The following is a 121896-nucleotide window of genomic DNA, read 5'->3' as shown; positions in this document are numbered from 1 at the left end:
ATGGAAACGTAACTTGGAGCAAGAAAAATGCTGTAAACTGCAGTCATAATTTGTACTGGTTTGATTTATGTAGTTCACAAAGGCACTATTGAAAAAACACATACAAATACGCCCTCTAGTGGTGGCTTTCAATCATGAGCAGCAGAATAAATTCAACTAACTTCATATACTACGGGGAATAATATGTACTTGTCATACTTTTTTAAACGTGCAATTTTTTTTATATCATGCGGAAAAGGAATATAGAAAAAATAATGGATAGATATTATTTTAAAAAATTGCTATTGTTATTCAGGTTTTCCTATATACAATTCCAAACATCTGGGCATTTATATTTTAGCACCTTACACGGTGAAAAGAAACGGCGTATTGTATTGATTTTGCCTGATACTAACATACTAAGTAGATTGTTGTAGTAGTCAAACATTTCATTACATCTTGAAATCAAAATAATGTTCGACCGCCATTTTGATTTGATGAAATTGTGACGTAAGCACCTAATTGTTGATTTTCCTCTTTACACTATGAATTCAATTTAGCATAACTTACTTAACTAATAACTATGAAAATACATTAACTGGTACCTAATCTTTCAATTAGGCATGTCCGTTTTTAAAAATAGAAAACTGACATGTGAAAATATATTTTTAAAACTTGAAACAGTTATTGTGAGCAGGAGTTAGGTTTATATGTGCCTCAAAGTTCAACGCCTCAGTGTAAACTGAATTTAACAATTTTTACCACCAGAGGGAACCAAATCACAACACCTGAATCAAGAGAAATGAATCACAAAAAAACATTTAATATCTGGTATCACAGTGTTAGTGGAACTGTAGATATACTGAAACTAAGTCATACAGAAATTATATGTCATCTTTTGTTAGCAACCGGGTCAGCTGTATTTTTTTTTTAAACCAAACAATTCAAACACAAATGCAAGTATTATGCGAGTCACTTGTATAGCCTATTAAAAATAATAATAATACAGCCCGTTCCTCACTAAGGGATTGAGATGGGCCCCAAAACAAATATGGCAGTTTTTTTTGTCTTTTGTTTTGCTTGAAAAAGATAATAATTGGAGGCTAAAACCTTGCTTTATTAATTAGACTCCCGAGAAAAATCATGCAGCTTTATCCTATGACACAATACTTGCTCTCCATTCAAACATTTAGAAGCAAGCCCTTATTTAACACCTGTGCTGACGTCTAATCTGGAGTAAGTTTTTTAGAAGTCCTGATTGGCATAATGCAGTGTGATTGTGGAGTTTGGCCCTTTATTAGTTTTTGTTGCATATTCAATTGTGTAACTGCAAGCAAACAGAAAATGTCATTTAATGAATAAATGTCAATGGAAATGGCCGGGATCTTATTTGACGTCATTGGTGCCTGCTCACCTTGTAAATGTGACATTCTTGAATTTAAGTAATCCATAATGTATGTCGTTTTTATTCTTCACCAGCCCTGATACTCAAAGTTGTAAAAAAAAATGATATAAAATAATGACAATAAAATAAAATACAAGTACAAGCAAATCATCTTTTGAAAGCTATCGCCATTAAACACACCAGGCACCAGAACACACAAATGACACCTCCATATGAACAACTAAACCCCCTTTACAGTGCAGCGCTCACATTAAAGAAGCATTAGAATATTTCCACCCTGTAAAAACTGGCATTACATTACAAATACAAAGTCAAAATGTACATACAGTAGACAACTACCGCCCTTCTTTATAGCAAATCTGCTTGGCACGATTGTCATGTAAAAAAAATAAAATAATTAAATCCAGAATCAAATCACTTTCAGGGGGAGAAAGCACAATTTGACAGTTGAAAAATGTTAGCAAATGTATGTCATGCTAGTAAAAAGGGCTACACGAACTTAAGGCGACTAATATGACAAACGATCCAGAGGGAGCTGCAGATGTTTGAGCTACTTTCTAGCTTAAAATAGCTACTGCTGTATACAACACGTGACCTGCTTGTTGTTTGTTAATGTAACTTTAGACACATTTTGAACTCAATGCTACATGAACGCCACCAGAATGATGGTTAATACGAGTGCATTATTGTAATGCAACAGTGTATGTTGTCAAATCAGATGACTTTTTTTTGGGGTGGGGTGGGGGGGGGGGGGTTGATTGTGTGTAGCCCCAGCAAAGTGATTGATCACAATTATCTTGTGTAATTCAAATATCTTTTTTTTTTTGCCTATAGCATTATTCCTTAACACACTCAGACGTCACTTTTTTCTCTCTCTCTATCTTTTTTATTATTATTTTTTTTTTATAAAGCTGCTCTCTGTAACAATGTGCCCAAAAATATCTTTACAACGGCTTTTCTATTTGACCATTTATGACTCACTAATTAGTAGATTAACACCTTAGCTGTTCATAATGAGAACTCCTGCAAGCCTACTGGCCAATAGTTTTCAGACTGGATTTGGGTTCAAATTTCCCGCCCTGTGTCTGTGGCTGTGATGTCATGTGGGCATTGAGTATGTGAAGAAGGGAAAAAGTTTCATTTTTGCGCAACAGCTGGCAGTAGCGATTCGAAGTTCAATTTTTTTGCATTCATTAGCTCTAAATGACATTGGTCAATAATTTTTGGGGTAGCTTGAAGACCCAAAATATTTCAACATTTACTCAATATTTTATCAAGCTGGTTGATGCAAATTCATCTTATTACACACACACACACACACAGAAAAATGAAATAAAACTATTTTTTGCGTGATCTCACCTTTTACTTTAGCTACTTCTATATGTTCTAAATGACCTTAAAAATATTGGATTACATATCCAAATATAGTCTCGCGTGGATTCCTGAAAGTTTGTGGATAATCATTTGAGAATAGCGTTGATTTGGCTAACAAGATACGATATAGTTTCAAATTTAAAATCAAAGGCTTCATTATTTTAATGTGTTGTGTCACTTTGCTGGGATTACAATAACATGAAATTAAAGTAAAGTTATAAAAACTGCTGAATGATGAATCCAACTACAGCAGAGAAAAGCTGATACAAAACATCCAAAACATATTTCCTCATAGTACATTTGTAAGCGGACATCAGTTTGTTGTGTGGCTACCATGTTAATAACTAGTGGCAAATAGTTTTTCCTGAAGAGGAAAAAAAGAGCAAATACGATCATTCCAATTAATTCCCTGTAAATAAATGTAATGTTCAAAACGTACGGCGACCAATCAGTGAGCATGTAAATGAGGGGAATGTACAAACTTGCATAGATCAAGTGATTAATCAGGGCAGCTTTGTAGCAAGGTGCCCTAAAATGGAACATTCGTTTATCTCAACTGTACAAGCTCTTTTTTTTTGTTGCTCCCTTTTTAGGGAGTAGCTGCTTTCTGCTGGATGATAAAAACTACCAGCAAGATAAAACATCAACACTCGGACCACTAACATATATGCAAGTTTGCAATTTGAGCTGTTACATCTCCGTGAGTGGGTGATGCGACTGACGGTTGAATGGATGTGAAGACGTTTCGAAAATGAAGGCCCCCGCCCCGCCCCAAGTATGGCTATTAACATAGTGACGCATGAATGACATCATAGAATCATCAGAACACAGATCTCGACTGACACGTTGAAAGGTCTTTGTACACATTTTCCCTGGGATTATATATTTGGATTTACCACACGAGGGGGAAATGGCTGCTTTTGGCTATTCTCAATCCTAAGGCTATCTGTTTCTCTTTTTGGCTAAACCCCCACTTGGGGGGGTTGCCGGCGTTAGTAAAGGAGAACGGAAAGTCCTCCGATAGGCTTTTAAGTCGCCGCTCTACCATGACGAATGTGCGCATTGGAGCCCGACCCCCTTTAACCTTAAAGGTTTGGAAACTGGAAAGTACAAGACGGTACATACAGTAGACACGACTCAGTCCTATTAAAAGCGCAAGGTTATCAAACAATGACATCATAGAAGGGGGCGCGTAGTAGTCTCTACCTCAACCATCAACGGAAACCAATCGTGTTGATGTGTGCAAATCCATCGAGTGAACACCGAACATGCGTGGTGCGCCTCTAATGCTACTGGACTGTAGAGCTACATCAGGTGATGTGGTGGGAGGCGGATTAAGGGGGGGGGGGGAGTGGCTGTTACTTGAGTACAATAAGACAAGAGTAGTTCATTGTCCATCTCATAATGTTTGTGATATTCCACCGACGGCAAAAGCACTTAAAGCGCCAAACCACCAATGTATGACAAGTCTGACCCCATGGGGGGCTTTTGACCCTTCACCCCTCTCTTCAGGGCCACACTGTCAACTTGCTTATCTACCATGCAGAGCGATGGATCCCAAAGCAGCCTGGGCTTCGTGCAGGCTCGGACCCAAAAAATGAAGCACTCAAAGCTCGGCGGGAGGCGAAAAATAAAAACGGTGTGAAAAGAAGAGGAGGTGGGTCCAAATGAAGATGGGCCATCCTTTTTGAGCGGCTTTTCACATCATCGGCTCTTGGCGGCGGCCTCTAGGTGGGCAGAGGGTCGTCGTCGCCTTTACTGCACTTGCACTTGCAGCATAGGACGATGGGCGTGGCCAGGAGGAGGAAAGGGGAGGCGACCAGCAGGAGCAGGCCAAACCCAGCAAAGATCCCAACCACCTGCAAAGAGGTAACGGGCTTTAACAAAGCTTAAATGAAAGTTGACTTAATTTGATGGGACCTTTAAGGTGAGCTGGAAAATAGCATGTGTTTTAAAATCAAGTTGTATTTTAACCCAACAATATAATTCAACCCAACTTTATTTATAACTCACTTTAAAAACAGCTGTCGCTGCATACAAAGTGCTGTAAATGGAGTAAAAAAAAATAAACATACAAAAACAAAGACAGTAAATAATAAATAACATAAAAATAGTCAACTCCATATAACTAAAACAAATGTAGTCTCATGCCTAATCAAAAGCCAGAGCGAGTTTTAAAAATGGCTTTGCTGAATGTCCAATTTAAAACTCAAGTTCGACTGTTTGCTTTACATAAGTTGTTAGTGACATTCAAGCCACGTCTGGTTTTTTTCACTGAAATTGAGGCCTTGATTTCCTCCAGGCAGGACAAAAGTGACCTAAACTCATTCATTCTCAGCCATTTTCACTGAAGCAACCCCCTTCACTCCCAGCTGTTTTAATGGATTTTGACTGATTTTGCAAGGCCCACAGAATATTGTGTTCTATTGCTATAAAAACATGGAACCTACCAAAAGAATGATTAGAGTTTCTTCTTTCATTGGGGAAAAAACTATATTTATATCTGTTTTGCAGCAATTAGCGTTAAAATATAGCTAAGTTTCATCATTATTCACAAACCTGTTGAAAACAATGGGGAAAAGAGCTTGTTTTGCAACATGGCCGTGGTTGATCTCTTATACTCTGCTGCCATAAGCGGCCTCTTTAGGTCAGGGTCTGCATCAAAGCTTTCTGTATGCTGTAGCATTTAAAAAAAACGTATAATTACGTTTTTGGGACCATGGCAATATTTAAAAGAAAAGCTTTTTATATGTTTTTGGGAGCAAATGAGATAATAAGAAAGTGTCCTTTTCACTTAGCGGGACATAGATCTGAAATGGGAAATACCATGCTTTCTTAAGATGGAACCCAGGGGCCATTAATAAAATGAATGGGGCCCAAAGATTGAACCCTGTGGAACACCAAGCGCCAGTGGGGAACAACCAAGAGTATCCACAAAAACTTCTTTCTTCCAAATAGGACTGAAACCAATCCTTCTTTCTCTCCCTCCTTCCCTTCCCCCCTTTTTTTTATTCACATTTTTGTTTTTAATGGGCTCTTTGCACAAATCCACTACTTCCTGAACTCAGCACCACTCCTTCATTTCCTGTCTGTCACCATTGGAAAAACTGATTAATCCAGGTGTACCTGACCTCAGTAACCACGACGTCAATGGCCAGACACACCTGGATTAATCAGTTAGTCCAATCATGAAAGATGGGAAATGACGGCGTGGCGCTGAGTTCAGGAAGTAGTGGATTTGTGCAAAGAGCCCATTGTATTACTACAATTTTTTGTTGACTGAATTAATGATTAATTAATTAATTAATCTGATTATTTAAGATACTATTCAACTTTTGGAATGAATGAACCAGGGGAAGAAAAAAAGTGTGTCTTGACATGAGTAGGTCAGTTACATGACCATAAGGGGGAGCCAGACACAAGCTAATTCGAAGACAAAGTGGGACTGCATAACACGCAGTCACATGCACCACACACTTATACCACAACGCCATTGCTCCTCTTTCTTGAGGTCGGACACATGTTTATCACTAAGAGTATTGTCTGTTTAAGTGACATTTACTGGCTCGCAACCCGTACCGCTTAAGGAGCATGATGTTCTTTAGACTAAAACAAAAGGGCCTTGGAATGCTTGTCTTACACACGAGACGATCCATATCAATTCAAGTTATCAGATTGCGGCTGTACGTATATTAGCTTGGCAAGGTTATGCTGGTGTTATGCGCCTTTTGTATATATGAAAGCGTGAGAGGAGGCTAGAGAGAAGCGAGGGGGTGGAATGAGGCGAGCCGAACAAAGGCACGCACGCACGCTACAAGCAAGTGATGCCGTAGCTTGCTCCCCACCAGCTGAACTGTAATTGTGTGACTCAGCCTGCCCCACTGGGCAACAGATGCCACTGTGTATGCTAATAATGACAGAAGAAGGAGGCTGGTCAAAGGGGACACAGTACCCAATGAATATCTTGACGAAATAAGCGTCTGGGTTCACAATGACTCAAATGTGGGAATATTACATGATATGGGTTTCAGTCTGGTTACTTTATGCATGCCACGTATCAAACTCGAGGGGGCCAGAATTGGCCCGCCATATTATTCTTTGCGGCCCACTATATCAAATTAAATGAGTCCACTTCATTTTTCGGCTAAATGGACTTGTTTCTTTCATTTCGGTATGAAATATGTTACAAAAATGCCATTTTTCTTTAATATTTTTTTTCCCCCACAGTTACCACTATTTTCTATGACTTCTGAGTTTAAATTAAATGTTAAAAATTATAGAATGCAGCACCAGTGAAATGTAGGAACAATTGTGCATACATAAATAATATAATCTTGTGATATACATTAATATCACTTTCACAATAACGGCCAAATGAGTGAAACCACAACAATGACAAGGCCCATGACGGAAATAAATTGACATCCATCCCAATTTATGCTAATTGCTAATGCTATTTAATGGTGTGCAAATTTCAGGCTAAAGTGTTCTAAACATTTTTCCAACTATGCATATTCGATTTTGAAAATCTGACAACACCAAAAATAGTTGATATAAAATCCTTCCCTTTCTTTTAATTGTCATATTATACATCAGTATAATGATCGGTTAAAAAGAGGCCAAATAATTACATTCAAACACATTTTCTATGTGTATGCAAAATAAATTCAATCTGGATCCAATCTATCATCTATCAATGATTTAATTAATTTGGAAAATGGTCTGCTGAATCACATTTCATACGATTACATTTGCAACTTTATTTTTGAGACATTTCTTTACTCATTGGTTTGCTAATTAAAAAAAAAAAAGATCCACAATTTATATCCAACATTTGTTACATCTTAAGTCAGATTTGGAAAAACGCTTGTTTAAAGTTGTCAGTTATTTTAATGCTACAAAAATTCACAACTAATTTCCATTCAACTTTAGGCAGGTAGTTAATTTCTTGCGTTGAGAATTGCACAAAAAATTACATTCACTCACAAAACGACATAACTAATTTCAATGTAACTTTTGTGCTTCAGTTAGTAGTATGATGCAAAACTACATGGCCAATTATTTTTTTTTTTTTTTTTGGGGGGGGGGGGGGTGTCTGCAAGACCTGGTTAATAACTGTGGTGGTCAGCGCTTGACTGAGTGCTATCAGTTATATTTTTCTTTTATTTAATTACCATTGAAGATTCATTGATTTATTTTTTTTGCTCGCCGGTAGCTGGAGCAAAACCTCGGTTACGTAAACCTTGCGAATGTGCGAAAAAGGTGCACATGATCGCAGGGCGCGGAGCAAGCTGTCCTTTTTCTTCCATTGTGCTCTAAACATAACGAAGAAGGAATGCGCCTGTGTGCGCCAGCCAGCTCGGGCGGGCGAGACGGAGCGAGAGAGAGAGAGAGAGAGAGGCAGAGCACGTGCGTAGCCACTCGGTGCCCTGAAGAGCACGAGCCAGGCGAGGAGCATTTCTCACCTGCGTTCTGTGCCAGATAACAGACGCCCTGGAGTGGCCTAGTTTGTTCCGACAAGGCCCTTTGTCATAATGGATCAGGAGGAAGTCGTCCTGTTATGCGCGCACACAGACACAAAACTGATTAGACGGGAGCGGTCTCAAAAGACGCGGGCAACTGTTGTGCGAGACAAAATGCTCTCTAAAAAGGACCCGCGTGACCCGTATGGATGCTCTTGTACAACTGCGATTACATAAGATGCGGCATCAACCAGTCTCTTGATGGATTCCAAAGAAATAAACAGGGATGTGATTTGACCAAAGTGAAATTATCTGAAAATTTAGCCGGGGGTCTGGGGGCCGCTGGCACCCAGCTAGGTCCAGGGCACCGGAGCTCATGGGTTTTCCGTGTTTTTAAGTACTTTCAATGCACTCACATGACAAAGAAATAGACAAAACAACAGCATAAATTTTTAATGTATATTGAACTATCCCATATAAAATGGCAGTTTTAGTCAACTCAAAATCAGTCACATTCAAAAACATTGGACTGCCTTTGCTTTTAAAAACTATCACTGAGAATATCATCATATCTAACTAATGTGATTACTAAGTTAACACATAAATAATGTTGAAGAGTTCAAATTTCATGAACAAATAATTGTATCATGACCAAATGAAAAGTAACTCATATTAGAGCATACCACAAATGTCTTTGTTATAGCAGAAGATGTTATCTGTCGGAGTCATGTGCATACACAATGAACTACTAAAAAAAAAAAAAAAAAAAAAATCGGAATTTCTTTTTTTTGGGGGGGGGGGGGAGATAAAAAAAGCGGAATTCCGTGAATTAGCGGAAAAATCACATCCCTGAATAAACATGCAATGACGTCCTTTTTCCGCAAAAAAAGCGCGTCTGAATGATTCGAAGTGAGTGCCAACTCACGTCGAGGGATTCCAGACAGTACCAGCAGAAGGCGTGCTTGCAGTTCTTGCACATCATCTGGGCGCAGCCCTCGTCCCTCTCAATGTACACTTTGCATTTGGGGCAGCGCTTGATGGGGGCGTCGTCCTCGTCATTCTTATAGAAAGAGCTGGAAACAAAAAGATAAAAGACTGTCATTTTAGCTAGGCTCGATGCATTCCGGACAGTAGGGCAAAAAAATAAGTCAATTCATACACATACTGTACATTATTCAAAAACCGTGCAATGTGATGATTACAGTACGTTACGACGATCATGTACTTTTTTAATCATATTGTATTTAATGAGGTGACTTATTTGTTGCAAAGCGTTTGTTGTTTGGGGCAGTTGACATTCTGATTGAGTTATGAAGCAAAATCCAGACGTTTTTTTCCATCCATCTCAGAGGGCGGCCATTTTGCCACTTGCTCGGAGGAAACGACCAATCACAGCTCACCTGTTTTCTGAAGCTGAGCTGTGATTGGTTGTTACCAGAGCACAAAGCAACTGTGATATTGATAAAAACTGCTGGATTTTGCTGCTTAACTCATATTTCACAAACACAATTTATTAACCAAAATACCGTATATTTAGACTAGTGGGGCTGTATAGAACATATCGTCAAGATGTTTTTTTTTGGGCTGACCCTTTAAAAAAACAGCTGGAACAGAGAGTGGTGCTATGCGTGGTGAGCAGGAGTAAAGACAATGAGTGTTTGATAGATAAACATAGACCAGTTGTCTGTGTGTGATAAGAGGGCCTAATAACCAGAAAAAACAGTTCACAGTGGTCGAGGCTAAAGGGAGCAAAGGGAAGGTGACAAAGATGGCGGCGTTGTGGAGGGGAATTTATTTTTGTTGATTTATTGAGTATTTCTCCATAATCTAGGATTGAAAGAACAGCAGTGGGGTTATTAGCGCTCATTTAACGGAATGAGCAACACGACACATATTTATCATCACTGGACAGTAAAACTATTCAATTAAACTCGGCATCAAGTTGTTTACGTTCTCTGAAAACGCAAGACAGGATTGCTCTACTTTTGTTTGCTCCACATCTTGTTGTTTCTGGAGCAATCTCTATAAACGCCAATCAAATAAATCTGCTTTAGCATTTTATCTGATTGGCAGCTTTTAAACATTCTTTTGTGCTACTCCCGTAGCTAAACACGGGTCAAGAGCCGTGTGTGCACGCAGCGTTTGATAGAATCTCCCTCAGTCATTTCAATAATCCAAAAATGGCTTGATCGGGTATCAGTTTCTCCTCACACTGATCTTAAAAGTCACGATAAAAGGTCAGGTGTGCAAAGAATGAGCTTGCCGTCGGCGAATGTCGTTCTAAGAGTAGACGTGTTAATCCTCTCTGCCTCCACTGTGGCCTCCGATAGAGGAAGCCTGACAGGCCTAATGACTTTTTCCACAGTAAGAGGATATCGCAGAGAAATAGGTCAGCTCCATGCGGCGCGTCTCGGGGCAGCCCTCTTCTGGACCCCCGCCACGCTGTCAGTGGGCACGGTGCCCAGGTGAGACTACATTTGAGTTGGAGCAGATTGTTTTATGCCTTCTTATTAATTTAAGATGGAGCGCTGGCAGAGTCAGCCAGGCTGCTGTCAGATTGCTTCAAATTATGGATGCACTTCATCACTTTATTGACAAATGGCACTAAGGTAAGGTGCCCGGAGTATGACGTATCGATCGCTACTTGTCAATATATTTAACGTCTCATTTGGAGTGGAATGAGTCATGCCGGTTGGCAAGTGTAGTTTTATTAGTGTTGCAATTTTGCAAAATGTTCTTAGAAATGACTTTAAACAATATGGCTTCTCCCAGGCAACCTGCTAAGCCTGGTGGTCAGGGACGGACTAGCAGCTAAATTTGGCCCAGGGGTGGACGACATGCGGCCATTCCAATTCGTCGAGGTGGAGGCTAGACGGCGGCCAACATCCGGTTGCTATTTGTCGTGGGCTAAAAGCCTGGCGGGCCACCAGGCCGGTAAAGTACTGGGAGAATCCAGAATATACAACAATAATGGCAATATTCAAATCCTTTAAATTCCCTTGACTTTTTCCAAATTTTGAATTAGAAAAAAAAATAATGTTGATATTTGACATTTCCACCAAATTTCTACAAATGTTCTGTCAAATTTAAGCGAGTTAATTCCTGAAAATATTTTTGGGAAAAAAATGTTTTGTAAGTATTTATTGCTTCTATTATGCTTGCAAAGCATTAGAAAAAAAATTGTTGTACTTATCTTCCCTGATAAGTTGGTTAACAAGATGTGAGCAGATGTTTAATGTTATCACAGTAGACATTCTTATGGCGCATGATGTTGTTACATGGTCTTTGTTCGTTATTATGACATAATTTCCAATCGTAGAAAGAGATAAGGAAGACGTTTGACGTCATAACATTTTTAAGATTTCAGATTTGAGAAAACCTAACCTACTTACTTACTTTCCCATACCTCTATATTTGCTTGTAAACTTTTGAACTCCACAACCCTGTTGGACAGTGACAATGTTTTGTAATTGCATTGTATGCAATTTTTATTTAGGTCTAGTTAAAAAGGGATTTTTTTTAACTCATTCACTATAAACGTCAAAAATTCATTTGAACTATTTCTATTAGTTTAACATTTTTTCTCACTTTTGTTAACAAGAGTATGAAAACCTAGACATTTAAAAAAAAATAATTGAAAAAATAAAAAAAAATATTATGAGCGTCAGGGGATTAAAATGTTTAATTGTAACAATTGCATGACTTCATGACTCACGATTAATCACAAATTTTATATCTGTTCTAAATGTACAATAAAAAAAATTCTAGGTTTTCATACTCCTGTTAACAAAAGTGGGGAAAAAAAAGTTTAACTAATAGAAATAGTTCAAATTCATTTTTGACGTCTATAGCCGTCAATGGCAGTGAATGAGTTAATTGCAGTGTCTTTAATCATGTAAAACAGAAATTTATTCTTGAAAGTACATTCATTTTTGATATGAAATGAACAACTAACAGTTCTCTTTGCCATAAAAAACGCTTGGTGATCATGTAAAACTTTAGCATACAAAAGTGTATTATATTTATTTATCTTCTGACGATTGTTTGACGTCATTTAAAATCTGTAAAGACAGTTAAGCTAAGGGTTTGACATCACAACAGAATCATGTGGGCCTATGACCCAAGATAAAGTAGATAATAAAAAAAATAGTACCTGTTCTCCCCTGGCAGGAAAGAGGTGATGGGCAGGTTGTTCTCCGAGCAGGCCTGACCTGGGTGCCAGTTGGCCTTGCAGGTCGAACAGAATTCAAGCGCGCAAACGGCACACTGGACCAACTGCGGCAGTGCCGGTGAATCGGCCTCTTTCAATTGGCACACAGCCTGGCAGGTCGAAGAGGGGCACCACGTCCGACAAGGGTCCAACAGCACCTCTTTTGGCACAAAATGAACAGGTTGCCATCATTGACACATACTCTTTAAAAATGAATACATTTACGCAGCCACAAAAAATGTTGTACCTACTGAAGAAACAGCAGTATCTTGCTCAAACACACTTTGACATGCTCAGTAGGGTTGAGGATCGAACCCACAACCTTTAGGGTTTGGAGACGACTACTCTACCACTGAGCCACACCGACCCACATGATACCCATTATATTGGTGTAAGTCTAGTGCAGCAGTGGTTCAAACCAAGAGAAACCTTAATAGCACATCATTGTTGCAACACAAAATAATGATGCAAAATAATTACATTTAAATTACATTTAAGACTTAAATACACAACAGTCTAAGGGAAATTGTCCAAAAATACAGATCTGACTCATGAAGAATAATTAGAGCACTTCCAACTCTCACAACACCGATGTTGTAACAGTTGTTCTGGTAATACAGTTCTCTTTTGATGTGCCGCTTGATAAACACGCCTGCTAGTTGAGAGACCAATTTGATTCAGTTTCTCTGTTGATATTCAACTCACCCATAATGCTAGGTAATGTATGGTCTCCTCTAGGAACAAATAGGTGTTGTAAAACTGGTCTTAAAAAGTTGCACCTTGAAAAAACGAGCATTTCTGTGGAATCCTTAGTACTTGTGTGGATTTGGTTTACCGTCTGTCATCTTATTCGGCGCACCACACAAACCCGTAAAGTTTTATTATGACTGGCTCCAATTTCTGATCAGGACAACCCTAGAACCAACTACTTTGTGACTATACACTCCCCTATACTGTTGTCACTACATATCATGACCGTCCAAAGAAAAACATGTACAGTAAATCCAAATATTGGTAATTTTATTTAATTTTATTTTTAATTGTATTTGTATTTTATTTTTTATTTCTCCAGAAGAAGAAAAAATAATATTGGTAATTTTAAATGATTATGCAAGAAAAAAGAAAAGGAAAAAAAGACAATTTGGAAATACAGTACATACTGTACAGCATCTTTTATTTGACAGCATGTCATAAATCTTTCTAAATTTCCTGTATGATATAAAAAGCCATTTTTCTACATTCAACATCCTGTGTTGATTTCAAAAGTGTTAAATTTCCATGCATGTATTCTTCTAGTGAGAGCCACGTTCAACGTACAGTTTGTGCCGACGTGTAGGCGGTGAACCCGCAGGTTGTGTGCCATAAAAATATGAAAGCGTTGCTTGGTTACTGCACTCCATGGCAGCAAGAGGGTCTCCGCTAATATGCTCATTAGCACGAGAGCAATTAAAGCAGTTAGCGAGAACACAGATCTACCATCTTCACTAAAAACAAATCACTTTATAAGGCAAAATTTGGACCTACCAACGTTTTTTTTTTATTGCACCTGCTTTTCCATTACTAAAACAGCCCAAATGGTTTCTTGGATGCACTAATGTAAAAAGGAAGCACAACAGCGCATGATACTGCCGATGATTTATACTGCTGAGACCCTCGCTTAAGTGCCTGAAGCCCCGCCGTGTGTGTACTTCACCGGCAACCATATCCAGCGTGTGTAAATGATTGACTCGGTGCAGCTACACGTGTTCAGACTCAATTGTCGTCATTCCTTTTGTGTGTCGCTGTGCAATACAGTCGCTGAGGGAGGAGCACACAAGGGGCTCAGGGGACGCACGTGCCTGTGAGAATGGCCATCGCCGAGCACGCCGTATCCCCCGCTGAGACGTGCACATGCTAAATAGTGGCATCTTTGCCCACTTTTTTTTTTTTGCATTGACTCACCTCGTTCAAACTGAAGCTTCTTATATCTCTGCATCATCTCTGTGGCCACCATGCACTCAATCTACACGTCCAGGGGAAAAGGAGGAATAATATTTGGTTACATTTAGGATTTGTGCATGTTTTTATTTCATAGATGACAAAACGAAATCAGGGTTTCAATCGATTCTCAAGAATTGATGCCCAACCCTAGACATCATGCATGACAGCAGTCCATAAAAATGGAGGAAGGTAGAGTTTAGGTATGAAGACACTGTGGTGTTAATTGATGTAAAAACAAAACTGCTGTGAGGCATGAGGACCAAAGTGTCAACAATGAACAATGCTTTACTCTCAGATTGACAGGAGCAGCGGTTGCGGCAAGAATAGAAAAAAAAAGACTGGTAAGCCACTACTTTGCTTATTTCATGGTAATTCTATGTAAAATGTGGCACAGGCTCGTTACACTTTACTGAAGACTACATGAGAATTTGTTTATGGAAAATACTGCTTGCAAAACCAAATTAGGGGACATATTGGACACGTTTGATGTTTACGAGTCCGACGAGCTGCACAGCATGTGGTCTTACTGGCCATGAGTCATCACAACGTTGAATGATCGTGTCAATACCTCATTTTCCTGCAAGTGTCCTCTTTTAGGACAGGCGGAGTCTGGACAACTAATTGCAGTTTCAAGGCCTTCTTTAATCAAGAGTTCCACATACTGCTTCAGGCACTGCAGGGAAGAGACAAATACCACCAGTCAGACAGTCTGACACATAGGGCAGATAAATGATAGCAAAAACAAAACAAAACAAAAAAACATCATAGCAATTAGTCTGCTCACACCAGTCAGGGAGTTTTTCCTCTACTCTGATCTTTGTATATTTTCAGCACATTTTTCGCATTGAAATAAATAAAAGGGAAATGTTGGCATGACACATAGAAACACTTTGTGAGATCTTAACCAGCAGAAATTGTTATTATATTATTATTATTATTATTATTATTATGTCCTTGAAAATTTTTGATTTCAGGGGTCCCTAACCACCGGGGCAAACAGAGAGACTGAACAAAAACTATTTTATTAATCATCAGAATAAAGTTTTAAACTTTTCTTTTGAGAATCAGGTGTATCCGCCTATGCTTCTGTCAAATGGGCATCTCGGTAACATGAAACGGGGAAAAGTAAGCCGACGAGTAGGGACGTTCGATTTGACCCATGTTACACATAAAACAGTGGAAGCAAATTGGACTTTGATGGCATGTGTCCTTTTAAAATGATCCTCTACTCAATATGTAAAAAAATCCCAAACTTTACCGAGCCAACGGCACCCATTTTATAAAATAAATCCAAAGTAATAATAATCCATCAGTATTGCGCTTTTTCTGGTGTGATACATCTCACGATACACACCCAAACAACATACAAGTTTAACACTTCTTTTTAATTGGTTGTATATTCCCAAAACTAACTCCAAACATTTAGTGTTATAGCAACAATATAAGTCATGCTAATAACTTAGCAACCATAGCTAATGGTTTGTTTACAGTGTACACTTTGGACACGTCAGTGGCTCTGGTCAGAGACTCGTGGGTGAGGCATTAGTGAAGTGAGGCTACATTCAAATTTTTATAATTTTCCATGACACCCTGATTAATAAATACCACTCTTCTAATAATGTATTTTGCCAAACCCCAAAATCTTATCAAATGTAACAACAACAACAACAAAAAAAGTCTTAAAACATGAACAGAAGGTTACTTATACAGTCATTTATTTATAGATGGCTGACGGTTACTGCTCACCAGTGTACAGAAGACACATTGGCACTGTGTGATGGTGGTCATCTGCTCCAGGGGGAACTCTCCAAGGCACAGCTTACACGAGACCAGGGGGTCCACGGCCAGCTCCCATGTGGGACGGTACCGTGCCGCGGTCATCTTGGCCGCCACAGCGCTTTAATATACAAAAAGGACAAAAAGGCATGAGCATGAGCAAGGGAAAAAAAAAAAAAAAAAGAGCTAAGGAAGTTTAACATCTTTTAGAGGATATTATCACATGGTAACGAGTGGTTTAATAGTATAAATACAACAGTGATAAATAAAAATATAAATAAAAAGCGGATCATTTTCAGCCACTATGCATCAGCTGAAAATCATATCAACAGCCCGATTTCTGATCATGTGATCGGATCAGGACAACCATAATAGATAGACACGAAAACTCCGTCTATAGGACTTCATGTTCATTCTTTGTATTACACCTCCCTCCCATTCCTGGATAGAATTTTTTTTTTTATATATATATATTCATTAAACATCAATGCGTCTCTATGCCAGCGGAGTCAAAGGGGTTATTTTCACCAGCATCGGCTGACTTTCTCGGTCTATCTGTGGCGCACACCCACGCCAATTTTTTCCTTCTTTTTTAAATTATTTTTTTTATGAAGTGGTCTCGCACGTACAACGTCAACACTATCAAGCTCTGGCCTTGCTGCTTAGCAACGGACTGAAGGAGAACTAGGGAGGGAGAGGGAGCATGGAGAAGGAAGAGGCGAGTCGAAGAAGACACTCAGAGATTGTAGTTTGTTTCAGCTGAAAACAGTAAGCTCTTCGGTCATGTGCTACAAAATGATATGTTTATTTATAGCGCCAAAGTGGATGTACGGTGATGTAGCTGTTGTGCCTTAATGTGGATGTATCTATGTAACTTCCGATCAACTTCGTATGTCATGATCTTTTTTCAATTATAATTGATTGTTATGCCTTTCCCTAATTTTAATTATAGAAGGAAAAAAAATGATAATGGATATGGACCTTCATCAGTATTCTCGCCAAAATATAACCCCTGCAAAAAGATTTAGGGAAATTAGCTTAGCATTTGAGCTGTATGAAAACATATCCACCTTTATGGCACACCCACCCACCAAAGATTCAACCAATGACATTAAAAGGTGACGTCAATACACATAAGTTACAAATTCAATCTAATCTGATTTCCTTCATTACTCTTCATTTCAATCAAACCTACGTGGGAGGAGGAGGAAAAGTGACAGGACAAACAGGCAAAATGTGCGCCTCGTGTCTGACTCACCGAAATGGCGGGGCATTCATCCATCTATTCAGCATCCATCACGCTAACCGGAAAGCATTGAGCGGAAACGACTCTCCATTATGCAGACGGCGAACTCGTAAACCAAGGCTTAAACGGCAATTTGTTATCGAGTGCGGAGCCAAGGTGCCACAACATGTAAGTGAGTTGGCTGCAGTGGTTTGAAAACACCAAAAACACGGGCGGGAATGTCGTTATTAAAACAAACAAACAAACAAACAAACTGAAGAAGATTTACTAAACATGTAAACAAAGAAAGAAAGCAGAGGCTCAGCGCTAAACCTCTTCACATTCAACTGGAATTTAACAAAAAGTAATACAATGATGCAAATGAGCAATTTTCAACTATCAATATCTATTTTAGCAAGACAGTACCAAGTAAACAACATGGATCCTGTCAGCTTTCTAAAGGGTGAAAATGATTTCATGTGGCTGCAAAGGTTACAAAATTAATCACCTTCTTCAGGTAACACCGATGCTTTTCCAATGCGCAAGCTGGGAAATGACTTATGACATGTTATAAACACAAATCTTAATCGTACAAGTGTCTGGATGACAACAGCAACAGTACCAGGCAATAAAGTTGTTTTCTTTTCTTGCTTTCCAAAATGTATATCACACAAATATAGCCATTCAAAAAGATTTTTTTTTTTTTAAAAAATCATTAGCATGTCCCAGGGAGTTGAGAGAGACAAGAACATGACTACTGATTAGATTCACAGCGAAAAGGTGGTGCAGTGCAATTCCGGTGCTGCATTATTAACGAGATGGTCCATTATCGCCGGCATTTTCAAAGCATGTATGTATGCTTTTAGTCTGCACATTTCCAAACAGAGCATTAAACAGTAGGAATAGCTAATTGACTGCATTTCCTTGATTGGCCACAGGAAACCGTTTTGAATCGATTGTTTTGTTTTTTTACAATTATTTTTAAACAAATATGGCAAAAAGCTTTGAGGAATATTGTTAACTCCTGCAGCCCACAGGAGTGTCATCACAGTGATCTACATACATATAGCTCATCTTCCCGCTGCTCATTTCATGAGGCACTTCCTAAAACAGCAAAGTAGTTACAATTTAATTCAAAGAGCTTCTGCTGGTTGTAGCCAAAAAGTGCATTTCAATTGCTTTTCATCAACAAATGTAGCAATTATCCGTATTCCTTCGCTACAAATGAGGAACATTTCCATCTTTCTACCAGAAGAAGCTACTACACTACATGAATACCTCCATGCTATGCAGCATGACCTTTAACGTGTAATAAAAGCAGCCCTCAAGGCTAGGCGTAATGTACGTTTTACTACTAGTGTGTATGAGCGCATGTCAGTATGTGTATGATAGTTTCAGATTTCATGTGTGTGTGTGGGAGTGTTTCAGTCGGGCTGCTACCCCAACCACTATGCGCTTGTTTGATGCCTCCCTGAAAATATCTGTAATTCCCCGAAAACAGCTATGGTTAATTGACTTATATTTGCGATAGCTCAAAGATAAATTTCTTAGTCTATCAAAATATGTATTTTATTATAAGGACTTCAATCCAAGACAAAGAAACATGGACATTTAAGCACATGTACGGAATTGTATTTTGCATTTCATTTTGTTTGAGACAGAGTATTTGAGCTGTTTAATCCATTGTTCATTATAGGGGAACATCAGGATATGTGTCAATGGACAAACAAACAGCTGTTATCATGTTCCTCTTTCTTATTTACAACAATTCACATAACATGAAGACTGTGAAACAAGAGGTTATTCATAATCCGGACCTCCTAAATGCTAATATGAAGGAAAAACGTTAGCTTTTTTTCGCTTCCTCGACAACTTCTTGCGCCTTGAGACCGCTAACGAGTCGCTCGTGGAAGTGCAGCTGGCCAACTCAAAACGACTGACAGTTGGGTCAAAGACACAGCAGGATTGTCTCAAAGGTCCATTGGTTTTAAGTTTTTATCAAGAATCATTTGACTTGCTTAGTATTTTTGATTATTGTGTTTTATGTTTGGTTGTATTGATGCAAAGCACTCTGTTTAAGCTGTGCATGTTTGCTTTTTGAAGTACTCTATAAAATAAAGTTGAGTAAATCAGGGTGCACATAATTCTATGTACTTTTTCGTGATTGAATAAAAACATTGGATTGATGTTGCGCAATAACATTTCAAGTCATTTGTGCAATTTTCCCGGTATTAAATTCAACACAAACATCTTAGTGTGTGAAGTGTTATGAATCGGGTTGAACATTCATTCAGTATGAAGGGAATCCACTCATAGTTTAGCTGATTGGAAAGGCATTCATGTGACTCTGGCTCCACAGCCATTAGACAAATCCACACAAATGCACAACAACTTATTGCATAACATGAGTCATGATGGGCTGAGACAGTGATCATGTCTCTTGGGAGCAACATGAAAAGGACACATACAGTTTTCTTCTTCATGTATTTCATGTTCCAATGGTAGCCTCCGCTTTCAAGTTTTGAGCCTTGTAGTCTATCTGCCCTGATCGACGGCTGCGTGGATTAATAGTAATTTTGAAATTCTGACTTAGATAATATTTTTGGGTGAACAAACGCCTTTACTATTTAACATAAATACAGTAATTTGTTATACAATGTGCAAAAGTTTCTGATTCAAATGTCTTGCTCATCCACTTCTATAATAAATAGCCTGTTATATATTGTCAGAAATGGTGTCATAAAAACATAAAAAATGTCATAAAGCAACTTAACTCCTTTCAAAAGTACATTAGGTCCAAGTTGAGCCAATCTAAAGAGGCAATTTGAGTATAAATCTTTTTTCAAAATCCATACAATGATGTAGGCAGTGATGTGGGTGAGTCCGAGGGCCGTAATAAGCACTCGGTGATGATGACGTCAACTCCTAGCACTCCCTTTTCCTTTCAATCTTTTTTCTCAAACAGCACCAACCATCGCCAATTACGGTATAATCAGTTCTTATAGGCATCACGTGAGCCATAGCATTTCCAGCTGGGCATTTCAGTGAAAAAGAAAAAAAAGTCCAAGCGAGAACATCCAATTTTAATTGTCTGTGGTATCTAAAGAGGTTTCTTGTAATGTTTCTAATGGTTAAAAGTTGTATTATATTTTAGTTTTAGTTTAATTACTTTTTCGGCAGCAAAAAAACAAAATCTCTGCGGGATTATCTGGCTATGATGAAGTATGGTTTGTTTTATTTATGAATGATATCTGACCTTCCTGTGCCCCAGGGATGAAGGCTGAAATCTAGGGGTGTGCAAAAAAATAATCGATTCTCATTTAGTATGATTTGGAATCGATTTTATTTCAATTATTTTATACTGTCTCGCCCTTGTTTGTGTGTGCCTTTTTTGGGAGCACTGTTCAATGTTGTACACGATTTGGCCACTTAGGGGCAGTGTGGTTCCGCTCGTTCTGATACACAGTTAAATTGTAGCCACATAGAAGCAACAAGTCATGATCAAGTTATTATAATGAAAGTTGTTGTTTTTTGCAGTGTAGGCTGTTAAGATGCTTCTCTGTATACATTTGTTTAAATTGGCAGGGAATAAAATGTATAAATGTAATTTAATTATGACTCATTTCTGTAAGAGCCGTCAAAAAATCTGCAAAAATGTTGATTGTTTTCCAACACAAAACCAGTCTGCTTTATATACCTGATCTATAGGGTTCAAAGGTATAAAAGTTCAGGTTTTTGTCATCCCTCTGTTGGTTGTGCAATATTTATCAAATAGGATTTTTGAGGTTATGTTTGACGTTTGATGATAGTGACCTAGAAAAATAGGAATGTTTTATTTGCAAGGCCTACAAAAAAACAAACACCCAACACTACATTCTGATAATGGGGTCATTTAAAAAATAAGAAGTCATTTTTAGATCCCTTGTAATATAAACAAAAGGCCAGACAAAGTTTACTAATTTATCTTGTTTTTTTTTAATATCAATAATAAACCTCTAGATGTTATCCTAGTCTTATCATGATCAAACAAAGGGAGAAGCAATATGGCTAAATTATCCCAGTGACTATTTTAAGAATGTGTATCAATTATCAGTAGGTAGAATGCAGCAGCAGATATGGCTAATGCCATAACCTACATATTGGAGGCGCACACTGCACTGAGCAGTGAGCACCCAAACAGGGCCTCATTTATGGACGTGAAAGACGACAAGGCCTTCCTGGAAGTGACAGTGGTCTCGGATTATCTCAGTCTGTCCTTGACATGGAGGGGGAGAGACCTACGAGGTTTGCCAAGAGTGGTGATAGCCCTTGTTTGTCCATGCCCCCCTATGAGTTACATAAGCACCCCAGATGGATTTTGGCATCACAAGTAGTGAGACAGACACCAATGTCACGTCTCTGCATGTAACAACCTAAACTGCTGAGCTGATGTTTTTTTTTGTTTTTTCCCCCCCAACAGCACACTAACTATCCTTTGGGGAAAGCGTAACAAAAATACAACTCATTCCTTTGAATTACACTTTCCATCACATATTGTGCAAGCAATAGAGTAAGATGTCTGGCTCATAGCGAGGTCGACTGTGCAATGTATCCCGTAGTGTAAAATAATGGGTGCATTTTAATTAACTAGCAGCCTTTCCCAAACCAGAAATTTTCATAAAAGGTGCACAACATGGATCCCTCTCGTGTGATAGTGCTTAAATGTTTAGTTGCTTATTTTTTAATCTCTAAACAATACCAAAAAAATCAACAATAATATGTTAATAAACAGTTATTGGGAAAAAAAAATATTTTGTAACACACATCAACACAATCCAATTTTATCCAATTAATGTATTAATCGATAGAATAATAAATTATATTAAAAATATTCAATAGTGACAGCCCTATTTTCAAAAACTAAAACTAGGGATGTAACGATAATGGCAATAATCGTGGTATTAAAACAGCACATCTGTTAAAAAAAAAAGTCAGTTTGATTTCCATTTGTGCAGTTCTAGCACCCTCTGGTGGTTAGTTTTTTTTAGTGCAGTTTAATTTTCACAAGGCATGTTTTGTCCCTTCTATGTTTAAAATCCACGCTAATGGTCAGATGAAGGGGAAGATAATATGCTTGTGAACAGAATTAATATGTGGAGAAACTCAATGTGTGCGTGAATTAGCAAGTAAGTGCCTCAATATTAAGTGTTATTAGAGATTGTAGGTTGTTTATATGCATTGCTGTTATGTACAAAAGCACAATGTTGTGTGTTTTTTTTTTAGTATGAGCTCATTTTTTTACAATATTGTGTGACCTTTTCTTTTTTTTTTTTATCGCCAACCTCCCCAAAATATTGTGATGATTATCGTATTGTGACGTTAATATGGTGATAATATCGTATCGTTATGTTTGGATATCGTTACATCCCTACTAAAAAACCCAACCCGAGTAGCACAAATGCAACATGATTCGTGAAAAGAGCAGTGCAAGCAATTCAATACATTGTTTATGTACTTCACTAATCAATTATTTGCCCCTGACTTTATATGTTAAAAAGCTTTTTAGAGGAGTTTGATGTGTTCTTTCCTTTATAAAATTCTACAACGATGTTGGCCACTTTGTCTTATCGCTATTTATATTCAACCTCCATATTTTGTGTGGAAAAAGACAATATAAATGTTTAATCCAGTGTGCCATTACACTTACACAAACCCTGAGCTCAAGCCTAGGAGTGATAAAGATTGTCTTTGTATAAACCAAAAACATCTGTGAGATTACTGAAAAGGGAGTCACTTGTCTTGAAAAACATGCAAAATCTGTAAATCCACTGAGTTAATGCTCTCAGTTTGAGAGAGGTTAATGTCTTTTAAGCCTTAACAAGAATTAAGGGACATTTTACAAACACCTCACAGGTTGTGTCCTCCCCATCATCCTTTAATTCGTGACAGGTATCATGCTGGTTTTAATCCCCTATATTAGTGGGATTTCAGCATGTTAGTATTCAGACACCAAAAAGGGCTGTTTCCTAATGAAATTAATAATCTGCAAAGTCACATAGCTATAAGTACGGATGGGAAAACGTATCAATACTGGGCTGTAGCAAATCATCTTCACACACCGTACTGCATCAAATATCGACACTAGTGGTCCTATTTCCAAGTACAGTACATACTTGATGATGACCTTGCATGATGTGAGTCTCAGGATTATCTTTGATACAAGGATTCAAGGAATTTTATTGTCATACCGACACACATTTCCTAGCACGAAATACGCAAGGCCCCAGACTTGTGGAAAAAAGGAACAAAATGAGATCAAAAGAAGTCCTGAATTCATAATAATAATAAAAAATAATATTTATTCAAATTTAAATTTGTCTTCAATTTTATATCCATCCATCCATTTTCTTAACTACTTGTCCTCACAAGGGTCGCAGGCATGGTACACCCTGAACTGGTTGTTAAATTTTATAATAAATTAAAATAGAATAAAGTCCTGAATTGGACTTGTCAGCTTTATATCAGACAGAAGTGTGTCACCACCTTCAATAATGTGTATGATTGATGTCTCAAAACCGTTTATCTACAAAAGAAAATCAATACTGTATAGCAATTATTAAATAGTCACAGTATCATATTACTAAAGATATCCTTAGTAAAATATAAATAAACTCAATCATATTTCATGTAAAACTCAAAGCAATCCAAATGATCAAAACATAGCAAATATTACATGGGACTTGCTGAATTGCATGTGCTGCTCTCGTTCATCCACAAATTAACTTTTTAAAATGATTGTTTTGTTGCCAGCTACATTTCCCCATTTTATTTTTGAAGCCGGCCAGATTTAAATTCCTTGTGAATTGTCATTTATAAAACGAAATGAAAGAAAAATACTGACAGGAGCCTGACAACATACACGCACCCCCACTGTCCATTATCAACTAACTAGTAAATGAACACAGGGTCAAGTCAGCGAATGCGGGAGACGGAAAACCAATAAGGGCTGCATTCAGGCTGTCTGAGAGAGGATAAGATGCCTTTCGGCTGTATTGAATTTAAATGACTTTCACCACTTTAGCCATGTTGTTGTTTGCTTAGAAATGCAATTATGTTTTCAACCTTTCTTGCACACATTTATGCATTACAATGCAATGGCTATTTTAGCTTGTGAGTTGAAACTTTATGAGATTGCAGGAAACTTTTTGTTTGTTTTTTTAAAGGTGGCGTCTAAGGCTACAACCACACCACAGGGCATGGTGCCCAATTCAAATTTTGTGTTGAATCCAATCCTTTTATCTATACATTCTGAACAGAAAATATCCAAAAATATTAGCATATAGGCAAAGGCTTATTTCATAGTGAAGGGGTTGGATAATCAAAGTGTTTTTTTGGCTCAAAATGGTGATCAACTCATTCAGTGCCATTGACGGCTATAGATGTCAAAATTCATTTGAGCTATTTCTATTAGTTTAACATTTTTCTGGCGTCATTAAAAATGGTAATTGCCTGACGCCCCTAATTTTTAATATTTTCTTTAAAAAAAAAAAGAATATAAAAAATTGGGGGAAAAAATAAATAGAATTATTTTTTATTTTATTAAAAATTAGGGGTGTCAGGTGATTAAAAATGTTAATTGGAATTAATCGCATGACTTCACTAGGTTTTCATACCCTTGTTAACAAAAGTAGGGGAAAAATTCAACTAATAGAAATATTAAAAATGAATTTATGACGTCTATAGCCGTCAATGGCAGTGAATGAGTTCAAGGCAAAGCTCATTCTCTTTATCATGTACCCACATGGCCAACCAGTGGCCTTAAGTAGAGGGTCAGAAATGGTAATTTTGTCCCGTATCCATATTTGGAGCCCTTCTGTAACCTCACCAATGGCCAGAGTGTATCGACTCCCATATGGCTCTTTTATGAGTTTCTGAGAGAATCAGATTCAGTCTTGTGATCGGGCCGATTCAGTTGACACACTTTACGGCTGTCGTAGATCATAATGCCGGCGTGTCTGCTGTACAGGATTACTTTTCACTACAACACTGTAAACAAGCCGTTCCTCGAGGAGGTTGCCAGTCTTTTCAAGTTCTATGTTCTCACGAACAGATGACGAGGAAAGACGGCGAAGCCGTTCTAGTCGTGGCATGTCATTTTTAGAGGTTCAGGTGAACAGGGGTCATTTTTGACAATACTGTCTGGTTGTTGTTGTGTTAATGCATCTACAAAAATAGCTGCAACGTCACCAAACTTGATTTTTTACACTGTTTATTATCTTGCCTGCTTGATTGTAAAGCAAATTGAGAATGGTGTTCCCACTGCAGGAGGAAATGTGCTCACATCCTGCTGACTTTGTTTTTACAAACACAAAGGATAGGAGAGAGAAGGGGAAACGACTGTGAAAGGCTGACGTCTTTGTGTGGCTGACCGAAAAAGTGAAACCCATCATCCACTTCCTTAAAACTGCAGCACAGTCCTAAGAGCTGTAATTACTTCCAATAAGGGAGGTTTTCTTCCTTTTCTTGTGGTTCGCAAGATGACGCAAAAACGACTACATGGAATTTCATTCAATTCTGGAGCGAGGTGCGCCACACACATCCCTGGAAACAAACTAATCAAAGTGGTCCCACATCTAGATATTGTTGTGATAGATATTGTCATTCATTTCTGCTTCAGTCATCCATTAATATAAATGTAGGCATATCAAGCGTAAATGTACATTTGCATAGGTTTACAATTGGGTACTGATTGAAAAACAATGAGACTTTTTGTTGTGTCCTTCACTTTTCAAGTTGTCAACAAAAACAAGGATAAAAGAATGCTAATTTCCTTGAATAACAAATGTAGAGAATACTGTTAAGAGATCACACTGAGGAAAACAACGAGTTTATTATCAGGATGACCGACTGAAAGTTTGCTCTCTTAGCCTTGTCAGGTATTTTTCTGAGATTAGCAAAGAGCACTCCCTTCTCCTCTAACTTCATACTTGAGAGAGAAAGCAGATTAAACCTTACAGTGGATATTTAAAAGGGAATGTCAAAGTCTAAACAAAGCATTTGGATTCATATTGTTCTTGTGGAATATAAATTAAGCAGCTAAATCCACTTTTTTTGTTTTTGTTTAAATCAATGTCAGGGGGCCTCTTGCTGCCAATTAAAAATGACATCACAGTTGCTCATGGCTGAGGTGACAACCAATCACAGCTTCAGCAAACAACTGAGCCGTGATTGGTCCATTACCTGAGCCCCGAGCAACTGTGATGTCATTTTCAGTCAACAGCAAGTGGCCTCCCCCTGAGATGGATTAAAAACAAGTGGATTTTGCTGCTTAATTCATATTTTACAAACCTAATATTAATTACAATGCTGTGTTTAGATTAGTGGGGCGGATAGGCCAATTATTATTTATTTTATTTTTTAAATTGACTTCCCCTTTAAGAATTATATTCACAAAGTAAAATGCAGGCGATTTGCCATCAGTGTTTTTGGCCTGTTCTGAAGGTAAACATCACGATCAACTAAATTGGAACATCTAAAGTTGAACCTGAATTACCCCCCCCCCCCCTTATCTAGTATTAAAAAAGAAAACACTAATAATAATAATTATATAATAATAAACCGAGTGGAATAAACACCAGAAAGCGAGTTGGCTGTTGAGTTACGGTTGTGAGTGCGTTTTATTATTTTGTGTTAATATTAACTTATGTTTACACTTGTACGGCCATCACGTTGATGAAATGTTACATAAAACATTGGCAGTAAATTAAATGTCGGTTTTATAACAGCTGAAGGTCATCGTCTGGATTGAAACGTCAATGTTTTTCTTTTATATATTCTCAATGCAAACAAATCAGAAGTTCACCACTCACCAGCCTCAAGAAGTACATGACTTTAGAGGTTCAACAGCGTAGTAAACATAATTTATAACATGCATTTATGAGATAAGAAGTGATTCTAATATTTCCTAACCCTGTGTGGTATCGACTCGTGCTGGGTTGCACCAACTCCTACCCGCTGACTGACACTCCCAGATTTATGCCCACCTCTTGACTCATTTATTTCTACTGTGGTTACTCATTGCCAAATGACGCTAGTTCAAGTCTGGACGCCCTCTGTTCTCTTCTGAAGTGTAGGCGGCGGAGTTCAGCGATAGACGCACACATTGCAAAAGTAACGGGCTGGCATATTCCCAGTCAAGAGGAAGTGTGAACACAAAACGTGGGTTTGTTGTTGAACTGAGCTGAACTTGGCCAAGGCAAAATATTTATATTTATCTCCTCCGAAATATCTCTGTTATTTCGTTCCAAATTACTTGCGAAGGACTTTCTGGCACAAGGAGTGGAAGTGGAAAGCAAAACATATTTAGAACGTCCTCTCCCCCCGCCCCCTCCCTGTTGTAAACACTCAATTTCAACTCCATTAGAATTAATAGTAGCTCCAGTTCATGCATAGTGCCGAATAATGTTTAAATGGGACATTTTGGCAGGGCACACAAGTACACTTCTAATCAAAAATAGGGTCTAAAAATGGCTTTGATGGCTATTTTTTTTAATCAATTTGTCTGCATGTGGTATGCCACATTACCGTTCTGTGAGATCACCAGGGTGCCATGGGAAATTACCCAATTTCACTCAGTTTGTTTTTAAGATTATTATTTTTTTAATCCAAATTAATTATGTGAGTGAGTTTTCAGCACATACGCGTCAGTATAGAGATCCTGTGTGGAATTTGCATGTTCTCCCGTGCTTGTACCAGTTTTCTCGCCCTGAGTCCTGCTATTCGCAGGGAAAAGGTACCGAGCCGGGCAAATTTCCGTGAATAATTGGGTCTTTTCACAAAACGCTGTGAATTCACTTCCCTTAGGGAAGTCGCGGCTTGTTTTGTTCCAAAGTGCACATTATCCTCCAAATTCGATGGCCGTTTTAAGCAACCACAAATTTCACAAACTCCCTCTTGAGTTGTGATGGTATCGCTCTTGTGACAGGGCTTGCTTTCCCGTAACCGCAGTTAATAAATACATTAAATTAAAAGGAGAAAATCGACTAAAGAAAGAGTTTCCGATCAACTATCCATTCTCTGCTCTATATTTGGATTACAAACATTCGCCGGTGTCCGGATCCTATCATCATTCACTTCTATAATAAGATTAGTAAGATTTTATGTCTTTATTCAGCTGCCCTATATTTACATTTATTTTTTTGTACTTCATTATGGACTTCATTATGCCAGTAAATCTGCTTGTTAAGTCAAGTGAAGTGGCCATCTACCACTCTCCACTCCTGTATTTGCGGTGACATGTTACAAAAATAAGAGCATCGGGACGCTAACTTCCTGGTTAGCCTCCGGATCGGCTAGCCGCCAACCAGCTATTTATTTATCCAGTTGTTGGTGACGGGACTTTGACAATATGGATGAGCGAAGCAGTAAGCACTAACAACAGTTAATGAGCGGATATATTGATGATGGAAAATGCTGCTGGATGAATGTTGAATGGTAAAGTGCTGACATTTATTTTTATATGGCAAATTAGGTCAGTGTTGTGAAGCTAGCTAGCTAGCGCCAACACATTCTCTCGCTCTTAAGCCTTCGCCACTTAAATTTATACTAGACTATACGTAACAAAACAGGACACGAGGCAAAACTGTTCTCCCCGAGTACCCGTAAATACATTTATACGGTAAACAGTATTTTGCCATGAAAAAAAAAAGCTTCTGACATTTGTTCCCCACGTCATAGAAAATTACAAGTAGGTGTGGATTTTTGCAGATGGAGCCTAAGGGTTGCGACTGCCCAACCGCAAACTTGTGGGAGTTGACTGTACTCTGGTTGCCTCCCGCATTCCTAACACATGCAAGTATGTTAGGTTAATTGAAACCTCTAAATCAGGGATAGGCAACAGGCAGCCATGGAAGACTTCAAAGTCACCACTACAACACCAATTTCAAAAGTACACAAAAACCATTGACTGTTCAATTGAAGTGCATAAAGACTTACTAAATTTGTGTCCTCCAAAAACATGACTATATTTCAGCAGTAAATGATATATTCAGAATTTCAGATACACTTCTGTACTTAGGTTAAATAAATAAAAAAACAGGTTACATGAACATATTGTCTTTTTGTGGCCCCCTCCATCGTTTAAGTTGCTTAGCCCTGCTCTAAATTGTCCGTACGGGTGTATCTGAGTGTGAATGCTTGTTTGCAATTGGCTGGCAACTTTTCAATTGAACAAGCTAACATTTTAGTAAGAACACTTGTGAATAAACTGAGTCGAGATCATCATTATTTCAGTATTCATACTTTATGTGACATTTTTGTTTGGGGATATGTTGTGAGATTTTTCTAATTCGAAATGTGTGCCTTAGCTCAATAAAATTTGGGAAAACTGGAAGTAAAACTGGAAGGAAATAAGGAGTTGGTCCTCCTCTTTTCTAGAAAGAATCTTAAAAATAAATAAACTTTTAGCATGTGTGTGGTAATTTTTGTGTGTACTTGATAGGGTTGTTGCCAATGATACCATGCTAAGCTCAACAAGTCCATAAACAATAAATTAAGTGATGCTGCATAGTACCATCTTATACTTGAGCCTATTTCTCCCAGGTCTTATCCAAAACATTTGTCAGAGTAAGTTTGGGATTTAGTATTCCATTGATGCAAGTAATGGAAGTGCACTGAACACAAGACTCATACGTATAAAACAATGCTGTGGTACACCAATGTTATTTTGGGTGTAACATTCTTCACAACAAAACAATTATCGTGTATTATTCAAAACAATAATTTTCAGTCAAAAATTGTGGTCCAACACAAAAACAGATGATTCTTTGTCAAATAAAGACATTGTGTCTCCTTAATGTTGTATATAGATTCATGCCCGTATTGTTGCCGTGCGTCATCCGTTGGACTCACATGCAGTCATCGAGTTTTCCAAGCATCACAACCGTCCTCCTCCTCACTCTTAAGTAAGCTCGCCTTTTTCTGTGGGAGCGAGTCGATAGCCGTCGGGTGTTTCTGTTATGCGCGGGACATCTTTTTGACTTGCAGCAATGTGCGGCTTGGTGCATTTGATTCCCATGTGGGCGCGTTCAACAACACTTTTGCCACAACAGACGTTGCCACCACAACGACGACAGAATGTCTGAACACAGGGTGGACCTCTGGGTGCTGTCACAAATATCAGGATCCGACTGATTAATTGGCCGATTATGGTTCTTCGAATATCGGCCAAAAATAATTGGCCAAATGGCCGATTGTTTTTACCTTTAAATACTCAAAGCATTTACAGCACACAATTAACATTGGTTTCATTATTTATTACACATAAATCTACGCAATGTAATTTGGATGGCACCATTATACACACAACCACATCACAGTTTGTTTATAAAAAAAAAGAAAATAAAACATAGTATAACATGAACTAAATATAAATATCACACAAATTCAACTACTGATAAACCACATCTTACAAGGAGGATTCATGCTCTTATAACTTCATAAATTAAACGCATTATACCACGCAATGCATTCTGGGAACATATTTTTCCTATATAATATATTTACAGTTGACACTTGCTATTCATGAGGAATACGGACCACACAGAGGAGCAACTGGTTGAGTTGAACATGCATAACAGTTCTCTTTAAACTCATTCACCAAAAAAAAAAGACTGAAAAATGACAACGGGAAGAGTTTACAAACAAAATCTAGTTTCCAGATAAGCAAACACTTGGCCAAGCTTCTTCCATTTCTTCTCATACTACTACTACTTTTTTCTTCTTTGCATTTCTCAGCAATCTGGATATAACGTGGCACCATGTTGCCGTTCACAGGTCAATATTGGTACGATAAAAGACATCCGCTTGGGGGAAGAGACTTGTGATGGTTGGTGTAGATGTAGTTACATGCGGGGTCTCTCAAATTGTAAGAATTGGTTACGATTGTGTCATTATGAATGTAGGCCGAAATCAGGAGGTACAACAGAAAATGAGGCGGTAGTCATGTGCATACACATCCAGGGCCACTGGAATGTGAAGCTGACAAGCCTGCTTTTCATGGGCATGTCACCCCGAGTGGGTAAGCTGATACTTAAAAATTGAAATGACAGCCCACAGTGACCTTTCCGGGGTAAGAATAAACGTTGATGGTAGGCTGTGGTGAGCAATATATGTAGCATACTCTAAAAAAGATCCTGTGTCATTGTTGTTAAGATGAAGTGAGTGGGAGATAAAAACATTGCAGTTCCACATGAGCCACGCTAGTGTTAAGAGGCAAGTACACCTTACCTGGCTCCCTTGGATGACGCCGTTGTGATGGTGAAAACCTCAGCGGGATGAGAAGGAGGAGGGAAACGTGAAGATGATCTCCTGAATTGGATTTTTTTTGGAACAAAAAAAAATGCGTCCAGCCAAACGAGTGAGACGAAGGTTTGTTTTATTTCAGGCGGGCAGATGCCCATCCATGGTCCTGATGTGCCTGGTTGACGAGCATCGGTACTGCAAAACAGTCGCCTCCAAATAAACAAAACAGCTCATCTATAGTCAGTCCTGGCAGATAGCGAAGCCTCCTAATAGTGCTTTTCTTACGAGGCTTGTGAAACAACAACGGCAGCACTTGGCTCACCGTTCTGTCAAGAGTGCGTAATGTCCGCCAATGTCTGCAACATGCTAACGTCCGTCCTGGTGCTTAAAAAAAAAGGGCAGGAGGAAACGGAGGAAGGAGGCGGTGCTTTTACCTCTAGCCGTCGCCTGCTGCAGCCAACCTCAGTCGGAAATGAGCCCGCTGCTGGGACGCCATAGTCGGTGAGCTGGAGAGGCTTCCTGTTTGCTGCTTAGACGAGAGGACGTTACAGCAAACACTTGGCAGGCAGGCAGCTATTTTTAAACCAGCCGCACCGCCCCCTGCTGGTCAAACGTAGCCATCGCGTCACCGACACTCGTCTTGGGGTCACGTGGTTTTGTTTTCCCTAACATAATCTAATGAAATCGAGTGGACGGATGGATAAAATAATGTGCTTAGTCACAATTAATTCATGATTTATTACAAGGGCGTCAGACTGTCAGGTGAAGTACTTTTTCACATTGACGAGACAAAAGTTGAACTTGTTTGCTTTAATTCAGCAACATTAGAGTTTTCAAGCATGAGCAGCCTCTTTGAGGTCATGCCACAGCATTTTTGAACAGATTCAAGTCTAGACTTTCTCTCTCTCCTTCTCTGTCTGTCTCTCTCTCTCTCTGTCTCTCTCTCCATATATAGATACAGGGATGTGATTTTTCCGCTAATTCGCGGAATTCCGTAACATCTTCTGCTATAACAAAGACATTTGTGGTATGCTCTAATATGAGTTACTTTTCATTTGGTCATGATACAATTATTTGTTCATGAAATTTGAACTCTTCAACATTATTTATGTGTTAATTTAGTAATCAGATTAGTTAGATATGATGATATTCTCAGTGATAGTTTTTAAAAGCAAAGGCAGTCCAATGTTTTTGAATGTGACTGATTTTGAGTTGACTAAAACTGCCATTTTATATGGGATAGTTCAATATACATTGAAAATTTATGCTGTTGTTTTGTCTATTTCTTTGTCATGTGAGTGCATTGGACCTAGCTGGGTGCCAGCGGCCCCCAGACCCCCGGCTAAATTTTCAGATAATTTCACTTTGGTCAAATCACATCCCTGTAGATATTAGTGCTGTCAAAGATAAAGCGTAACTAATCAATGTGTGTGTGTGTGTGTGTGTTTAATATGCAACTCAAACACCAAGCTAAATAAATATTTTTCTCCTGGGTTTTATTGCTTTTCAGATTGAAATCTCAACACATATGAAGTACAAAAATATTCATATATATTTTCATCTCTATTCCAGTTCTCTGGAGGAAAAGTGCATTCAGTATGATCGGAAATGTTTCCCAACATAACAGTACGTCACAACCATTATCAACACTAATGGTTCGACAATAGTCAAGACTGTGACAAATGTAAAAAAACATCGGAAAGCACATGAAAATGAAATTATAATGCTTGCACACAGTATATACAATTGTCGAGTGGTAAAACTTCACCACTGCAGCTTCATATCAGCTTTGCTCCACACATATTTCCCTCCCCTTTTTAGAAACATTTTCTCATCAAATCCACTAAAGCTGATGGCCGCGCTCACGCCAACATCAAGGATGGACATGGATGGGTCCTTTCGACCCTCTCGACAGTCCAGGAAACGCATCTGAGGGAGAAAAAAAAAAGGGGGGCGGGGGCGTTTGAATGCCTCATTGCTAAACAACAACTTAATGGATCCAGTGTCGCTCATGAGTCTGCAGTGAATGATGTCATCAGTCACACTAAGTGAAACATGACAAACCACTTACATATTCATCCAAGATCAAGTAAGAATTCCTCATCTGCGAAGGCAAAACCACAAATATTTCTTTTAGTTTGTGAGCCACAAGAAGTAAACAAATCACTCCTTTTAAAAGACAGAATCCTTTGACAACACAACAAAATCGGCAGTGTTAATTCAAAACCTACAGAGTTAAACTTAACACTTCAAAAATGTCGACATTGGCCCACACACTAAATATTTATTTTTTTACACTGGCTGGAGTTTTCTGCAATTATTCATCACCAGTCTAATCTACCCGAAGACTGAATGTTGTTTGAATCAAAATGTGTTAAAGTCAAAAATACCAAACTTCAACACTCCCATTTTTGCTGTGAGTCTCCTCTGTGAGTGAAAATGATTTCATGTGCTCAAACTCCTTTTGTTTAAACGTCAGTTAATGTTTCCCAGTGATAAGCAAGGAGGAGGAAAATGGCGCGGACTCGTCTCTCTCAAACTGGAGAAGTGCAGGTGCAAAGGCGGAGCCTAATTACATCTCAGCAGAGTTAATCTAACACTAGGTGATCAACTCTGCAAAATAACACCGATGCTGGATACCATTTAACTCTTAAAATGTTAAAATTACACTTCAGGACTTTAAATCAACTCCTAAAAATGTAACCCTGAAATGTTAATACTCCAACTTTTGCTAGATAGAGTTCACAGAGTTGGTATAATTTACAGTTTGACTACATTTGTGGAAAACCTCCATCCATCTATGTTCTAAACACTTTGTAAAATCTAACAGTCGATTTATTGTTGTTGTAATGAGAGAAACTCTCAGAATTATTTTGGACCCTTGTTTCCATGCCAGAGTTTTATTAAGCAGAATAAAGCCCAAGTCTTATGAACTTGATGCAATAGTACCTTCTCATTGGACTCCGGAACCAGGCATGAGATGCTGCTGTGTCTGTCCAAAAACTCCTGAAACCGCTGGTCGCTGATGGTAAACCTCTCAGCTTCTCTCAGGGCTTCCTCTCCTGCGTTCTCGCCATCAATCAGCAGACACTGGAACACCTGAAGTACAGGAAGAAAAAAAACATTGCATTGAGAATCATTATTTTGACTAAAATAAACAGTCCTCTCCATTCCACAAGTACCTTCCATCTGACTGGGTTGAGATGAATGATGTGTTCCGTCATGTCCTCATCCACATTAAAAGTGTTGATAACCGAATTGATTTTAAAGGCCACTTTATATTGTCGACACCAGCTCTGGATCTTGTACAGATTGTCAAGATGACTCTTCTTGCCTTGAGTTCGGCCAATCAGCTGGTTGGTCTCTTCGTCAAAACTGTCACACGATATGGCCAGGATGTCAAGATGGTCACCTACGACAGAAAAAGGGCGGTAATTGTAAGAGAGACAAACTGTGAAGTGTGAACTCTGGTACAGAAAACAACACTTTTTGATAAGTTATCTTTTTATGTTCCGCAAGTATTTACTACCACTTTATCAGGGGAGAAACTATATTTGATTACTCAGAACGGCTCACTGTAACACACTGTAATAGCAACATTGTTATTTCTACTATTGGAAAAATGAAACTATCTAGAATTGTACAGCTGTAAAAGGCCACATATGTAAACCATCAGACAACAGTTCTAGTATCCCCAGTATCTCATATGCTTCAAAACTGAGTGGCTGAAAGAACAATTACAATGTACCAAGTGAGGAAATTTGTACATTACAATGCAGTACTCTATTAGAAAATGAAAATAACTAAAATGCACTATTGTATGTAACACAATGTGTTAAACCTACAGCCATAGACTTTTTAATACTTACACTGCCAGTATTGAAAATTCTGACTACTATCTGGCTCAACCTAGTGGGGAAACTGGTGAATTACCATTGTGTCAAACTTTTAAAAGACGGACAAACGACATGTTAAGTAGAAAATAATAATAATGTGTTAAAAAAATATTAAACAATAATAATGTGTGCGAGGCCATATAACTGTGTGTCTATTTATTTTTATTTTTTTAATTATCCAACTGCCAAAAGCTTGCATTGTCGCATATTGTGCCTTCATCCACTTTATGTATTGACATGCATAAAAAAAAAAGTCACAATACATCTGAGGGTTTATACTGTGGTTGGCCATTATTCTTATTATTATTTAAAATGATATGTCTTTGTTTTGGGGGGTAAATACTATGTATCAAAAATACTAGAGGAATTGGTACTTGGTATTGTGGTATCAGTGACCACTCAAGAGTTGAATACTCGTATTTATTGGTCTGGGGGGAGAGAAAAAAGTGGTATCGGACATTCCTAATACTAATATACAGTACATAAAATTGAATAATCATGTAAGTTACTTAAAAAAAACTAACATACTACAACGATTGTTTCCGGTTTAACTAGAAAAAGAATGCAAATAGCAGAAATACAAGGCCGTCTATAAATAGTAATGATACTAATAGTAATACAATATTTGATACACTATGTCTTTGTACAAAAGTAGTGTAATAGAAAATGTTATTATTCGTCACAATGGTTGGTTTCCAAAATCATTACTTTGTTTCTATGTTAGCATTACTGAATGCGTTACTAACTCACATTTAATTCACCTCGTCTTTGTAGTACGTGTTTTGAAATTGTTCATATATTCGGTGTGACTTATAAGTGTAGCCTTTCAGTATGCACTTTTGTTCAATTGAGTGGATATGAACAATATAATTTTTCTTTCTAATGGATGGGATGTTCCAGTTTTTATATATATATATATTTACCATATTTCTGGAACCATTGTTCTTTGATCATGCTTCCATTGCTGACTATGCTGACACTTGGAAGCTGCAAGTCTTGTTTGCAGTATAGGACTAGCTTTCCAAGAAAGTCCCCTTTTTCAGGCAAGAACGGTTCTCCTCCAGAGAAGTTGATCTTTTCCATCCCTGGCAGAGATTTTAATAAAATACATTAGTGAAGCGACACCCAACTAAGACTTCCATGTTTTTACCTGCATCCTTTAGGAGTTTGAGGCCCCTCTTGGCTTCCTCCAGAGGCAGCAAAAAAGATGTTTTGGCCGTATGGAAGCAAAAGCCACACTTGTAGTTACACTTGCGTGTAAAATGGTAGTTCACGCTGGTTGGAATCACACCTTTTGGACTGGCTTTGTTGGAATCTGGGTTGGTGCCCGGTTCTGTGTTGGCTGCAGCCGTCCAGGAGAAAGTTCTGTCCAACACTCTGGCAAAAAAGGAGAGGATTGTTGTGACGAAGAGCTGCATGAGCAGCAAAGGTCCTGTAACAACGCCGGACACGTTCATTTTCCAAACAGCTATCTCAATTTTACAATTGACAGTGCTGATGTTTTACTCAGCCTCACTGCTTAAATAGAGCCGGGGAAGATCAGATGATTGGCCTCGTAGTTTCTGTTTGCAAACAACGAAAACGAAACTTACTGCTGGTGGGTGTGTGAGCATGTGTGCACGAGACTGGAATCTAAAGTATTGTTGTGTTAAGCCACCTCAAACTTTTTAATACTGTCCTTTAGTAAACTGTAAAAAGCATTCAAAAGATACATGAATGTTTTAGTTATTTTCTTCCTTTGACTGCCCATCATTTTTGCGTCATTAAAACTGTCACAGTACATCACCTCTCCAGCAGGGGTGCAAATAAATCCAAGGACAAACCTTTAAGTATATGTATCCATTTTAAAGATTCTCTATGCCAATTCAGTATTGTGTATTGTTACGTTTAGCTTATTAGTGGACATCATCTTGGGGGGGGGGGGACGTATATTTTATCCCTGAATCGTGTTGTGGGGTCTCTTCTTCAGCTTCTCCCCAAGGCAAGAGAGAGGTGAAAAAGAGAGATGGCTCAATTCAATTTGCAAGACTTGCAAAGGTGATATCAAATAAGAGGTTCGATGGCAAAACGTAACTTTCACTAGTAAGATGTTTTGGGGTTTTGATTTCAGCAAATACAACCTTCGAATGCAAATTCAACAAACCGATTTTCAGTTGTTGTTGTTGTTTGTACAACATATAAAATGTCTTGAAACACTGCTATATAATAATTTGGAACAGTGCATTTTAACATTTTTATTTTCTTTGGGAGGTTAGTTAATAAACATTCAAATTACTTTCTCACAGGTGATAATTTGAAAATACACTAATACTGATGGTCATTTATATAGATTATATATATTTTAATTGAGTCAAAATTGACCTAATTACATAGTGGTTCTCATAGCCCATCAAAACGTCAAGACTTGAAAGGTGATGTCACATCATGTGACGTCATCATCTGAATAGTACTCTTTTAATCCAGTCTTGGATCAAGTGTACCTAATGTAACAGCGCGTTTCGCTTTCCTCCTGTATTATTGCGTAACCTCTTCCACGCTAAGGCCAAACAAAATGTTTCGCCTTCAGCGCAGTGTTAACTTTCGTTTTCCCTTCCGCAGCCTGAAAACCGAAACACATGCAATGTCGATGTCGAGGCGGACAATGGCACTTCTCTCTCGCTGGTCCTCGCGTGTGTTCTCCGTGGATGTGGACGGGGAGACGATTTACTTTAAAATCCGCGACAACCAACCCGGAAAAGGAGCAGAAGAAATGCAGCGAATATTTGGTGACGTTCAAAAGTATGCAAAGTATTATTCTTTGCTTGTTTCCAGCGGGGACAAAATCTACACTGCAAGATTTCACTGGGAACTCAAAGACAAACTGCTAGCAGCTCTTCCTCCTCAGTGTCATTTTTCTCCGATGTGCTCATTTGTGCCTAGAGTCAAAGACTCCCTCGTACGTGGCTATTTCTTGCGAGCTGATTCTCCTGAGAGCTCCGCCACAACAGAGCGACTTTTACGACAGTGGCTGCAGCTTGACGACCCACTACTGGTGTGCTCATACTTGCAGAAGAATGAGAACTCTCCACAGTGGATTCAGTATATTTGGAACCACGAACAGAATCACGGCATTGTACCGTCAGAAGCGCCGCAGTACCACCCGGCAACACTAAACCTGATCAACTCCGATGTTTTCTACAGTTTCCAAGCGGCCCGTGAGGTTTTTAAAAAGGTTAATGCTGCTTACGTCACGTCTAATTTATACTTTCATCGGGTACTTCATTAGACACACACGCACTGCGTAGCTAATAATAATAATAATTTTGTATCAATTAAAAAAAAAAACATGACTTCATTTCATGTGAAAGGGGGTGTACCTAATGTAGTGACCTATAATTGGACGTAATGTGAATGTGCCGATTTTAAACTATAGCGCCCTCATGTGGTGTCAGCGGTACATCAAATTACGTCAAACAAATGTTTTCATGTTATATTACTGCAAGATTTATGTTGGCTTAAAAAATACACTTAACCACATTTCAGCCATATTTACCCAATTTGTGAAAATATTGGATCATTGGTTTTAAAATGTAAATGTATTTTGTTGTCTTAAAATCGAATGTACAGTAGGCAGTAGGCACTAGCAAGCTATTCATCAATCGAAATGAATTGAAAACATAGTTTTCAGGATTGTATTCAGTTAAAATGTGATTATTTGGAATTAAATTGCAACGTGGGCGGCACAGTGATAAAGTGGAACGTCTGTCTCACATTATTGAAATATTCATCATCTTCCTCCTACAGTCCAAAAACTAGAATGTTAGGTTCATTGAGGATTCTCAATCGTCTAAATGTATGAACGGTTGATTGTCTTTTAATTGTTTAATACATTAAAGCATTTTGTAATGCAATGTTAACAAAAATTCATGCAGAGGATGTCCTTATCTACGATAGTATACAATTAGAAGCAGATCCAAATGTATAATGTCTGGAGGTCTGCTCTCTACTTACCTCTGTTTATATTTAAAACCGCAAAAATAATTGTGGGTGTCTTGCAGTGTGTTGACATCATTCCGGAGGCTGCATCTGTACTGGAGCTGCTGCCTTGTGACGCTGACGTGGAGGCCAGAAGCGAACCAGACTTCCCTGTTATTGTCTTGGAAGGCCTGGATGCCACAGGTTAATGCTATTAGGCCAATAAAGACATGACCGCCATGATGTATAGATGTTATGTGAAAGCAATGGCCTCTCGCTGTCTGCTGAAGCTATTATCCACCAGTGAGATCAGGCCTAATGGAATATTGTGTATCATGACCTCAGAAGAGGAACTTCACCGGCAGAATGGTTTATTGAATGACACGCTCCTGCAATATACTCTTTGGCAAGCCTCATGAAAACCTGTGATGCAGCTGAACTTTTTTTTTTTTAGGTCATCAACTTTTCAACAGTGCTGTGATAAAATTTTATGATTTACTCTCCTTCCCGCGTTTTTCACATCACAGGTAAAACCACATTGACCGAGTCTCTCAGGGATGTTCTGGGGGCCACTCTTCTACGGTCTCCTCCGGAGTGTCTCACCCCCTGGAGGGCCCGCTTTGATCAGGAACCCCCCATCCTCCGAAGGACCTTCTACGCACTGGGAAACTACATCACAGCGCAACAGATTTACCGCCAAACTTCCAAGACACCTGTCATCATTGACAGGTAAATAGTTTCGACCTGAGAGAAGTTTGGTGGCCTTTACCTCACTTTGTCTTATCTGATTTTTCATGATGGTGATGAGGAAAAAATGGCAATGGTTTGCAACATTTCAACCACAATAAACATGGCTCACTGTTTATTGTAGTCATTTGGCTAACTTTTAATCTGGTAACTACGATGTGGTTGCAAATTCTTCATGTTTTTGTTTTTTTTGCTTAACATAAAAATGACACCCGGTTTTGCCACTAAATTGTAAATGCATTTTTGGCAATGACATTTAACCCCTGGGCGTTATTTGACCATTTTTTGGCTTTTTGTTGGTTCTGACCAAGCCATTTCAAAAAATAAAATAAAGCCCAGGGGTTAAGAACAAAGTTTGTTATCATAATAAGTTTAATTACTATTATTTTAATTACAATTTTAATTAATTTTTTAAAGTCTTTTCAGGATTTGACCTAACTTAAAATTTATATTTATTTTTATTTAAATAATATATATATATATATATATATATATATATATATATATCAAAAGAGAGTCTTTCTACACTTCACTTACCAAATATAATAATATATTTGAATATTTTGTAAAATGAAGGCAGTCTTTTTTACTTGACATATTTAACTATTAATGTAATGGCAAAACCCAACATTTATAATATACATTGTTTATAAATATAATCATTAAATTTGAGGACCAATCACAATCTGGTGTGACTTTGAATGAATACTGCCCTGCGACCCTTTTCTTTCTTTCATTCTTTTTTTGATAATCGCTCAGGACGATCTTTTGGAGACATCTGATAAGCAGGCCTTCATTGACTTTTGTCATAACTGAGGAAAAATGTGTGTACCTCACTTTGTGCTCAGGTTCTGGCACAGCACTGCCGCTTACGCCATCGCCACAGCCGTAAGCGGACCAGTGTGTAACCTCCCGGCGGAGGGTTCCGAGCTTTACCGCTGGCCCGGTGACCTTCTCCAACCGAGTCTGGTTGTCCTCCTTACGCTTGACCCCGAGGAGAGGAAGAGGAGGCTGAAGGACAGAGGTCAGGAGGAGACCAAAGAGGAGCATGAGTTGGATCTTAACCAACTTTTTCGACTCAGGTAATCAAATAGCCACCAAGTATATGTTGGAGCAAATGTTCTGTTTGTTTGTATATCAGTTTAATTAAATATTTAAACCTAGCAAAGAAACAAATGATCCATTTGGACATAATGGACTTCTGCAAGAAAATCAAAGAAAATTCAAGAAAGAAAATTCGAGAATTTGTGTCCAGAATCTGGACAGAAATATTCTTGAAATGAAGCTTCATGAAAGCTTCATGAAGCACTTGTAATACTTTTTGACTCCTCTAGATGGCACTCTTGATTTAAATATGCAGTGGAAATGTAATCACTTTCCATAGCACAAGCCTTTATATTTAAATCAAGAGCACCATTTAGAGGAGTAAAAAAATATATATCACAAGCGCTTCATGAAGCGTCATGAAGCTTCATTTTCCCATCACTGGTGCATATGAAGGATGAGGGGGAGGAGGTAAGCTAACACTCCCATGGCCTGTCTGTGCTTATCACAATTGTCAGCCATGATTTCTCGTCTCGACTTTGAGGTCCGAGTGGGATGTTTCCGACTTCACAGACAGAAGTCTTGAACACACTATATTTCATCAAGAATGGATTTACCCTTTGTTATGAGCCGACCTGACATTGTTATTTAATCATCTCAAGTGTGCGTCAGATCCATCAAACACTTAATAATCAATTATTTTCTTATGAGTGAGGAGCTGATGAGGAAGAGCAGGTGATTAGTTGTTGTAGCGTTGCGCTCCATTAAAGCAAGTCAAAACTCAACAGTCAGGGGCCAGCAGGCCGCTGCGCAGACAGGTCGATGGCTACTTTCATTCATCTTTTCTCCTGACATAATGGCCTTTCCACACGGGACAGCCAGATGTTGGGCCAGCACAATTAGAAAACGGAGGAGAGATTGCGCAGACTTGGTCAATCACTATCACAAGGACTCATTTGTCTCTGGAAATGGCCGCGCTCTGGGCCATCTGTGGTGTTTCTTTTCTCATATATTTCAAGGATGCCTAACCATTCATCACTGTCTTCTCTGCTCTCCATCACTGAGGAGTTCACTTAAGAGTTCTCCCGAGACGTACACTATTGATGTAAAGTACTCATTACTTTGAACGCTTTCCTAATTTGTTGACGAATGCGATTGTGTGCGTGTGTATATTTGCAGAGTGGAGGAGGCTTACGGGAGGATCAGCGGTCCAACTTGTATCAGCGTGGACGCCAGCTCCTCCGCAGAACAAGTGCTCCAACAAGTGCTGCTTTTAATTAAGGCCAAATGCCACTTGTAAACAGCTCTCTTGTCTTTGGTGTCTGAGCATCAAGTGGATGCGCTACCTCTTGTGGCCACTGGGTGGCAGAAAAGGGATGCGAATGGCAGCGTGGTCAAAAAATGAGTACAGTGAGATTCTACAGACAAGGGGCCAGAGGAGTCGCATCCACACCAATCACAAATACATATTCATCCAAACGCAGCCGAAGAGCGTATTTAATTGCTGTTGTGAGCTTGTAGAAATCTCACTCTGTGTCACTTACTCACAGCCTTTTGTACTCATGACGACACAGAAGAAAAGGACAGAACTAATGTATATAACAGCCACTTAAATTCAAACTGTAAGAGCAAGTGAAATCCAAAGCGTAACTGCAATATAAGTTCATGAATGAGACATTTACGTTCACTCTCGGCTAAAACCGTCACATGCATCCAAGCTGTGAGCTAATATAACCCGTGTTGGGCAAGCTACTTTGAAAATGCAGTTGGTGTACACATTCAATGAAGCTTCACATGTAGCAAGCTAAGCTACAATAAGATGAAGATTCTCTTTTTTTTGTCATGTGAACACAATCGTGTACACAAAATTTGACCCATCACAAACACATTGTTGGCTACTACTACTGTAAGACTACTGAAAAATTTAGTTAAACAAGTAGTAACACCGCTACTGCTCAACACTGGCAGCAAATCAATGGTTGGAGCGCCTTTTGATTAAATAATAGCATTTGTTGTATAAGCATGGTTAAGTTGAGTGGCAAAGCACAAAATGTTTATCGTGTAGAAGATTTTATTTGATTTTTTGTCTGTAGACTTTTGTCTATTCGCTGTATGTGCCGCTTTACTTGTGTTTAATTTAGCTAATATAAATGAATGAACTCTCATGTGAATTAATCACAAATTAACCAAGTTCCTCACAATGCACAGTGGTTATGAATCAATTTGATAGAACAGACTCTCATAATGTTTAAGCGTGTTCAGCGAGAGCACACGTTATCTAGAAAATGTGATTGAATGTGATATAAATAAAAACACGCCATCAAAAAGATGATTATGCTCAGGTCTTTATATAAAAATAGTTGTGGTTGGCATCCCGTTTCTGATTTTGCCCCTTTGTATCGCTAACATAACTATTGGGAACTCCTCGCTTCATGATTCAATCAGCAGCCACAATAGAAAGTGGATGAATGCTCCTCATGTGCGGTCAAATAATAGTAGTAGTGTTCATTTCTGCTTCTAAAAGATGGCCTATTCTACTCAGCGCCTAGCATTTGTTATTGTGTTTAAATGCTAAAAGGCGATTTTAATGAGTTAATACCGTGAGTGTAAAGCACTAGTTTAAATTTTCTCTAAAGTGGTATATCTCTGACTGCTCCTCAATGATTCGTCTGGATCATGTGGTCAGAACCATCAACAATGAAATTAAAGCTAATCCCGGCGGGGGAAAAATTAGCTGCCTAATGTAAACCCAACCTCTGTTTGTCACAATTCACGGTACTGAGATAACATACTCTGAATGGTCAATGCAAACAGTGAAGTCCGATCCAGGTTCTCATGACTCCATACAGAAGTCCTAGCATAAAACATGCGCTGATAAGTGTTTTCAGCATTAAAAAAAAAACAAAAACGAATTGTCAGCAATAGTAGCATCGTAAGATGGCTGCCCTCTGTCTTTTAGCTGCAATGGGCCAATTGATAGTCCGTCTTTGAAGGTCGTCTGTTAGTTTTGAATATTTTAACAGCTGAATGCAGTTTTTACACTGTGTATCATGGGCTCAGGATTGTGTACTCTAGAGGTGGTCTTCTTTGTTCTAAATGCTTTGCTGCCATCATCCACCTCTTCTATTGGTGTGGTCAATAATTCACGTATGCATACTTGTGACGGAAGCGTTCGGGCCTTGTGAGTAGCGTGGCCCTGTATTGCCATATAATATCTCTTTGAGCATTATTATATTAACTTTTTATGAATTGAATGTCAATAACACCTAATAATACGGCCAGTGAGAGCATAATGTTTGTATTTGATGTTCTCCTGGGCGCAGGTGGTCTCACATGCACGGCCATTTAGCGAGAGTGCATAACTGTAAGTCATTTATACAGGGAGGAAGTGCATATTTGGCCTATGTGATGGGAAGATTAATTGGGGGTTTTAGTAATTATGAGCTTGGCAAAGCCGGGGGCTCCAAAAGACAGAGTGACCCATCTCTTTCGCCGTGATGCATCAGCAGCACGCCAACCACCGCAGACCCTATTCATATGGCAATTAATGGAGCGCTGTATATCAATGTCATTGGGCTGCTCCCCCACATAAGCGCATGGATTACTCCTTCCACCAATTATGCCGCTGTGGATTTCAAAACGGAACCGTCACACACAATCCCATAAAGTAAAATAAGATGTTTATTGAGTATGCACCCCTTGCATGTGGTTAGTATCACAGTGGAGTTCATTGAATTCATTAGTCACCAGCCGCCCGGCAACACAGTGGATGTGCTGTGTGAGACGAAATGAATGCAGAGTTTTTGATAGCTGCTAACACAGTAGCCTCTTGCTTCGGAGAGGTTACATTTATGAAGTAGGAGAGCAAAGCAATTTGGCTTTATACCATACATCATGCCCACAAATGTAAACTTGTGCGTGTGCATGTCAGATATTGCTCCGTTTTGTTATTCTTGGCGACAAAACGTGAGCTGTGATATCACCTCATTACCGCTGTACAACTACAAATTGCTTTTAGCCAAGTTTAATCACAGTACATTTCATGTGTAGTCAAATTATTATTTATACATTTGTAATAGTGGGTTTTCCTTTTTGAAAGTTTTTTTTTTTTTCGATGGCCAAGAATCTTCAATCAAGAAAAGGCCACATTTATGTCCAAAATCAATCAATCGGTCAATCAACCAACCAATCAATCTTTATTTATCTAGCGCTTTTCGTACAAAAAAATGCAACTCAAAGTGCGTTACATAAAACCCCAGCCCACCACAATAAGAAAAACAAAACAAAACAAATAATCAAACATTCAAAATAAAGCAAAACATCTGCTCTAAGGCCCCTAAGGCAACCTGGTAACGAAAACACCATCTCAGGGAGCCGAGCTGCACCAGGAGAGGGCCAAAAAGGCTAGAGTGACCAGACCTACCCGGTTGTGAGCTTTGTGTCACGAGTCCTGGCAGATTTCGCAAGACAAATGTGAGGGCCATGTTATGTCAATCACACAGTCGTCATAGCAATTCATACGACTAATCTAACTACTGTACATCTAACAGGCTTGACTACTTCCTGCTTCCGTGTCTAAGAATCCTAGGAAATGTAGTCCTACGCTGCGGTCGCTGGTCAGACACAAGACAAGCTGAGCTTTTCTGACGGCATATTTACGGTATTTTAATTTGGGACCGGCACAAGGTAAACATCACAGCCAGCTTCCAATAGCTGCCCGGACAGAAAAAAAAAGTTGGATAATGGTGAGTGCATGGATTTATGTGCAGCTGTTGAACTGTCAACCAAGATAGCATTAAGCATTAGCTGAAGGAATAACATAACCACCACATTGACTAGTGATTTGTTGTAAATTGAACCTGGAGAGAATTTATTGTGTATTTGATTTTCAGCAAAATCATCGTTTTTTAATTTAGAAGATTTGGTCACCCAAGTAGGCGTTACGTTCACACACGCACACACACACACACACGCACACGCACGTCCTGGCAGGCTAACACGCACACACACCCCTCACCCTGTGCAGGGCCACTTTGCACAACACTCCTCAACTTCAATATTTCATCTGCACAACAGAGCGGGTGCGACGGCGAGGAGGAAAGCCCTCCATGAAATAATTAAAGATCCAGCAGGGATGTGGCAGCACAGCAGCCGCCGTCCCGTCCTAAGTAATAGATCAAATGAAAGCTGTCCCTCAGATCATTAATAATGAGTGTGGTATGGAGACTGAAGGGGTGTAGGGGAATAACGAGGGTGGATGGAGGCATGGGGGTTGGTATAGATTGGGCATGCACGAGGTGTTTTCTATACTGTACACTGTGCATTTGGGTTTGAATAATCGTCTGGTTCCCTGGCAAAGAACCTGAGCGGGCCTCACTTGGCTGCCACATGAAGCGGCATGGCAAGAGGACTCATGCATATGATTTGGCACCCACAGCCTGCCACAGCTCACAGCGATGTCTATATACAGCCCACCCCTGTCAAAAAGCATCGCCCTGCAGGATGAACGCAGAACACACAATAATCAGGACGAATTGGAGCAGCATCTCCGCCTACCCCCCACTTTTTTTTCTAAACCAAATTTAGCTCTTTGTTACTAAATACACAGATCAGTTTTGTTCCTGTTTAAAACTCTGGCTTTAAATAACATGATAAGCACCACCATTTAGCACTTGTAGCTAGGCAGAATTCCTTGAGTCCGACTCCTTAGTGTCCCAAAGGCCATTGAAAAAGAAGCCACTGCCAGCCATGCCTACTAGGCTTTTCGAATAACAAACTACGCGTAGCTTGTGGCCGTTGGAGCTGTCGGAGAGAGAACCAGCAGTAATGTCAGACCGACGAAGGAAATTGCTATTCTGCAATTTTACTGCTCTGTATTAAATTTAAAATGTGCATTTGGGGGAAAGAAAAACAGCATCATCTGGAGCAAGGATGGGCAGCACTGGCCCCTCGATTAATTCCCCTCACCAATGTTTCCTCTACTATAGTGAACCTCCGAAATCACTTATTTGCAGTTTTTGTTTTGTGGGTGACAAAACCACCATTTTCCACAGAAAACATGTATTGGAGGATGAATATTTTTTTTTCCAATGAAATTTAATGGCCGTCACTTATAAGCGGAATTTTGCTATTCGCAGACTAACTTGGTCCCTATTCCCCTGAGTAGTGGGGTTACATTGTAAGCTTTTACATTGTAATATCCCCTGTCACCACTAGATGGCAGTCACGGCTGAGTTGTGCTTGCATCGGGTCTTTGTAGGCCTGATTATTATAATTATTATAATTATTATAAATTTTTATTTTTATTTATGTATATAAATATATATTTTTTTTTTTTACAGATTTGGAATGACATGAAGACAAAGTACCTCACCTAAACTAAAATTACAATTTGAAGTGAGTTGATTTTGGTGAAAGGTTGCACAAAAATTAATTCTTGCATGTTAATGTTGGATTGCTGTTCAATGGTATTTTTTTATGCACAACAGCCCTCTGCACTGGGAAAAAAATAATCACAGTATGTGTGTTTTTGTTGTAAGATTAATTTGTTGTCATTTGCTTCGAAAAAAACAAACAAACTGGAATTGAATTAGGATGGGATGGTGAAAGAAAGGGAGTGGGTGTTAAAAACGTGGGAGATGCTGCCCATGCTGCAGTCTGTGGGTTTAACTTCCTCCAGATTCCTCCAGCTGGCAGACACAACAAACTCCCCAAATACTGTAAAACATCTGTAGCCTTTCCCAAGCAGATTTGCAAAAATATTCACCAGCAGGGAGCCTCTAAAACACCCTTGACACAGACGTGTGTCAATGCATTCTATTGGATTAGAGTATTCTGAAAGACTGCAAAAAATATAATTCCAAATACAATTAATTTGACAACTTATTCAACAGTCATCACATTTAGGATACATAAATAAGGATAAGGAATTGTCATGACTTTAATCACTAGAATGCCAGAAGAGAAGACAACTCTGCAAAGGCTGATAAATCCTCATTCTATAGTCTGTATTAGATATAAGAATTATTTTGGGAAATAAAGACAACAGTATCACTACAGTATAAACTATTCAGTGTCATAAATACCAAAATAATGTAAGTTTGAATCATCAATTCAAGCAGATTGCATTTCCTCTCTCCTGCTTCCATTTTTTGGTAGTCTCCTCCTTTACCCTCCCTCCCCCAATGGCTGCACACATTAGCACGCTACAAGCACACTCAAGATACTACTTCTTCTCTGAACACAGCAGGGGATGGCAGACACCCCACGCCACTCCCTGTGAATGGCGGCTGCTGGCTGAGCCTGAACTGATCGGTGGGGAAATGTTTTGAGAAAACAAAGCAAAGCGAGGAATGAGGCAAGAGAAAGAAAGTCAAAGTTGTCAAATAAAACCCATGTATAATGCAAGGTGTTTTTTTTTGTTTTTGTTTTTTTAAAGCAGCATGCTCACCCTTTCATTGTGTCTGAATGTGCAAGGGCCAAACAGCATCTGGGCCAATAGGTGTGGAACCCCTAAACTTCTTGGATTTGGTTGGTTTCTCGTGGGAACTAACAAATTACAAATATTCTATATATTAGAAGTATTAGATGCTAAATGCTAAATATTAGCGCTTGCCAAAAGTTGTTGAGTCCGTGCAGAGGTTTTACTTGGCTTTTCCATCCTGAACCCCAAGTGGGACCACTTCCCTGTCGTTCAACTTTTGCGGTCCAATTTTGCTTATAATCCCATAAATTACATATGCAGGATGTGCTTATTTTCTGATGTTTGCAGGCCCCTCACCAGTTTTGCCTGCCGGCTGTTAGGGAGGATTCACCAGGAACGGTTAAATATTTAAACACCGCTGCGAGATCTCATTAAAGACAGCACATTGGCCCCCGTGAGGCCCGCACAGCACTCCCTTAGACTCCCCCGAAACCTAGTTAGAACCCAGCCGAGTGTGACACTGAACAGTTATTGTCTATTTACTGCACAGGACTTGTGATAAATCATCACATCCTGTCAAACAAAAGACGGCAGCTGGCAGTCAACCTGACTGGAGTGCTAAGTCGACATATCTGGGAGGAAAAATGATTGAGATTCTGTTGTGTTTTGACAGCTGCAGACACGCGGAAATGTGCCAAAAACAAAATAACATGACAACAATACGGGGCTAATATTTCCATAACACACATATGGAAACAAGGCAGAGAACAAACTTTATTGTCTCTGGAGTCGTCTTCCCTTCTCACAAAAATCCGGGCAATTATTCCGACACTGTTGTTGGGAGAGAAGGGGAGGGCTCTCTATTTTTATTCGAGCTGCCCTCTCAAATAAATTGACTTCCTGTGGTGAACTTGGATTGTTCCTTGTGTGCCATGTTTTTTTCCACCCCCCCTCCAACACATCCAAACACAATAATACCATCTTTCTTCCCCCAAGAGGAATAAATCAAAGGCAATGTTCCACAAGCAGCTCAGCTTGTGCATTTCTTATCTCACACTTGAAAACGGTTTATTTTTGTTTCACGTCCATTAATGCTCCGGCGTGCTTTCCTACCTCATCAGCCGAGAAGACACAGGCACTACCTACCCCTTTTCTCCTTAGCCTTTGAATCCATCCGTCATCTTATCAGAGATTTTACGGTCCATGCTGCAGAAAGAGGGACTGGAAGCAACACACAGCAAGTGAGACAATATTTACATGTGCAGTGGAACCAACAACTTCAGAATTCAAACATTCATCACGCACGGTATCACACAAGGCCTTAGCGTACTTCAAGGAAACTCTGATCAGCCAGCTGCCAGCATCATAGTATGAGATTTCCTTATTCTTTGACTGTGTGCGTTTGTGTGTGTGTTAAGAGAAGGAGAAACGACAGCGAAAGTTACGCGAGCAATAAGACTCCAGTGTTGGGATTTTTTTAATAGGTTTTAGGTGAAAAAAAAAAAAGACTCCAGTGTTAATGTATTAATCACTTGTTTATATTGTTTTGTAATCATAAAAAAAAAAAAATCAACAAACTACTAAAATGTACTCAAAAACCCTTTCAAAAAGTACTTACAATTTCTAAGCAAAAACTGAACTTGTTTTTTTTCCAAGTAAACATGAGTCCCTATTTTCATTCCTATTTATATAGTGCTCAAAATGATCATTAAATTTTGATCCTCCACCCAGATGGGATAGGCAAACTGTCTTACACACAGTAAAATACTTCAGTTATAATATTCTTCCTAATGCAAATTTTACCCTGGTTAGACTGGGAATGAATAAAGTCCTGTGGTTAAAATTTACAAATTTATTACCAACATTTTCTAAGAAGAATTGTCATTGTCAACAAGTCACTCACCAGATGTCCTTTATAAAGCAACCCAACCATTTAGTGTGGGTGTTTCATCCACCTGACAGCTGATTTGAACCCAAACCCTGTTTCTAAAGTCAGAGATGTTGCCCACTGATCCATCTAGCCAGTACTGATTCTTTCAAATTCAATACAGACGCACCCCTACTTACGAACATTCGTGTTACGAACAACGGTACATACGAACATGTCTGCGCGCATGCGCGCATGTCAAAAAATGTTCGGAAAGAGATGCTGTAAGTTAGATTTTTTATTGCGCACCTTTTTCCGAGTACTGTAGTGCTTCTTTCCGCCGCTGATACCGACGCTTGGCGCTGTGAGAGCTCACCCAGCATTGGAGGCTCAGCAACGTGTCGAGGAGGGGGAAGAAGAAGAAACGCCTGCCGCTCATAGATAAAGCCAAAAAAAAAAAAAGACCCAAATATTGAACGTTGCACAAAGGTTGCAAATCAACTGAATGATGCCATACAGTGCTACCGCATCATTTATGATGAAAAAAGAAGAAAACTGTGCAATCGTAGTTAGATCGCTTCTTTCGGCCAGTTTCTAGTAAATCCTCCAAGGAAGATACTCATCAACCCTCATCTTCTTCTCCGCGACCCTCAACTTCTTCCTACATTGAAGTTACGGAGGAGGAAGTAACTTTTGAAGCCCATTCCAGCGACGACGAAGAACCTCTCATGATATAAAATCCTCCTCTTCCTCCTCCTCCATCAAATCCTTAAGCATCGAGTACATCTTCCAAAAGTAAGTTAAACTTCATTTTATTTATCTTATTACGTACATGTACATACTGTGTGTGTCTCTCGCTCTCTCTCTCTAACATACGTAGTACAGTACTGTACGTATTCTCTTTAAACATAAATTATAATACAAAATATAGCACTGAAGCAACTTACGAACAAATTCACCTTACGAACGATCGCTCGGAACGTAACTCGTTCGTAAGTTGGGGAGCGTCTGTACACAAGCCTGAAAATGGCGATCAGTTTCAGTTCTTCAGTTCGGCCAAATTCAATCTTCAACCCAATCTGCTAGATCAAAAAAATTAACCCATCCTTGGTAAAATAAATAAATAATAGCCTGGCAAAGTTTGCAAAAATAGTAACTCGGATAAATCTTTAAGTAGAGTAAAATGTTTGATACAATATGGCCACTTACTCTCATGTGGTTGTTCCAACTACATGGGGTTGTTTTAATGCATCTACTATGAGAAAAAATGGTAAATAAAGCCTTTGCTACTGTATGTGGAAATAGAGCGAGAGAGACACTATCACAAACACACACGTAGCATCAGATCTCTTATCCTGACTAAGCCATCTCGATCCCTTTACACCCATTTAGCTTGCTCACTCTACGGCTCTCCTGTGTGAGAGCGCGGCTGTGCTCACACACTCCACAACAGTCTTTCTCTCTCGCACTCTTGGAAAAATATCGAGTTTTAGAGCTTGCTCATCTCCATAATCAACACCATAAACTTAACGCTTCTCAGGAGGGACTTGGTGCTACAGGGACTGGTACCACGCTGTCGTAGCTACCCGTCTAACTCTTTCCGTGTGAAAGGTGACACGTATGCCTTTAGATTGGCGCAACTACAATGTATCTGTTTAGAAAATTAAATGTCAGCTTGTATATCGAATAACTTCAGATGCAAAAGTCAGCCTTGGTTCTTAACCTGGGTTCTATCGGACCCCAACAGGTGTGGTAAGTCAGTTTCAGGGGTTCGGTGGAGGCACACCTGAGTCATGATTCGTGATTATATGCCCCGCTTGGCCATCAGGTGGTCACGCAACGTTGCTTGGCCTATCTATGCTGCAGTGATTTTGGTCGACTTGTGGCTGTTGTAATGATACGTCGTGTGATTTCTTTATCATTGTAATCCCTTCCTACTAACGTTGTCGCGCAAAAAAAAAGAACGTGCAATATAATTTCACATGGTGTTCCACAGGGTTCAATTCTGGGGCCTCTACTGTTTTTCATTGTGTCTGCGAGTTGAGTTGAGTGATGTGAGTCAGCGTCCTAGCTGCATGATTTGCAATGACAAGTTGAGCAATTCTGGTCCAACACAGCTCGCTATCTAGCAAAACTGAAGGAATCTGAATGTCCTCATGAGATTTTGCAGTTTTAATATACAGGAACCTTCAAACACACTAGTGTAAAAGTAAAACTGTGTGAAAGTAAAACTGCTGCGTGACAAATACAATTAGAAAAAAAATCATCTGCCCTTCCACCTCTCCAAGTGATGATGTAGCTACTTGGGGCGGTTATCCATCTTGCCCCGCGCTGGCAGCTGTCACGGCACATGGCTGCAGCTAGCCGCCGGTGGCAGGTGTAATCAATATGGACTCCGCAGAGAGTTGCATTATACCAGAGGCCAGTCTAAACCATCTCTGCCTCTCTCAGGGAGTGGGGGACCAGGAAGGGTACGTTTGAGATCTCCCCCGGGGTATCGTGGAGCGGCCCACTGTACAACCAATGGATGATTAATCCTGTCTATGGATGCAGCATCATGCTTTGGTTATAATAGTCTTTTTTTTCTTTTTCTTTTTTTCTTCATAAGACGGGTGGTGTGCTGCCGCAAACACTTGTGTTGTTAGAGACACTGTACGGACCTGACAATTCTCCTTTAGTGCCTATACAGAGATAGTCAACATCTTATTGGAGTATTAGCACTGTCGATCACTCCTCTCATCACTAAACAAATGCAGTGTGTCTATAGCCATAAACACACGAAGAATAGATTTGTGACTATCCACCAACACAGGAAATACTACATTGAGATGAGTCAACAACTAGATTAAAAAATACACGACTCATCTAAAAGTGTGACTAGCCAATAAGAGAAGAAGTTTCCGGAATGAATGGGCATTCATACATGAAATACAACGGCAGCTAGCCAGTAATACATGGAGTTGACCTCCAAGCTCCAAATTTTAAAAAGCCACTCTTTATAACAGTGCCTTTAAAATCATTGGTTAAAAAAAATCATCTGTCAAAATATGTACAGTTTTCAAATTTTGGTTTCAAACTTTGGTTAGGGTTTCAAAGTAGACTTTTAAACTAGGTTTACAATTTCAAAGTAGGGTTTCATAGTATGAGTAGGGTTTTGAAAGAGGTTCACAATTTACAACCGTGCTATAAAATAATTGGTTAAAAATTAAAAAACTGTCAAGGATTTTAAATTATTGTTTGTTTTTAATTTGTTCATTTTTCCTTTCGGACAATCATAGAGACAATTTACAACATTCACTTTTCACATACAATTATACCCGAAAAGAAAAAGGGCAGATTCCCGTTCCCCAAATGCAATCGGACGCAGATAATCAAATTGGTAATTAGTCACATATCTAGTTATTGTTAGAGGTTCAAAAGTAGGGTCTTAAGTTAGGGAACTAGGGTAAGGGTTTCAAAGTAGGGTTTCAGAGTAGGAGTGGGTTTCAAAGCAGGGAAACATTTATAATAATGTCTATAAAATTATGGTTTATAAAATTCTACTGTCAAAATGTGTGACCTCAGTTTTCAAAGTAGGGATTCAAATTAGGGCTTCAAATTATGATTAAAATTTCAAAATAGGGTTTTAAGCTATGGTTGATGTTTCAAATTAAGGTTTCAAGGGTTAGGGTTTTAAAGTAAGGTTTTAAACTAAAGCTTAAAGGTTTTCAAGGTGGGGTTTTCAAAGCAGGGCCTCAATTTATAACAGTAATTATTGGTTTAAAAAAATCAGCTGTCAAGGGTTTTAAAAGCAGGGTTTTAAACTGAGGTTAGGATTTCAATGTAGAGTTTCAAAAATCGGCTTAGGTTAGGGTTTTAAATTAGATTGAATTAAATGATCAGACTATGATTGTGGTTTCAAATTAGGGTTACGGTTTCAAAGTCAGTCAGTCACTCCAAATTTATAATGACATCATCATCTTCCACGAATAGTTGTTGGCAAGTAGTTTACTGGCAATTGCAAGGGTGTTTTCCAACTCTATGTCAAGTGGATTCCATCCATCATTTGATGAAGTTGATTTCAAGCATCTTTATATGCTTCTTACATCATAAAAAGTCATTAGCGCGCACGTGTTAATATACTGTACTAACCTGATCAGTGCGGCTGTGGTGGTATGCATTATTAAAGAATTAACTATGCTGTCTACTGGCGTAGGAGTTTTGACTGATGCGTCATTAACACACATTACCGAGGGACACCCACCCACACACATACATTCACAAGCAGAGAGCGCACCCCGAAGGTATTCAAGCACTTTCAAAAGCCGTGGTTCAAGAGCCAACACTAAATCATCTTTTCTTTTAATAACTAATCGTCGCCATTATCAGATGACTTGAAAAAGTATACACTTTGCATGGAAAAAAAAATGGTAAAAGAGCACAAGACAAGTAGAATATTGGGAGTACAAAAGCAGAAGAGTCATCCCTCGCTAAAAAGCTTCAAGCAAAACTCAACTGGTGAATATCCACATCACCTGACAAAAACTGACCTCTGACTTACCCCAGAGGAAGCCTCAGTAACAAAAGCCAGCGATACTGTTACAGGTTCAGAACCATCTCACAGATCCTTGCACCTCTAGCCCTTCACCTGCACAGCCAGACACACCTGCTAGCACACGAGCAGCCATTTGTAACGAGGGAGGAAGCACCACAGGCAGAAAGAAAGCAGACAAGAGAGAAGGAATTAAAGTTGATCTATTGACCATCACGCTTCTTTTAACATGAAAGTGTAAATCAACACTCCTAAACAGAGGAACTTAATGAACGTCAACCTGTGACATGACTTCAAGTCACTGGTGCACTGGATTTGTCTAGCGCCACACAATCGTAGAAAAAAAAAATATTGTAAAAGAATGAACATTTGACTGAACAGCAAAACTTGAGCTTGTTTTGCCTTCACCCGGAAGACATTCTTCTATTGTTCTATTTAACAGTAGAAGAAGAACATTTTCCTGTAAAGGAATCACAAGCTCAAGGGAAACAAATGGATTGTATTTTGCTTCCTGACTTATGGCAAATAAACACATAATAGAGGATCAGATCAAGGCTTGTTTTTTGTTTTTCCAATTTCCAATAGAAGATAGCTCATTCCCTTTCAATGAAGACAGCAACACTGCCTCCTCATGGATGGAGGCGGCTTTAGACACACACGTGAATATCTGAGCACCTGTCTGTGTGTGTGAATATCTTGAAACTGCGTGATATTTGTCTAAAAAATAAACGTACATGCGTGACAATCCACAAACGCACAAACAATTCACAAGCAGAATTGAACATTTACAAATAAGTCATGAAAAATGCACACGCAAAATTACAAAACGTGAAAATCGTGAATATGTTTGTGGATCTGTAAAACATAAGCAAATTGCAAATATGTTTGCGGATCTGTAAAACGTGAAATTCGTGGATGGATTTGTGTATCTAAAAAACAGGTGACATTCGCAAATAGATTTGTGGATCTGAAAAACAGGAGAAAATCGCAAATATGTTTGTTGATCTGTAAAGCACGTGAAAATCTGAAAAACTTGAAAATCACGGATAGATTTGTGGTTCTGAAAAACACGTGAAAATCGCAAATATGTTTGTTGATCTGTAAAGCACGTGAAAATCTGAAAAACGTAAAAATCACAGATAGATTTGGCGTTCTGAAAAACACGTGAAAATCGCAAATATGTTTGTGGATCTGTAAAACATGAAAATCACCTGGCAGATTTGTGGATCTGAGAAACCCGTGAAAATCACGGATAGATTTGTGGATCTGATAAACATGGGAAAATATGAAAAACACATGAAATTCACAGATAGATTTGTGGATCTGAAAATCGTGAAAACCATAGAGAGATTTGTGGATCTGATAAACACGTGATCATCATGGATAGATTTGTGGATGTAAAAAACTGAAAATCGCGTATATGTTTGAGGATCTGTAAAACGTGAAAAACGTTAAAATCACGGATAGATTTCTGTCAATAATCTCTCCCCATAGGAAATAGCATCATATATCTGCAGCACAGTGGCTGAGTTGATAGCACATCTGTCTCTATGTGTAATACAGGAAAGATGCATGTTAGGTTCACTGAAGACTCGAAGCTTCTGTAGATTTGAATGTCAGTGTTAATGGTTAAGATTGATTGAGTAGCGGTCACTCCAAGGTGTACTTTACCTATCACCGAACATCATCTGGGGTAGACTCCAGCTCACCTGAGGACCCTAATGGCCAGACAGTGGCGTAGAAAATGACTCGTTTCGTTGCATGCAAAGAAGCATCCGAGATTGTTGACAACAGTTAAAATTCAGACGGTATTTATAGGCTGTTACTCACAAGCTGTTAATACACCGCTCAAAGAAAACCATCATTTGGATGCACTTCAAGGAGAATATGTTGTGGCAGCCTGTAGCACAATCCTTAGCGTCATGTTTCTTATTACTTCCAACACTTCTTTGAAAGCACAGAGTCAGAGATCACACCTGCTCACACGGCAAACAAAAGGCTTACTGGAGGGTTGTTCCTCACTCTAATGTTTATACCATCATCTGTGTCATCCCTACAGGCCAGTAAGAAACAGGATTTTTTAATAGCGCTGTATACTGATGGCAGGGATACAGTTTCAGCCCAACTTTATGAAGGGAAGCTAGGAAAGGCTGCGTTTCAGCCACAAAGATGGAGGATGCATGAGGTACAGACATTATTCACTGCTATACACTAATGCCTTTCACTAGTTCCTTGTTGTGTTATGAGGTGCACAGAAGTCACGGCAACCTCCCTGGGCACATTAAATCTAAGCCTGCAGATAAATTGGTCAAAGCCTGGGCCGGAGATTGCTTTGATTTACTGCGTAATTACGCACTTCTTTTTTTTTTTTTTTTCTAACAGCATTGACATGCCACGCTGTCTGGGCCTTGCTTCTCAAGCGCGCTCCATAACAATGAAGCTGTCAGGTCTCAGAGGCAGGCAGACAGGGCTGATGTTACCGCTGGCATGATGTGTGCGGGCGGCATATCTCATGTAGCAACCACAAGTCATATAGAGGCATGTTATATTACACTGCAGTCTCCGCCATGTCTGCGCATCCCGACTGAGAGAGTAATCAGATAAGATAATGTAGTCAGGAGAGGGAGAGCGATGACTGTCAGTATGGCTTTATATCTTGAGGTGGAGGATCTCTCACGTTCAACACGCACACACAACAACGGAAATTTTGCAATGAAGATCAAAAAATAAGAATAAAGCTGTGTGTTCTGTTCTATAAAGCCGGCATGCAGGTCCAGTTCATTTTTTAGGGTGGGGTATGTACTGTCGTCATCTATATCTTGAATCTGGTAGCAACCAGCAGAGAGGGCTGTCAATTCAATGTGAACTTGTTTGCTGGCTAAAGAAATGAAGAAGTTTTGTTGCGACTAATCTGTGGCTATTTTGCAAATTTTATACATTAAATACAAAACACTTCTGTCACAATTTATCACTAAGCATGACCCAGAAAAATTCTTCTGTCTGCTGCTCTGTTCTACCACACTTCATGTCTCTTGCTTACATTTTTTTTGTACAGATTTGTACTACCTTCATGTAACATGTCATATATTGTAGGCCTATAATAAAATAAATTGTTGTCAGTTTTTTCTATAGTACTGTATTTTCTGTTCTGTCATTAAAAATACAATTGAAATAATTAATTTTAATATTCATAATTTTAATATTAATACATTTTAATATTTAATATTTATATTAAATTTAAAGTATTTGTTTTAAATGGCATCACATCAGCAGCAAATAATTTCTCTCTATCTATCTATCTATCTATCTATCTATCTATCTATCTATCTATCTATCTATCTATCTATCTATCTATCTATCTATCTATCTATATATATATATATGTATATATATATATATATATATATATATATATATATATATATATATGTATGTGTGTGTGTGTGTGTGTGTGTGTGTGTGTGTGTGTGTGTGAGTGAGAAAGTCCAATTTATGTGTTTTTTTCAAAGAGTTTGTATAATCAAATTTGTATTTATTCATGAAAAATAAAATAATTTAAAAAAGCTTAAATACAAGTAAATATTATATAACACTTGAAATGTCTCTTCTATCATTCTACAGTTTTTCTTTGTATCAATTACAAAAAAAACCTGCACACACTATTTTTAAATAGTAAACGTGTGGTCCATCATTTCACCTGTTTTATACACAATAAATACATCTTTTGAATCAAAAAATTATTTTCTGTTTTAAACAGTTTTTTTTGTCACACCCTTAATAGTAAAAGTTGTGCGATCTCAATTATTTGCATGGGCTGAAGAGAGCATATATTATGAACTCGACCACCTGATTTGAGACCCCGTCGTCTTTCTTTGTAAGTGTTGCAAATCCCCCTTTAAACGAAAACAGACCACCTGTAGGAGAATATCTGCACCCACTATAACTCGAGTAGAGTACTTGAACTTTTGTATCTTTTGAGAACTTCTGTCAACTTTTCTTCCTTTTGAAATATATTTCAAATCCTTGCGCCCTATCCATCCCCCCCCCACCATCACCCTCGTTCTCCAAGTGGCCAGCTCCGTCTGATCACCGGACTCGGTAAATCCCGCTGCGATGGACTTGAGGGGCTCGGCTGTGTGATTAAGCAAGCCTAGCTTCCACCAGAGGGCCACCGGAGCAGATGTTCTCATTAAAAATGCAGGCTCTGTGAGCGAAGGAGATTGCCTTGTTCCAGGCAGAACCTGGCCGGAGGTTTAAAGCGCTCATTCCTCCCACATGTGAGGCCGGCCAAGTTTCGATGCCTATGCACGCCTTCAAGCAGTATGGCAACCAAAAAATATGAATAATTCCTTCACATGCCGTCAAAAAGTAGATAAATGTTCTATATTGCAAGTAGGAATTCCATTTAAACTTCTTTTTGTTCAAGATTTCAGCTGTCTCTGGTGTCAGAAAGTGGGTTTTAGTTGCTGAACAGCCAATCTTGAAAAGAGAAACAAATCACTACAGCTTTAGGTTGAAGAAGCGTCAACACAAGCTGGCAATGACACCCTGTGATAGTTGGTCTACTCCAGCTGGTACCTACTGCTTGATGGCACCATTAACAGGAGGCTACAGAGCAGTAAAGAGTGAAGCAGCACTCCAGAGGGTACGACTGTGACTACACTTACTGTATCCCGCTGCCTCAGAGAAGCAGAAGGATCCATTTGAAATATTTGTTGAGCCCTCAGGATAATCCCTGCAGTCTCAACAAACACAATTTGGCTCATATTGTCACAGTTTTTGGAAGTTAAAGTTTGGTGCAAATCAGGTGGAGCTTCCGCTTTTCACAAATGCAGTGTGGGTGTAATTCGGTGTGCATGGATGCATGAAGTGCACATGGTGCCGCGTGGTGGCGCATACGTGGGAGGGAAGGTTACTGACGGATTACAGCCCTCATCTTTGAAGATGACCCCATTACTGCCCTTGACCTTACCTTCTCCCTTAAGTTCAACTCTCTACCTTGCTTTCCTCTTGTGTACTGTCACTTCCAGGGTTTTAATGTTTTGGACATATTGTGACATTACATTGATTCTCTCTGATTGATTTGAAAGTGTATAATTTAAGTGATAACCATCAAACGGAAAATTTGTCTATCTATTCATGTAAACTAGGGGTGGGCGATTCATTTTGCAAAGGGGCCACATGAGAGACTGGAACAAATCCAAAGCCAACACGCTAACCTCAACTTTTTTTCTTCTTTTTCTTTATTTTAACAAATGTATTCAGAAAACGCACAATGTCTTATATCAATAAATTGCTAAGTTTGCGGCTATGGTATTGTTACAATTTAGAAAAACACTTTGTAAACCAAATTATATTATTTTTAGATTCAGAACAATTTTGTGTACTAATCGCAGACTCATAGACGTTCCTAGTCAGGACTCCAAACATACCATATTTTTTGGACTGTAAGTCACTGCGGCGTACAAGTCGCACCAGTCAAAAAATGTGTCATGAAGAAGAAAAAAAAAACATTTCAGTGATGGCAGAAATGCACCCAAAAAAAGTATTTGCTAATCGCCCAAAAAAAGTAGAAGAAGAAATGGAAGACAACGAAGAAGAAAGAGAAGAAGAAATGCTAGTCATGGGAACTAATGTGTGACGTATGTCGTTAGTTTGCTATTGCCTCTCATGCTTGTCTCCCAGCTAGCTTGTTAGTTTAGCATGTAGCATCCGCCACAACAAGGATTTACTATTTACAGCAGCAAAAGAGCGAATAACCAACCAGGATTCTACATTTAGCTACAGTGCAACGTGGGATTCTAGCTAAGGTAAACCCTTTTAAACTAAAAAGAACAACGTTTGCGTCCTTAGAAGTGGATATTCCAATTTCAACAGGAACTCGCTCGTTGCCGTGAATGGGAATTTTGGAGGCCAGTCCGAGCTCTAATTATTCTTATATTTTTTTCTAAAGTTGGCAAGACTTCAGATACAAGTCATAGCACTTGTTCACTATCTTGCTTGCATGAGCGTCTGCAAGTGTGAACATGAAATAAAAGCACAACTTTCAAAATAAAAGCACCACATATTTTACTTGGACTCATGGCCCCTGCGAGGGAGGGGGCAGCTATTCAAGCATTATAGGTATTTCATGCTATGATATACCTGCACACCAAATTTAGGCAAAATCTGAAAAGGTAGGGGTTTCACTCATCGAGTGAACTGAGGTGGAATGATCCACAAACATTTGATATAACTTCACTCAATAGGCTCAAATGATGTTGCTTGCTTGATATGAAGAGAATTGTGTTGATAATGTTTTATTCAACCGCCGTCTTAAACAAATGTGTTATACAACATCTACACATATGTACAGTTCATACAAATATTCATGACACCATCTTTTGTTATGGCCTCAACCTCAATGATGCCCTGGAATGATTTAGCACAGCAATATAAAAAATGAAATACCGATAGAGCCTTTATATAATTCACTTCTTTTTTTTTTTTTTAACTTGAATTTGATGCTCATGTCACTGTGAGGATGATTGGGCAAAAGAGGTAATTTATTACACACAGCCTCATCTCTCGCTGTCCGTCCGTGGCTTGCGATTGTAATTGTACAAACATGCACCAAGTCCATAAAACAAATGGTAGTTGTGCGGAGCAGATTGTGTTGTTAAAACAAACATTGTTCGCAACAATCGAAGGCAAGCAGAATTTCAACATAAAAAGAGCAATAACCTCTATGTTACCAAGATTTATGCATCCCTAGATGGTGTGCATCCTCCATACTGACGATTGCCAGGTAATAAATTAGAAAATGCCTCTTGGCAAAGGCTGTAGCCATGTGCGCGCACACACACACAACACACACACACGGGCACGCACACTGGATTGTACGCTTTCTACTCTCTATAGACAAGCATGAAAGGCTTTAACAATAACATGAATATGTACAGTTAACCTTAAAGACCATGTAGAGTAAAATCATAGATTCATTTTTCAAAATGCTTTCGATGTACTGGTCCGTCTACATTTCCACCCTCACCTTTGGTCAGGAGTTGTGGCTCGTGACTGCAAGAATAAAATCACGGATACAAGCTTACAGATAACAAAGTATGTTTATCAGGAACTGCAAGAAGATCTCTACTTGCGGATGATATGACGTTAATTAAGTTGGCTGCTGCAAAGTGGGCACTTGGAGACCGCCTTCGACGTTAATAATGATGATATTAATAATAATAATAATAATAATAATAATAATAATAATAATAACAATGACGATCATGATGTTGTTGATGACGATGATGATCATGATAATGATGATAATAATAATAATAATAATAATAATAATAATAATAATAATAATAATAATGTAAAAACTTTCTCTGAATTGATCTCTGCAATGACTGAAATCTGTCTTCGTACACCAAAATTGCATTACACCACCAACACCACAATTTAGACCTGGTTTGACATAGTCTAAAGCTTAGTCTTCTTTCTGTTGCCACAAAGTTGGATAAAACATTTGCTTTGAGCAAGACTAGGCCCTCTTTGACAGACAATTTACACTCAAATTCACACCTATGGGCTACTTAGAGTCTTTAATTTGCATGTTTACGTTTTACATCTATATGGTTTTAGAATACGGGAAGAAGACACAGTGGCCAGAGAAACCCTCTACAGACCGAGTCGGGATTCGGACCTCTCACCATTTGACTGTGAGGTATACTGGACATGTCACCCACTGGCCCAAACATACCGGCCCTAGCTGCTAACTCTGATGACTTCCTGCAGATATAAACTTTATCATTGTTAGAGTGTCTTTCGGGAAAGCAAACTCTCCTTTGTACAAACATGCCGATCTGGACATGAATTTCACAACACAATAAATGTCACCGTCATGCTTGTCGTGGAGGACGTCTGCAGTGGTTTAGGGGTCGGGGTTGAGGTTAGGGTAGCAGGTCTCTAATGGCCCACTGTCATACAGACTCACATTTCTGTTAGACAAGGAGCAGGGCAGCAACGTTTTGGCTATATGCCAGGAAATGAGAGAACTGTGGGGACCTTTCGCTCTTGTCATGCCAGTTTGTGCAACTTACTCTAGTGGAAAGTGGTGGAAAGGAGTGTAAAAACAACAAGCAAACTGTGGATCTTTTCAGCCCGATGTCATCATTTCCACCATAGCTGGCAAATTTGTGTTTATTTATTTAAGAATGTTTTATCCTGTTCCTGGCTTTAAGCATTTTGAAGTGGCCCTAATTACAAGCTACTTTTGGAAAACCTCAGGTTATTTTTCTCCTTATACTGTTTACCGGTTAGTCTTGTGTGCACATTTGCATCATCCACCGCCCCCACCATCCTTAACATTACGCACTCGTGCATCATTAAAACACACATGCGAGTGTGGTGTTACAACTTGCTCCCACTCATTCTCACTAAGACCTACATATGGCAAACTGTGAGAAGGCGATTTGGGCAGCTGGCCGGTATTAAATTGGATCCCTGGGTTCCCCGCTGCTCAATGAGACTTAAAGCCATATTAAAAGCATCTCCTGCAGTCGGGTACCAGTGGGAGAGCGTGGACATTGGCCAAGGAAAGCAGCCTGGTGCCAGCCTCAACCCCGGAGGACTGCATCTGGTCTCACTCTCCACTGTGGCCCCTTTATGTTCAGCTCGACACATCCTCCCATGCGGCCATATGCCAGCGCCAGCCACTACACGACATGCGTTTTAACATGCGACCGTGGCGCTGCACTCGGGGTAATAAACTTAAATGAACCTATCTCTCATTGTTTGCATTAATGTTTTATGTAACTGAACCCAGGGGTGGTTGTAGGGTCAGAGGTTTAAGAGGGCGAGCTCCAGGCCAGGCAAGATAAATCTGTTTTGTACATTTTAACACATTTCATTGCCACATTTATGAAATAGAAACATAAAACTTTTTGGTCATGGGCATCAAATCACTTAGCTTGTCAGTAGTACCTTGTCTTTAATATTAACATGTACACGGGACATACAGCTAGCCTCTTGACAGTTGTTATGCAGTTGCTGTGTCCCCTGTGATGATATTTTCATGGGGTCATTGTGTTTTGATGTTGATGTTGTCAGTTGCTATGCAGTTGCGACGATCCCTTATGATGATGATGTATGATGATGTATGATGATGATGTTTGCGCCACTCTTAGTTTGTATAGTCTTATGCAGTTACTATTAGAGATGTAATGATATCCAAACATCACAATACAATATTATCACGATATGAAGGTCACAATACGATAATTATCACAATATTGTGGGAAGGTTGGCGATATTAAAAAGGTCACAATATAGTAATATATACTGTATATATATGTATATATATATATATATATATATATATATATATATATATATATATATATATATATATATATATATATATATATATATATAAAAAGGTCACAATAGTAAAAAAAAAAGAAAAAAGAGCTCAGACTAATAAAAAACAATTTTGTGCTTTTGTACATAACAGCAATGTATATAAACAACCTACAATCTCTGATATTTAATATTGAGGCAGTTACTTGCTAAGGCACGCACACATTGAGTTCCTACATATTGACTCGGTTCACAAGCATATTACGTTCCCCTTCATCTGACCATTAGCGTGGATTTTAAACATAGAAAGGCCGAAACATGCCTTGTGAAAATTAAACTGCACTAAAAAAAAAAACTAGCCACCAGGGGTGCTAGAACCACACAAATGGAAATCAAGCTCACTTCTTTTTTTTAACAGATGTGCGGCTTTTAATATTGTGACATGATGACGACAATATTGGGGCAGTTTTAATATCGTGATATCACAAAATTGCCGTTATCGTTACATCCCTAGTTACTATGTTCCTTGTGATGATAATGTGATAATGCACAAAGTTGGTGTCAAAAGTAACCCAATTATGGATCAAAACTGGACTGATCCACTTTATGGGTCAATTTGACCCAACTTTCTGGGTTGTTTTATACAAAATGACCCAATTTTGTGACCCAAGTAACAGATCTGACCGATATTTATGAGACCAATTTCTTGACTCAAAGTTGGGTCAAATTGACCCAAGTAGAGGATTGGTCCATTTTTGACCCATAGTTGGGTTATTTTTGACCCAACTGTTTTTAGAGTGTGTGGTCAGTTGCTATGCAGTTTAAAAAGTACACACATAATAAAAAAATACCCAAATAATTAGGAGCTGGGGTTTAATTTAGGGGTGCTTGAACACCCCCCAAAATGGACTACAAATGCCCATGACTGAACAAAGAGAATGAGACAAGATATTGGTAAAAGTGACCTTTTTAGATTAGGGTGACCAGAGGTCCATGTTTAAATGGGACAATCCCGCTTGAGTCTTGTGTCCAGAGTCTTCTTTTCTTTTCTTTTGCAACACTTTCCAATCAGCAAGCCAATTGTTTGGGCCTTGTGTTTGTCAATCACATAGTTGTCATAGTGATTCAAATAAACAAAATAAAAAGCAATTTAACTGTTAAATTCCTTTCTATTAACTTTCACATTTACATTTGCATCACACTGGAACTAGAAGTACTTTCTACTTCCGTGTCTAAGAATCATGGGAAATGTAATCAGACCCAACGTGAACTGAGCGTTTTTGGCGGTGCATTTCCATTGCAATTCCATTTGTTATAAATAGGCGAGAATTTATTGTCCATTGCTTCTGTTTTTAATTTTGAAAATTTGGTCACACTATTTGAGATATGTTTGACCATGAAAGTGTCCAAATGTTTATAGACCTATCTGCTGCAATTTGATTCCCCTGTGATGATCACCACCCTGCTTTGGCAATTAATGTCAAGGCTTGTTTAATCTGCGTGAGCGCTAGTAGGAGTCACCGCATGAGAGTGGCCGCTCGCAGGGGTGCAGATTGCGTGGGCAGATGCTGCTTTATGCACCAAGCTCACTTTTCGCCAATGTGTAGCATAAATTGGCGACATAAAGCTAGTGGTGCAGTCATGCCTGAAGGAAGTGAGAAGGGGTTGTGGTATCATTTTCACTTTGCATCTCCCATTAATGGACTCATTTCCAGCCAAAACAACTGGCATCTGGATAAAATCATTTGGTGGATAGTGCAAGGAGAACCGATCAAGAGTGCATCTTTTGGTTTTAGTATCTTGTCAATGTCTGATGAAAATCTTATAGTTCCATTTTATGACAAGGTTTACTGTTTATTCCTGTATGCTCCTCCATACAGTAGTCGACACTGAGGTCAACAACTAAGAAAATCAGTCAAATGTTCTGCAAGAGCTATAAATTTGCATAGTACCCAATCTATTTGCATAGTACATATTGTATCCTTCGATCTGTACATTTTCAATTTGACTTTAAAATTGGCTGGAGAAATTTGTAATTCAACACGGTTTCTATAGGGTAGCAATTTATTTAGTCCTGCACAAAAATTAGCATGCAAAGAGCATTAATATGCAACTGCGTAAGACAAGAAGCCGTCTCTCAACCTGCCACTTTGGTGGTGGCCTTCGGAGGATAGGAAGGATAATGGAAGTAGTCTAATAAGTTTGTTTGGCTTGTTAGTGTGATTGTTTTCTCGCAAAGCTAATTAACTGTCTCGACCTTAGGGACCCTCCCATCCTATATCCCGCCATCGCTGCACACACACCCACGCACAAATATACGCATTCATCTCACCATCCCCACCTTGCTCACCCCTCAAGCCTCCCCCTCTCTCACCTTTACCAGCAGCAGATCTCTGTCTTTGCTTCCTGTCATGTGTAAATTGATGAAGGGTCTCGTGATTGTCTGCGTGGTCCCAAGGTGCCTTTCCTCACTACACAGGCATCCTCCGGATTCTCCTGCTCCACACTTGATTACGATAAATCAATCCGTGGGGTCAAACTCTTGGACTGGGGCATTGTCATCCCCAGCGGCTGAGGAGGTGCGCAGGTTCCGGATAAGAGGGCGTTTCCTGAAACCTCCATGACCCCCCTGGACCACTCTGGTTTCCTCGCTGACACCTTTATTAAGGGGACAAATCTGTTTGTGGAGTTTTAAAAAAGCAACCCGATGAGTCAAGCTTGAGGCTGGGGGCTACATTCTGGGTTTTTCATCACATCTCTACCTCTGGTGGCCTTATTTCTCAGTCCACCGGGCTGGGCGGGAAAGAGACACGTAACAGCCAAGCAGTGCAATAAAGCCACCCCCCTGGCCTGTACAGCAAATAATGCCAGAGATTTAATCAATGGCTGAGAGGAAAAAGCAGGGGCAAATCAATAGAAACCTGGCTGTTTGCGCCCCTGCTTTTGAAGGTGAATCCAGGCCTTGTTGAAAAAACTGGACTAATTGAAGAACACAGTAGGAGACAAACCTTCCATAAAGCATGTCGGTGTCGGCATGATGTCTATGTGAGCGATTTGTGAAACCTCTAAAGAAATGGCGAACACAATATGATATATATCAACACAGATTGGGTTCATTAGCAAGACTTAGACAAATACACAAAGCCTTGAAGGTCGGTTCAAGGATGCTGGTTTTTAGTAGGGATGTTTGATACCACTTTTTTTCAGATTGATACCAGTACGAGTACCGGTAGTCAACTCTTGAGTAGTCACTGATACCGATACTAAATATAAGAAAGACCTATTTATCCCAATATAGCATTTTTTTCTTAAAATTGCATGTTATCAATGACAATTTTCTATTCCTCTAATTTCTAGTTTCTGATTGAAATGGCCACAAGAGAGAGGACGATACTGGTATCAGCCACAGTCGCAAGTATCGGTACCTTAAATAATTCTGGTATCGGTATTCGCCCATCACGAGTTTTTAGCACTGAAAAGAATTAAAATCCATTCTATAATTGACATCATTAAACCTTTGTTAACTGTAGGGATGAACTATTATCGATTCAAAGTATCGGTATCAGGCAGATACCAGGCTTTATTTAGGGGTACTGTATAGTCGCGACAGCGGCCGATACCAGTTATGGTCAGGAACTAGATATTAGAAGAATAGACAATTGGCATTATTTCATTATTTTAGGGGAAAATGCTGTATTGGAAAATATAGGTCATTCTTTAAAATTATAGTTTTTGGGGGAAATTTCATGTATTAAAAGTGCTAGTTGTATTTGTACTTAATATGACGATTCAAGAGTTGAGTACTCATACTGCTATCGGGCTGAATAGAAGTGGTTTTGAACTTCCCTAATTAACTGTACAGTAAATAATGATTTAAGAAACGCTTCTAACATTCTGAACACAAATGCAAGTGTAAGAATAAATTCATCATTGCTTAATAAAACAATACAAAATCATTCAGCAGTGTAAATTAAATTTGTTAAATTGTTTGTAAAACGTCATTGGGTAATTTATAAGGCACTTAATTTTTTTAATACATACATTATCATTTTATTATGTCATGAAATATTTAAAATAAATCAATCACTATTTTTTATTGTCCAGTAAGTATTTTTTATGGCACAGTACATCACACATTATTTTCATTTCACATCTGTCAGCGTGTGGTTAGTGAGCTGGATGTGCTCGGGCTGTCCAGTGCATGTGTGAGTGTATAGGACATAAATCCAGTAGCAGAGATTCATCTCATCAGCGGAGACAGCAGATTAAAAACAACCACCCATGAGACACTGTTAAATAAATTGGCCTTATTTTCAGGGGAAAATGGAGCATTCTGTAGCTTAAGTCAATGAATCAGGTAAATGACCCTGCAATGCACACAAATCTGCCACTGTGGAACCATGTCGAATTACCCAGCGGACTTATTGGCTCGTCCGGTGTGTGAGACCTAATTTCATCTTCAATGTCTCATGAGGGAAAGGGGTTCTGAGGTCTTAGTCTTCTGCTTGGCTCTAATTGTTAAGTTGGGTTGTAATGGTAAAACAACACAAGGTGTTAACCCTGTTAGCCGAGTGGCCTCTAAAAGGGGGAAGAGGGGCGGGAGGTATTAAAAGATCTCTGCTATGGATTGGTTCACAATGCACCGAGAAAGAGATTTGAGTCCAAATGAAATGATTGTATCTGATAGAAATCGATAACAATCCATGCCTTCCTTAATCCTGCGCTCGCTCCCGGATCACTCGGCGGCGCAGGCAATCTCTCAGCCATCACTACGACACGTAAATCAATAACCAGCAGTGAGGCCTTCGCTTAACTTTCTGGCTACACTGCAAAACAATGAGAGAGTGGCTTTGGGTGTGTGATACAGCGTAACAACACTTTTGGTAGAGGTCATTACAAGAAGTGAAAACCGGTAATCCGCCCTGCCAAAACTGAAAAACAACAAGGGGTACAAAACTTCAAGCCTGCAAACTTCTGAAGCAAAAAAAAGTTTATAGATATGTATCAAATTAGGGGACTACAGTCTATTTATAAGGAGATTTTATGGGTGTAATCTGAACAGGTGGACATCATTTATCCTGGCACAATAACCATTTATGAGCACTTGTGCAATCCTTATTCTTGGCTTAGTTGCTGTAAATTGCACTGGTATTTTTAATATTCCTATAAAGTTCCAGGACTGACTTGAGGTGGCTCGGGCATCTGGTTCGGATGCCTCCTGGACGCCTCCCTGGGGAGGTGTTCCGGGCATGTCCTACCGGCGGGAGGCCCCGGGGACGACCCAGGACACGCTGGAGAGACTACGTCTCTCGGCTGTCCTGGGAACGCCTTGGGATCCCGTCGGAGGAGCTGGCTGAAGTGGCTGGGGAGAGGGAAGTCTGGGCTTCCCTGATAAAGCTGCTGCCCCCGTGACCCGACCCCGGATAAGCGGAATTGAAGACGGACGGACGGAGTTCCAGGACTGGCGTCACAAAATATTAATTTCAAACCTGAACTATTTGTAGTTGTCCCCTTTACTGTCGGCAAGAACACCAGGACGCACGTCTACAAATTAATCATGTGGTATTTTCATCATTCAGTGCATGAGAAAAAGTGAGCGTTATGGCAAGACAGCTTGTGCCTGGAAGGATCCAGGACGTATCTTCCAGGAGTGTATAAAGGCGTGGCAGAAAAGGTTGGGAATGTGCATTAGACTCCTGGGATTGCTTCAAACGGGGAAAACTGTAGTCGGTAGTTTGGATGTTAAATCCACAATATATGTTTTTGGAACTACTCCTGGAACTTTTCTGTCACACCTCATACACATTGCTGGTCATCAGATTATGCTCTACTGCTCCGAACTGTAGTGCAGGCCAACTGAATTGAACTGTATAAACTTTCTGGAAAGTTGGCTACCTGCTATTTAAACAATCAGGTGAGCTTCCTTTGCACCAAGAAGTGCACTTTTGCTTCTCTATCGTACAACACTTTTGGCATTTTCCGCTCAGTCCTAGAAGAAGAAGGGGAAGCAGAAGAAGAAAGAAAGGAAGAAGAAGAAGCAGCAGAAGCAGTAGAGGAGGAAGCAGAAGATTTTTTGATTTTGAAAAATGACATTTATTTGCCGCACTTATTTACATTCTATTCATAACACACAGCTCGGCAAGAGCAATTAAATAAATAGATAAAAAATAAATAAAATGCTTTTACATCAGAACATCACTAAAACATAGCGCCTCCTCATTCACGTCGCACAGTGGCCCGTTAACAGTCAACACATCTCACAAAAACTATCCAAATCTCCAAGAAGATTTGATTTTTGATTTTGAAAAAATACATTTATTTGCCGCTCTTATTTACATTATTTTCCTAAACACACAGGTCGGCAAAGAACAATTCAATAAATAGACAAAAAAATAAAATGCTTTCACAGCAGAACATCACTAAAACACAGCACCTCTTCATTCACATCGCACAGTGCCCCGTTAACAGTCCACATGTCACAAAAACTCTCCAGATCTCCTGCTCTCTTGTAAAAACTAAAATCAATAAAAAGTCTGGACTTTATCAACTTTTTACACAGAACCGTGGGATCAACTTCTGCCCCATCGTCAACTTTCCTTTTTTGGGACAACCACACACCCATCTTGGCCTGGCTCAAAACAAAGTTTAAAACACGGCTTTCCCTCTTGATCTGGCCCTTGTGGTTAAAACCATAAATAAAACAGTGCTTGTGAAAAGCTACTTTACATAGAGTAAAAACCCTATCGACAAAATCAAAAACATATCGTAAACGCTCGCATTGATAGAAACAGTGAAATACTGTTTCCCTGTGCCCACAGAAGGGGCAGGTATCCGCAACGGCTGGATTTATCGCGGATATATAGGAGTTCACGGCCACGATGCCGTGGAGGACCCGCCACTGAACGTCACCGTGTTTCTTGAGGGGAAGCAGAAGAAGAAAGAAAGGAAGAAGAAGAAGCAGCAGAAGCAGTAGAGGAGGAAGCAGAAGAACAGGAAGCAGAAGAAGAAAAAGAAGAAGAAGAAAGAGAGGAAGGTGTGGAAGGAGAGGACAGAGAAGAAGAATGAAGACTGAAAAGAAGAAGTAAAAAAAAGAAGAAGAACATCATTGGTTGGTTAGTCAGCTGTTCCAAAAGTGAAATATACTGTTTGGTGGATGGGCGTGGCTTACGGACAAACACGGACTGGAGTTGGTGACCCCTGAACTAGATGAATGGACAAAAGTCCCCATTGACACACTCCCAAAGTTTCCCATGCTTGCATTAGATGTCACGTAACAGGAAGGAGAACAATGCCATCATGTCGATACATTTTAGATGAAGGGGGTTTCCGCATCTCAGGCGTTTTTTGTTCATAGAAAATAATTGGTGTATTTATCATTAACTTCAAGTTGCCTAAACGACATTAACACCGGTGGCCTAAGAATCCGCAGTCACACAGAGAAAGTCTGTCTGCCTTTGGCGTCTTCCACTTATAAAGTGTTTTGCAGTCAAGTCACAGCGTATGTCTGAAGCCCCTCAATTAAAAACTGTGCGTTAGGCGCTGCTTTAATGATAGTTGTGATTTTAATCAGGAGCGTCGTATTCCTTGTAGGTCCTAAAGGTCTGGAGGCCTCAGTGCACACGTCGACTTATCTCTTTCCCAAAGCTCGAGTCTTAATTTCCCACCGCCGTTGAAGTCTCCTCGGCTCGCCCGGGCTTCCCGCATCCCCTCCCTCCTCTTATACCTCCCAATAGACATTTTGGCGAAAAAGCACAACAGCAGTCATTAATTCCATTAGCATCAACTCATCAGCAACAAACGTGGGTAACGAGAGTCAGTATGGGAGATCTCGTGATCTAAGCAGAAAGGCAGGAATACAGGATACTATTTTCCGCTTGTCCTCTGGCTTCTTTTTCTCAAAGACGCCTGCTGGCACCAAAGAACTCTGGCAGCAATTAAGAAGGGACGCAGACACATGGCGTAATTAACGCCACACGTTGCCGCTGTCACCGAACTCAGCTTGCCCTGCGGTAATAAAAAAACACACTGAAGAATATTTAGAAATGAATTATTCAAAGTGATTGTTCGTACTCAATTATTTATGGGGCCCCAGCGAAGCCCGATTTGCATGTGAACATTGTAAAACTTATGAAGCCTGCCAATTACAAAAATCTCTGACGTCCAAATTCAAATGATGGATGTAACATGTAATGTTTAAAGTTTCTCCAAATATATATATATATATATATATATATATATATATATATATATATATATATATATATATATATATATATATGTTTTGGTGAGTTCATTACAAGAAGTGAAAACCGGTTTCCTGGAGAACTTCTGAGTCAAAGAAGAATATAATTTCAAGTGGTCGTCCTACTCCTGAACTTCCTGAATTAGTCATCACGAGAACGGGGAAGAATTTCATCAGTCGCTTACAAGCCAGGAGGTACGAGAAACAGAAATGGCTCGCTGGCTTTCCACAGGTTAGCAAATTGTTGATTGTTGGTTGAAATCGCTTGTGGCTCCCTCCACTGCGATGTCATTTTTTCCTCTCCCGGTTTGAGCCCACTTGGTGGGCACGAGCCAGTTCTGAGTACTGTAAATTGCAACGTATTGGTAAATTTGTGGGCATGTGATTGTGTCATTTCACTCACCACGGAACTGGTTACATTACAGTGTGTGTGCATCAACCTGCGTCAGTCCTGAATATTTCTGCTTTAATTTTATACCTACACAGTGGTATTGTGGTGCTCGTTGGCATAATTCCCCCACGGAACTAATGTTTGTTAAGTGTTTTCCCGTTAAGGCGGCTGTAGTCACCACAGTACAAAATAATATATATAAATAATTATTATTTAATAATAATTAAATAATATTTAATATTACAATTAATTAAAATTAATAATAAAAAAATACCTATATATATATATATATATATATATATATATATATATATATATATATATATATATATATATAGCTACCACTCATGCTTTTGATACATAAAAGTTACATGATAATTTCATTCTCATTCGTAAATAGAAGTGGAATATCTATTGAAGTTGAGTCACACAGCAACGAGTGATCTGCATTCTACATTAGTGTTATTTAAGTGGCGATCAATAAATTACAGGCAATCCACATTTCATCAATGATTTACTCTTTATCTGTAGTTAATGGCAGTGCATCGACGGCCTTGGAGGAGCACGACTGCCAAGCTAAGGGGAAGTTCTTCCCCCGTTGATGAGTCAGAAAGTTAAAAATCGAGCCAAGTGCACGTATTGATTCATAAACACATCCATCCTGTGAGGACATCAGCAGTCTGGATCTTAATGGCAGCGCGCTATCTCCATTGCCGGCGGCTTCTGCGAGGTCCCAGGATGAATGGGAGAGTGACACCTTCTAATGCTGCGGGCTGAGGCACGCACTCTAATAGGCCCAGACTTAATTAGTATGGGACTTCCTCGGCAAGGAAAGATAAATCCTAACCCCTCCCGTGAAAGAAAAGCTGCTGACACACATGCAAACACTATTATACAAACACAGGTGGAGACAGAAACACACAGATTAGATTCGGTACATATTTATGCATGGGAGAGAGAATCAATGTGCTTTAAGGTGGGCTGATTAAGGTGATGACGATTAAAATAGTTTTCACTTTGTTTCTCTATGTTGCTCCCGTTTCCTTCCAGGCTGGAGGTTGATGTGTCATTTTATAATCACGTGCTGGCTAAATTACATTTGGATTGTCCTCTCATTAATTTGTCTTGCTATTGGCAGCACTCGAGATGAAACAGATTCCAGGGAGCTGAGAGTTGAGACACGGAGGGGAGAAAGCGCTGGTGTCAGCATTTAGCCGGCGTGTGCGCTGAACGGCGCATGTGTGTTTTCTAGAGTAAATGGGGGGGGGGGGGGGGGGGTGAAAAGAAAAAGTACGGGCGAGACGACAGGATGAAATGGCACTGTTAGAATGTTTGAGTGACTTTTTTTGTACAGACAGTGCTGCAGTGGTGGAGTGTTGTCCTCAATGAAAAAATTGTTTATCCATAATGGGATTAGGCTAGATTAGGCAGATGAAATTAGATGTTATCTTGCATGACATAACCTTTTTTTTTATACCACAAATTATGTTTGTTCTGGATGTTTCAGACAAGTAGCGGCAAATAAAAATAGTGCTAAATTTTGGGGGCTTGTCCGGGATCTTAATGCTGGAAACGTTAAATTAGCGAATACAATTATTAGTATTGAGTATTAAATCGGGATAGACGAGTACCGATACCAGGTATCGGTATTATCAGAAAGGTTCCAGGACTGATGCCGCAATCGATGTAGTTCACTAGTCTAGACTACAAACTACAACTTTTCATCCTTCAATTTGGGCCAGACGATCAACCTGTTCATCAACAAAGAGGTTCTGTGGCCTTTGGTTCGTTCAGTGTGCGAGAGGAGGATTATAGCTATGGCACGGACAACTGATGGCTGCGTCACCAAAACTCACCAGCTCACAATACCCTGAGTATTCGGCGGTTCCTGGCCTCACCCTTTCCCAAGCTCAAGGTGGTCATCAAGGGGACCTGTTGGATGACATGGCCAAGATCCCGTGAGAATACTTCCAGGAGTGCATGCAGTTAATTTGTATTTGAAATATATCGTTAATATATCTGTCAATGAGTGATATGCTCGTCATACGTAAAATAATTGCATTACTTCCTGGAACCAATTACTACTTTCCTATTAGCCAGGATTTTGGTGCCATCGTGTGGTATCTTAAGGCACTCAAGCAACCAACAATAAATAAGTGAGTTTTTCATTGATAGATTACACACACGCACGCACACACACACACACACACACACACACACACACACACACACACACGCAAAGGCTTGTTTTTCTGTTGGGCTTATTAATTTTCTATTGCTATTCTGTTCAACGTTGTAGGTGAGCTGGAGGCGATCCCAAATGGGCGAGAGGAGGAGCACATCCTTGACTGGTAGCCAGCCAGCCGCGGGGCACAAATAGACAAACAACTATTCACATTGACGCCTACTGTGTATGGTGAATTTAGAATCTTCAATTAACCAAACACATTATTTTGGATTTATCTTATGGGAAATCAATCAACATACATTAGAATGTATCATCAATACGCGCTTCAATAAAGATTATCTTGCTAAAATTTCATAGTAAAGATTCCCCTGTCACGACTGATTAATGCAGCTAAGAAGAGAGAAGGGAAAAGAACTTGTAATATATATCAAGTGAGCCCAAGTGGGACTGCATGTTACCTTTGTATGCACACCGTGTAAAGTCATTCTGGGGTTCACACGGGTGACTTACAAACCAATAAATCACCGTTGGACAAATTAATCAAAGTGGCCAGCTGTTGCTGTTCATAGCAAAGTGGCGACAGCTCCGCTAGAGGCCGAGACTCCTTCTCCGGGTGTATTGTCTGCCCTCCCTTCCTCTTCTCAAGTGCTATATTGGGTATGTCTCTCACTGAGTGATGTAGTGCCACTTCCCGCCCGATACTTTATCACCAGGTCAGATGTTTATTACAGCGATACGCTTCTCCGCTTTCGCCCCAAAACAATTCAGAGAATGGATTTTGTCGTCCGTGACCGTTGTTTCGCAGGAAGCCAAAATACACAGGGTATCAGAGCGTTTTATTGCCACTGCAAATGGAAAATGTTGTTGGGACAAAACTTCCATTATAGTTCAGAAATAATGCAGTTGTTTGAAAATACATGATAACAAGACACTTATTACAACAACAAATTTTATATGGGCCTTGATAGCAATGTTTATCACTCAATTGCATTTGCTAAGGTCCCGCAATAAGGCTCAGATCCCGGTCGAGCCCCCAAGAATAACATTAAGCACCTTTTTTTCATTGAGTGCTATTTGACTAAAACATCCAGAATAACAAACAGATCATTTGTGGTTAACAGTTTGTGGGATTAAATAAAATTTTCTTGGTGTTGTCTGTGGCCAATTCTTGTACATCAACACAGCATATTGAACACACTCGCACGCACGCACGCATGCACACAGGCACATACAAAAAAATAAATAATAATAATTAAAAAAAATAAATAAAAAAGGAGAGCAATGATGATGACATGTCAAATCGGTAAAATTACCGAATGAACAATACTGAGCTCTCCAGGAAAAAAAAAAAAAAACACAGCATATTGTGGCAAAAGTAATGTTATAAAGCCAAGTCCTACATTTTAAAGTACACACGCACAAATGACAAGTAAATTGTAAATTGCATCATAATTGGAGTGAAGTTACTAACTTCACTCCAATTACGCTTTACAGTTCACATTGTTGGCAGTATATCAAGAATATTACATGAACCTCTTCCCTACCATCAACAATGCTTTGAACTTGAAATGTAATATAAAACCCTCTCTTCCCCGATAGGATGTAAGATGGTCCTGTACAACCGCATCCACACTCTAAAGGCCAAATAGAATAAAACATCAATCTGTACAACACAACAAACAGGAATCAATGTTCGGGACCATCTTGTTTTCAACAGGGTTACACCCTGACCCTATCCCAGCTGACATAGGGCAAGAAGCAGCTTACACTCTGGACTGATCGCAGGTCAGTCACAGGGCAGTTCTGCTATAATTCACGGGAATTGTCAGGCGGTCCGGCTGTGCACTCGTCACATTTTGCAAGCTTTACCCCCAAAAAATAGCTTTTGCTTCACTGCTTGTAGTGACAGGCATATTTTAAAACAGGATTTTGTTTTACACATTAGCCTTCTACATCATTGGACAAACTCAATGAAATTTGCTTCAATGCATGATTAATCAACAAACAATTTTACCCCCAAAAAACTCTTATTTTGCCCTAGTGGTAATTCATTGAATTTGTATTTACTGCTTAGAAATTGCTTCTTCAATGAGTCCTTCATTGCCTTGCTACAGAGCAAATTGGTCAGTGTTAAATTTCCTGTGTTATGTACAGTAAGCAGTGTTATTTTAACACTGTTAGGATAAAAATTTACACTGTCAGAGTAAATTTCCTTGAGTGTTGGGGTGGATGTTGGGTGTAACCTGAATAGTACTACCTTGAGTGTTTAGACCACACCCTCATTTCCGGAAGAAAGAGAAACTTTTTAATAGGGGAGGCATGGCTCGGTGATAGAGTGGTCCTCTCCCGACCCTCAGTGTATTGGTTCAATCCCAGGCCAGTGTTAAAACACTGTATCCTGATGCAGTGTTATCAGTAGTCAAAATGTGAAGTGCGTTGAGGGCCTTGTAGGGAAGGAAAAATGCTACGTAAGTGAAATACCATTTACCAGAGTTAAGTGTAGTTTGGCAGAATTAAATGTTAACTTTCAACATTACTCAGTGTTTACCAGTGTAGCTTTTTAACACTACACAGTGTCGGAGTAACACTGGCTGTGTGTGAAAAAAGTAACACTTTGAAAAGTGTCAGATTTAACACTCTCAGTGTTAATGTAACACTGGCGATTTTGCTGTGTATCTCAGTGGGTGGTCACTCGTGAACCTAACAAAAAGGACATTCGTAGAGTTGCCTAGAGTAAGCATGCAAGACATAGAGCATGCAAACTCCCCAAAGATCCAGACTGAAACTAAATCCTTCTTACTGTGTGGGTACACGAGAGACAACACGGAATACAAATTCAAACACTCCACTGAAATTAGCGGCTTTGGTACAAATGCTTTCCAACATTGACCTTGAAAATCCCTGTTAGCGTAACCTCACACTTGTCCCCAGGGACATTGAGCAAGTGCAAACAACATGGATAACTGTCATATATGTGACCTGCTCTGCCTCAGGCGTCGCCGTGCACTTAAGGTAATGGAGATATTTTGTCTCTGTTTTGCTTTATTTTCCCTGAAAACATGTCACACCCCCCAAACACAATATTCCTGCACCGTGCTGTGAACGATACCTGAACTGATCGTGAACCCGACGCTCTCCGCCTTGCCGACTGATGATGTCCTCTGTAGGGGAAATCACTCTAAGAAGTTTACTTTGCGCTAATCTCATAAATGCCCTCCACCTCCCCTGCCTCCCCATGATGCAGGCACACAATAAACCACTTACATAAACCTCTCCTTTGAGACAGGCCTGGAAAAAAAAAAAAACAGCTGACATGTTCAAAGTTTCTGTCTGCTTCTCGCTCTCGATGCCTGTGATTTCCACCAGGAATGCTTTATTTGGATCTTTTATTACATGTGCTGTCCCAAAGACGTGAAGGGCAATTTTAATACGTGGATTGTCTACAGTCCTGTAGCGTGTGAAACAGGGCTGGGAAAACATTGACATTTATGAGCTTGAATGCATTTAACTGCGCCATTTTATTATGCGATCGATATAAGATGGCATCCGACTCAAAGAGGTGAGTCAGATTGACAACGGTAAATCAAGGATACTTTGCATTCCACTTTTGCTAAGTTTACGATGTGATTTTAATTTACCTTTGCATGCCTGCGGAGTCATACCACTCGGAATTAGCTGTAAAAAAACAAAAATTTGTCTTTTAATCTGTTCAAATTTCAGTCTCTCCTTTGGTCTCTTGAGGTCTCCCTGATTTGGAATTTAAGATGTCTCTGGGGTTGGTGAAGGACTCTGGTTGATGGCCTGGTGGGTGGTGTCTGGTCGGTACTGGATTTCACTTTCCTTTCTTTTCTTTGGTCCTTCCTCGGGTCTCCTGACAGCCTCACGACTCTGGCTGGAAGTGTTCGGTTTAGGTGAACGGTATGGGATTTTTTAATAGGTTTTAGGTGAACTAATGAATACACACACACACACACACTCGCACATACACATTCTCACCCACATACAAAAAAAAAAAAGAAAAAAAGGAGAGAGCAATGATGATGACATGTCAAATCGATAAAATTACCGAATGAACAATACTGAGCTCTCCAGGAAAAAAAATAAAAAAATAAAAAAATCTGTAAATTTCATTCTTTACATTACATACACGAATTATACAAACTAAATGCTGAATGGAGAACATCTGCCCTCGTTATAACTCATTGTGCCACTAGAGGGCATTTGAAACACTATCAAATCCAAGCCCCAAATCATGTTTGAAAATTGCCACATAAAGGTTTGATAACATTGGCACCATTTGTCAACATGGATAAGAAGTAGTGGCTTTCTAATGATGTTTTCTCAATGCTCAATAGAGGGCGGCTACTGGCACAATGGGAGATCGAGCAGCATCCAACAGGACCAGCTGAGACAAGCCTGCCAAGCGTGACAGCTGAAGCTACTGAGGTGCAAATGGCCCCATTGAAGTTGTTCAACCCTCGGGGCTCGGGTTCTGTGGCTCTGTGACAACCACACAATCTGGAAGCGGAATGGTAACGACGCAGAATCCTCAATACAACTGTAACTGCATGAACACGATTTTACAACTGAACACGGCCAAGGTACGAGAGAACATTCCAGCAAGCTGTTCGAAATTCAGTGTTTTACAAATGTGGTCTGGAGTAACAGTATGTGCTGTGTATAGAAACTTTACTTATCTCATTCAATCCTTTTTGCACACCTGCATTAGTGTACAACATGCTAGCAACAAGAATAGAGTGACCAGATTTTTTTAATTAAAAACCGCAACACTACAATTATGCTGAAAATCAACTATACAACAAATTCTCACTAGGAACAAATGTAATCGCTTGTCAATTTGTTAACTGGTGGTTGTGTTATTACTTCAGCTAATGCTAAATGCTATCTTGGTTGACAGTTTAACAGTATTAAACGATGACTCGCCATTATCCAACCCTTTTTGCCCAGTCCGGGCAGCTATTGGAAAATGGCTAGTAGGTCCACATTTCCCATGATTCTTAAATGGAAGCAGGAAGTAGTTAGTACTGATTTGAAGAAAACACGCCTGCTCACACAAGTGTGAATGTGAAAGTAAATAGGAAGGAATATTTACTTTTTAATTTATTCATTCACTCCCGGTCATTTCCATTAAAGTAACCCCCTTAACTTTCTACTTTTACTGGATTTTGACTGATTTTGCAAGTCCCACAGAATATTGTGTTGTACAGACGCTCCCCTACTTACGAACATTTGAGTTACGAACAACGGTACATACGAACATGTCTGCGCGCATGCGCGCATGTCAAAAAATGTTCGGAAAGAGATGCTGTAAGTTCGATTTTTTATTGCGCACCTTTTTCCGAGTACTGTAGTGCTTCTTTCCGCCGCTAATACCGACGCTTGGCGCTGTGAGAGCTCACCCAGCATTGGAGGCTCAGCAACGTGTCGAGGAGGAGGAAGAAGAAGAAACGCCTGTCGCTCATAGATAAAGCCATCGCACTCTTCAAGCAGCAAGACCCAAATATTGAACGTTGCACAAAGGTTGCAAATAAATTGAATGATGCCATACAGTGCTACCGCATCATTTATGATGAAAAAAGAAGAAAACTGTGCAATCGTCGTTAGATCGCTTCTTTCGGCCAGTTTCTAGTAAATCCTCCAAGGAAGATACTCATCAACCCTCATCTTCTTCTCCTCAACCCTCAACTTCTTCCTACATTGAAGTTACGGAGGAGGAAGTAACTTTTGAAGCCCATTCCAGCGACGACGAAGAACCTCTCATGATATAAAATCCTCCTCTTCCTCCTCCTCCTCCTCCATCAAATCCTTAAGCATCGAGTACATCTTCCAAAAGTAAGTTAAACTTCATTTTATTTATCTTATTACGTACATGTACATACTGTGTGTGCCTCTCGCTCTCTCTCTCTAACATACGTAGAACAGTACTGTACGTATTCTCTTTAAACATAAATTATAATACAAAATATAGAACTGAAGCAACTTACGAACAAATTCACCTTACGAACGATCGCTCGGAACGTAACTCGTTCGTAAGTTGGGGAGCGTCTGTATTGCTTTAAAAAACATGGAGCCTTCCAAAAGAAAAATGAGAGAGTCTTCTTTCATCAGGAAAAAAAGTATATGTTTATCTGTTTCCGTTTGGAAGCAATTAACAATAGAAATAAGATAGGTTTCATCATTATTCACTTTCTTGTTGAAAACACTGGCAAAAAGAGCTTGTTGCAACACGGCCCTGATTGATCTCTTATACTCTGCTGGTCTCGTATAATCTGCTGCCACCTGCAGGCCGTTTTTTGTGATAACAACAACCATTGCTTTAAACCACCTCTTCACATCAGAAGCTGAAAAAAAAACATATTTTTGGGAGTGAAGGACAAAGTATTAAAAAACGTATTTACATGTTTTGGGGTTTGTTTATTTGGTTTATAGTATGAATCGCTATTTCAACTTTTATGAACAGTCACAATCAAGGATTAGATTTCATATAGGTAGAGAGATGGATATATTTGAATAGAGCAACACTATTTTACAATGTTTGATTTAACACAAATTGCTAATAGCAACTGAACAACTAGTTATAAGAGGAACAAAATGTTTGGACAAACCTAAAAAGCAAATGGGGACGTAAGAAAGTGCCGACTAGGAGGCGCCTTTTTCTGTTTTCTTTGGCATTTTAGGGCCAGTTGTTGAAATTCTGAGTGCAACTCATGCACGTGAAAAACATGATATATAGCTTGAAAAACATTCAGGTGCTTCTTCCTCCAAATCAATGCAGAATCCATCAGTTAGACTCCAAGTCGTCACTATTATGTCTCAGCCACTTTAAATTCACCACAGGTAGGTTGATTTGCATACCCTACACGCGAGCTACAAAATAGGAGACATAAAAGATGCTTCTTTTTCATTTTGTCACACAAGTTGTTAGCCTCTGGGAATTACTTCCCCAATTTCCACATGACACCGGGTAAACCTGCACCTGCGCTCTACTCGTCTTCTCAAGCAATGACTGCGTAGCCAATATTACACTTTCCGAAACGCTCGCAGGTCTTCACACGTTATTTTTTATTCCCTTCACCGCTACTCTGCAGGCACTATATGATGGGCCATCATACACCTCAGGAGAGCCATTCTCTCCCCGAATTGCATCATAATTGTCCCCCATTCTGCTTTTAATCACCAATGTGACAACACGCTGCATATGGGTAAGTGTGTGTGTGTGTGTGTGTGTTGCTGAGCTGATGGCCTTGTGGCTTCAAGGAGGAACCCGGGCAGATGTGTCCAATGGAGCAGAACTGCTTAAGCGTGCCTAGACTCAGGCATTAATGTGAAGGCGACAAAACTTACACTGTGTGATTAGGAAAGTAAGGCCATATTTATTTATTTTTTAAAGGAAGGTTTGGAAATATGGGGAATGGCATTGATAGCCTTCAAGGATGATGATGCAAAGTCTTTTTTGTGTAGTACCTCATTAAAGGTGAAGGGCCTTTTGATATTCAGCCTTGTCTTGTTGCTATTAAATCTCAATGAAGGGGACTATCTTTTGTGGCCTTCTACACTAAACTCCAAAACAAAAATGCCACCATCAAGGGATCTAATCAAAATGCTTTCTAGTGTTTTTAAGATGGTGGAAGGTCAATCTAGTCAAAACCTTTCTTTACTGTAAAATGGCTGAAAAATGTGTTTGTTTAAAAAAATATATATATATAAAAATGCAACATAAAGTACATTACGTAAAACAGAAATCCTACGCCCACATTAGTCCGTGACCGTTCATCTTTTAGGCCTATGCTATATTGCAGATTTTTAAAAGTGATCATTAATCGGCCCACACGTCGCAAACCGGAACCAGAAACAAAGCTGATGTGTGAAAACCAGGAAGTCGTAAGTCCCGCCTCCTCCGCGGCATATAGTCCATTCTGTAACTTCACCTACACCATCTATGGCGTTTTGGTTCAACATTTTAGTGTTTAAATATACAGGAAGTCCTCATGTTACGACGGAGTTCCGTTCCTACGCCGACGATGTAACCCGAATTTTGATTAAGTTGTTAGGCAACAAGTGGCGTAACTTGGGTGGGAGGTCCTCTTCCAATACTGCAATAGTGTGTGGGTTCGCTATGTCAGACCCCCGTGCAGTCTGCATTGATCGACCTCCTTCCCTGGACATTCAATGCAGCATGACCTCTTCAGCAAGCAGTCGGTAATTGATCCTTGTTGGACCATTGCGGATCCCCTATGGCACACCCACTCTCCACTTACAGTATGTGTGTGTCTCTTCTTCCAATGTGCTCCTTAATGATCACTCAATTGCATTTAAAGTGTAACCAATGGTCAAAGTCTAAACCTGTACGGACTACATTAGGCTACATTGTGACGTCAAAGAACTAACACTACTTTTAGTACCGATCAAAGTATCCGTCAATTAATTGTCAAAGTATTTCAATATCTCAAAAACTAGAGCCAGAAACTATTAAAATATATTTGGCATTCAAAAGAAAAAATATTGCTACCAGTACTCAAATCTTGCTACTGTTATCTGTATTAAATTAGCTGTACTAGTTTAAGTAGTTTAATCCATATTTAATGAGGATCTAATCCAGATGAGTTATTAGGCAAATATGAACACTACAGATGGATGAACTAAAATTCAGACATTGATTAAGAGTTAGGATTTACACCGATCTGATTGACGGGCTCGAGATTGGCCAATATTTAGCTTTTTTTTTGTGCAAAATGGGTGATCGACTGTAATGTCATAATTTGCGTGATAGGTCAATGATGTCATTGCTTGGTACTGTGAAATAAGACAATACAGCAAAAACAAGCTTGTTGTTCTGTGCTGCCATAGTTTTTAAGCGAGCCTGAAAGCGAATCAAACTTTAGGCTGTCGTCGCGTGTCTTGGGAGCAGAAAGCCTTTGTGCTGGGAAACCGAAGTTCCGCCTCCATGGCCTCGACCATCCAATCATCCAATCACAAAGTAATAGCGTTCACAGGCATATGTATATACATATATATTAGGGGAGGGGGGGTTGTGTATATATCAAATTTTTTTGGGCTAGTAAAAAGACCCAAAACATTTTAATTTATGTCATTTAAAAGAACTACAAGAGAAGAAAAAACTAGCTACAATATGTGTGTTATTAGTTAAATTTTCATTTCTTTAATTCAAAAGCGAAACACTTGTACGTGCATTTTTTTCATTATGTCAGAATGAGATTTTGTATACGTGTAAACATCAAATGTTATATATATTTTTAAAGACATTTTGGAGTTTAATTTATTATTTTTTCAAATACTTTTCAATTGCCGTCAATCATACATGGATTTTAACTATGGCAGGGGTTGACTATAGAGTAAATACAAAAGTTGTTTAAATAGATATATTTCTCCATCTTGTGATCAGTTCAGTGATTGGTCATGGTCATATTTTTTTTTTAAACCCGCTGATCGGTGATCGGCCCAAAAACTCCTGATTGTGTAAAAGCTATACAGTACATTACAATTCCTGTAAAACTTGGTTTCCTACATGACTAAAAAAAGATGTTCCAAAATGCTATCATGTATATTAAATAAGAGCATTTCCAAGCTGTGTGTCAAATAAAAACTTTAACTAGCAAGTTTTTACATCCCCCAAAAAAACACACACATTAACTCACTGCTTACTTATCGGTATGCATGTCTGGACTCCCCACACATAAACAAACATATTGACACAATAAACTAACCCCCCATGCGCGTCTTTCAATCCGCATAGTACATACACACAAACACGTGCCCGCACCAACTTCAGTTAGGGCAGTTGCAGTTCTTTTCAGCCTCAGCGGCGGCGCGTATCAGCAATTCAAAGTGCCGTCGGCTTTGCCGCTGCCAAATTACAAGCTCCATTTGCCAGCCTAATTAATGGCTCATCACATTCAGTGAAGTTTATTGCCGGAGCCCGAATGCACGCCAAACCAAACAGGATAGACCTCACAGATAACCGTAAACTTGGCCCGTGGAAGCCGACACCTTGAAAAAACAAACTTGTTTCAGGGAGTCTGTTTATATAACCCCCCCACCCCTCACCCAAACGCACCCCATCGACTGAAAAATCTTCGCAATTCCCTTGTGTGTCTCTCCTCGCTCCACTGTCTCGTCTGACAGTTATTTGACTGTTTCACTCCAAAGCTTCGATGGTGATGGCTGTTAGGGAGGTAAACGCAGACTCACAACCTACTCCTGTTGACCGCAATTCATGGTGTTTGTCAGCAGGTGCCCATGGGGTCAATACAGTTTGGAAGTGCTGGCTTAAATGAGAAATGTGAGGAAAGGACACACCAGTTTAGGAAACGCCATCCAGTCGGCTCTTTTTCTTAGCTCCTAATCCACAATATATCCATGGAAAAGTCCAATTTTACATGTTGGAGCTACATCGGGTTCCTCTCAAGCAAAATGCCCATGATGCTTTTGTTGCGTGTGACAGAAGTGTCAAAAGGTGTCCAAAGAAGACCTCTGTCAGGCTTGAACAAGCTTGCACAGTCTTGCATCACACCCGTAAGCTCATTGCCTCGTCCTTGGTTTCACTGTGCAGAGGACACAATGAAAAGAAAGGGGAGACACAAATATCCTAGCTCTACAGAGTAGGACATAAAAATTCAATACCAAGGTGGCCTTTAACAAGACAATTAACCCAAGACGACAAATTATTCATGATAAGAATCCTTAAAAGGCCTAATTTTTATCACTATTTGAGTAATTTTATTACTCAAGTAATTATTTGGAGGACTACTTTTTTAAATTTTACTTGAGTTATAAAAGCTAGACTTTCCATTCAAAAAATAATCAGGTTACTCACAAGTTACTCAATACTTTTATTCACTGAGTACTTATTTTAACTCGAGTAATTATTAAATGATTAAAGTTATTATTAAATAATTATTAAATATAATCATTAAAATATATTTTTTTTACTTATTCAACATTTGAGGTCTGATTTAAAAAAAAAAAAAATCCCGTCAAGTTACTCACTACTTGAGTAGTTTTATTCACTGTGTAGTGTGTACTGTACTTATTCTACTCAAGTAATTATTTGGAGGACAACTTTTTATTTTACCTGAGTTATAAAGCTAGATGTTCTATTCAACGTTCAAGGTCTGATAAAAAATAAATAAATCAAGTTACTCACTAGGTCTACTTTTTTCTTTTACTTATGTCATATTTTTTTCCTAACAGTGTTCTTACCCACCTTTGCATTCAATAGCATGAGAAAGTGTTTAGAAACTTTAGACCATCCATCCATTTTCTTAACCGCTTATTCCTGCCATGGGCCCCGGGGGGGTGCTGGAGCCTATCCCAGCCGGCTTCGGGCAGTAGGCGGGGTAAACCCTGAACTGGTTGCCAGACAATCATAGGGCAATTCACTTGCGTATTATGCCTAAATTGAGAAAATTGGATGTTTTAATATTTTCACCTGTAGCATTTGTTAACCGATGTTTAAAATTGTTGGAAGGTTGAGAATGTTACTTAGTTTTTCTATTTTCATTATTTGCTATAGAAAATTGTAAATCCGCAAAAAAAAATGAAATCAGAGGGCGATCAGTGTGCTGGAACAGACTGTGTTCGCCTTCGAGGTTCCATGACATGAGTAACTTTGTCAGTGTACAAAGTTCCCCAAGCCAAGATGAAAACCTACTAAGACAGATAGATAGATTAAATGCGAGTGTTGAAAATGAGAAGAAATGGTTGCAGGCTACCCTTTTGCCTCCATCCCTTGGGAATGTTGTTTTGTTGTAGGTAGAATCAGTGTATCAATCAAGCTAAGTCTAAATGAGACACAGAGGGATGCATACATAGCGGTGTTGCTAATTGATCGATGGCTCGCATGAGGAATGGAAATAAGACTCTTGCTTCATTAACACAAAGCTGTGGAACTTTAACCTGAGATATTCAGAACGCAGCTAGAGAGCAACATTTAAAGTGAAATTTGCCGTGTCTGACTAGATGGCGCTATTCCTTTTTCTGTTCCTCACCAAACGGAAGCCCATAATGCCTTACGTATCTTAGAAGTCGGCCACATAGAAATAAAACTTTACAAAAGCACATGTCATATTGTCCTCGGGGGGTGGCCATTAGTAGAAAAGAACTGGACTGGGTTTAACTTGTCAGGCGGCTTCAAAGAAGACTGTGTGGGCCTCTCGGAAGCCTCACCGTCTGATGGAGAATTATCGATTGTGTGTTCAGATATCTTGAGGCGCTGGTGTGTAACACTGGGGCTTAAATTCAGCCCTGATGCACAGCCCATGCATAATTTATGGGGTTCCCATCAAAAGGTAGAAGCAATGCAAACTAAAGAGGTCTCAAGAAGCTTCTTTTTTTTTGTTGTTGGTGGTGGTGGTGAATGTTTTCACACATCAACAAGCTGGAAGCCCGGTATGATTTTACACAGGTTGGCCAGAATGTGTGAGAGAGGGAGTGAAGTAGGACTGACTATCGGCACTGGCTTTTGTAACAATTAAACATTTAAAAAAAAAAAGTATTTAATTGATTTCTTGCCAACTTATTCATGGGATTTTAAATGGCCTGTTGATCTCTCCACTTTTTTCTCACTATATATATATATATATATATATATATATATATATATATATATATATATTATCCATGTAGAATAACAGCAAACACTTGGCTTTATAATTTGGTCCTCGAATTTGCCTCTTGCATGTAAAAGCAGCACGTTTTAGTTGAATAATGACAGCACCATTCACATATTGATCCGTCTGTTTCTATTGGCCAGTGCTGCTCTGGGCTATGCTTTTGCACATACTAAAGACATTTATTCAGACTGAGCGACATTTGCTTGTAAGTGCGGAACACATATCAGAAAATACTTAATCTAGGTGTCACACCAAAAGACTAACACAGTCTGCTTAAAGTAATAGCACAAAAAAATTACACTTTCATGTTTTTGTTGGCCATAGTCCACGTAAACATTCACAGGCCAAATCAAATTTTTTTTTATAGCTCCTTCAACCTGGGATCCCTACAAGGAGTCGAGGAGGGACATATGTTTGGAGAAATGGGACGTTCAATCTTTGATGTAGTCATTTGAAATGTCAATCCGTCAGCAAAATGGGACATCTGTCATTGACGGATTGGCAAATTTATTGACGGATTGACGATTACATTGATGGACGAATACCCCCTTGCGGCAATGCTTAGTTTGTCAAATTTTTTGGGGGAATATTGACGGAATGCCCACCTCTGGTCATTTCATTTCACCACCCGCCCCTGACACACCTTGACTTAAAATATGGACACTCTAAGTGTTGATATCTTGATTCTGCATAGAAAAAAAAGTCCAGAACCATCAGAAAATATTTTCTTGATGTGACCAATATGATATGCACCCACACTGGTCTATGCGGGGCATTTTGATTAATATTGCATTTGTGGAATCTGCGTTACAAGCAGCAATATCCACCCCATATTATCCATCTCCGGGGGGGGGGGCCATTTTGCCATTTTCTTGTCGACTGAAAAGGACATCACAGGGCAAAGGTAACGACCAATCACAAATTGAATTTCATCACGGCTCAGCTTGCAAACGTCACAAATACAGAAAACAGGCGAAGCGTGATTGGTCGTTAACTGAGCCCCTAAGCAACTGTGATGTCATTTTAAGTTGACAGCAAGTGACAAAATGGCCACCCCCTGAAATGGATAAAAACAAGTGGATTTTGCTTCTTCATTCATATCCCAAAAATGCAATGTTAATTAGAATACCATGTGTAGACTAGTGGGGGTGAATAGAACTTTTTTTTTTTTTAATTGGCTTTGACGTCTTTCATTTATTTAGCACAGCAAACCTACCTGTCAGTGTATGTAAAAATACGTTGCAATCAATGACGTCATTGATCGATCGGGCACAAATAACAATCCGTATTCCATAATTTATGCTTTATTTCTGCAGTGCGTTGGCTGGCGCAATTGACCTTACAGTTTTTGCATAATCTGGCGTGGATGGGTGAAAACATAATTATATATGTATGTATGTATTTGCATTTTTATTCCACATCAGTGCACAATTATTTGCATTTCCGACTTGACACTTTGCAACAGCATCTGACAGCTTTCAGGCTCCTTGTTCAACGCAATCCTTAATTTCTGAATAAAGGCCTTTCGAATTGGACTGCACACAATCAAAATGCGGCACACAGGACAGAGCTGTGAAGTGAAAGACAACCCAGACGGGAGAAGGAAATCTTCCTCCGTACAATATCATATGCTAGAACGAGTTGAAATGATATTTTTCATCCTTATTCTCGTCTTTTGTACTTGCCACTTGTTATGCCCTCCTATGCGTCTGGCGCAGCGGGACGTTGTGTTTCGACAGTGCTCGTCCTCATTACTGGCAGGCGAGCGCCTGAGAGATGAGCTGCATCCTGACACCCGGAGCTGGTTCTCACCTCCATTAACAGCAGCACGGGGTCACCGTCATGTGATTACAGGAGGGCATGAATAAGGAGCGGAAGGAAATGTTGGGAAACAAGAGGGGACGGAAGGAATGAGGAAGAATGAGGGCGGGAGGAGAAGTGATGGAAAGGGATGTGGTATAAAAAGTGTGTGTTGGGGGGTTGATATAAGTGGACGGAGGGGGGTGGGGGGGTGATGACAGCAACACGTGTGATATGCATAAGCTCACAGCCGTCATGTCTAATAATTATGCCGGTCATTGGCACGTCGCTCAGTCAACGTGCCTGACTTTGATCAATACCACCTGATGAGGTGTCTGACTTCTCTGTGATGTGCATCAAAATGGAATATGTTTTTCCGGCCTATTCAATCGATGGGACGAGTGTGAAACTAATTGGGCAAAATTGCCGGGGCATTTATTGATTAATCATGCAGAAAAACGAGGCAAACGTATCAGAAGACGGAGCCTCGGCGTGTGCGGGCGGCGACACAGTGTGTTTTGATTGGCCAGATGAATCGATATTGGGCCCGTGAAAAGTTGAAAGGTGCGTGAAATGTCTAACGGAGTAGCAGAGCCACAGAAAGTGGAATAACAGACTGGCCATCAATTCTCAATGCCAGTTTTGAGCTTTTGTGGATGATGGAATTCTTTGCACTATAGAATGTTAACTTCCGCTTCCTATTCACACTTTCAAAACCTAGTCAGGCAGCATGTCTTATGGATTTCTCTAGCTCTTCTTCTTCTTCTTTTTTTAGATTTGGAAATGATTTGCACTTGTTGGATGTCACAGTGACGTCCCCTGAGAGACAGGAATGTCTTGGCAATAGTCTCTCCTCAGTACTGTGGAACCCCTGGGAAGAGTTGAATCAGGCTACTTTATTATTTTAGTTCCACTGTATCATATATGCAGACACAAAAGCCAGTCCCCCTATGTTGATATAAATGGAAATTAGCGGCAGGGGTAGTGTAAGGGTGTTTCCACATATAGAAACATCCTTTCTCTGCCCTCAGAACACGCAGTGTAATGTACAAACTTCGTAAAAAGGGCAAGACAATGAACGACAACATGAATCACAGTCCCATTATTTCATCAATCTATATGGGAATGTGCAAAGGTGGCTTATTAGTCAGAAATGTCACCTGCACATCAGGCAATTTGGTAACGGAGAATAAACTGCACTAAAAATGGGCGTATCTTAATTCTAGTCTAGTTTAGCGTATTTGTGAATTCGGTAGATGTGATATACCGGTCTGGGTTTTTCGGGTGTTTTGAGCTGACACATTTTCTGGCGCATCCCTAATTTGTTGACAAAAAGTTGACGAGATGTTAGACTCGGTAAAACCAGGTCTATCTAGTGGCGCAGGTGGTGAACGCGATTTTGGTGGATTTGATCGAGGCGCAGGCAGACAGATTTGGTGTGCCAGACGTATGTGGTGAATGTCATATTTCATTCATGTAACCCAGTGAAAATACTGCAATATATTCAAGTCAATAAAAGTTATTAAGTGCATCATTTAATAAATAGAAATTGTGTTAACAGTTAAAATTCCTTGATTAGCAATAAAGTTATGGGATTTGTCAATATTAGCATGTTGAAAATTGGGTAATGTTATTAAATAGCAAATAAGGTTTTTGTTTTTGGATAATTTCTGTTAAAATGTGTTTTTTATAAAAGCATGTCAAAAAAGCCCCCTCCCCAAAAATATATACTTTATTTATTATTATATTCTTTGTAGAAGAAAGACACCTCTTTTTATAGTCACACCAGCTATAGGCATTACAATTTATAAACATCGCAACAGCGCGGAACAATCCCTCCGAAGCATTACAGAAATTAATTCATTGAACGAATTATTAACATTATAATAGGTCTACCCCTTATAATGTGATGGTCCAGTCAAGAGGTAGGAGACAGTCAGACCAATTGATGGGAAGCAAGGTAGAAGGAGGCTACCACAGAGCTGGAATTTTTGTTCTTGTTTTTCCCTTCCAAACATGGAGATGGAACAATTTCCACGTATAAAGCATGATGAAATGAGTTGCAAGCAGCCAGCGTGTGATGGCCACTGAAGAGGAGGAAGGCAATGTAGCATGATTTAAAAAAGGAGAGGGGAACTCGGCATCCGTGCCTCCAGAGGTCAACGCGGTGTCAGGATGGAAGAACACTTAGTGACTCGCGCACACACAATTTACTTAAGGAGATGTGAACACTCTGGTGGCTACTGGGAGGCGGTTTGATAAGCACCCCAGATCATATGTTGACCTCTGGGCGGCCTCGCATTGTTGCTGATTGCCGGATGGAGTCAGCGGGGAGGCTGGCGGTCTGGCTCGCACAGCTCCTGGGCTCGCGATGTCTGTCAGTGTCAGAGTCTCAAGGCCACGTTATTCTGAGTGGAAGTCCACCGGGTCTCGTTGTTTTTGACCCGCTGCAGTCCTGTTTACATACTAATGAGAGGTTTGGTTGGTCTTCACGCGGCACAAGAGCTGAACGCCACGTACGCTTCCGCTCACTTGCCTGGAAGTCAGGTTGGAGTCCTGGAATCCATAAAAACACGTGGGATACAGATCGTGAATCCAAAATGGTCAAGTCAAGAATTGCTTATGGAAATAAAAGGCTAAAGTTGATTCAAATCAATAGACTTTAGCTGCTTGTTAGGAGTTGAGCTGTTGAGCCAAAGGGAACTGTCATAAATTACTCATGTCCAAAATCAATGGCTCAAGCTTGTTTGGACTCAACTTTTTAGAATGCATATGTTGAAACTCGACAAAACTTCAAGTTGTTTGTGCATCCTATTACAACTAATGACATCATTTGTACTCCGTGCCAGCACACGGGGAGAAATGGCTCCGTGCGTAGCAAAACGGGAACCAGGGTGTGTGATTTAATAAACACAACAAATTTGCACATGTAGTCTCGGATAAATAAAGTGCCTTTATTGGCGATCATAAACAACTATTTTGTATTCTACAGCTTGCATGCCAACAATTTTGGTGACGATAGGAAACAGGACTGCTCGGAAACACGCATCACTTTCATTATGTCTGGAGCTGCTCAAACAAACAAACAGGTCACCCATAGGTTGTGTGTTCAGATGCAATTAGGGTAGAGTTAGCATGTCTTACCTGTCCAGAAGTTCTGAGTTCGACATTCTGCTCAGTCTTTGCTGTCTAAAGTCGACAAAATGTCTAAACCAGGGATGGGCAATTTAAATGCTAGAGGTGGCCACGATTTTTCATCAAGAACCACACACTTTAATGACAAAAACACTGTTATATGGACAAAATACTTGCAAAATATGTCCTCTTAATATATGTAATTTTTGATTATACATTTTTCAAAGACCCACTGTCCAAAACCAACAACAAAAGGTTTGAAGTGTAAAATAACCACATACTGTATTTTTTTTTCCTGTATAAAAATGACCACTCAAGGAAGGCACATAACTACTGAACAACAAACCAACATTAAGAATTAATTTGGTACGTTTTAGTTTTCTCAAAAATCAACGTACTCAAAATGTTAATAAAATTGAAGGACAATTTTGGTCTTGTATATCCTTCAAATCCACCCCAGAATTTATTATGCCTTCTCACGTTGTATATGGCAGTATAGGAACCACTGTGAGCACAACTAATACATGTCTGCCATCTATTGGTGAATGGTGATATTACAACTTAAAAATACAGTCATTCTGCATATTCGCAGTTTTTTTTCCAATGTATTTTTTTTTTTATATTTGGGATTTTTCCTGTTTTTCTTTTAGATTTGTAGCTTCATTCCACTACTTTTCATGCAAAACATGTATTGGAAGTTTGTCAGCATTAGTGGAAGAAGATTTTGTGTTTGTAAAAACATCTTATTGGAAATTGGGGGGGATTAAATCAAAGGGCCAGTCAGAGTTTGGTTGGAGGCTGCCGCGGGCTGCTAGTTGCCCATCACTGGTCCAAATTATGCATCAGTTAGATCATGAGTGTGAATGGTTGTTTGTCTATATATGCCTTATGGTGGACTAGTGACCAGTCCAGGGTGTAACATTGCAGCTCCCCCACTGACCTTAATAAAGACAAACATAGATTTTGTGGCTGGTCAGCATATACCGTAATTGAAGCTGCAAAGCATATCATTTTTATATCACCAAAAAACACTTTTTAGGTGAGTCATGAATATGTATCGTTCCAAGGTTGGGTGAAATCAGGCAGTGCAGCTTAATCCTGACGGCTGTGCGACATTGTTGGAGATTTAGGGCAATGCTCAAGTCACAGTGAGTGGCTCTGCCTCATGTTTGGCAGGTAAGCAGCCCCCTAAGAAGGCTCCAGCAAATCTCTGAACACTGGCAACTCAAGTTTGCAAAAGGGCAAGAGGGATGTAGACGGAGGAGAAAGAAAGGCGGACCCCCATTTACAACCTGTTTGGGATTTGGCTATCGCACCGTGACTAACACCCCTGCTGCAGCGCAGATGCTGCTGAATTTTAAGTCTGGCATACTTGCAGGAGGTACCCGCTTAGTAAGAGCACAGAACAAATGCCATCTGTTAAATAAACAAAACATAGTCAACCATCTTTTTTTTTTTTTCACACAGAAGAAACTTCCCTGCACATTAAATGAACGCAAGCCATTCCGCCTCAACACCAGACGGCCAATTATGTTTTATTTTGGCACTAAAATGTTCGAGAAGTTGTGCAGGATATTGCCCATAATGTATACACGCAAGCAGGCTGCCACCACAGGACCTCTTTTTAAACGGGCCCCGTGGGGCCCCGAAGTGGGGAGGGAAAGGTACCACCGAGGAGGAGGCAACCACCTGCATGTGTCTGCTCATATTGCATGTGTGCCAATTACTCCGTGACAGACAGGCAGAGGATGCTGACAGGCCATTGCTGTTTGGCACATGTCACGCACAAATGCTTCGCACCGGGCTAAGAGATGAAGGTTCGGCCTGACAGCTCGAATGGAGCGGGGCCAAGGAGGAAAAAACACAGGAGTCACCGTAGTGGGGAAAAAAGCGGCGGGGTATTAATATTACATTCTTGTGTCTAAAGAGTGTGACAGGAGCATGACAAGAAGCATGTGAAAATTGCTCCAAAGTTTGCAGGAAGTGTTTGACTGTTAACTATTTATGTGGCAGACAGGACAAGGTGGGGATTTAAGTGTGCTTGCCTGAGGCGCTGCGGTACGGCTCTCTGTATGAAATTCTGATTTCATGTAAATGTGGGAATTGTCAAACAAGGAAGGAGGTGTCAAATAATGGCTACCCCCACAGCCCACACCCCAAACCAAAAATCCCCACCCCAATTATATTCTTTTCAGGGCCCTCTGGAATTTGTCTTTTTTTTTTGTGGTTGCTATTAATACATTTTCATTTTGAGGGCTTAACCAGAATACGGAAAAAAAATACGAAAAAAAAATACGGAAAAAAAAATACGGAAAAAAATATGGAAAAAAAATACGGGAAAAAATTCTAGCAATCATTTTATGCTCATTTTGGCCATTTCTATCCATCTATCTATCTATCCATCCATCCAGCCATCTGGTCATGAAAAAACACTTATTAAAAACAACACACTGGTAACGTTTTTGCCATTTACATATATGTATAATATATAGAATATAAGATGCACACATCTGTGTTAAGTGTTCATTACACAAGTACAAAAGTTGAAAACAGTACTGTTGCTACATTAGTATTGATATGAAAAGTGAAGTGTTTATTACTTCCATTTTGCCTCCCCCACAACATTATTGCTCCCTCCTATAGCGGCCATTGATATTACATCGTCACCCTGTTAAAATAATTGCCCAAGTCAGTTTTTTTGCATTTTTTTCCCCCTAAATCATCTCGTCATGATGCATTTTTTTTTTGTGTTTCCTGAAAAATTAAAAAAAAAAAAAAAAAAAGACAGGCGATTATTTTAAGAAGGCATCGACATGTAAATGAGTGATTATGCAAATTAGGCAAAGACGTCATTTAGCAACTTCTATTGTCTTTTAGGATAGCCAATAGCAACTTTCCTTACTGGGGAGTTTTACAACACTGCTATCGGTCTTTTGACTTGTCGTATTCTTAAACCTACAAACTAGACATGGGATGACAAGCAATTGCTGTGTCTTTACAAAATATCATTGTCAACTCCTGGCCTGGCATGCATGTTACACGGCTGTAAGGATTGTTTGTGAATCCTTTTAAAAACACAAAGACAAAAACTTCCCCATTTTTCTAGGTCATTGTCATGTAAATGCCGCTTTAGATGGACAGAACATTCGAGTGTTTGAAAATCGCCGGTGTCGGGTCCCTAGATTCAAAACAGTAACACACAAAAAGTGTCCTGAATGAAATAGAGTTCCCGAGTGAATCAAAAATGGCGATTGGATGGAATAGAGTGGAGTGAATGGATAAGCGTTCTTTTCCTTGAGGACCTTCAATGTTCTGGTGTGTTTGCGTGTGTGTATGAGTGATGGACGTCTGTAGACCTCAAAGGAGGTCGTAGAAGAATGAGCGTCCCCCTCCCCCGGTGACACCGACCACCTCTGTCATAGATTTTTCCTATATGACATGATTACCAAACACACAGACGGGGCCCACCGCTGCACACTCCTATGTGACAAAAGAGCCCGGCTACTTGCTTTGTCTGCGTGTCAAGGTTTCTCCCAGAAGCCTAGACGGGTTGCGTGACACCGTCACACTATCCATGGATCCCCGCAGGCCGCCTTGGGACAAGAAACTCATCATGGTCCCTCCCTATTTCTCCCAGGTGACCAACAGGGGAGCAGCAGGAGGGGGCTTTATGCGCTGGTGATGAGGACGAGAGGGTGGCAGAGTGGCAATAGACCTCAGGCCTGTTGCGGAGATTGAGAAATCTGCCACAGCGGCCACTCAGACAAGCAGCACGGAGAGCTACTCAGACGGACAGCTCTGTCAGCGGTGATTACCCCGCTGCCATTCTGACATGGAGAGATTGGGGCCATATGAACGGCTCCGTCGCCCTAAGCGATGTTTCGGGGCAAGGGTTGGCGAGACGCGCCAGCCCGCTGCTTATGAGAGGTCATAATCAGATGTGAAAGCTGTCTTGTACGCTTACAGGCAGCATTGTGGCCCAAAGTGCCGCTTGCTGTAATATTGATGCCGTCTTTCACCGCCGTTGCATTAAGGGGGACGGCGAGAGGAAATTGGAAACGCATTAGCACACCTGATAGCTCTGGATTTCAGGTTCAAGGATTGTGAACTCATTCCACTCGTGTCGAGGGATTCGGAATGTTAAACATGCAGCGGGATTAGCATCCCAGGAGGGGGTGGATGTGCGAAGGGAAGAATTGAAGGAATTGTCGCTGTTAAGCGCATAACGGGATAGTCGAGGCTTTGGCAAACATATCCTGTAGTGTTGACGTGATTGTAGGAAAATAATAGCCTGTCACCAAAATAAAATAAATTCCTCAGTACTAGGGATAGACCGATAATGGGCCTGGCACCGATATTGGGCATTTTGATGAATATCAGTAAAATCTGACGGCCAATAAAGGGTAAAAATAAAGCCATTTTAATCTCAGGAAACTATTTATTTAAATTTTCAGTTAACTTTATAAGAGATGCTGCTGACCCTGGGAACCTTTGAAACTTTTGTTTTTGTTCGACATTAAAACAAAGAAATGTGTTTCCAGTTTACATTTAACTTTTTAAGACGTACTGATAACCTTGGGAGCTACCTGAACATTTTTTTATATTGTCTAAGATAAAACTAAAAATAAAATTTTAACTTTGGAAAAATTGTTCAATAAATATTAATGTTTTAAGACATTACAACAAAGTCAAGATTGGCATTTGTATTTAAAAAAAAATTACGCCAATATCAACCCCCCTTTTTCCTATAAATGAATATCGGCTTCAAATATCGGTTATCGGCCTCCTTGGCTACTAATCATCGTATCGGCCCTAAAAAAAACATATCGGTCTATCTCTATTCCTCACAAATCAGCTCCGCATGTGGTTTTCACACAAAAATCTAAATGCATGGAACGTGTTTGTTTTTCCTGGTGTGTTTCCCAGGAGTCACTGCAGTGGGAACCATTCATTAACTTCCTGGCTGGTCAGTCGGAGTACTGTAATAGGTGTGAGGAAATGCTTGTGGAGCCGCCGATTTATTTGCCGCCACTTTCACTTCCTCCAATCTAGTGCTTCTTGATGGTTGCAGAGCTCACTTATAAAAAAAAAAAGGAGGCTGAAAATAGCAGATAGCACATCTCTGGATGAAAGGTGCCTCAAGGGTGGCTATCAGGACGGAGGCACGCAAAGTATGCACCTCGCTCACATGCACATGCCAGCCCTCGGGGTCTCGGGGAGTGATGAGAGCTGACAGTGGTTTGTGTGCGATGACTACTTGTGTTTGTGATCCGCAGCCACTGAGCCGCCTTCTTCACAAATCTCCGGCGCCAGAAATAAGTGCCAAAAGATCGCCCCGAATCACAAAAGCCAGCGCTGTTTTTTCGAAATCAACACACAAGGGACGACTCTAGAGAAACATGTTTTCCAAAATGAGGCGGGTTGTCAGTGGTCCATATCATGGAAATCCTCAACGATAGATAGCTAGAAATGATGTAAAGGTCTATATGTGGCTACATCTTTATCATGCATAATTAATGTGCGCATTAGGCACTAAACAACGGTAATGATTTCAAAGTGCTGACCAGTAAAATTCTACTTGCATTGAGGGTGTCAGCTGAAGGTCCCGGCGATGTAATTTGGAACACTTGCACTCGTGCACCTTTGCCCATCTTGCGTGCGAGATGCCACCGTAATGGGCCACCATATGCATAAATCATGAGACGGCTTCCCTCTTTTTAACATGACATGCAAACCACAGCAAAGTGTTCATATTTGGAATTATCGCGTGGATGTCAACGTGCACTTTTATGTCTCATTAATGCAGCCTCAAGAATGTGTTTTGCACTGTAGCCAATATGAGCAAAAAATCCTATCAATTAATGACAGCGCTGTCTCCAAGTCATATAAGCAAATTCCTTGCGTAAAATACAAATCATTTCACATGACTGGAAATGATAAATCCATCCCTAAAATGATGCTTAAGATTCAAGTCAATGAGCAAACAAATTTCATTAATGGATTAAAAGCTAAAAATGGTTTGTTATCCAGCATTGAGCGGCAAAGAGGATTAGCCAGCAGGCACATTAGACTTATCATCGTATGTTAATGACAATGATTAGTAATCAGTAGCTCCCCTAAAAGCAGCAATAGGGAGTTTAAAAAAGAAAAGAAAAGAAGTAGAAACAAAATGAGATAAACTGGCTTTGAACGATTCGGAACACAATCAAGCCCAATTACTGATGGATGGATAATTGAGACTTTGTGAAAACTCCATGAAGAGGTTGTGATATATATATATATATCCTCTTGGTACTCTTGATTTCAAGCTGCAGTGGAAATTTAATCACTTTCCATTGCACAAAACTTTATATTTAAACTAAGAGCACAATCTAGAGGAGGTAAAAAAATAAAGAAATATCGCAAGTGCTTCATGAAGCTTCATTTTCCCATTACTACAAACATAAGGGATTGAATGCTTCTGTGTCCAATAAAAAAGTATATATTGCCTTAAAAAAAAAAAGTCAGTACTTTATTATAAATCTTGTATATCCCTCCCCCTCCAATATATATATATATATATATATATATATATATATATATATATATATATATATATATATATATATATATACCTTTTATTGAACAGCAATGAATGAGAATCCCGGTAAAGAATAAAATTTGAATTTAAAAAATCTCATTCATTGTTGTTCAATAAAAGGTATACATATACTGTATATATATATATATATATATATATATATATATGTTATTATATATATATTATATTTATTGAACAGCAATGAATGAGAATCCCGGTAAAGAATAAAAATTTAATTTAAAAAATAAAAATTCAAAATAATTTTGACTCAGTGGTACAAATTCCAATATTTTTGTGTAACTTAAACACATCAGTATAGTTGTAGCAGAACATACGCTGTTCAGGCTCTTTGCCCGTCCCAATGGAAGAGGAACAAGTCCTCTGTTTCAACTCAGTTTTGTTTTTTGCCACCTTACGTGGCAAAAGTGGAGGGGACGGATCGTGGTCTTTATGAAACTGCACCGTCCCCAGTGCCATCTGCACCCATGTTCACCAGGAAGCATTCAGTAGCATGTATCTGTGACTCTCCAGCTTGTTTAGGAGCGTTGCCTCTTGCTCTGGGTCGGACCCCAGTACAAACATTGTATGAATGTTTGCTATACTTTCTCCAACAGCCATGTTTTGCCCAGGATTCACACTCTGAACCAGCTGCTCTTAATATTTTAAGACATCTGGGAAATCAAATGCGGGGAAAAAAATCGCTAAATATGCCTCCTCCACTATGACTAGAACAATATCTGTAAAATGTGCATGTTGATGTCTTCATTTGTGGAGCCTTTTATTAGCGGTCTATTTATATTATCTCCACTATGGAAATGGATGCCTTCCTTTCACTTTTTTTTCTCTTTTCTTTGGTCCTTCCTCGGGTCTCCTGACGGCCTCACGGCTCTGGCTGGGTTCTGAAGTGTTCGGTTTAGGTGAGCGGTATGGGATTTTTTAATAGGTTTTAGGTGAACTAATGAATACACACACGCACATGCACATACACATACACATTCTCACGCACATACAAAATAAAAAATAATAAAAAAAAATTAAAAAAGAGAGAGCAATGATGATGACATGTCCAATCGGTAAAATTACCGAATGAACAATACTGAGCTCTCCAGAAGAAAAAAAAAAGAAAAAGGAAATGGATGCTCAAGTGCATATTTAAGTCCCTACATGTCCCTACATGTTGGCTGCTGTATCCTTTTTTTTTTTTTTTGCTCATCTGTAGTAGCCATAGCCTCCATGCAGCCTATTCCTAGTCCCCGCAGCTCCCCTGCCAAGGTTTTGTTTCTCTGGGTGAGTGGTCTCTGAGGGCTTCATTTAGAATGGCTGGTCACCCCTGCCTGAGATTCATGTTGGAGCACCGGGCCAATTCACATGGATTTGCTCTGGCGTGTGCACTAGGCTGTGTTAAAGGTCTCAGAGAAACAAAGTGACACACATGTTAAGGCAATACACACGGATTCACAGCCGTGTGGTCACTTGCTTCACTCATGCTTTCTCCCTCTTGGTCTTTGTCCATCCAGCAACAGGTAGTGATTCATAAATAAATCTGGCAGGCTCATTCAAATGGTTTGTGCAGGCTGATATTAATACTGATCCCATGGAGAAGCCAAACTCTAATCCCCTGCCTTCTTATGAAATCAGCAGTGTTGCCACAGTTTCCTTGAAAAAGTAACAGTTACTTCACTGATTACTTAATTTAAAAAGTAACTTTCTTAGGTCTTCTTTAATGTATAATATTTGTTTAGTGACTTTAGTGAGTATTATGCTACATTCAAGGAAGGTGGACTTTTCAGACTTCATACTAGAAAAAATGCACGGGAACGCCCCTTTGGAGTCGGAAATCCGAGTTGCGAAGTTTGAAAAAAGAAAAAAAGACCCCGACTTCACTGACCAGTTTAAAAATCAGACGTCACTCAAAAAACAAAAAATACAAAACGTAATTTACACGATTATAAAGATATTCAAATTTTCATTTAATATAACATTAATTTACTTATTCGTAATGCAACGCCATTTCAACTGACCGTGTTAACCAGAACCACAAGCAATTTATCGGAATCAGCCATCTTTGTTTACATTTTCCTTGAATGCTTTGAGGTCATAACTGGGAGAATCCTAGTGGGATATGTCTGACTTCCCACCTTCCTCGAATGCAGCATTACAATGTTAGGAATCAGGTGTTTTTCTATATTTTTCTACTTATTAGGTTTACGTTGCACCATGTCTGAGAAGACTGAGCTGTTCATTCTCACTGGTGCTTCTTGCAGGTGGTTAATTGCTACTACCTGTTAGCTCTTAAATGCTAATGTTGCTAGTATATAGAAGTAAATAATATTTAGCATAGAAACTCACAATGATAATTACTTGACTGGAAATAACTCAGATTAGTCCGGCATCACTGGAAATCATCAGTGTTGGGAATAACAGCGTTTAAACTAACGGTGTTCGGTAACATAAACCGACTAATCTAACTAATTATTCTCCCCATATTTGAAACGCCGTTGTTGTTATTGTATGTGAAATGCGTTGCATTACAATTTATGTTTCAAGGTTCGACGTAAGCTTACAAGACGTTGTGCTCTGAAAATGTCATTTGGCACTATTGTTATCGGACTTTGACACATTAAATGTGTCTCGACAGCTGAAATGTGTAGCGACTTATTGTGGAGGTGAAGCAGCGAGGCAGCGGTGACTTTCAAGACGGATGTTTAATCAAACTAAATAAAGGAAACAAACAAAGTGCTGGCAGGGTAAGAAAACAAGGTTCAAAGAAACAAGCAAGGCGAGACGTGGGTGGAACCGCCAGGACAAAAACTCGACAGCATGACCAGAGGAATACACACACACACACACTAATGACATAACAAGACACACCTGGACGAGACACAAGTGGCTGGGGGCACTGATTGGTAGATACGGAGGATAGGGTGGCAAACACAGGTGGACATGATCAGGCTTGATGAGACGGGGGAAGCACACAAGGACAATATGACAAAAACACAGATTATGAACGAAACTTAAAGAAAAATGAGGACAAAATCAAACTAAACCAAAACTAAACCCAAGCCATGACAGAAGCAAAAATAAAAACTAACCCAATCCTAACCCAAATCATGACAACGCTGGAAGCGTGCCATGACGTGACGGACGTGTCTTCCATCTGGACCGTGTTAGGATTTTAGCAAGCGCCCCTCGCCTGGAACTCATGGTTTGACAACTCGACTGACAAGAGTGACATTAATCAAAATAACAGTAGAGATTTTCCGAAAAACGGCCGCCATGAGTCGCGTTTTGTTGACAATTCTGTTCCACCAAGAACCATTGACATCGCGATAAAGAAGCGATACGGGTAAGTCATCATAGCGACACACTAGCCTAGTGTAATTAACATTTATCTTATTTCATGAGTGCTAAACATCTGAAAACTAAGTGTTAAAAGAAATAACGATGGAGTTGAGTTCTGTCGGGAGCACCGAATTAATTAAAGGGAGAAAAGGTTATATAACATTTGTATGTGAATGATGTATGTTAAGCCTAGAGTTGGGCAGTTTTCTGATGTAAATCAATCATTAAACATCTCTTTAAATATGTAGAATTATAAACTGAAGATATATCACCATACTCTCTTAATTGAAAGTGTACGAAAGAATGTTTTTCAGAGCGATCAAGTGGAAGCTGATGATTTTGAGGAGGAAATGGTTTTGGCCATGATAGCAGTCAGCACTGCATATTTCATAGCATTAGCAATATATTTGATTATTTTAGCGCACAACAATCATAAAAAATGCCCGCGAAAGGCCGGAGGGACTGGCTAGGACCGTCTACTGCGCGATATAAACGGTATAATCAATATAAGGTATACATTTTGACTCTACCGTCTTACCGCGGTAGCGCATGTTGGTGATATTAGGGCGACGAGTCGATGACCTAAACGGCACGCACAACAACAATATTTGATAGCTGCAGCCCTAATAATATAATTTTTTGGTTAGTTTTGTGGCATGCACGCGAGTTCCTCCACCACACCCCCTATCAAATCTAGCTAGCCTGCACACTCGCCACACCGCAAGCCATACTGCATTTGCATAATTTTGATTTGAGATTTGCACAATGCAGTAATCTTATCCAGTAAAATTATCAAGTAAATTTATTCTTTAATTGTATTTTTTAATCCATTCAGTTTCTATAAAGGGCTATATAAACCAGTAAGCAAATTATTTATTAAAAAACAAACAAACACTTAATTCTATACCGTGATATATACTATTACCGTGAAGGGATGCAGTTTAAACCGTGATATGAATTTTGGGCCATATTACCCAGGCTTAAAGTTACCTATAGATGACATACAGTATGTGCCACAGATCACCATATATCCAGTATTTATTTTATTTGTATTATTATTATTATGATTTCTGTGGTAATTGGCAGTCATAGAATATACATCTTGACTCCAAATGTAATGAATTACTATTATTATAATTATTATTACATGATATGTCATTATGGAGTAAGGCATTTGTGTGACATAAATATTCACAAAAATAAATGAAAACACCCTATATAATCTGGACATAATTTCAATTCCTTGTAGAAAAAGAATTGTAATAATAATAATAATAATAATGGTAATAATAATAATAATATAATTTTTTTAAAAAATCCAAATTATTTGGTATAAAAAAAGTAATGAAAATAGTTACTTTGCCTGATAACGAGTTACTTTTATTATAAAGTAATTCAATTACTAACTCTTACTTTTTTAAGCAAGTAATGAGCAACTATAACCAATTACTTTGTTAAAGTAATGTTCCCAACACTGGAAATCATCATGCCACAAATTATCGACAGCGTTAGGACAGACTACAACTTTTTTCTCTCTCACCTCCAGGGACCTAAACCCAACTTCAGGAAGTTTTAGCTTGATGAGACCGTGCTGCTGCAACGCAAGCACCTCCATCATCCACCTCACCCCGGTAATGAACCGTTGCAGCCAAACGCAATGACTTCAGAGATTTAAGTGGAACGGAAAGAACCACGATACAAATATTGCACTGATTAATGGATGCTCCCTAAATTGGCGGAATATGTTATCATCACAATTTCCACATGCTGAATCAATTTATTATCTGGGGGGGACTTTTCGGTCATCTTCCATAAATAAGGCGCATTAGGCTTCAGCGAATTCACATACAGAGAGATAATGAGTCATTTAATGAAACGTAAGGAACGGGTCATTGTGGATGAACCCCATTGACTCTGCTTACATGAAACCCAGCGCGCACTTTCATGTCCAATCAAAGCTTTGAGGAGGCCGAGAAATGAGCTAATCCAAACATTGCCGTCCTACAAGACGATGGACTTTTGTAGTGTTTAAAGAGAGAGCCATCATGAAACCACTTCAACATTTTCCCTTTCCAAGTGTAACACCCTCCAAAGCGTCTGTTTGACACCAACTACACTAAAGTGACTGATGCTATTGCATTCAGAAATCTCATTACTATGAAAGCTCCTTATATAATTGAGTTAGACATTTCACAGTCTATTCCTAATCATGCGCTAAGAACATTTTAAAAGTCAGCTTCCTTGTCTGACACCGCCTAATCCCCCCTTTTAATGTAACAGTTCGCTTTACTTACTTAGTTACTTAGTCGCTTACTATCTCCAGCTATAATGAAAGCAGAGTTGTATGAAACATGCAAGGAATGAGTGTTTTACTCTGGAGAAAAAGTTTTTCCTGGCTATGCACCATGTCCTTATTAGGGGTTTTGCTTTCTAAAGCAAGGTCAGAGCATCCAGCAACTTTTAGCTTTATTAGCCGAGGGCTTGTCCTGAGGCGCTAAGTGGCTCTCACACAACAGCACAGATTGCAACCTCTGATTGTGCCTTACGTCTGGCTCTCCTACTTTTTCATGTTGCGCCTTCTTTTTTTTCTCCCTCCTCTCTGCTGCTGCTTTCTGTATTGAAGTTTTCCAGCAGCTCAGCCTCAGCAGCGTGGCTCCTTTTCTCCTCCAATCCTCCTCATTAGATTCTCCCCGGATAACCTGAGAAGAAGCCCCTCTGCCCCCCCCCACCCCCCTACCGTCTCTCCATCCCCTTTTCCAACCCCGACCACAGGATTCATCAGCTGGCGACGAGCGACCTTTGACACCGGCGCCTCGCAGGCAGGATTACCATTGAGTCCGGCTCATGCTTTGTTCCTCGCAGCCGAGGGAGCAGAAAGACTCTTTAATGAAATTCAAACTTTGTGCGTGTGGAGAGCTAGACATCTGAAGACCTTCTTGGCAATGTGTGGAGATCAAAACACCTTGAGCCAAGCCGAGAAGCAGAGAAGTGTGTTGCTTTGCTCTGTGAATGCACAATGATAATGAGGAACAATGGTTGCCTTGGATGAGAGCCAAGGACTCGAACAAGTGTCTTCAATTACTTTTCATTTACCTCTGAAAAGTCAGAGTTTCAATCAAACAAGAAACAAAGGTGCTAAAATAAATTAGCACGGGGTTGATCAATCTGTGAAGCCATCCATCTTCTCCAGCCATAACAACTGGAAATTCCATGTACAGTATCCTCGCCATTCCCGATTGTGTCAAGGAAGCTTAGGCGGCTCGTTCCAAATATCGATGCCAAGTCAGTAATGGATCGATTGAAAGCAATACATTTTCAGTTTCAGTTTTGGTATAAATGCACCCCTGCGGTTTCATCAAACAGGTGACAGCCAGGTTGACAGACACGCCGTTTTTCTGTCAGTGCCAAGCAGGCACAGTTTGGCCCCGCCCACCATCCCCTCACTTCTTGTGTTTTGTCTGTCATGTGACTTAGCAGCGCAAACAAACAAACAAGCCGCTGTCTCGGATCCGACAGCACTCACACAACGCATTCACTCACAGAAATACAGAGCAGCTCGCTGGAGTTGCTCACAAAACCTGGAACTTGTAACGCGCGGTGGCTGATAAGCCATGGACGACGTAGCTGGTTAGCAAAAACTGGAGAGCAACAAAGGAATTGGAAGTCCACAGGATTACTTTATTAAAAGGAAACAAAAACAGTGGGCTTCCCGGGGCTACCATGCGTCACGATAAGCGTACATATCCACGAATACAAATACAGTGATGGCCAAACGAACAAGTGCTACATAGGCACATCAAAAACAAGTAGGCGCCACCCTGTGGCGTGGTGCCACACTACGGATTGTTACCAACTTGAACCTGTGTTTAACGATTTGAAGATTGTTGTTGACAGTTGTTTGTTTTTCCAGAAAGAGAAAAAGTGCACTGAAGGGGAGAAATGTTTTGATTTTGATTTGATTTTGATTTTGCATTGATTTTGCAACTCCCCAGAAATCACATTGAACTTGCTAATTTTTTCTAAAAATTAATATTTATTTTGTAGTGAGAATCTTGAACTTATTTAAACTTAGGGGAAAAAATCTAAAGAAAAAGAAGTGCAATAAAGTTTTTATTTTTATTTTTTTATTATTAATTTGGTAGATTCCGAACAGAACGTGGTGGGGGGCGGGAAATGATTTTAAGTGATTTGTGCTTTATTTCAGAAAACAAAAACAAAAACAGTGACAATGTAGGGGGGAGTAGTAATTTCTATTTAGCAGTAAACATTGTCAGAATTATGGCCTGGCTTTTAACTGTTTAACAATAAAAAAGGAAACATTACAGTACAAAAACAACAAAATCTCATGAAAATAATTGTGATTTTAGACATTTAGCAATGTGATGGCATATCAACCTTAAATATTAAAACGCTAAATTCACAACAAACTTGCAGGTCGTTGGAGTTGCATAAACAGACGGTTACAGCAATATTCATTAAGAAAAAGTGTCATTCAATTAATTGCCCTCTTTGTGATTGCTTGCATTATACAATAGTGCCTGATGATCTGCTAATGGACCTCAGGGAATGAGCAAGGCATCAGTAAATGCATAAGAATTATTCAGAGGGTAAAAGAAAACAAAATAACAACAATAATTTGACCTAAAACAAAAGTATTTTATGTTTTAGTTTATTGCAGCCCTAGTCCCCTTTCTTGACAGATAATGACAGTCTATTTTCCAAATGTCCAGTATAAAGAGGCAGTTTATTGAAAAGAGGAAAAAAAGAGAATCTAAAGCCTGATAAGCTCTTCCATATGGTACATTGAGATGAGACTCCAAAATCCCTAAAAAAAGAAAAAAAGAAAAAAGAAAGGCAAGTAAGGAAAAAGAATAGCAAATCCTAAAGGCCTCATCAATCACCAGGGAGCAGACTTCATCGCTGGAAGCCCTGCTCTGCTTTTGTCATTGACAAAAAGTGTCTTTCCATAGAAAAATGAGGGAGATCACACAGCCCGGTCCTGTATTGATTTTTATGGCGGATGATGGGGATGCTGGGTAGTGGAGGCAATGCTCTCCGAGCAGATGTCTAATGGTGTTTAGAGACTCTCTACTTTATCAAGCCAGGCCAGCACTGACAGTTAGATGCTGGAGGGCAATTAAAATTAAAGCCTGGCTGATTAGAATATCATATTCATCTGGATGGTAATTACTATGTCTGGCTCCGTATAAATAATTAATTATGCAAAACCCATGCAGCTGCCACTGGCTAGAGTTAACTGACTTTCTGTCAACGTCTCACAGTTCGAGAAAGGATAAAGAGATTTGGGGGAATAAGCTCTTTAGCTGCTATCTGGGAGCCCGCTGGGGTGCGCACGACGTGCCCGCTGAAACAGTGACGGCGTGCCCTCTGTGTGTGCAGGTGGCTTTGACGACACATGGCGAGGTTTCTTGTTGCACATGTAGTCACAATTTGGAAGATGAAGAAGAAGAAAAACACCTCCTTGCCCTCTCTGACTCCTCATCTTTACACTCTTGTCTCACTTTGTGACGCATCTCAGCATTGTTTCATATCAGAGTTAGAAACAAACTTCACGGTTAAATTGTTGCCATCATACAATATCTTTTAACTGTACATACAAAATAGCATTCAAATATTCTTAATTGTCATCCTAACATAAAAATAAGTATGCACTGATTACTTTAGTGACACTTCACGTGTGAAATTTAATATTTAGTGATCTACTGAATATTGGAACGTACCATGCTCAAATAAAGTAACTAAACTAAACGTTAACCGAATTAAGCTAGGCTAAACTAAGCAAAGATAAACTAAGCTAAATAACGCTACGGTAAACTAAATTTAGATAAGGTCAACTAAACTAAGATCAATTAAGCTAATCTGAATGAAACTAAGATAAATTAAGATAAGACAAATATAGTAAACTATAAACTAAGCTATGTACTGTTAATCACACATAATAAAGGAAAAAATTCAGTCTACATCAACCTTGGGTCTTCTTTAAATGTGACTAACTCCCGGTGGACCAATATTTCATCATGCAACATTGACCAGGGTGTTTGTTTACTCAACTCCAAATGTGGGAAAGCTTCTGTTAGTGCATCGACTGAGGGTCGATATTTATTTGTACAATAATTAATAATAACAATAATTATACCAGAATGTGGCATTTCATGTTAACTCAAGTCAGAGATGAAAACAAAATATCATGGAGAAATTAGCAAAAGGAAGACTGGACCGTACTGACAAGTCTAACATCTTAATCAATATGGACATGCACAACATTACTGAGTGATCACGGCCGAGTCTATTGGAACACTAATCATCATTAGTTATGCCATCATTGCAAAATATAAGATCATCTCTTATACATGTAGGAGGAAGAACTATTGGGAAATCATTGGGAAGTATTTACATGCAAAATGGTCTGGAATGTCCATCCATTAAATGTGTCTGATGTCATGATTAGGGGGATTATATGACTATATTGAAAATTAATTTACTGCATTTTCACTTGTTTACCTTTGTTTTTGTTTTTTTTACTGGGACAATAGAGTCACTGTTTGATTTCCATTTTTTTTTATCTTTAACTAAATCTAACTCATTACTGTCGAAAATGAAGAAGAAAAAAGACACTATCCTAATCCTGTAATTTTTTATTTATTTATTTTTATTCCAGTTTTTAAGATATTGATAATAAAATCAGTAAGATTTCAATGTGCATGCACCATTTGTACCCACTTCATGAATGGAGTGAAACAAGTGAACAGGTGAGCAAGTGATTGCTTTCAAGCTGTTCTATCTACGCCAATTAAAATCCTGCACAGTTTTTGTATGATGATGGCCAAATCATCTACATCTGCATGTCACTTTAACACGGCAATTACTATCCATACTAATGTTACACAATGAGTTCGACATCATGACTACCTTCACGAGAAACCTCCATCAACATATTTTCTGTACCATGGTTAACTGGAACCTAGCCCAGGTGACTTCGGGCAAGAGGCGGGTTACGACTGATCGCCAGTCAGTCACAGGGCATAAATAGTAGCTCACAAAACTTTGGACATTTTCACTTTGGGGTGTACTCACTTTTGTTGCCAGGGCTGTTAATAACTGTATTTTGAGTTATTTTGAAGGAAAAATAAATGTGCACTATTATATAAGCTACTCATTGTGTCCACTGTCCAAGTGTCATTTTGTCAGTGTCGACTCATCCAAAAATATCATTAATATCTGCAGACATGAGGGGTGTACTCACTTTTGTGAGATACTGTATAGGCACCATGAACTGAAGCCACAATGCTAACACAGAAGTCAAGCCATTAAACCACAACACCAGCAACATTAGACAAGTTAGGCAAACAAAGAAAACAATCACAGGTCTAAGATTTTTTCTCTTCTTAACGTTTCCAATCACGCAAATACAAACAATTACTGAATGCTTAATAAGTGACACTGAAATCACGTTTGTGGTCTACTCTTCATTATGGTGACCTTCTCCCAAAGACACCCATGGCAACACAAATTAGCTTCATGCTGTTAAGGACGTTAATATGGTAATCAAATTCAGAAGGTTATATAAGCAGGAAAGGTTATTCTGTTTCATGTGGGAGAAGGTTGAAAAGCAAAAAATTGAAAACGGCTAAAATACCCCATGATCACAATTACGAGTTTATCAGCATTGTCCACTCAGTTGCGTTTTCACATTCCCACACACCGTAATGAACAAACACTATTTAGAACGTTATGCGAAATGGAATCATGCTGGAAAATTGGAATATGTTTTCCAGTTTAAGGAATTCATGCAACACTCCCTCCTCTCAACAATCCACAACCCCCATTGCAGCTCAGTTCTTCCCATACATTTCCATTGAGGCAACACTCCTGCATGCTCACAGGAGTTTTACAATGTTCTTATTGATTTTATGGTTTCACTGACCACTGAGATGAGGTATCTAATTGTGTTTTCCAATGTTTAACTTGATGTATGCGTGTTTTCCCTGTTAGCCTGGAGGAGTGCTACATGCGTTCTTTGATCATCTCCACACAGAGGGAGGTTTGGCGATTATGGAAATTCCAAGGCTGAAGTTAAGCTACGTGAGCTCCAAATGAGCATCATTGTACCGCAGGAAAAGTGTATTCCTGTCAATGCTTGGTTGGTTTACAAAAAAAGTTCACATTAAATTTCCATAATGAGGCAAATGGATGTCATCTTTCAAAAACGGATCAATAATAAACCACAATGCAGATTAGGGGGGTAATTATATTGATTTATGTTGAATAAACAGAATTTAATCAAGGTATTTCATCGGATAGGAATAAAAGGGAACATGAGGTTTGTGCAAATAAATAATAACTTCAAAATCATTACTGAATGTGCTTTAATATGTATTAGTGATATAAATTTTTCTGTAATTGCCATGGCAGCCACAGATTTAGTGTTCTATATAAAAGAAGGCATATGGACATGAATGATACTACTTCAGCTAATTCTAAACACTAACTTGGTTGACAGTTCAATAGATCTAAACAAGCCAATCCACTCACCATTTTGCAGCCTTTTTTGTTCGGTCTCGGCAGCTATTGGAAGCTGGCTGTGTAGTTTATCTCGCGCCGGTCCCGCATTGGAAACTTGCCATCGGAAAAGCTTAGCTTGCGTTGAGTCTGACCCCCTGCGACCACAGCAGGACACTCTAAAAAGAGAAATGTTGAACCAATTTAAGATTACAAATTGAATGGTTGACCAATTTAATAAAATTGCTTTGATTGGTAACTTTAATCCAAAAAAGTTAATCCAAAGTGAATATATTAAGTTTAATTAATTATGAATACATTAAACTCAATATATTCACTTTGGATTAACTTTCGATATAACTTCAGTTAAGTTAGTGTTGTTCCGATACAGTTTTTTGCCCCCCGATTCCAATTCCAATACCAAGTTTTGCAGTATCGGCCAATGCAAATACCATAACGATATCTAGTTGTTGTTGTTTTCCAACATGAAAAGGCTGCCCTGCCATTGGTTCAGAGAATTCAAGGGCCAATATTGCTATTAGTTTAACATTTTTTTCCACTTTTGTTCACAAGAGTATGTAAACCTAGATTTTTTAATTTATTGTACATTTAGAACAGATATAAAATTTGTGATTAATCGTGAGTTAACTATTGAAGTCAGGCAATGAATTACAATTAAAAATTGTAATCGTCTGACACCCTTCATTTTTAATAATCTTTAGTTTTTTGAATTAGGGGCATCAGGTGATTAGAATTTTTAATTGTAATTACAATGACTTCACTAGTTAACTGACGATTGATCACAAATTTTATATCTGTTCTAAACATACAATACATTTTTTTCATACTCTTGTTGACAAAAGTGGGAAAAAATGTGAAACTAATAGAAATAGTTCAAATGAATTTTTGACGTCTATAGCCGTCAATGGCAGTGAATGAGTTAAATTGATCAGCAATTCAATTTGTAATCCTAAATTGGTTCAACAATTCTCTTTTTAGAGTGTAGGACTACATTTCCTATGATTCTTCAAAACGGAAGCAGGAAATAGTGCTAGTTCCGGTACAACTACCGATTACATGAAGATGCAAATGAGAATGCAAACGTAAATGCGGAGGTAAATAGGAAGGAATTTAACAGTTAAATTCCTTTTGAATGGGTCTATTGTATGAATCACTATGACAATTATTTGATTGAAATATACATGGCAAAAAAGTATGGGACGCTGAGACGGAACCTGCCTAATATCGGGACAAAACAATGGAGTTGGTGAAATCCACCGGGACACGAGACCCAAGGCTCAAAACCAGTAAAAAAAAAAAAAAAAAAAACTGTGAAAAAGGGACATCTGGTCACCTTAAACTGTTTCTTTTAGTGTTGACACATTTTTTTTCTGCTTTTAATTCCTTCAGCATCACCAAAGAACTGTACGGGATGTTTTTAACTTGAGTATTCAGTCAACAGATCTGCAAATCACTGATCTACTGACTAAGACAATGAGTCAAAACAATCTACCCTGTGCACTCCATTCTAATGTAAATCCGACCCTGAATGGCAGCCCATAGTTCCACTTGTGTGAAGGCACCTGCTGCTGCTGGCACACTGGACCTCACCGCAGGGAACGACAGCGTGAGCTTTTGGCGTCAGCTCAACACTTCTGTCTGCAAGGTCACACCGGTCTCGTATAAGCACCTCCTTCAGCCATACCGCCGCACCTCCTTGTGAGGGCAGACTGTATGTTTTCATCAAAGTCATACCTGTGAAGGGAAGGCTTATTTCCCCCCCAGAAGCTAGAGAAGAACTACAAGCAAAGATAAAAAAAAAAAAAACTGGACTGGTTTTATTGAGATACAGCTGACACATCAGCATCAATCACACACACAGACTACCAATAAGCCATTCAAAGAAACCCCCTTTTTTTTTATATATATTTGCGGTCTATAGATTTTGGGATGACAACAATAGCTTTAGATCTCCTCGACAGAAAAGAGGAATGTGCGCTCACAAACACAGACGGGAGCAGCGGCTGATAATAAAGCGTGTCATCTGGCTTTGCCCGGAATAAGATGAAGAATGGTTATGTGAGCAGAGTGTAAATAAAGTTCCCAGTACTTCGCCTCTTTTTTTAATATCACAGCTATCTTTGGGCTTGACTCGACACCTGCTGTGGACCGATATGGACTGGAGGGATAAGGAAAAGGCTCGGTGCGATGAGAGGTGCCGCAGGACCATGGCAACCGTCCACAGTACATTTCCCCATTGCTTTGACTGCATGTTGAAAGGCGTGATTCCAGACGGGGAGGGGGTGGGGGGTTGACGAATTAGAAAGAAAAGCAGAGGGAAAATAAATCAAGACTGTTTCATGTAAGATATGAGTTTTGCATTGAGCCCTTTCAAATGAGCTCCTTTATGTTGGAACATGACTGACAGTCATAATAGCCCCAGCAAGTCACAGAAAGAGGAGAATGGGTATGGGCAGGCAGCCAGGGTCTTCTTTCTTACTGGCAAAAATGTGGCTTCCAAAATAAAACAACCAGCTAAGCTCATAAAAAAGAAGAGAAAAAGTGAATACTCTACATTGAAAGTAAAAGGGAAAATACATTGTTTTGGTTGCACTAAATAAAACAAGAGAAGTGTTCACGCTAACAAGCCAGCAAATTGGGCACACGACATGTACGGAGATAAGGAGCTGGAGAGCAAAGAGGAAGAATAAGTAGTGCGGGTTGGAGGAATGTGGACTAACACACACTTGTTGTTTCACATCCGTAACACAGTAATCGGCGTTTAACCAAACGGCGTTACGTAACTCCGTTTTTTTTTTCCATAAACGAACTAATTTTCCTCCCCATATTTGAAATGCCGTTATTGTATGTGAAATCCATCGTGTTACAATTAATGTATTTGTTTCAAGGCTCTAAGTAAGCTTACAAGACATTGTGGGGGTGACTGGCTGTGAAAATGTCATTTGCGCACAGTTAGAGGAACTGTTGTTGTCGGACCTCGTCACAATAAAAGTTGTCTTGACAGCTGGAATGCATAGTGACTTTTATTTTGGAGGTGCCGCTTCCCAGCGACGCGTCTTCCTTCTGGACAACGTGTCTTCCTCCCTTCCTTAAGGCTTAGCATTTTAGCAAAGACAACTTTGGCAAGAGTGACATTAATCAAAACAACAGTAGAGATTTACCGAAAAACGGTCGCCATGTGGAGAGATATGTTGACAATTCTGTTCCACAACAACCATTAACATCGTGACTCCACACCATAACCATCATACCGGTAAGTCATAGCGATTAGCAACACGCTCGCCTAGTGTAAATACAGCGCCAACAATTGTATTTCTCTTATTTCACGAGTGCTACACATGTGAACAGTGATGAAAAAAAATATCCAGTCTCGGCAAATCACACTGATGGAGTCGAGGTCTGTCGGGAGCACCAAACTAATTAAAGTGAGAACGGTGTGCAGTTATATAACATTTGTATGTGAATGATGCAAACCTACAGTTGGGCAGTTTTCTTTAAATGTGTAGAATCCAGTATTTATTTTATTATTATTATTATTATTATTGCTGTATTAATTGGCAGTGGTAGAACATACATCACTACTAATTATTATTATTATTATTTATTTATTTTTATTATAATTACTATTATTTTTATTGTTAGTGCTATTTTCGTATCGTTACTGTTTTTATTTTTAATCGTTGTTGTTGTTGTTAAAACATCACAAATGCATCTCTATTTAGATTATTTCCAGTGGGATACATTTTAGAAATTTGAACAAACAATCAGCATCCCATAACACATTGGGTCCAACTATAGAGTTTCCAGAATACTTTTGTTGTCCAATTACGAGCACACTCAACAAAAAGGTCTGTATTCTATACAGTATATAGAGTCACTAGACTGTGACCACTTTGACAGATAGTGAACTTTTTGCTGGAGACAGTGTTCCATATGGTTGCAGTGTACAATTATTCCCACATTAAATGGTTTATCAAACACACCACAACCATACATATGAATATTATGTGCTGTAATTAGATTTTTCAGGATTGGGCGTGCTGTTAGCAAATCCTTCCATTGTTGTGTGCAATTGCTTAAAGGCAAAAGAAAGACAATTCTCATCTTATGGTATGAAACATATAAACACTATTGTGTTTTATCACTAAACTCTGTGAGGTGTTGTAGAAAAATGGAACAGGGAAAGGCCTGCTAATTGAAGCGGTCACACTTCCTGCTTCCCATTAGTGTAATTGGCATATCTATTTAGGATGTACATATTTTGTGAGGAAGTGCAACTGAGCCATTCAAGTCACATGAAAGCAATCGTCAACAGCTAGTAAGACAACCATTCAAGTCTTTTAGATCATGTCAGTGAACAAATGTTTTAAGACAAAACTGAAGGGAACTTCAATGAACTTAAAATGTACCCAGAGAAATTTTAATTTTAACCCAGAACCTCTTCACTGTGAGGTGGACATGCTAATGTGCACAGAAATGTAAAGCTGAGAGTCATCTGCAAGGCTTAACGTAATGTACGCTGTGTTTGCATGTGACTAGAGAAAATGGAAGCACGATAATATTGAATAACAGTGGGCAAAGAATTGATCCTTGGGGGACCCCATGTGTTCTGGCATTACTCAACTGTCAAGTAGGTTTTGAACCAACGTTCAAGTCACTTATATAGTGTCAAAAGTGGCACTGAAGTCAAAGTTCTTCTTTTGTTTCTGAACATAAATATTTTTCTGGTGTTTTGCTGAGGAATGATGATTTTCCCCACTAAATTTATGACAAATAAATTAAGCAAATTTTAACAGCAACGTTACCTTCCTCGTTCTTCTTTCCAATTCCACAGTTAACTCTGTCAACACCTTTCAGATTGCATGCATTGGCACACTCTGCCATATCTTGTCTCCTTCCGGCATTCCTTAAGCACTTGCTGGAGCACTCCCATCAGGCGTCACCTGATGTTGGTGGTCTAATGGTGGAGATGACCCTGTGGAAACAGGCGTGGTGCCACCCTGGATCTTTCCCATCTGCTGCAAACAGGGTGTTGGGCATTATCTCGTGGTGCCCTTGAACAGAAATGGCTTCCAACTAACTCTGTGACCAGGGATGGGGGTAAACAAAGAGATTAAAAACCAATGAGCCAGGGACAACACATTGGAATGAGCCATTTTAAATGAATATGTCTGTTATTGCCAATTTTGTTTTTCTTTGGCCACCCAGATCTACAATACGTGCCTTTTTACGTTCATTGTGTTCCCGCAGGTTTCATAAGTACGAAAGAGTGTTAGGACCACAAGAATAAAGTTGAAGAATTACAACAATAAAGGCAAACAAGGCTATTAAATAAGAAAAATTGAGAGATAAAATATTAAGAGGAGAAAACTGATGCATATGTCAGAATGACACTCCCTCATTAAAATTATAAATGAATTAATTCACCTAATGTTACAATCGTTTTTCTTGCAAAATTGTGAATTTTATTTAATAAAATTAGGAATTTATTCTTGCATTAATGACCATCATATTTCATATTACTAAACTGTTATTTTCAAATAAAATTGTATTCTCTGAATAGGAAAACTTTTTTAATTGTACTATTTAGACTAGGAACGTTAGATACCACTTTTTTTTTTTTAGACCAATACCAGTATGAGTATTCAACTCGAGTAGCCACCGATACTGATACCAAGTACCGATACCACTATTTCATTTGATATATAAAATTTCTCCCTAAAAGAATTCCACGTAGCATTTTTCCTGAAAATTGCATGAAATTAATGGCAATTTTCTATTCTTCTAATTTGTAGTTCCTGATTGTAAAATTGCCATTAGAGGGTGGCTGATACTGGTATTGGCTGCCATGGCAAGTACCAATACCTTGAATAAGCCCAGGTATTGGCCCGATACCGATACCTGGTATTGGCACTCGTCCATCCATAATTTAAACTTTACAGTGACTTTATAGCTCGTAAGATTACTCTTTTTCATGACAGATACTTCTTCACAATATTAAAAATGTTAGTCCTTTCAAGACTTTTTCCTGTAATGATATATATTATATAATACTATAAATACCACAACTTTGTTTTTGTAATTGTCCTAATACTTCTTTGAACCTAAGGCTTCTCAAAGCAGTTAAAAATACTATCAAGTGCTAATTTTGATGATGACAGAAAGATAATCACTTTAAAGAACTAATCCGTTGGAATGGATAAGGTATACATAAATAAACGGAAGGAGGCTTTTGTGCAAATTGAATGATGGTTCAAGGTGATCTACAAATGTAACCATGTGCTCGAATACTAGTCAATCAAAAATAACATCACCCACACACAAAACATTCCAAACCAGACCATGTGCTCCATTTGTTGACATCATTTGGCAGCGTACAGCACCATCCCTGCTTAAGACTCCCATTGTATTGCTACTATTCCTTCCTCTTCCTTCCACACATGTGGAGGCAGCTATCTGAAGCGTCCACGCCGCCGGATTATCCCGCTAACCACCAATCCTTTTGCAACAGTTGAGAGGATGAGGGCGCCTGTTGGATCACCTCCAGGGTCTGCTGCTGCTGCTGCTGCTGCTGCTGCTACTTCTTTTGCTCCCCTTTCCTGAGCGGCTCCAGGCGGGAGCCCCAATCCCACATCTCATCATCCACTTTTCCATCCCTCGTCCCAACAGCGACTGGCACAGACGACGCTCTGAAGGGGAGCAACGGGTCCAGATGGTTTTGCTTTATGATGGTCTGTTTTCACTCGCACCTGTCAGGACTGCACTGGAGGGTGCTTTTTACAGACAGAGGGAGGAGGCTGGCCATGTTTACATAACATGTAGTTGTAGTACTACTGTTGTAAAATGCTCATTGTTCATTCATTCACACTGTCACTGAATGGGAACTGAACCCGTGCTGTTTGCACCAAAGTTAGTCAAATGCACCGCTACACGATCAGTGACATATCTACTCAACACAAGGTTGAGATCTGCGAAGTCCCGCCTCTATTCACCTCATTATGTTCCACAAACAAATGCCTTAAGACAATGAAGCCAGTGATGAGGAAATGCAGCCTGTTCTTCATGTACAATCAGCCCTCGAGGTTTTAAACAATGTGTAATCAGACAAAATAACTGCAAAAGGATACAGTAAGAGAAATTGATGAATGGGTAGTGAATAGTTGCATGTAAGTCACAAACAAAGCCCACAGGGTGATTCCCCCCCCCCCCCCCCAAGAGATGTAGCAAACAAACACAAACATCAGCTGTTTCAGAGGAGGAATTCAAAGCAGGCAAAGGTTCTTTAAGGAAACCTTTTCATATAACACTTGATAATGGCTTTTTTTGTCGAGTCTAGACCTCATGCAAAATTGCAGTTGTTGGGGTTTAGGTTAGGTTAATGTTAATTTTTAGTTTAACGTCCAGACCAGTTATAAAAAAAAAAAAAGTTTTATTGTAGGGGTTAATATTCAGGTTTAAGATATGATTCAGCAACATTCCCTGTTTCAAAATCAGATTTATTATTTTAAGGGTCTAAGTTGGTCCAAAGCTGAGGTAGGAGAAATTAGTTTTGTATGTATTTTTTTCCCCCTAAATTTTATTTTATTTTATTTTATTTTAAATGAGAGGCTAATAATTTATTACAAAATTATTTTGGGGATCACAAGTTACATCTCATGGACCCCACTTTGAGAACTACTCATCCATCCATTTATAATTGGAACTAATTCCATTAGTGAAGGTTCATACATACAATGTTTTTGGCATTATAAAAAAAATAATAATAATAATAAAATTGGAGCATTATTTTTTGTTTTATTTAAAATATTTTTTTCCTATAAAATAGCGAACCGCCAGACTCCCTCTGTTGGTCTTTGTTATTTTTCATGTTTCTCGGAGGGTTTGTGACTATGAAGACAAATTCCTTGTTTGTTTTTACATATTTGGCCAATAAATATGATTCTGATACATATATGAGTTACTCAGTTATTGACACAAAACTCTTTAAACTATTGCTATACAGATAAAGCATTCAGATTGAATGAATTCCACAGAGAACGCCTGCATTGAGAAGCAGAAAGAAAAAGGAAAGAAATGTCGGTTGGAAAAGTTTATCGAAATTTGCAAGTGTATGTTTTTGCATTAAACAAACTCATTTTGAAGCTGATTTGTATGCTACCCCCCCCCCCCCCCCCCCCAACTGTGACTTTAATGCCTCATGCAGTCACATTGGCAGTGGACAGATTGGCTTCTAATGGTAATCCAATACTATGCAGCTGTGTACGTATGTGTTGTTTAATAAGGTGAACTGACCTTTCTTGATGGTTATAAATCAATGCCATTGTCACACTTGAAAGCACTGCTAGATATGCATGTTATTATCTTCCTACCAACTTCTTCACTCATTTCTATACCTTACTTCTGTTCACGTGTAACTTGTCTTTCTTATTCCCACAATCTTAAAAAAAGTGCCTTGAATCTCACGGTCAGTAATGGCAGCACCGGGGAAAAAGCCACAGTTCATCTACTGCTGCCACAGAGCTGCGAAATTACCTTGACAAGTGGAACAAGGTAAAAGAACTCGATGATTGTGTTTGATTGCAGGTAAATGGCTGTGTTTTTGATAAAGGTCTACTACGCTGCTATCTAAAGGAAGTGCCGGCTTTTATTTCTGGCATTATTATCCTTCGGCTGAGTCGTAATGGCCGAGATACACTTATGCAATAATGGCATTACAAGAAAGCCGAATGGAGCAGCCGTCATGTCCAGACTTCACCTATTTAGCCTCCCAAACAATACTTCACTTAAGCCCAGAGCAGCGGCAGCATTACAGGCAAAATCACAATGAATGACATCTGCTCTGTCAAAAAATGCAATATAAAAACAATGTTATCCTTATTACGATAGTGCTCCAGCTCCTCACTTAAAATGTCTTTTTGAATCATTAATACACATGCAGTACAACCAATGTTAGAATGTAAATGTAATAAACTACCCGGTGGGTAGTAGGTAATGTCTGGTCGCTGCTGGATTTCACTTTCCTTTGTTTTCTTTGATCCTTCCTCTGGTCTCCTGACAACCTCACGACTGTAGCTGGATTCTGAAGTATTAGGTTTAAGTGAACGGTATGGGATTTTTAATAGGTTTTAGGTGAACTAATGAGTACACACTCACACGCACGCACTCACACATGCACACGCACACACACGTGCACACGCACATGCACATACTCACACACATACAAAATAAAATAAAAAATAAAAATAAATAAATAAAAAGAGAGCAATGATGATGGCATGTTGAATCGGTAAAATTACCAAATGAAAAATACTGAGCTCTCAATATATATATATATATATATATATATATATATATATATATATATATATATATATATATATATATATTAGTTGGATTCTGAAGTATTCGGTTTAGGTAAACAGTATGGGATTTTTAATAGGTTTTAGGTGAACTAAAGAACACACACTCACACGCACGCACACATACAAAATAAAAATTAATAAAAAAAATAAAATCCAAATTTTATATATATATATATATATATATATATATATATATAATTTTATTTTTTTTAAATAAATAAAGAAAGAAAGAATGTGGTCCCACATTGTAATATTGGAAATATGCCGGTGCGAGGTAAATTTCACCGCCAACTTCCAATAGCTACATTGACCCAAGACAGCATTTAGCATTAGCTTAAGTAGTAACACAGCCAGATTGGCTAGCTTTGTAAATAATTCCTGGTGAGAATTTATTGTATATACAGTATTTGATTTTCAGTGACATTGCAATGTCCTGGTTATTAATTTTGAAAATGTGGTCACCCTGCTCCTGGACCTTACCAAAAGCCTATGTGGGGTGCGTATTGAATTTGGGATACATTCCCTGCTTTCCTAATAAGCCACCGGCACGATGCCACTCTCCTGCATGGGATGAGATAAGAACTGGCAGAGCAGTGGCGTGGACTCCCATTGAAACCCAGTGTGCTGCCAAGTCTCTCCACACCCCATAGGGCTGCACATACACACCTGAACACACAATTCACAGAGGCAGTCGGCCAGTGGGGTAATGTTGTGATTACAGATGCAAGAGCAGACACAGCATGTAGTGAATATGAGGTGGAAGAGAGAAAATAAGTATTAAGTCCACTGAGACGGCATTAAAAAGCACGCCGTTACCAAAAACCAAGAACTGAGCAATCTCCTTTTTAAAGTCATGCAAGCTTTTAAAGAAATTACCACACCAGCAATATTTCTTTTTTATGTTTCCATAACAATCCCCATTTGTGTGGGATTTCCTTTGTATATCAAACCACATCAAATATTCCTGCATGCCCACAGGGGAGTTATGCTTGGTTAAGATTAACCTCATGCAAATGGAGCAGATTGCCCATTCCTCCAATAAGTTAGCACTACAAAAAAAAAGAAAAAAAAAAGGCTGCATCTGTGGAATACATTGTTATGTAGAGCAAGTGGCATCTTCCACACACAGCAAGTAATTGCCAAATTGTTGCTTATCCATCTGTGGAG

General features: G+C 39.3%; 3 protein-coding genes across 3 annotated transcripts; 1 reads left to right on the top strand and 2 right to left on the bottom strand.

Annotated features, from left to right (window-relative positions):
* Nucleotides 1–782: 782 nt before the first annotated feature.
* On the bottom strand, nucleotides 783–32237 carry rnf144aa (ring finger protein 144aa). Its single transcript, XM_077557319.1, has 8 exons — nucleotides 31677–32237; nucleotides 16157–16307; nucleotides 14979–15083; nucleotides 14372–14432; nucleotides 12374–12590; nucleotides 9146–9293; nucleotides 8224–8313; nucleotides 783–4617 (listed from the first exon to the last, which is right to left on the bottom strand). The coding sequence occupies exons 1-8, from the start codon at nucleotides 31847–31849 to the stop codon at nucleotides 4486–4488; spliced, it is 1077 nt and encodes a 358-aa protein (XP_077413445.1). The 5' UTR covers nucleotides 31850–32237; the 3' UTR covers nucleotides 783–4485.
* A 933-nt stretch (nucleotides 32238–33170) lies between these two features.
* On the bottom strand, nucleotides 33171–38081 carry rsad2 (radical S-adenosyl methionine domain containing 2). Its single transcript, XM_077557306.1, has 6 exons — nucleotides 36738–38081; nucleotides 36511–36672; nucleotides 34874–35103; nucleotides 34641–34790; nucleotides 33763–33795; nucleotides 33171–33620 (listed from the first exon to the last, which is right to left on the bottom strand). Exons 1-6 carry the CDS (start codon nucleotides 37042–37044, stop codon nucleotides 33456–33458), a joined length of 1047 nt encoding a protein of 348 aa, XP_077413432.1. The 5' UTR covers nucleotides 37045–38081; the 3' UTR covers nucleotides 33171–33455.
* Nucleotides 38053–43664, top strand: cmpk2 (cytidine monophosphate (UMP-CMP) kinase 2, mitochondrial). Its single transcript, XM_077557293.1, has 5 exons — nucleotides 38053–38798; nucleotides 39625–39745; nucleotides 40069–40270; nucleotides 41137–41370; nucleotides 42512–43664. Exons 1-5 carry the CDS (start codon nucleotides 38139–38141, stop codon nucleotides 42630–42632), a joined length of 1338 nt encoding a protein of 445 aa, XP_077413419.1. The 5' UTR covers nucleotides 38053–38138; the 3' UTR covers nucleotides 42633–43664.
* The last annotated feature ends 78232 nt before the right edge of the window (nucleotides 43665–121896 follow it).

Source organism: Vanacampus margaritifer, chromosome 1, assembly GCF_051991255.1.
Source record: "Vanacampus margaritifer isolate UIUO_Vmar chromosome 1, RoL_Vmar_1.0, whole genome shotgun sequence".
In the NCBI taxonomy this organism is placed as follows: domain Eukaryota; kingdom Metazoa; phylum Chordata; class Actinopteri; order Syngnathiformes; family Syngnathidae; genus Vanacampus; species Vanacampus margaritifer.
Note: the sequence above shows the minus strand (reverse complement) of the source record. Positions and strands in the feature narration are given on the sequence as shown.

Excerpts from the sequence above, each read along its gene's own strand:
- rnf144aa (XM_077557319.1), bottom strand. The coding sequence starts at position 31,849 with ATGGGCATCTGCCCGCCTGAAATAAAACAAACCTTCGTCTCACTCGTT. Across the intron at positions 8,314-9,145 it reads ACTGTCTGGAATCCCTCGAC|GACGACTTCCTCCTGATCCA; the intron begins GTGAGTTGGCAC and ends CGCGCATAACAG. Across the intron at positions 4,618-8,223 it reads TTATCTGGCACAGAACGCAG|GTGGTTGGGATCTTTGCTGG; the intron begins GTGAGAAATGCT and ends ACCTCTTTGCAG.
- rsad2 (XM_077557306.1), bottom strand. The coding sequence starts at position 37,044 with ATGAACGTGTCCGGCGTTGTTACAGGACCTTTGCTGCTCATGCAGCTC. Across the intron at positions 34,791-34,873 it reads TCAACCCAGTCAGATGGAAG|GTGTTCCAGTGTCTGCTGAT; the intron begins GTACTTGTGGAA and ends CCTGTACTTCAG. Across the intron at positions 33,796-34,640 it reads TTCCGGAGTCCAATGAGAAG|ATGAGGAATTCTTACTTGAT; the intron begins GTACTATTGCAT and ends TTGCCTTCGCAG.
- cmpk2 (XM_077557293.1), top strand. The coding sequence starts at position 38,139 with ATGTTTCGCCTTCAGCGCAGTGTTAACTTTCGTTTTCCCTTCCGCAGC. Across the intron at positions 39,746-40,068 it reads GGAAGGCCTGGATGCCACAG|GTAAAACCACATTGACCGAG; the intron begins GTTAATGCTATT and ends TTCACATCACAG. Across the intron at positions 40,271-41,136 it reads ACACCTGTCATCATTGACAG|GTTCTGGCACAGCACTGCCG; the intron begins GTAAATAGTTTC and ends CTTTGTGCTCAG.